The sequence below is a fragment of the Tachypleus tridentatus genome, chromosome 11 (assembly GCF_004210375.1).
Source record: "Tachypleus tridentatus isolate NWPU-2018 chromosome 11, ASM421037v1, whole genome shotgun sequence".
In the NCBI taxonomy this organism is placed as follows: Eukaryota; Metazoa; Arthropoda; class Merostomata; order Xiphosura; family Limulidae; genus Tachypleus; species Tachypleus tridentatus.
In genome coordinates, this window is record NC_134835.1 from 60,663,709 (window position 1) to 60,789,578 (window position 125,870).

Sequence of the window (125,870 nt, forward strand, 5' to 3'; positions counted from 1 at the left end):
ATCAGTCGGATCTTGTTACGAGACTTTGACCAAAAAATGGAAGATGCACCGCGTTGCTGCGAAATTTGTGCCTCAGAACTCGTAAGTTTTTGGACAAACACTCGATCACTGTTCTTCCCCACCCCCACCCCCCAAACTCACCTGACCTTGCTCCTTGCGATTTTTCTTGTTCCCCAAACTCAAAAGACCCTTGAAAGGAAGAAGATTTGAGACGATTCTCGAGATTAAGGCAAATGCGACGAAGGAGCTGGAGGACATTACAAAAGAAGCGTACCAGCACTGTTTCAACAAGTGGAAACACCATTGGGATAAGTGTGTGCGTTGGGGAGGAGAGTACTTTGAAGAGGTTCCAGACCTGTAACTTCTAAATAAAGTACATTTTGTTTTATGACGTCAGTTTGCGTATTTTTTTAACAGCCCTCGTACAACTTTCTTTCAAAACTGCATATTCAACAACAACCAAAAAACAAGGTTCTTCAACATTGATTACAAATACATTGGTTAGCTTGTATAGACCAAGTCAGTAACTGTGGTGCAACATAGCTACAAACAAAAAATGTAAGGTGGTTTGCTAAGGACATCATGTATCATCTACAGCAAACATCTCAGAGCTAAAGACCAGTATAACAAATGTCAGAGCTGCTGATATTGAGATGTTGCAGCAAACATTGACTGAAATTAAGCATCAGTTAAACCTGCTGAGAGCCACTAATGGTGCACATGTAGAAGTCTATCAACATGTCAATAAAATCTGATGAGTTGTGCTACAAGAAAGAAAACTACATGATTGTATTTCCTTAAGAAGTTAATTATTAAATTTTAAAATAGGAATGATAATTTTGAATACTTTGAATTTTAGTTGTGAGCTTCAGCCATTTCTTGTAAACTTACGATAAGAATTTTAAAGTAACAAACATTGCTGTTGAAATATGAACATAACATTTAAAGATTCTTCCATTTTTGCATACAAAATAAAAAGGAGTCAAAGCAGAATGAAAACACTCAATGAATCCCAGTAAATACACATTCTGCTCAACTTGTCATAACTGTTGGGATTGATATATTTGAGAACAGAAAAACATCTTATTGAAGAATGCTTGTTTGTTATTGGATAAAACAATATAGTTTCATATAATATAGTACTGGTAAATACAAACAAATTACTGTTTAAAACATTGAAAATAAACACCAGCTAACAAATCAACACAAAGTATACAATTAACTTTTAATGTATTCTATCCAATCATCCATCCAATGTTTTCAGAAACCAAAACAAATAATAAATATACTGTGTACATAAACATATAAATATAGCTCTATATACAACTCAAGCAAAAAACTGGTATTATTAAATAGGATAAATTTACCAAAAATTTATAAACTGATTTTATGGAAATTGTTTGGTTTGCACACAAAAGGCACTTAAAAACTATCTCCCAAAAACTCAGCAATAAAGGTATGGACAGATAGTTACAATAAACTATTCTGTGGAAATAAAAATGTACCTCACAAACAAAAAAAATTACAACGTACTGTGCAGATAAATATCTTTCTTAGTTACTAAACAAAAAAACATTCCACAAAACTTTATTTCTTCAAACTGAAAAATATCAACATCTAACACAACCAGAAAAATAAGTATGTTATACAGTTTCTTTGTAGCAGTTATAAGTTTATAATGATTAATAAAATATTTTCCAAACACACACACACACACAAATAGTTTTGACTTGTTTTATTTGAAATATACTTATAAATATTATGTTTTAAAGTTAGTTTCTCTGATCAATATTTATCATTAACACAAAAGCAAAAGCATGACAATATTATCAAATTTTATAACCTTTTAACGAGTGTTAAAATCCCAATTGAGTTAAATGGTTTTAGCTGTTTCCAGAAGTGTAAAACTAAACATAAAGAGGCACTTCATAGTTCAAAACATCAAAGCAATATAAACATATTTACACTAATTATTCATGTCCACAGTAACATACAATTCTGAAAAAAAAATTGCCTATGGTCAAAACAAAGTAATACAAAAGGCTGGGACAAGAAACAACTAAATGGCGAACATTCAAGAGTAAGCAGATTGAATCATGATGTGAACACTGAAGTTCAACCTGACAAAATGGATTTTAAACAACTACGAGTTTTTATGAAAACATTTAAGAAACACAGGGGCTGATACCTTACAGAAATTTCCACCCTTCATGATGGTTATTAGCTTACAAATATTTTGAACCCTTAAGACAACTGATGGTCAAGAAAATTTTAACCCTTATCACTAATCTTTGTAACTGTTGAAGGCCTGTGCAAGGAACTTGCACTATCATAAACAAATTGTTTTATATTAGTTAAAAGGCCACTCTGACTTTTTTTCACAACAAAAAACAAAAACAAAACATGAAAGTTTTTTACTCACTATCTAAACATGGCTATCTTTTGCTAGAATTTTATATTGTTTTGTACCCTTTTTATTTCTCTGAATCTCTTCAGTATCTAATATGATACATGATAGGTATTCCATGAATTAAAAAACAACAACTGCATGATGTAGTATTGTATTTGTACTAACATAAAATAATATGCAAATCACGAGTACTAAGCCTTCTGTTTACAATCAGTAACAGGAGTAATGTTACAAAAATTCTTCTTCATTAACAAAGGTTACTAGTAGTTCTAGTGCTGTAAACATCTACAAGTTTGGGACCTTCAAAATTGGTATTTCTATTTCATGTAACAAATAAATTAAACAAACAGAAGCAGAAACAGTATAGTGTAAGAGACAAAAAAAAAAGAACCCTTAATGAGCAGTCAAATTTATAAATGAAAAGCATTAATGATATTAAAAAAAATCAACACTTAATGACTGTAATTATAAAAAAATGGATCTTAACATATTTTTCATGAAGTATGTATTATTCACACAAACACAGTAAATTATATTACCTTATTATTAACTGAAATGGACTATTCCACTAAAACCTCTTTGCAAAGGAAAAGTATTTAACTACACCATCTACCAGATAGTGGGGTTTATTTAATGTAAAGTACAAAAACTGTTGAAAATTATACCCCATAATAACCTGATGATGTATCATTCATTATGAGCCTAAAATGCACTTTACAACATAGCTAGTAATTATTTTATCTAATTAGTCAATTACAATTCAACCAGTAGAATACTTATATGACAAGTAAAAGGCACAATTTTAAATGTTTCATAAAAGTTAAGCACAACTAACTTCTTTCAGTGTCAAATTATTAGAGAAACATGTCAAACATTATTCCCATTTTTAAAAATCTTTAAAAGTTCTTTTCCCATTTGTGGACTATCCTACCAAACATTTTTTAAAAGCAAGAGATGTGCAAGATTTATTTCAAAATAAACTGAACACTGGCTTTCAGATATGCAGCACGTAAATGGGTTTAATATTAAGTAAAAATCAGCTGCCAGCTATAACTGTCTGATGTAAGTAGAGGATGAAAAGTCTGTTTATACAATGACAAACAAATTATACTACTGTGTAATATTACTACAGACATATTTGTTTTGGATATATAACAAACAAACTGAATTATTCTATAGTAGTAACATCATATGCTCTTCTCCATTAGTTTGGTAAACAACTTTGTCAAATTATTTAGCGCCACTAAACAGTCACCTTATTATCACCATAATTTTTTTTATTGGTAAATCAAATTTTCTTTCTTAACGGTTTGTTTTTGTTAAGAACCATGAATATGCATAATGTGAAATTATGTATTTTGATTAATGAATTACATGCAATAACTGCTATTGACTTCCTTTCTACAGGTATGTTTTCTAATAAAAGTCTTGTGGGTGATAGAGTTAATGTCTGCATTTCCAAGTTAAATGTTTGTTTTCATAAGCTTGTATTAAAATTATTTCAAAGAAATGCTGAATTTGGATTTAAAGATCTTCCTTAGTTATTTCATTTTTTTTAATTATATTATTTGATTTGCAAGACTAGATGTTGAAATGTTAAGCTAAAATATTTTTTTTTTTCTAATTTCTTAGATGAATTTTTCAAGGTTCACAGATGTAAGGCTCCAAAGGAATGGAAACAGAATTTTGAAAGCTATTTAAAAGACATGCCACTTTATTATACAGCTGTAAGTTATGTTTCTCTGCTTATTGGGACTATGCTAATGTTTCTTTTCATTTATTTTAAGTAATTAATATTTGCAGTTCTTTTCTTTCATTATTAGTTTTTATTGCACTTTACTGTTCTTTTTTTCCTTTGTTTTTTCTAATATTGCTTTGCAAAGGTTCATAAATTGCTTTAAAATATCAAACCATTTCAGCATTCTGCATTTTGAAATTAAGGAACAGGTCCAGTGCATGTTTTAAGAATAAACTTTTTGCTTTGCAATATTAGAAACTTAATAAATTGGTTTATTTAATATATTTATTGCAGTCAGTTGATTACATTTGCTGGTGTTTTCTAATATGTTTTTGTGTTTTTGGTGTTTTCAATAAACAAATCTGTGTTTATTGGTTAAATTATTCTTAGCCACTAAAGAGGGCATTGCAACGAATGGGAGCCCCTAGCTTGGTTCCAGAAAACATGGAAAACTGTCTTAGTTACAGTATTCTTAATTACCTGAAGAGACTTGAAAATCAGGTAACTTACTTTCTTTCTCTAAACTTACTATGTATTAATAATAATTTGCTTCAAAAGTATATGGGAGGAATCTTAAAAGACAAAACTCATAAGAGTACACTCATATGTTATGTGTTCTATGAATTCCTTAAAAAAGTTTGTTAGTGTTTGATACATGGAAAAGAATGATACTAGAATGATTACTAATTCTTTTAATGTAAAGTATTGGAAGGAATAGCTTGCTAGGCAATGTTGAAACATTTTGTTGTGTGTGAGCAAAATGGCAGGAAAATAAAAGTGGTAAAGGATTTTCAAGTCATTTATTATAAGGTATCAGTTAAATAAGAGCATGCCAAAAAATGAATAAAATTTAGTGCAGAATATGAGAAGGAGGAGGTATGTTTGGAGTTATTACTTAGTGTTAGATAAATGAAAAGTATGCGCACTAGAAAATACTAAAGTTTCTTTGTAGTAGAAGAAGAAAAAAAGATACTCCGTATTAAAACTTCATTGCAGTGTAACAGAAGAAGGAATTTCATGAAGTAGTATGATGCATTTAGTGCTATGTACCAACAGAAAACATCTTAAAAGATAATCCAAATTCTTTATTGTCAGATTCCCAGTGAAGGCAACCTAGAAAATATTAATTTTTTTTTAGTGCAACTCATCAAAAGGTAGCCTTGAAGATAAAAAAAAAAAAAAAAAAAACTTTGCTATGAAGTTTGATGTAAGAACCTGTTGGGATGAAATTTCAGCACTGAGTGGTAAGAGAATTATTGGAGGAGTGGTCTCCTTTCCACACTCAGTGGACTTGGAAGCTACAAGAACTTGGGTGAATATGAAATGTTTTAATCGGATATAAGGAAAACAGTTATGTTTGGCATGATTTGTATAAGGCCATCCCATAAGTAATGTCTGAAAATTTAATACAGAAAGTGCATCATCATTTCTGTCTTTGTAGATTGCTTTAATGATTAAAATATGTAGTAGGACATGTATAAAAATGTTCAGACAAATAATAAAACTAACCCAACTCCACTTTTTTAGTTCATTAATCAAATAAACCCTTATGAAGATGGATGTGTCTGAGGAGCACATTGGGCATATAATGCTTTATGAGTTTAAAAAAGGCAGTAGTGCAGTAGAAACTACATTCCAGGAAAGTCTTGTTAAGCATTTGGTGGGATATTGTTGATGTGATCCACTTTGCATTGCTGCTACTCAATAATATGATTACATCAAACTTCTGTTGTCAACAGAGTGCTTGAATGTTGCACTGAAAAAAGAGGCCTGCTTTGATCAATCTTAGAGGTGTTGCATTACACTAGAATAATGCATGTTCCCATACAGCAAGGATCACATCTGTAAGGATTGAAGAGCTAGACTTGGGAAAAACTTCCAGATCCTCCTTATTCTCCAGATCTTGCCCCATCTGATTACCATCTATTTCGAAGTTTGCAGAACTATCTTGATGGAAAAGAGCTTGGAACACATGAAGATGTCAAAACTACCCTCTCTACAATTTTTTCCTTCAAACCCCAAGAATTTTATAGAAGTGGCATTCAGAAGCTTGTGAATCATTGGCAGAAAGTAATTAATAATAATGGAACATAGAGTAGTGATTAAATAACATTAAAAGTATTTGAAATCCTTTCTCTTTTTCTGAACCTAAAATTGGATATTTAATGGATGACCTGATAGAAAGATTCATGAGAGACAAAGCACTCAATGAAAATGAAAACAGACTGGAATATGCAAGAGGAAAAGAATAAACAGACAAAGAAGCATAGGAAAACATACTGCCAGTAAGAACCAAAATTAATTTAATTCTAATATTCTTATATATCATTGATATAATAATAAACAAGAAATTGTTATATTTAAATGGTTTAATTCCTGATAGAATTAACTAGCACTGAAGGAAAAGTAAGATGCAAATATGGCATCATCATAAAGTTAATCTGCAATAAGATGGTGTCAGAAGTGATCAATGATAGAGTAGTGTCAAAGGACAACACACACAATAATACCAGAAGATGTCCAAGAAAGGATAAAACTTCTTTATTATAATACACCAGTAGAATGCATCCCAAGATAACTTCTTTACTGGGAAACATTTAATATTTCTGTAATTCCTGAGTGCAGGAAACCAGAAACAACTTAAAACTTGTACCAAAAAAAAAAAAAAAGAGAGAGAGAGAGAGACTTGATACTAAACGTTTTCACGACTGGATATAGGAAGAGAGTATATATATAAAAAATGTTGTATTCATTCTAGTCCAGAATATTTAGAGAATAAGCCCTTCTAATAGATAATAAAGTTTCTATGGGTCAAGATACCAAGAAAAAAACTATTTTTAAAGACTTTCAAAATGCTTGGTGTTGCTTTAACATTCCAGCTGTGTCATAGTGGTTAATAGCTCTGTCACCTCTTGACTGATTCCAGATCTAATTACAGTTTTGTACTTCGATTGATGTATTTGATCTTGCCCAAGGTCTTGTAGATTAAGGTACTTTAATCCTTGCTTAAAGAATTAGAACTTGAGGGTAGACTGGTAGAGATCTAAATAAAATCTAATTGAGTATATGTTCACCCCATGCTTATTATTGCTGCAACACAAAAATATAGCTGGAAAAAAAATCTTGGATTTATTTACTTTGATTTTTTTCTAAAAGAATTTCAAGTGCCATTAACAAAAATACTTTGTTAGAAGTTCAGATTTTCTCTGTACAAAAGAATTATAACGTTTACTAAAAGCTTGCCAAATTTTTTATAGATGCATAACCTGTATCAGAACAACTTATCGATATAACCATATCACAGCTTCACAAAACAATACTTGTATTGCTGTATCACCACATCTTTAATAAAAACTTAAAACATATAATAGAATTGATTAAATGTAATATTAATAATTAACCATAAAACAGAACATATAAAATAATGACAAAAACATACTACCTCCAAACAGTTTGAGGATTGGTCTTTGTTATCTGAATGTTTCTTAAAAATCTCTACTTTTTAAATTTATAGAAGAAAAACACCTGGACCTTCTTGTTGGTCAGTTTAAACCTTAGTGGCATACTTGTTAGATGTTGATATTCACATAGAAAATATTATAGTTATTAAAACTAAACAACTTGCTCTTTCTAAATTTTAAACTGTTTTTTTCCACCAAAGAAGGTCAACATTGAAATTCGCTTATATATACAATGAATGTAACTGTAGTCTTGAGTTATAATTTTTCATAACTTTGTCGTGTTTAACTCGTACAACATATGCCTGATCACATTAATATATACTGTGTCGTCATAGGTACAGTTTATTTGTACTATGAATGTTAATCATATCATTTAAGTTCAGTTGTAATTAATCTGTAAAGAAGTAAGGGAAGTAAATTAGGGAAAAAAAACTCATTGCAAGTTTCATTATTAAACATATTTTCAACAGGCCAAATCAGAATATGAAAAAATATTGTTAATGGTTGGATCAAACAAACAAGTCAGCACAGATAGTGTCCGGATCAGTCTTGGAATCCATCGTCCTAGTTCGCATATACAAAAGCTATCTGATCTTTGCTTAACATCAAATCCTTGTCTAGCAAGTAGATTCTCCAGTCTGATTTCAGAACTCAATGATTTCACTGATTTTAATTTGGCTGTAAAAGATAAGGAAATGAAAACTGAAAGTTATAGGAATCCATTTAAAACTGAAAGTTATAGGAATCCATTTGACATCTCCCGGATAAGTCTGCTTGACCAAATTACACGAATGAGAGGAAATTTCCTTCAGACTACATTATCACGTTTGACATTACAAGATGCAGGTATGTTTTGTTTACTTCAACATAAACTTTGCATTTTAATTTGCATATTGTGTGAGCAGTATAAAAGGAAAAATTTCAAATACTCTTACTGTAGTATAGTGTTCAATAAAAATTAACTGTTTGCACCAGTGGGTCTTTAATAATTGCTTAACACTCCTACGAAAAGTGGGGCCTATTAGGCCCCACTTTTCGTAGGAGTGTTAATACATTTTATTAAGAAGTATGTATGTGAGTGTTTGAAATCTAAATGTCTGCTAAGAAGTTGAGTGACTGAAAGTGACTCATTAAACCATTTGGTACTTTTTGTTCAATTTTTTATGTTACAGCAACTGTGCTGGGTGCTTAATTTTTGTAAATCTCAGAGCAAAAATATCTTCCAATAACTTTAATTTGTAAGAGTAATATTTATTTCTTTTGATCTCATTCAAGTGTTTCTTGTTCCAGAGTTTTTTTGTATGTGTCAAGTCAGTTATGTATTAAAAATATTAATATTCTGTTAATTATAGGTGTAATAACTTTGAGCTAGTGTGTGTTTTTCTCATAGCAAAGCCACATTGGGCAACTTTGAGCCAGATTAAACTGCTTTATATTTTTACAGATCAACTACACAGTTTGCCTGTTGGACAAATGGGGAATTATCAGGAATATTTAAAAGAATGCCAACGCCATTAAGAGAAGTTGAGTCAACTCCTGTCCGACAACATATGTTTGGAAATCCTTTCAAAATTGAAAAGGTGATATGCTATAAATGTGAAGCTGCTCAAAACTATTATGTTGAAAATCCGTTTCAAAATGATCTTGGAAATTAAACATGATGGTTGTTTATTGTTTTTCACCTCTTATAGCATGAAATGGTCTTTCATGTTTTTGTGCTGTGGTAGTAAATAATTGTTCATACTTATTGGTATTTCTGTTATTGATGATATATAATAGGTTATATTTATTGCATTTCTCTCTGACAGGGTATCATTGTTAATCACGCTTATTAGCTTTCATGCTTTTAATGACTTACATATTTTATCATATTTATAAATATTCTCATTTCTTTTAGCCTGTGGCTGTTTAAAGACAACAGCCAACATTTTAGCCACCACAATTAAATGTATGACACTGTCTGGATGGAAGCTCAGCTTTGATTCACTGATAGTGTTGACACGGTACACCAGCTAACAAATCAGACCTTCACCCTGCACATTATGGTGGTACATTAATGCAATAATTTAATGAAATTAAAAAGATTATTGAAAGAGGAATTTTTCATTGTTGTCAGTTGAGAAATTAATTTGTGGGGCATTGGAACAACTTTATAATTAGTCATTTTTGCATAGGATCAGTCAGGTGACAGGAAAGTGTGTTTTTTTTTGTTGTTGTTGAGATTTTAGGCTTCATGTACATATAATTCCTGTTTTAATTTTATGGTTTATGATAATCATTGGTGATCACCAAGCATTTTTGTCTTAGCATGTAATGATCAATGATGTTTCATCAGTGTTTTGCTGACTTTCATTTGCTATGAAAAGTCCTCTGCTGGCACAGCAGTAAGTCCTACAGATTTATAATGCTCAAATCAGGGGTTTGATTCCCCTCAGTGGACTCAGCAGATAGCCTAATGTGGCTTTGCTATAAGAAAAAAAAACATGCAAATGAAAAATTATTGAAGCTTATATTAATGTAAGTAGAATTTCATACAGTAAAGTTATTCTTATTTGATAGCGTATGATGGTTGATGAAGCTGACATTGACCTAGTTGGAGGTGGAAGCCCACAAGCTAGAGGAATCAAGCGACTAACTGATGGAGTACTTGGTGCCCCAAAACCAAAAAGAAAACCAGGACCTCTACCTAAAGATTTTTGTTTTAAGCGACCAAAAAGTCCTTCACCACTGCAGTATGGAAATTATTTTGCTAGTCCTGTCATTGATGCCCATGAAAAGAAAACTTCAGATCAAAAACAAGAGATTAAACAAGGTAGTCAAGTTTGATTTTATTGTTTTGAAAAATATATTTTAGAATAGAAATGTCTTAAATAATTTTGCATTAACTGTTTACATTTTTTCAAAATGTTTTAATAATAGTAACAGTATCTTTTCAGTTAGGTTCTCACTTCCAGTTAAAATACAAAATAACAGCAGTATCATATTTATGAAATGTGTAGAAGGTTCATTATGTGATATATATTATCCATGTGTTTAATTTATTTTCATTGTTAAAAAAGTGTGAAATAAATAGTAAACAGAATACTGTAAAATGAAATTCTTAATGTAGTGGAATGTCATAGTTTACCCATTTCATTCAAGTATTTTTTATAAATATATATAACCTATATATAAAAGTGCTTTTTCCTGTAGATCATTCAAATTTGACATTTCTCTGTTGGAAAATCTAAAACTATCATTATTACTTGTGGTAAATAACTTAAATATTATTGTTCACATGTACTTTATATTATAATCAATACCCTTTATGTGCACTATATTGTAGCTTTTTAATACTTGAATGATGCACACGTTATTTGACATTTATAAGGTTACCATATTTACTAATGTCAAAGTTGGTTCAGGTTAATTTCTTTATCCTGTTTTTTAGGAAGATTACAAATGAAATAAATATTTTAATAACCCTTTTGGACCAAACCATAAGTTTGTTTGCTTTAAAACTATAATTTCCTAGGAATTGCTTTCCTTGTCTTTCTCTTATTTATATCAATTATTTTATAACTTTGTGATTTGAACAACTAATGATGCTTACCTTTTAAAATAGCTTCAGCAATAATTAAATTAGTTTATTTGAAAATGAAAAGTATAACACTATTGTGTAAACATCTAAATGCTACTTATTAGTGTAAATCATGACCCTTCCTCTATAAGCACTAATCCATAGAGATTTGTTTACCACTTCTGTACAAGAATATTTTTGTATATTTTTAAACTCTTTGCATTACTAAGTATGGCCAGTGGTTAAGGCACTCAACTTGTAATCTGAGGGTTATAGGTTTGAAACCCTGTCACACCAAAATGCTTACCCTTTCAGCTGTGGGGACATTATAATGGTATGGTCAATCCCACTATTCATTAGTAAAAGAGTAGGCCAACATTTGATATTGGATGGTGATGACTAGCTGTCTTTTCTCTAGTCTTACACTCCTAAATTAGGAACAGCTAACACAGGTAGTCCTCATGTAGCTTTGCACAAAATTCAAAACAAACCAAACGCAGCTAATTCTCATGTGACCAGTATAACATATCTTTCCATGGCTACACTTTTTTTTAACAGTTAGTTACTGTTACAGAAAATTTCAAAAATTATGTAATTGTATAATTAATGTCAAGATAAGTAAAGAGGAGATAAAATTAGGTTCTTAAAGAATTAATGTGACAAGGCATTTCCAAAGTTATTGTTAGCCTAATGGAGGCTGTGACTGTCAGGTTTTAATTTTATCTTTCTATGATGTACAGTTTTGAATTACAACATGTATCATGTATATTCATATCAGAGAAATATATATATATATAATATTGAAACGTTTTGGAAGAAAAACTGTGATACATAGATGTATCATGTATTATTAAAAACCTTTTGATATTTCTGTTGTTAAATGAAGTTCATCAAACTTAAAAATACAAACAGTTGAGAGCTTACGTTTTCAAATATTATTTTTTAAAATATCTAACAGATTTGAAAATTGTTTAGTAAAAGTAAAAGATCAACAGATATAGATTTTTTACTCTAAAATTGTTGAACCAGTTTTTGAAAATCCAATTTCTTAAAAAAAAAAGTCTGACAAAATTGTCATTTAAGCAGAGTATTCACAAACAGAGTGAAGTGTGCGGTAACTGTCTAGTTCAATGAAACACTTGTAGAGAAAGTCTTGGAGCTACTTTTCTTTTGTTTTTCTACTTTTTTTTCCCCATTTTGGGGGAGGTTTTTGAGGAAATTTTTTTTTCTGTCATTATTCAAGTGCATGCAGTTTCAGCCTTACTGATATAGCAAGTTTCAATGTTTTTTGTCCCAACATTTATGGTGGTCATTAGTGATTTTAATATCTGTTTGAATAAAAAAATGTTTTTGGTTTTCTATATGTAAATATTACTTTTTCCTTTACTAAAGTATTTGTAGATGAAGAAGTTGTTGTCTCACAGGAGTCACCGACAGTACTGAGAAACTATGTTACAAATCATATCGATCTAATGAGTATTAAAGAAAATGAGGAGATCCCAGTATGTCAAAGGAATGGGAATGTTCATAACTATTATGATAGCAAAACTGCTGAGAAAAATTCTCTGTTAAGAGCTAAGTTGTTCAAAGAAGTTAGAAAACCTGGAAGAGGTACATATTTTGTTATTGAAAAATATCAGTGAATGACTATTTTAGATATAGAAAAATAAAAATTGTAAATCGTATATAAAATTGATTATTCTAATCAATATTGATCTGTTAATTGACCTCTAAGAATTCTAAATATTTATGACCTCAATGATTTAATTTGTTTTACACATTTCTGAAATTTATATATACTCTTCAAAACAAGAAACGCAAAAGGGATATTTTTGTTATTTTTAAGAGAAATATATGTAATAATGTTACAAGCTCAGAGTATGTGATGTTACACGTGTTAAGGTACTGATTGTCAGACCAAAATGTCAATAAAAGTTGTGCACTTTGAAAACAGAGGAAAACATCGGATTTTTTGCCAAAACGCATGCATGTCCAATAAATTTGTTTGAGAGATCTGCATGTTCTGCAAGTGCAACATGTGCAAAATCCCTATAAAAGTGACGGGTTCTCGGTTTCCATAGCTCAGTGTTAAGCCACCGACACACAATATAGTTACGCCAAGACTGACTGAAGCACAATGCAACAACGCCATTGGTCACTTGGAAGCAGGCGAATATCGATCAGATGTTGCCAGAGCTGTGAATGTTCACCCAAGCACCATCACAAGGCTATGGAATCGTCACCAACAACATGGATCAACTCGTGACCGTCCACGATCTGGCAGACCTCGTGTGACCACGCCCGCACAAGATCGCAACAACATCCGGTTACGTCACCTTCGGGATAGGACCACCACTGCGACGTCTACTGCCTCAACCATACCAGGGCTGCGTAGGATTTCCGATCAGACCGTATGCAACCGTCGACGAGATTCTTAGGCCCTATGTGCAACCCATCATGGTGAACGTCAGCGACCTTTTTCAACACGACAACGCCCGTCCTCACACAGCCCGACTCACCACTGTCTTCTTGAGACACCACAACATCAACGTTCTTCCCTGGCCCTCCAGATCACCAGATTTAAACCCCATCGAACATCTTTGGGACGAGTTGGACCGATGTCTGCGACAGCGACAATCTCAACCGCAGACTCTACCTCAGCTTGCAGCAGCTTTGCAGGCTGAGTGGACAGCCATTCCACAGGATGTGATTCGTCATCTCATCGCTTCCATGGGCAGGAGATGCCAAGCAGTTATTGATGCTCACAGGGGGCATACTCGTTATTGACGTTGAGTGACGTTAAACTTCACCTAGTGACCGTGGACTTCGCCTTTGCAGACTTTGGATGTTCAGCAGTAAATGTGCAAAGTTTCACACATGTCATACAGAACTACCCAGAATAAACATTTTTAACAATTTGTCTCATATTTTGCCTTTTGCGTTTCTTTTTTTGAAGAGTATATATTGTTCTCTTAGGGAGATTAAATGATATATTTACTCTTTTTATTAAATTTTAAATCTGTTGGAAACCAGTTAACGTTTGAAATTACAAAAAGAATATAAAATAAAAAGATTGTTTATGCAAGATGTTAGAGATAAACTTATTTTTTTATTTGTTAAGTGTAATATTTAAATGTGTTTTGCTTCTTTGTGGGTTTTTTTTTCAGATTTTAGTGGTGTCTTTAGTCATCTGAATAACTTCAATGTAGGTATGCCAACTAAACTTTTCATGGTGCGTGAGATGATTCATGAAGCAGGAAGGTTCAAAAAAAAAGTTTAATTAAATTGCTTGAAGACTTTGAAAGAACATTGCTTGCTTCATACAACATCTCGTCTCCATTTTCCAGGAATAGTTCGTTTATCCCTCAGCTAAGCCACACTAGGTGACTTGCTAAAGTTTAAGCTAAATAAATAATATAATGACAGAGTAGAATAAATATTACAAAGTCACAATGTGGCCTATGTTTGCAAGATAAAGAACATGGAAGACACTGAAGATCAAAGGTGGCTGTGACAGTTACTTCTATAGTAAATCATGGTGATCAAGATAATTCCTGTAACCTTCAGAGTATATTATGCTTACAGTTAAATGAGAGAAGTAGGTGTATTGACGAGCTTACAAAACTAACACAACTAAAAACTTTGCATACAATATTTTGTTTTAATTTATAATTAAACTGTGATTTGTAACATGTATGTTGTAACTTATATAGTCACAAGTGTTATTTCTAGTAGTGATCCTACTAGTCTACCCAGGATTTCATCACATTAATATATGCCACATGAACTACATGTTACAGAATTCTTGCTTGAAAACTAGTAAAACTTAATTACTAAAAGAGTAAGATGAACAATAACTATTTTATGTCAAGCAGATGTTAAAGCTATTAGTCAATATGTCTGTTGTCAAACATTTTGTTTTCCATCAATCAGTGTTGTTATTTTCTATGAGGGGTAGGGGTGCTGGTAATAAAAGGAAATGTAAAATAAAAAAAATTCTGAGTAAAAATTTGTCTTGATTAAATGAAAAGAAATTTTGGTTGATATTTTGTGAAGGCCATTTTTTTGTGAAACAGAGAGATTGCTTCTATATAGTAAATTAGACAATTTGCATTTTTAATTTTACTTACAGTTTTCAACTTTTCTAAAATTTCAGTTTATTAAGTTACTTTTATAAAGGGAAATAATGAAATAAAAAAGATCTATTTGTATCTGTTTGCTGCTTTGAGCACTGCTAGCTGCTGTGGTGGATGCAGTGTTGCTGTACTTTTATTTTGTTTAGCAGAGTTCTGTACCATCATTATATTGAAAATAACCCACCTTATATGGTTAAATGTGTTCCAGCACTTCTTTATTTAACACTAAAGCACTGCTTGTATGCCTGATTATGTATATGTTTCCAGACACTGGCAGATTTTATCATGTTATTAGTTCTTGATTTTAAGTTGGACAATGCAAGGTGTTATTTCTTAAGTATGTTGGTTGAAATTAAAAAGCCAGTATATCTTATTTGTTTAGGACAAGTTGAAATAAACTAGTCAACAATATAGGATATTCATCTGTCACAGGTGTCCATTTATACAAATAAAAGTGGGCAAAACAAGGGTTCAAAAGTAATTTTTATTAGTTCATTGCAGAATATAAATATCAGTGTACTTATGTTATCTTTGTTTAGAATTGGTTTGTTGAAATATATATCTTAGGTTTTTGCATTAAACCATTATTGTACAACAATGTATGAAACAAGTTATATGTAAAGGTAACAAGATAGTGTGGCATTTATTTATACAGAGGCTGTAATGTTTTAAGATTTACACTTTGTTTTTAGTTGCAACACCTAAATTTAAGACTAAACTGTTATTTATACCAAAACCTGTCATTCTGGAAATGCCAATTTCATCTTACTCAAAAACAAAAATATCCTAATTTTTTGTGAAGCTCTGAAGTTTTGTGTATTAGTTTTTGTGCGAAGTGTTCATTCCTTTGTATTCTGGCATGAAATATGAGTGTTTATTATTAATGAAATTAAACGTATCAATTAGAATTAAAGCAGCTAAACAACCTAAGAAAAGGTAGACCATCCTTCATTATTGTTGAATTGGTTTATATTTGCTGAAAGGTACCTTCCATCGAGAATGTGATCGTCAGTGTTGGTTTCCTACATCATTGTCTTTCTCTTCACAGGCTTATGTTTTGCATATTTGGTTTACATAGCTTGCAATAAAAAATACACTAAAGATTCACAGCTCTTAAAGGTAGGTAAAGTTTAACTACTATTATACATAGCAGGTTATAAGATGGTACATAGAGTAAATAAAGTTATGTGAGAAGTGATTTTTGGTTTTATGGCAAACCTATAGATTTTCCAAATTAAATTGTGTCCAGTTTTTATGTCTATATAGTTTTTGTAATATTTGCAATATTACATTTGTAAAAAAATCTACAAAAAAGAAATTATTTCCTGCTTGGTACACACTTTTTCTTTGGTTGCAACATACTTTGCCAAATTATCCATTTTAGAGGTCAGCTTATATAGAGTATGGATTGTAAAGTATAGAGACAGCTTGAACAGATAGTAAAAGAAACATTATGGGGAGTGTAAAACATTTCAACGAACTCTCATCATCATCAGGTACAAGTAGTATACATGAACATACAAATATATATATATATACACACACAGTCGAAGAGGTTACGTAAACAAAGATTGCTTAACAGCTCAGTAAAGGTATCTTGATTACACATTGAATTGGTTTAGAGTAAGGCTGTTTTGTTCAATCAAGACAGACAGCTTCCTTTATTTTAGCATTTGTTTATGTTTGGCTCTTTTCTTTCTAAATTGGTGTTTTGTATAGGTAAACTGATTTTTTGAGTTCCAGTTGAAGTAAATATAGGAGGGTGTTTTTTTTGTGTTGGTGAATCTTGTTTTCATTTTTCTTCTGATTTCTCCCATGTAGAATTCTGGAAAGCTATTGCACATTATTTTATAAATGACATTGGTATAGTGTGTTTCTACATAATTTTTATTCGGTAATGACTTACAGTTACAGCTGCATTTTTGAGTGAACATGAAGTTAACAGGAATGTTATGTTTAATAGCAAGTTTTCTTCAGGAGTGAATTATTTTTGAACTGATTTTAGGGTTTAACAGTAAACTCCAGTGCATGATATATTTTTTCATATTTTAGTGTCAGTTTTGTTTTTTAAGATAACTTTAGAGGTTTTTGTTCTGGTAGTTCTGTGAAAATTGAGCAATAGTTGGTGAAAATTTGTTGGTGTGAATAAAAGATTGCTTTATCAAATTGATATACATAGCCAGTTGATTAAAGACTTGAAGCTGTGTTTATGAGGTTTTTTTAGTACATTAACTTTTGTTTAGTTTCATAGGTGGAATTCTAGGGTATGTAGAGACCTGTGTAGATGATTTTTCATGTGAATTTTGGTTTTGAGCTGTATGTCAGATCTAATAATATTGAGGTGAATAAAAAATAACTTCTTCATGTTTAGTAACGAATTTAATGTTCAGGTGAATAGAGTTTGTGTTCAATAGAAGTGAAACAATCAAAAGTATCATCAACATATCTGTGCCAGTATGAGGGAGAATAAATTGCATATTGTATGGCATGTGTTTCAATCTTGGTCATAAATATGTTGGCTAGAACAGATGAAACAGGGTTGTTCATGCTTAAACCACCTATTTGGAGACAGATTTTCTTATTGTAAATAAATTTAATATTTGTTGTTGTAAGTTCTAAGAAAGAAACCATGTATTGGTGATGTGAATTATAGATTGGGAACATTGTAGAAGAGGGTGAGTACAACATTACAAGCTTCTTTGACTAGAACTTTGTCGAAAAGTAACACATTAGAGCTAGCTGTTAAGGCTTTAGGGTTTAGTTGGTTTGATGTGTTTATAAAATGAGTCATCTTTAAAAAAGGAACTTTCAGAATATATGTAAGGCATAAGGGCCCAAGCAATGTACCTGCCATGAGCATAGTTGTATAGAGCAATCCTATTTGTGTGGTTTAGCAATACCATAGAATTGTGGTGTGTATGAATCAGTTATCCTCAAATAAAAATAAAGATCTTTAGTAAGTAACTTATCTTTATTCAGTTGTAACAGGGTTCTGTTTAATTGTTTCTCATATACATTTATATGTCAGGTTATTTGGGATGAGTTTTAATTTTTGTATGTGGAAGGATGTTATTCATTATATTGATATATTCTGTATTATTCACGATTGCAGTAAATTTGCTTTGTCAACTTTTATAATTCTAATGTTAGTGTTTCTTTTTAGATTATAGATGCATTTTATCTCATTGCTTGTAAGATTGGCCTATAGTTTGTGGGTTTGGTTAACTACATTAATGGTGTTGTTAGAAGATTATTTAAAGTTGCTTAAATTGCAATATTGAGGAATTTAAGAACTGCATTTCATAATATTGGGTTGAGGAATAATTCGTGAGCGTTTTTCAAGTTAAAAAATATATTCATAAATGAAATGCTTTTCCTCTAATAGATGGTGTGTTTGATTTTCATATGTCTTTAATTTTTGCTTTCATTTTCAGCTCATTAAATGGAATGTCAAGTGGACAAAATCGAGCATTTTCGACACCATCTGCTTTAAATTGCAATATTGAGGAATTTAAGAACTGCATTTCATAATATTGGGTTGAGGAATAATTCGTGAGCGTTTTTTCAAGTTAAAAAAATATATTCATAAATGAAATGCTTTTGCAAAATATTTCATGTCATTTGGTAGATAATTTTTTGCTCTAATAGATGGTGTGTTTGATTTTCATATGTCTTTAATTTTTGCTTTCATTTTCAGCTCATTAAATGGAATGTCAAGTGGACAAAATCGAGCATTTTCGACACCATCTGCTTTTCGCATTTAATTTCTTGCAATTTCGTTTAAAACAATGCATACTATATACCTAGGTATTACATGAAATAAAGTATCATAATAAATGTTTTGGGTATAATGTGTTCATGCATTGAAGTATTGTATAGTCTTGCATGTAATGCTTGAATGAAATCATTTTAAAACGCTCACGAATTATTCCTCAACATAATATATCAAAAAAGTCTGTTTCTGGATTTCATTTTGTTGTTTGATTCTATTTGAAATGGAGGTTTTCATTTGTTTTTTTTATGTATTGTGAATCACTAGTCTTCTGACCTAGTCTTTGATTTTAGGTAGGAAATTGTCTTGTGATTGACAGTAAAGTTGAAGCCTTTGTTCAGAAGTTGTAGTTCAGTGTCGCTGTAGTGACTGATCGGATCTGTAAAGATTTCTCTTGATTCAAGACAGTTTGTTTGGCTGACACCTTGTGTATTGTTGTACTAATCTGGTTTGAGCTAGCAGACAAGTTGGTGCTCTAATTCTTGTTTACACTCTAGTTAATAGTTCTTGATATTTGAAATTCAAGATAAATTTTAGAAAGGGTTTTTAGTTGTTGTTGTTTTTTTGTGTTGTATTTTTTGCATGTTTTGATTAATGCCAGTAAACTAGTCTAGGAGTTTGAATATTGTGACTTTTACAAAGTTGGAAATTAACTTTTCAGGGTAGCATTGTTTGAGGAAGGAAATATTGTTTCTACTTTTGAGGATTTTTTACATCCATTTCATAAATTTTAAAGATAATTGCAAAGTACAATAGAGTTAAGATGGTAATGGCTTCAAGTAATTGCCATAATAATTCCTTTTTTTTTAATGAGGAACCCACTATTTAATAAAGCTTGGAGATGGCTTAAATAAGTAGTGAACAAAACTTTATTACAAACCTAACTGCTTCAACAAGCTAACATCATCATCAAGTACAGTTAGTTTACAAAGACGTGAATATAGATATTTTTCAAATAAGACCCAAACCTAAAACACTTGAATAGTTCATTATTCTTTTTCAGGATAATTCTAAGGAATAGTGAACTATTTGAAAGTGCTTGATTTTTGGGTCTCATTTAAAAACCATTACAACTTGCATATGTGATCCTGTGTGCTAACTTCTTAATAGAAATGTGTAGATACAGTATATAATAGAGGTCACATGACCAGGCGTTGCTTGACAGCTTAGTAAAGGTTTCTTGATAACCCATTATGCTGAATTTGTTTAATTAAGGTAACCTTTTATTTTGCATTTGTCGATGTTTGCTTCAGTTGATATTTCAGTATTTTGTTTAAGTATACTGTAATCTTCTGAGTTGCAGTGGTGATAAACATATAAAGGTTTTGTTTTTTTATATACTTGGTGAACATAATTTTTCTCATGATTTCTCAGATGCAGAATTCTAGACAGTTTTTTCCACATTATTTTATAAATGATGTTGGTTTGGTATGATTCTATATAATTTTTATTCAGTAACGATATTAATTTACAGCAGTCATGAAGCTGTGTTTATGTAGAGTGTTTTAGTATATTCATTTTTTGTTTGGATTCATGGGCAGAATTCCACAAAATGTAGAGGCCTGTGTGTGTGTGTGATTTTTCAATGAATTTTAGTTTTGAATTATGTGTTGAATTTAATATTTATAACTGATATCAAACCACAAACCATATATTCTGCACTTTATCTTCTCCTATACTAGCACAGGTATGTCAGTGATACTTTTACTGAATACATAAACTCCATTCATCTGAACATTAAATTCATAATTGAATGTTAAAATAGCAATCAGTGATTTTTTCATAACTAACATTATTAAATTCAACACACAATTCAAAACCAAAATTCCCATGAAAATTGCCCACAGAGGTCTTTACATCCCTTGGAATTCTGCCCACAAATCCAAATAAAAAATCAGTAATAAACCTCGTAAATACAGCTTAAGTCTTTAATCAACTGGTCTGTGTAGATAAAGAAGTCAACTTTATAAAGCAATCCTTCATTCACAATAATGAATTTCCACCAACTATTGCTCAAAATATTTCACACAACTACCACAACAAAAACTTCAAACTCGTGAATAAAATTGACACCATACAACAACATTACACTACAGTTTAACATTTATCTCTGAAATCAGTTCAAATGTAATTCACACTTGGGGAAAACTTGCTACAATACTTCTGTTGACTTAAAGCTTACTCGAAAATCTGGCCCAAAATGATGTTCTTACAAAATAAAACTTAGGTTTAATCACAAAGTATCAGTGTTGTTTCTAAAATAGTGTGTAATGAGTGTCCAGAATTCTATATTAAAGAAACCAAAGAAAATTTGAGACAAGATTCATCAAACATAATAAAAAAAATCCTCCCATGTTTACCACCATTGCAACTCGAAAAGTACAATTTATCTTTACAAACATTATAGACACATTCTGTGGTTACTGGCATAACTGATATAGATTGGCCTGTCTATATAGTATTTTTAGTTATAGCATTTGAAAAAAACTGAAGAGAAAAACCACATATATAAAACTCCAAGTTTTAAGAATGATAACGGTAGAAATCTGTTAATTTAGAAGGTGATTTATTTAATAACATTTCAAACATAAGCCCTTCATCAACTGTTGTTTACATATACAGTTGTGAACCAAAGTACATTAAAATATTTAGTTAGTAATCTACATATGTATTAAAGGGAGAACATAGTATGAGGTGCTGTAGAACAAGAAATAAAGATACATAAAAAGTGGAAACATAGGTAAAGTCTAATTTAAAAAGTATTACCTAGAATTATTAAATAAAATTCCAAGTACAAATAAATACAGAGTTATATATAAAAAAACTAAAGTACGTAAACTATGGATAGGAAATGCATAACAGGGTAAGAATTATTACAGAAATGAAGGTTTTTCATGTCAGCCAAATGAAAAAAGGATTCTTAATGTGTGAATAAGTTGCTGCTCTTTGCATTTGTTCAGGCAGTGAACAATTAGTGCAGACCTCAGAGTGACTATTTTAAGATTTGACAAATTATGCTTGTTGTTGTAAAAGTAATTTGGAATCAAAATGTTAAAATTTATACTGATTATATACCTTCTATGTTTATGAAATCTATTGCAAATTTTTGCAGTCCTCACTAATGTACAGTAGATTATAAAGGTTTCAAAAAATGACAGATTCTGATGCATAGATAAAAGGCTTATATTGTGAAAACATCTGATGCCAATAATTAAACTAGAGATCATTTATGTTTAGCAGCTATATGTTCAATAATTCTTAGTGAACTGTCAAGTTTTTAAATCTCGGGAAGGAAAAGAAATTGGTAGTGTAGGATGATAATATGAACTTTAGATGGTAGGTTTCGTTCTTCGACAAATTTGTAGTGTTAATACTTTGAAGTTACATACTTAAGTTTTATCATCAGTTATGGGTAGATGGAAAAGTGGTATTAGATAACATTTATCAGCTTCAGTTATAAAGAATTGCAAACCCTAGATTACAGTGACATCTCCTATGTCACCATATTTTATTACAATATCAGTTCTTGATTTTAAGTTTGATAACGTACAAAAAATGTTTTTTGTGTTAAATTATATTTGTTTGAAAAGTATGTAAATTTTCTTTATGACAAAACATTAGGTATGACTAGTTAGGTTTAGGCAAATATCTCCAGAACATCAAATTTCTGTTTATTGAATATTATTGCAAAGCTTGTTGAATTCAAATAACAAACATAAAAGATAATTTATTATTTATTAAATAAAGGAAACTTATTTATAAATGGATTTCAACCAAGAATATTGTTAGCAAAAATATTGTGATCTCTCCTGACCTAATGTCATTTTGATAAATCTTTTGTTAACTTTTGCAATGTTTTTAACAGTTAGTAACCACAAGTGGCTATTATTGCAGGCAGTATAAAAGAAGTATGTGTTGATGAATATCAAACAAGTTGAAATTGACTAGATATATATGAAGTTTTCCAATCAACAATTTAAAAAAATTGTATTCAAGTACAAAATTAAATAATTATTTTAAATTTTTTAAAATGTTCACAAAATGAGTTTAAACATTTCACATTATAAAAAATGATAGAAAAAGCTAAGACAAATTATGTGATTTTTAAAGCAAAAACTAAATACTATATACCAAGTTTTTCTTAACCTTTTTGCAATTTGGTTGAGTATGGTCGGTGGGAGAAGGAAAAAATGAACAAGTGTCAATGATTCTTTTTCTTTTGTTGTTCTGAAAGTTTTAATGTCATAATGCCCAAGTATTGTGGGTAAATTATGTTTAAATATAGTTAGAAAATAATAGATTTAATATATGTTTGGTACAATTTTATAACAGAATAAGGTTTAAAAACGTACTAAATGATACAAAAGTTTTAAACAATTTGATAAGTCTTACCTTTCTAGCTGGTTTTAGTGTGCATCACTGATATCACAGGTTGTTGATCATGTTTTGCGCAGCATTACAGTTGTACAGGATGTAATTCTCTACATCAAATCTATGTAATTTAGAGAGGTTTCACTTTTAAGATTAGAAGAGTGTGTAGGATCCTAAGAGAATAAAAGTGAGACTCTCCATGACTTTTCAACACCCTTTATTAGTACTGCTTCTCTCAACTGCAGAACATACTGAGTTATAATTTCCTTAGTTAGGATTAAAATGACTAAATCTTTGTAAATTACTATGATAAGTAATGTAAAAATTGTTTTCATTCTAAATGATGCTCAAGTTTTGAATTTGAATAAGATCATTATTTGCAAACACTTTATTAATGTTGTGCATTACTGATGAGGTAACTTGTCATGTAATTAAGATGACACATGTTCTTCTTATGAATTCACTGTATTTAATAATAGCATTTTAGAAGTTAGTTTCCTGTTGGTATGAAGGAAATTTAAAAACATGAAGAGAAGAAAAAAACAACAACCAAATATGCCATGGACAGATCTCATATTGAAGAAGGTATGTGGACTATAATTTCAAATTTACTACATCTCTCTTCTTGAAATGTGACAGTTTTTATGAATATGTACAAATCTGTTGTACATAAAAATATCAAATGTGTTACCAAAGTACTCATGCTTAAGATGTGTGTGTGAATTGTCATCTCAGTCTGACTCAAATTCTGACAAGTCATAATGCAAGATGATCATGTGAAAAGTAATGATAATTTTATCCATAGTGCAGTTTGCATATTGTATTTGTATAACTTAGGTGCATGTCTGCAACTTCTTTCAGTATCCTTGTATATCTATTTCCTCTCCTCTACCACAAACTGTCTCTGAATCTGCATTATAGGGTAAAATAAATAGTTAGTAATGCATTTCATTTACATAATAGCTTGTTGAATGACACTATGTAAATGATTGTGGCATGTGCTCATGTGCCCACAACTAATGCATAATGGGCTTAGTTAATAGGTGATTATGTATATTAATGTTACAGTATTCTAGTTTCACATTTTATGCAGAAATAGTCTAGTTGATAGCAGCTTGTATTATTGAAGTTCATGGTGTAGTTTCATTGAATGTTTGAAAAAAATTGCTAATTTCACTTTTTAACCTTTGTAACATTGGTAGCATAAAAATGCTTTGGCTTTTTCCATTTTAAAGAAATGCTTTATAACTGAAACGTTTATTTTCATGTTTGTAGTACTAAAATTTGCAGTTCCTAAGTGTTACCTAATATATTTTTACTTCAAACAAAAAAATATTACTGATTGCCTATGTTGCAAAGAAAGAAATTTAGAAAAATATATTTTGTGAATACCAATGAATTTTATAGCCTTTTTGATTTCTTATAAAAAGAAACTTTCTTGTATGTTCCTAATAATGTGATGTAACTGGACCTGAATTTTTTAAATATTATTTGTGGAATATGTAATATCCTACTAGCATATCATCCTCAATAAACCAAGTAAACATTACTAACACCTGACTACTCAGATGTTATACAGTTGTAATTTTATCAATAAAAGGAAATAGAAATGATAGTTAATATATAAAATTTTGTGAACATAATTAATGATACATCGCATAACAATGGAACACGGTAGATACAAAATAAAATCTAATAAAGGATAAGTATTGATAATTTACACATTTGTTGTTTGTTTTTATAGTGTGGAACATTTCAACAATTTATAAATAAAGGAAATGTTTATTTTCAGAGAATTGTGTTACTGAATTTTATTTTTTTGCTATATATATATGTTCAAATTTTCCATTTGTGAATAATATTTTTCAACTTAAGTAAAAGATAAATGTTGGAGAAAGATACTTTTTTTTAGCATTTTACTTTACTTAGAAATTGTTTTTAATTTCTAGCCATTAGTATTTTAGGAGAAAGTAAATTATCTCAATTATATTAGTATGTATAAATAAATCAACACATCAGTTTGTACATAGTGTTTACCACAATAGGTATGTCTTAAAGTCATATCACTTTGTGATATATAAATATATCTTGGCTTCTTTCTCAAACTTGATGTATTTGTGTTTTCAATTAACTTTAAGATGCCTTGCAGTACACAAAAACAAAACTTATACAAAATTAACAACAATTAATATATTAAACATGTAAAGTTGTCTGACAACTTCCACGTTCCTTTTCTGTCCATTTGTTGATTTTTTGTTTGTCATGAAAATATTGGATTTTCTTGAAGCTAATTATTTGATAACTACTCATTTGAAAAGCAATATATTTAAAGTAATAAATTTAACATCACATACGTTAAACCTTTCTCTTTGCTGTAATATTTTTGATAAAATATATTTTCATATTTATGTTTTATCCATTTAATTTCATAACCTATTTTAGAAATTTCACAAGAAAGTGGAAGACAAGATTTTATATTGCATACTGTAATAAATACATATGAATATTTCAAATAATCTGAGTTGTCTTTATTTTTTCTTGCAATGTTTCTTTAATTTACATCTGTAAAATAATTTGTAACAAGTTATGTACTAGTTATTTTCATCTTCTAGTTTAAACTGTAATGATGTAACTTGGATTTATGAAGGGGTTAAATCAGGAAAAAATGTGTATTCAATATCTAAGTAAGATACAAGTTTTATATTTTTAATTTTATCACTAAAAGTAAATGAATACGATAGTTAATATCTAAATTTTATAGACATAAGTAGTTAATACTGTGTTGTCTAATAATAGAACCTGGTATTTACAAAAAATTATCTAATTGATAAGTATTGACTATTTACACTTTAGTTTGTTTTTTTTTTTTTATTCTGTGGAACGTTTAAACAATTTATAAGTAAAGGAAAAGTTTATTTACAGAGAACTGTGCTACTGTTTGTTTTGTTGAGTTGTGTTTTTTTGCTGTGTTCAAATTTTCCATTTGTAAGTATATTTTTCCAACTTAAATAAAAATGTAGGAGAATGATACCTTTTGGCATTGCAAAAATGTTATTGCCAATTTTTAAGGCAATAGTTTAGGACAAGTTTTGTTTCGTAACTCAGTAAGAGTCATACTTTGCCTGTATAGTTCATTTATCGATCTAATAACTAATGATTATTTAGTTTTTATAACAAAAGTGTTTAAGTACTTATTTTAAAGCCAATAGTGTCTATAAATACACCTAGAATTTATGAAGGAATTAAATAAAGAAAAATGAATAATCATTTTCCAAGTAAGATATAATTTTACACCTTTAATGATCTTTTAAGAAGAAAAAAATTTTAGTTACTAATAAGCAAAAGAAAACATGCAATTGAATTTATAAGATGGAAAAGCTCTGAGGTAGTCTAATTTAGAATGAACATAAAACTACAAGTTGAACCAAAAATTTTGTAATAACATTTTATAACCTGTATCTTTCTTGTTGCCTTAAATTAGTATTATTATATCATTGCATCTCATAGGTTGTAGAAAATCGTAGACCATGGTTGCAACATATATACATATATATGCACATATATAACATCGATCACGCGAGCGCAAGTCAGACAACGTTAAGTTAGGGAACGCGATGTTAAATTACGTGATTGTTAGTTTAGCTATAACGGGGTGTATTTAAGTTTCACACTTGTAATAAAGGAGAACAACGTTTCGACCTTTCTAGGTCATCTTCAGGTCAAAACGTTGTTCTCTGCCTAATTAGTAAAAGTATTAATACCTATACCAGCAGGGGCGTAGATCCTGGGGGAGATGGGTGGGGTACATCCCCTTCATTTTAGGTGGGGGTATGATGCATACAATCATCCCCCCCTACAGTTTGGTCTGTTGAATTATTTTATTGCATCACAGGCCTACAAATTGTGTGTTTGTTCTTGTGATTCTCGTGTTCTTACCAATCGAATTACATAATTAGGTCTAGATGTAGGCTTTTTTCAGTAGCCGAAATGTATATTTTTAATATAGGCGTGCTTCTAAGCTTTTCGATCTAAGTGATAGTTCGTAAGTATCAGTCAGTAGGCCTAAGTATACATGTAAGTATCGTGGCAACAAGATTACTCTGTAACTGCATGTTTACAGCTTTCAGATTCACGTAGTCAGAGATTACCAATTTGCAAATTGAACAGTCCACATAAGTGGTTGCAAAATCATCCCCCATCGGGTGTAAAACTGAGTAAACACACAAGCGTTGAAGTTACTTTCTTTAAGCTGAAGAAACTGTTCAAACAAATCTGAGGTTTAGAAGCAAATTTAAAAGACTTGTGGAAAATCAGAGTAACACGATTTTTGTTGTGTTTTTCTGCAAATGAAACTGTAGCAGCAAGGGGAGGAGAGATCAAACTGGAAGAGTTTAAAGATTTAGTAGTGGCGCCAGCCTGGCATGGCCTAGCGCGTTAAGGCGTGCGCTTCGTAATCTGAGGGTCGCGGGTTCGCGCCAAACATGCTCGCCCTCCCAGCCGTGAAGGGCGTTATAATGTTACGGTCAATCCCACTATTCGTTGGTAAAAGAGTTGGCGGTAGGTGGTGATGACTAGCTGCCTTCCCTCTAGTCTTACACTGCTAAATTAGGGACGGCTAGCACAGATAGCCCTCGAGTAGCTTTGTGCGAAATTCCAAAAAACAAACAAACAAACAGTACTGGCGCCTTCTTGCTAGTGTTTCTAGCTCATAGTGAGAAATGTAGCAACTACCTTTTTCTCTGTAGATGTGTTGTGTAGTCGTCTCTCAACATCTGACGTTCTAACTTGTCCACATGAATATGTGAATTGTATAAAGTAATATTAATTGACGTGAACGAGTTTGACAGTAAGAAAGTCTGCCATGTAACAGGAGAGGTGTTTCAATAAATAAGATAGTGAAAGAATGGATGTACTAGATAAAGACAAGGTCTGTAGCTTTGGTGCTAGTGGCACAGAAATCTCTTGGTTTCAACTGAATATGACCTCATCTTGTGATCTGCTGAGTTAAGAGGCACATGAAAGTGCGTAGTACACATCAATAAGCTGCATCCATACAGTACTGGTGAATTGGCTTGTTCAAGATCAGATGAAGATGAAACCACTAATTTTTCCCATTACAACCATGAAGATGAGGAAGAAAGAGCTGAGAGTATTTATCTTGCTATTCAGAATGAGATAGGCGATGAAGCACAGGATCTAGAAGACAGACTTGGCTCTGATGACTCACAGAATCGACACCAGTGATTTTGAATTGATATTACTGGGATTAAATATAATCAACAATAGATATAATGATCATAAGGTTAAACATCCAATGAATCAATGAAAGTAGTGATCTTTGCTTTGTAAGCTATCGTGAGAAATTCACCATATAATAAAACATTGTGATTTCCATGAAACTTGGATGGTTAGTTCTAGAATATATATAATGCCTAGTACATCACTAATTTGTACAACTGTAGATGATAGTGAAGAATCAGAAAACGCGGTTAACACTGAGTTGTGTTTCTGGTTTTCTAAGCTATTGGGTAAAACTGTACGTACTATATTATATTATTACCAATAGACCATCTGAAGTTAGAATAGTTCGTTGATTGCAGAATTAATGGGCTTTGTGGCCTTAACTTTACTATCTATAGAGTAGAGTTTCAGTTTAAAAGATCTCCATTGGGTATTAAATGATTGTTGCTCATTTAACACAGTTTAAGATTGCTCATTTCAGTATAAGTAATGGCTAGTTTATTAAATGTTACGCTATTGAAAAGTATAGCTATGATTTAAAAAACATAATTAAAAAGGCTATGAAGCTATTGCTTTCTAAGTTAGTGTCATTTTTAGGAAGTGAAACGTAGGAGACGTTTTATGAGAATCATATACCTAATATAGCTGAGTAGCAAGACCTCCACTAAGAATGCCTCATAATCTTTGCTAATTTTTTATTGCTGGTTCATCTAGAAAAACGGTTCAAGGGTAAGCCTGAAAGTTTATAATGCTAAAATCTGGCTTTCGATGCATTTGGTTGGCACAGCACGGATAAGCCATTGTGTAATTTTGTATTTAAAAGAAATACCTTGAAAAACTTTTCCACATACAGTGATGGTGTTATTTAGAGTGTATGTTGATATATGTATATTATGGTGCCAGCAGAAATAACCAGTCCTGACGTATGATAACTTCAGATTTAAAGTCTTAGTTCAACTAAAACCAGTCAGTAATTATTTTTTTTTGAAGCCTAAAAAAATGAAAACGAGTTTTATAACTCTCACATGTCAGCACTTTATTAAATAGACAGTAGCTTTGGAAAGTAACCCAGGAGAGTTATGAAGTAATTTGAGTGAAGCTGGAGGTAGTGTATTGAAAGTTACTGATGTGTAATGGGCATTAATGTATAAAGCCCTACAAATATGTGAAGGAACACTATATGAAGTCATTCTTGAGTGTGTATAACATGAATGAATCAGTTATATAATGGCCATATTTGTTAAGTCATATCTGAAAAGAAACAAAAACCATTTGGCGAGTATAAATTATTTACATATTGATTTTATTTATGGTAATACCTGTTGAATATATTTCTGTACTTCAGTTTTCTTTTTATTTTGGTTATTAAGTGATTATTTTGTATCTCTGTTGGTTTATGCTTAGTTATTAAAAGTGTCATGGTAAGTTGAAACAATCAGTATTTGAAAGGTCTCATGATTATAATTTTTAGTGTATCTGGAAGAATTTATCTGATATATGTATTTACATAGTTAAAAACTAAAACTAAATTACGTGCTGACGAAACCAGTGTGATTTGTTTGCTTGTATTTAGCAGCAAATGGTTTATTTTAATGTGTGGTTGATGTAGTAATAAAATATTAAAGCCTACAAATATACTACGTTTTATAATACACTTAAATATATATACGTGTACCTTGATTTTTAACCTTTTAATATTAGTAAGTGATATTTTGTATCAGTGATTTATGAAATGTCTGAAGTGACGTGAAAACTGTACAAAGTGCAGGTATCGAAACTTCGTTTCCAGCTGTGCAACTTGAAACTTTCTGAGATCTATTGACTGTCCTTGTTCAAGGAAATTTTGATTTTTATGGAATTAAATTATATCAATAATCATATTATAAAGGGTCTTCTTTTATTTTTGTATTACACTTTTTAGATTTAATTTTGCAATTTGTTGAAATACGTTTAATTTTTGTTTGGTGTTCTGGGGAGCTGTAACACAATTGTGATCATTATTAAAAATATTTCTTTTAGTTTGTTTGCTTGCTTTTGTGTTAAACGTTTTTGTTTTGCTTCGTTGTTTAAGGACCTATGTGTTTTCCTTTGTTAAAAGGTTTCAATTAAGAAATGTATTTCTTTGTTAAAGGGTTTTTTATTTTACGTGAAAGGATATTTTTGTAAATGTTGATTATGTTATAGTTTTTGTTCTTTTCATTTATGTGATGTAGAAGTATTTTGATTTAAGGTGAGAAAGAATCAACGCATTCCTGTAGCAATGTTTATTTAAAGTTTATTGATTGTAAAATTAAAGTTAATCGTTGGCTTCAGAACAAACTATATTTCATAGAACTATATTCTTTTAACATTATATTATCTATATTCAACTTATTTCTTGTTCTGTTTATATATGTAGGGTTTATATCACAAGTGATCGAAAAATCTGTTATGTTGAGTTTATTCTAAGATGCCTTTCTTCTTTTACCTTTCTCTGAGTGGATAATACCTGTTCCGTATGGGAAGGATATTGCCCAGTACTAAATTGTGTAAGGATGGCGACAGCAGTGTTTGTTTGTTTGTTTTGAATTTCGTGCAAAGCTACACGAGAGCTATCTGCGCTAGCCGTCCCTAATTTAACAGTGTAAGACTAGAGGGAAGGTAGCTAGTCATCATAACCCACCGCCAGGAGTGTCCTTCAGTAATTGTTTAGGTAATACCTAGAGATTACAGCCCTTGTAACTGCATTGAGAATGACCAGTAACGTTGTAGCTCTTACTTGGCTCGGTAAGTCGAAATTTCTTGCACACTAAAGGAGATGCGTTTATTAAATATACGCTAAAATACCATTTGAGTTGGTCTAGTTGGGATGAGAGAAAGAATTAACAACTGAAGGTATTCAGGCAAGAGAGACAGTCTGTGATGTTCAACCCACACATACTGTGTTTGTGTTTAGTGTATAATAACGATTGCTAGTTTTGATTTACACTTCATGACATACCACAATGTTTTGGGACAGTGAGGGACCGATTGGCCCATTTCGGCTGTCCCATTTTTTAAACAAAGCTGAAATAATTAAATAAATAAACCTAAAAGAATCTGAAAGACATTCCTTATCATACATATGTTTAAACTCTCTTAAATTTACTGTCTCCACAACATCCATCGGATGACCCCTACTCTGCCAAAATTAATAGGTCAACTTCTCCTCATATAGCAACTTTTCCTTCTAGTAACCATCCTCCGAATCCTTTCCAATAATTCAATGTTCTTCCTAAAGTAAAGTACTCAAGACTAAATGTAATACCCCAAATGTGTTCAAGCTGAAAATATAACCTCTTTAAACTTGTATTCAGTATTTCTGTAGATACAGCGTGAAATCCTATTTGCTCTACCTCTAGCAACGGCATACTCTTTGGATAGCTGTTAAGGTTATTCCCATACAAATTATACTTATAATTCAAATTTTGATAAACCACTTGCATTTAATATAATTAAAACGCATGTGCCGGTTATTTGCTCAACTCTCCAAATAATCCCAATTCTTTTGTAAAACAGCAGCATACTTATCACACCTAGCACCTTTGTATTTAGACTTTGTATTTATATAAGAAGTTTGTCTTGTTTTTATTTTTAATTTTGCGCAAAACTACACGAGGGCTATCTGCGCTAGCCGTCCCTAATTTAGTAGTGTAAGACTAGAGGGAAGGCAGCTAGTCATTACCACCCATAGCCAACTCTTGGGCCACTCTCTTACCAACGAATAGTGGGATTAACCGTCATATTATAACGCCCCCACGGCTGAAATGGTGTGACGGGGATTCGAACCCGCGATCCTCGGCTTACGAGTCAACTGTCTTAACCACCTGGCCATGCTGAGCCATTTGATATCTTCAACGAAACTTTTATTATACGGTGAACTAGTCTGATATATCTGTAAAGCTAATTCAGTTTCACTTTTTTGCTATATCATGCAATAACGTGCCTTAACCATAAAATTATTATTTATTATTAATGCTTTCGTTTGTTTTTAAAATGCCTTTATTTGTTAATTTTGTGTCCAATGAAAATTTATTTGGTAAGTCAACTAGTTTTATTTACAATTATGATTTTTTTTTCTTTTAACGGTCCCTTGTGGACAAATCTATTTTAAACTCGTGTAATTTAAGAATATGATGAAGATTATAACCGTGGGTGTTAGTGAGTGAAGGTGAGGTTTATTATTCGTCTTAATATTAAGTTTATTACAATTATAACTTAATTTAATATTATAATATAACTTTAAAATTTGTTTTGGTTCGTTGTTAACTTAGTGTGTCTTACAAACAAGGTTTATTTTAATTTTACAATTCTTACTAAGAAAAAGCCACCCTTGTTGCGCTCGTGAATTAGATTTATGTTGTATCAACATAGTATTTGGCAGAAATGTTTATTTGTGGTACTGGTTTATAATACTAGCTCGTGAAAATAAGCCTGTAATTATTTTAGCATATTAGTCATTTTCTAGTTTCCATGACATCTTTACCAGAGTTTTTAGATCACAGAACAGAAAAACCCCTGATTTTCAAAATTTTCCATCTTTATTTTTAAAACGGAGAACAATAAACACATTTCCAAAATAAACACCTAGATAGAACTATATCAATAGTATAAGTACAATCTAAATACTTTTCATAATTTTAATTGTAAATAAACTCGAAAGACAAATTTGAGACAACTAATACTAAATTTTTGAAGAACTTTGTTTCTTGTATCTATGTGCAGTTGTACAAATCAGTATGAAAAACGAAATGAATCATTATGCAACCATTTTGCTGTCATTATAAACGATGAAGAGTCGAGTCTATCCTTCGAGCAGGTATTATTGCTAGTTCATGCTGAAGGCTATTGGGTCTGGAGTCTTTTCTGGAATTGTTTGACAGTTCTACAACTAGACACTTATTCTTGACCTTCATAATGTTTACTATCCATCAGAAAAAAGATTTTATTAAAACAGAAGTTTAAAAATGAGCCATAATTACAGCATTACATCTCAGAGTAGATTTTATTGAAATATTTCTTTGTAGATGCAGTTATCAAAGAAAGTCTTGCTTTTATGTTCCAACAGTCATGACATTTTCACTAAAAACAAACTTTTTTGTTTAATACTTTTTTTGTAATTTTTGGTTAAATATCAAACATGCATTTTTATGGAATTTCACTTGTTTTATTTATTGCTTAGTTATAAAAAGTCTGCCTAGTTATAAAAAAATACTACCCAGTTATCATTGGTGATGATTGGTTCAGCAGTTTCTGAGATCCGAGTTTTGGACATATCTATCACAAGCTCCATTATAATAAGATATACACGAAGGAAGAACTATTTAAAGCATAGTAAACATGATTGAGCTGGGCTAAATTTTCTATATATGATTAAACACCTCCAGAATTATGTAAACAAACAATATGGTTTTGTGTTTCCATGAGAGAGTCAAGAGTATACTGTCAATTTGACAGATTTGAATGGTTTAATTATTAAAACCCAGTAAATATGCTTGTGCTGGGCTGGCTTTAATGTATGGTACTATACACTTCATTAACTTTTGTTGCTAGTGAAATGTGTTAGGGGTCAGTGCTTGGGCATTTTCTTTTATTTAAAATTTTGGTAAGGACATAATTTGTAAAATATATAATTTGTTGATTATGTTGAACTCCTGGGTTTCTAGCCTTATTAAAGATGTTATTACAGAATGACTTAGTTCAGCTTGTAAATTGGACAGATGTTTGTAAATTATTGTTAATTGTAATTATAGTAAGTGAAAGGTAACACATATGGGTCATCATTATTTGGATTGCATGTTTTATACAGATAAGAACACAATAGTGTGACTGAAGAAAAGGATACTTACATAGTGGCAAATAAGCCACTCAAGCCATAAAAGTGTGTTCTGTTGCTAGCAGAATATTGCATACAGTTTTGGTTTCTTTTTTGATAAAAGGATATTGGAAGGAATTCAAAAGTCTCCTAAGATGATTCGAAGGAAAGGGTTACCTTGTAGGGTTATTTAAGATTTTTTCTCAAAAGAAAAAAGGCAAAAGTTTAGAAGATTATACAATGAATCATCATGATAAAGATCTAATTTCTTTGTGGTATATTCTAAAGACTGTATAACAAAAGGAAGCAGCATTAAAGTTTGGGAGACTGGCCAGGTTCTAGGTAAGACTGTTTTTGATAAGATTATTGGTTTATGGAATAAAATCCCATGACAGTAATAAATGTTATTAGTTTGTAAGAGCTCAAGAGTGGAATAGGTGATTTTCTGAAAAATGAAGGATTTGATTTACAATAAAAAGGCATAATGATACTTGAAATAAACAATATGGTTTACTTGTAACAAAAGGAGACACTGATAATGTTTCAGAATTGTACAGATTTCATCTTCATTAACAAAATCAAAATAAAGGAATTACAGTGTACATCATTTCTAAGTAAATAACTAAAATACATTGCTTCCATAATGATAATTTAATCAAAACTAAAACATAGAAAGGGAAGAAGTAACAAATAAAAAAATACTGTACATATTAACAAATGTGTAATTTGAAATAATACATTTAGTGTTCATCTGTATACCAATATAGTGAAGAGAAAAGACACAAACCTGTATTATTAAGTGTCACTATCTTTTACGAGGTCTACACCAATCTGTAACTTCTGGTTAGAGAAACTTTCCACATCAAACAACTTTCACCAACACTGAATAACATGGAGTTTTTGTTAAAATTTACACATTTTGTTAATATGTACAGCATTTTGTTTATGTTTTTCACTTTCCATGTTTTAATATTGGTTCATTTATCATTATGGAAGCAATGTTACCTAAGGAATGATATAATTCTTTTATTTTGCTTTATGTATTGAGGATGGAATATGTAGAATTTCAAAACATTTATCTGTGTTCCTTTCTGTTATATACAAATAATGTTTATATTAAGTATCATTATCCTTTTTATTGTAAAACTTTGTTTTTCTCCAAACTTGTGGATATGTTTAAATTTTTACTTCAAGGTGGGTATATATATAAGGACAGACTTTGAGGACCAAATAGTTCCTTTTGTTTGTATGTTATTTTCAAACTTGTATATTGAAATTTAAATAAACAAAATTATGTAAAAATCAGAAATGAAAACATAAATTGAGAGTAAAGTTTATTCTCAAAAGTTATTTTAAAAATGACAACCAAGATTTAATATAACTTTTTGTTTTGATAATTTACTTTTTAAAATTGTGTATTTAACATGACGAATTTTGGAGAACAGTAAATACCATTCCTCTTTTCCCATTTGCACTGAGCATACTATACAGTGTTTATATTTTATTATCTTGGTACACACAAATTTGTAATTTTAACTTCTTGCTTTCTGTCATTCTAGTTAAACACTGAAATATTCAAGTGTAAACTGAAGTGGGAGTTTAAAAACTAGAAGAGATAAAATGGCAGAATCAGTGATTTTACATGACAAGTAATTTTTTTTCATATACAGTATCATTTGTTTTTCTGTCATAACTGTTGTCTTCATTTTGAATTGAGGGATTTAATTACTTATTGTTTAGAATTTTCTTGTGTTGTATGAAAAAATCTTATGCCAAAAGCTTGTATATTTAGAATTTTGGAGTAAATTTTCCCTCCCTAAGAAAGTGATATTCTGATATCTCTATTTGGCTAACTTAAATATGATGTAGTTATGATATAAATCACACTAAGTGCTTTAGTATGAACCAAGTTAACCTTTAAAAAAAATTGACTTTACAGTATGCTAACTTCTGTTGACTTGGGGGGAAAAAAGTACTCATTACTTTTACTACAGTTTATCTTATTTTTAGAAGCTGTTGCAGGTTAAGATATATGAGAAACTTTTCTGGGAAAACATACTTGATAGTACTATCAGTTTTATATGTACCTGATTTGACTGTTTAATATCTTTAATGGCTATTTAAACAGACATGATCAGCCAACATTGAGAATCTCTAGTAGAGTTATACATTGTTGTAGTTATTATAATTGAAATTATTTACTAAATACTTAAAAAATAAAGTTTAATTTCTGAGTTTGCTTTTATTTTCTCATATAGTCAGTAAAACCTTAGTTTATATGGGACTTTTATAAATCTATTTGTGTGTGCATGCATGCATGTAACATTCTTACAAACTCCATGCTAAAAAATGGATGCCTGCATATATTTCTTGTAGTGGTCTAAACAAGTACTTGTGTAGGAGTGAATTGTAAGAGCTAGTAGTTCTTAATGTTGATATGTTCACTGTAGAGCAGAACAGGTTTCTGTGCTGATTACAGGCTTGGCTTTCAAGGACACTTCTTCCTGGAGTGTTGTACTACACACAAGTTATGAGTTCACAAACACCTTTAATTTACTAGTAACCAACGGATCTTGAGAGATATTTGTAAAGTTACTGTCTTCTTTGATAATTGTGAAAGAGAAAAAATTACTTTTGCATTAACTAAAAGTAGTTGTCTTAATACATGTATGGTATTGTAGTTGTGTAAAATGTTTGTTTTATGCTTATGAGTTTAAATGTGTGTTTTTATTGCAGGTCAGTGTGTTTGCTGAGTTTTCTAAAACATCTATGGCTTGGTTTTGAGGTTTAAGAATCTTTATGTATAGAATATATTATAGTATTATATTATGAAGGAAAAGAGGGCCAAAATAAATTTTGTAGATAATTTTGTGGTTGCCTCACTCAGAGTAGTTTCTTATTTTTTAAGTAAATTCAGAATCTGGTAAATAATTGCTCTATGATTTATAACACATTTATAGTATACCAGAAACATTTTACTATCATTTTTAAAACTAAAGAATATTAGTTAGTGTATATGTATTTTATGTAAAACTGAACAAATATTTGAGGTAATGTAGCATATGTAATCTTTCTAATGATTTTAATCAGGTAAGCTTTATGTAAATTTGTATATTAATCAGATATTTAATAGACAAACTGCATGCATATTTGTATAATTTATATTATTAATCAATTAAGCAACACTGTCTATTGGTTTTCTTAGTATTATCCCCAGTACATTTGTAAAACACTCCAGTTATTTCCATAGGCAAAATAGACTAGGTTTAATAAAGTTAAACATTTAACATTTTGTAAGCAGCACACAAAATAGTAATTTTGCAACCTTAAAGTGTAAAAATAAAAAATGTTTAGACCAACAAGTGAGTTTAACTTGCAATACTTTTTTTAAATTAGTGTGTGATGGTATATATACATAGACACACACACACATTTGTGATCTCTACTGTGTAGCATGATTGTTGTCCTTGCTCCGTGCTTTATAGCCAAGTACACATCCACACACTGCACTGAACTGCCCATATCTCTCAGTGGTTGGTGTAGTTTGTAGTTTTACTTGGGAAGAAGAGGGTTAGTAATATTAACATTGAATGATTGAAGCTTCCTGAAATATTTTAAAAAGTAAAGGAGAGAGGGAAGTGAGATGTCAAGGTAAATTACCTCATAACTGAAGTAGTACGGGTGCAATAATTAATCATTTGAAATTGAAACATTCGGGAAAAATCTTTTTGACATCCATGCCAGTGCAACCACAATAGGAGTTGAAATATTATCACTTTAATAACCAGCATGATAACTATGGACTTGCAACAACTAAATGAATTAGAAACTGAGGGTTATAAAGCTTTGATATTGTAGTTGGATCTTCATAATGTGAACACAATTATAGTCACTGTAGATAATTATTCTCACTTGTGGGGTTGAAGGGAAGCAAATGTTCTCAAACACCCCTGATGGAAAGAGAGACTAAATTTCTGCCACAGTTTTTTTGTTTTTCTTCAAAACCAAATTTATGAAACCAATCTTTGTAACTGTCGTACTAATTTCACTGTTGTGCTTTTGCTTTTGAAAAAAGCGACAATGTATTTTTTTTCCCATAAACAATTTAATAAAAGTATTGAAGTAGTAAAGAAAGTAGTTTTTTTGTTAAATCAAAAATTTGTCCAAATATATCAATGCATAAAAGTAAAAACTTAGTGGTAATTACCATGTATACAGTAATAAGTAAAAGTAGTGTTGGATTCAACAGTGTGAAAGTGTACATCTATTGGAATGTCTAATAATTGAAATGTGACTGTATATTACAAAATAATAACATTGCCAAGACACAGTCACTTTGTAAAGGCTAAAGGTCAGTTTTACATTACTGGATACAGTAGCATGAGTGCGTGTGCACCTCATCAAGGCAAGTTATGTAACGTTAGCCAAGCACAACTGAAGATCAATAAAAAATGAATATAAATGTATGATGTTATGAGACTTAAGCTTCTTGGACTAAACACTTGTATTTTCATGTTATGATTTGTAGTGATTCTAGCATGAAAAAAATCGTAATTTATATTTATTTTCTAATTTTTTATGATGGTTATTGCAAGGTTGGTCAAATTGACAGATCCCACAAATGTTTAAATGTATTTAGGACATTTTAGAGATTACACACATAATACTTGGGATTTTTGCAAGGAAAAGTAGTTTTTAATCATAACATGAAATCACTTTGCAATTGGGCTACTAATGAAACAGACTCTATTTTAACAAATAAATCTTTAGCAAAAATATTTTATTAAAAAAATCAGACTTTTGGTGCACAAATTACTTGTAATTTTTACAAAAAGTCTACCAGATTTTGTAAAGATGCACATGCTGTATCAAAAATTATAATGCAAATACTTATGCATGTATGTAGAAGAACTTGTGTATATTATACTAAGCTTGTTTCAAAAGGGTTAATAAACAAACTGAAGTAGATTTAACATTTCAAAAGTGTGCATTATTGAACTGAATTACTTGAAAAGATGAATGTTATGTATTTAGTGATAAATTTCAGTTGGATAGCAGATTTTCAAACAGTCAAGTCAGTCATCATTGTAAGTATGTTGTACAGTAAAGGTCTGCACATGAACTTTGTACTGTAATAATGGTTTTGAAATTTTAAAACTTGACCACCAAAGTATGGTTAAACAAACAACCCTTACTCTGCTTTAGTAGTAGGGAAAAAATAAGAGTTGCCAGAAAATTTAAATTTAGGCTGGTAATTATATTGATTGTGGAAAATATTAAGGAATGACCTTGTGCTAAATGACATTTCATAAAGTCTCTCTTTCTCTGTGTTCTTACATTTAAACTGATATTCAAAATTTTAAAGTCTGTAAACTGAAATTGTGCCTCATTTAATAAATGTATTAAGTGGAACAAGAAGCTAGTATATACAACATTGTTTTCTTAAATAGTTCAACTCTTTATTGATAGTTTAAACAGCTACTTGAAGTTCTTATTTGCAAGAATCTTTTTATTGGTGATTTTTAGTGCTAGAAAGAGTGTTAAAAAGTTAGTATTTCTATTAGGCCGTTTTCCTATATGTAGACATTTTATATATAAAACACTTTCGTTAGGAAGTATAGTTATGATTTATTTTCATAACATTAGTCATATTCAGCGTTGTGGTCTATTGTTTAATGCACAGCATTATATAAGGCATTTCAAGTACATAAACTTGTAGTATAGTCACATCAAAACTATTGAGAAAAAATGTGAATAACACTGAAGTTATTCTTTATTTATCTTGAATTTTCATAACATCTTTATTATTAGAGGAAAACTATGAATATTATCATATATAGCCTTCAGAACTTTTATGAATATTATCAGTATTGCATTTTGTTCTTGAATGAAATCTAAAAGTAATTGATTTTTTTCATGATTTGTAAGTTATTTTACTCATATTTTAGCTTGTGGTTTCAGATTCTCTTTTTCTGCGAGTGAAAGTTGTATCTGCAATGGATAGGTTTCTACATCATGATTTTAGTGTGAAGATAAGGAACTTTAATCATAAAATAACATACATGTATGTTATCTTTTAGATCTACAAGTAAGAATGAGACATTGAACAGCACTTTTGATATAGAAAAAAAAATACATGATGAGGCTTTGAACTACATTTGTTTCATAACATCATGCAGAATGGTGGCAGAGATGGCTCTAGCCATCCTGATTCATCAAGAAATGAGTACACAAAGGAAAAGTTAAAGAAACATCTTACACACCTTCAATATCATGTGACCCAAGAAGGAGGCACAGAACGGTATTTTAAACCATTTACAGTTTCCTTCTATAGTTTGTTGTTCTTAATATTAGTTTTCCCATCTCATTTTAATTTCTTTCATCAAATTATTTCAATGTAAATATTATATATATATATTATTCCATTTCTTTTTTTAATTGTTTTATGTTTAAAGTTATTTTAAGTGTAAAACAATCAACAGGTGTAATGCTGTTTCTTTTCTATAGTTGATAAAATACTATTATAAATATTTGAAAATAAAAAACTGGATATGTTTAATATTAGATTAAAAAAATTAAATCAACATTAAGCGTGGGAAATTGTCTTTACAGACTTTACAGATTTTTATATAAACTGCTAGACATCACATTTATATAAGCAGGGCTTGCCAAATCTTAGTTGCCATGGTGTTCAAACAAAAAAAATTGGTCTGGCACTTTGGAATTTATAGTGACTTTGTGTAATTTTTTTATATGCAGTAATATTTGTGATATAATCAAACATCACAAGAAAGGTTGATTAAACATTTTAATTTCCATTGGATATTGAAATACCGTAAAGGAAGTGTATAGTGAAATAATTCATTAAAGGTCTCTCTTTTAGTGTTTGACTGACAATCAGTAAACATGTATCTGCAAGCAGGTTATCAGTTGTGAAACAGCGCCAGAAGTGTGCGCTAAAAGTTTCTTTAGGCTTTTCAGAATGATGTGTGTTTCAAAAAAGATTACATGATTGTTTCACCCTGAAACCACTCTAAACAATAAATAGCACAAAAAAGTTTATATGTTTGTTTATTTTAGATATTTAACTTTCACAAAATTTGAAATTAGGCCAAAAATATTTTTGGTGGGGTGGAGATGACTCTTCTGCCCCTTACTGATTTAAGTTATTTTGTTGACTTGTAGGATTTTTAGATTTCCAAGCTGTTTTCCCCATGCTGTTTGCCTTAAAGATCTGCATGCCACTAGGCTTTAGGCAACTTCCACCTAAATTTACAAGATTTCTAGTGATTTGCATTACTGAATAATAACATTATTATGCACCAAAAACCCTCCATCAGTAGGAGGGTAACACAACTTGCCTGCACACTAGCTCCTTCTGTGGTTTTGCACTCATGATCTTCATTCAGTTCCTTAGCACTGAACACATCAGATGTGTTTTTTTTTCTTTGTCAACATAATGCAACCTTTTTGCCCACTAACTTTACCATCTAACTGCTTTGTCTCTGGTGGCCCTTTCTGCCCTCGTTAGCCATCCTACAATGTACATACTGTCTTTACATGGATGAATACATTCCCATGGTTTATAGAATTTGCTTCTAGGCTCCTGTCTGATGGCTAGTGGCACCATCTAGTTTATATTTATGCCCCAAAATACTACATTGAGCCAGGATAAAAGAAAGCATTCATACTATCTGCTCTGGCTCCATACATGCCTAGTGTTGAGATAGGATGTTCCATAAGACCACGTGAGGTATCCTTGGGGTATATTCTAATATATGTCTGCTGTCTGCTCCAGACCACACCTAATCCATGGATTATCATGGAAAAAGCCAGCACCAGAGAGTGCTCTGCCTGCTTGGTGACTTTTCAAAATAGGTTTACAAGGTCACCTGTTTCACTGTCTCCAATAAAAGACCTTTCCAGCAGACTTCACACATGTGGTTGGAAAGGATCTGCCTCCTATTGTAGTCTACATGAAAATTTCTGACAGCAACTGGTTTTTGGACCAGACTTGATCCACCAGTATTGATGGATTCCTGGATGGCCTCATATGGGTTATGTATTGGGTCAGTACATGTGTTCTGCAACTTCCTCCTCCTCAGGAAGTAGCACTCCCTCCCTTACCACTTACTAGTTCCTAGCTGCTTGGGTGGTGGACCATGGAGAACTCTCACTGATTGGGACCAAGTAACTGGAGGCTGAGTAAATAGTGTCATTTAGGTGGAAGGTGGCAACCCTGTCAATAATGTCACATGTGACCTTTCTTCTAATTGTTCTTATAGCATGCCAGCATTCCCATTCTATTGCCTCTCGGATGTTGGTTTGTGTGTGGTTTGGTGTTGGATGAACATAACCAACCAGCATAAGTCATCACACATGGTGGGAAGGAATCTGCCTTCTATTGCAGACTAGAAGAAACATTTTTGACATCAACTGGGTTGATGTTTACCCACACCATGTTTGCATTTCCTTTTCCTACCAGTACATGATGGGTTCTTGGATGGCCTGATTTAGGTTGTGTACTGGATCTATACACATGCCTGCCCGGAATGTCAGGATGGAAGTTGCTTTTTTCTGCTGTTTTCTGGTCACAAGATGAATACAGTTGGGACCTTCCTTCTACTGCAGACAAGAACACATATACCTGATATTGCATAGTTTTGGACTGAAGTTAACCCACTGAATATCTGCTATCATCTTTGTTCAGTTGAATTAAGGTGAATACTTGTTAGTGATTCATGTCTTCTATTGATTAGAGTGGTGACTCTTCTGCACATACTAGTATTATATAATCTATGCTATGTATTATGTGTACTCTTCACATAGCTGGTGTTGGTCCAAGATTCTGATGGTTGAGGTGAGCACTCAATATGGTTTGAATACAATACACATTGGCTCTCTGACTTCTTATGTGCAAGTACTTGCCATGTTCTTATTCTGTCCCAACCCATGACACATGGAGCTTTGCCTGCTTATCCCTTCCAATCTGAGTAAAGAGTAAACATTGGAAAAAATGGTACATGGTCTCACATATGTGCCCCTACAGAGCTCCTGCTGTTGGGTATCACGCTTCATGGTTTTCCTTTATGTGCTTTCTGAACAAAACACATCTAGGTAACTTTTGCACTGGTTTTTCCTCCATATCAACGTGGAATTCTGGCTTTCTGTGTGAAGAAGTGTTTATTGCCTTGGAGGCTAAAAGTTTCCTAACCTGAAAATGTATTTCTAATAGATTCCTCTCACACATTCCCACCTTTCCTCTCCACATGTGGTGCAACTTAGTATTTCTTACATCATCAAAGAATGAAGATCATGTGCAAAAGAATGGAGGGAGTTAGTGTACAGGGTGGTGGTGTCACCTTCCTACTGGTATAGGCTATTGCTGCATAATAATGTCATTGCATAGTATCACAAATCATGAGAAATATCTTGAGTTTAGGTGGGAGTTGCCTAAAGGCTAGTGGCATGCAAATTTCTATGGCAAGATGCACAAGGAAAATAGCTTTCTGTGTGAGAGATGAGTAGCTATTGGAAATACATTTTCAGGTGAGAAAAATGTTAAAGTTAGTGATTTGGCAATCCTTGTAAGCAGAGCATTGAGCATGTCTTAACTCATATCATTGCATCTTTTGACTGCAACCAGACAGTAGCTTTATAGTGCAGTTTCTATTTCAAAAGATTGTTAGGCCCAAAGCATATCACTCATAGCAGTATTTTGTCATAATCCAAATAGTGCTAGGATTATATAGTCCCAGTAGTTTTTTAACAGCCCAATCACAAAGTAATTCATAAGTGCTTTATGAATACCCATATCATTTTCCAATTGCTTGTGGTATTCAATGTGTGAATGGGCATTTATGGATAAGGCTTTATTTTTGTGTATTCACACCCAATTGTAGTTATCATATGACTTGCATATCCAAAATCATTAATATAATCTAAATAACCTTGTATATAAGTTTTACTAAAATTAATGTATGATTAAATGAAACTGATTTGTACAAGATACGTATGTATACAGTACATAGTTTTCATATGTTATGAAATATATGATGATTTTGTTTTCATCCTACAGTGCTTTTACTGGAAAGTACTATAAGCTAAAAGACAATGGAAAGTATGCCTGTGTAGTATGTGGAGATGAGCTTTTTTCATCAGAAACCAAGTATCATTCTGGGTGTGGTTGGCCTGCATTCTGGGATGTTGTAGATAAAAGCAAAGTCACCTTCAAAAATGACTTATCTCATGGTATGTTAATTCTGATTGTAGTTTATTGTCTTATTTGTTTCGACAGTGCCATGTTTAGAATTATTTCATTAGCTAAATGTTATTTAATACACTTTATAAAAGCATAGAAATTTTACTTTTTAGAAAATTTTATACTAGATCGTATTAATAATTTAGTTAAACATATCAGATCAATATTCTTGTTACTCATTTGATACGAATGGGCTGATGCCATATTTTTATGGTAATTCAAGCTGTCACATATTTCCAGTGGATATACTCTACTGGACTTTAACTTCACTTACCAAATTTCAAAGCAATACATTAAGAAATACATGATATAAAGTTTCCAATTTTGATTGAATTTCTTCCTATTTTTGGCTAAGGAAGTATGGAAAATTTATGTGGTAGGAAAACATACTTTTATTAGTTTTTTTATTCAAAATCTGATACACTGTTAGATCTTTACAACCTATAAATTTGGTCTAAGTATAGGCCACACATTCAAAGTTATTCAACGAAAACTGCTCAATTTTGACCAAACTTTTTGCACATACCTAAGTAAAATGTTACATGAACTATTGGTATGAAGTTTTTGCTAAAGCTTCATCGAAGAATAAATATAAACCATTTTTACTTTTGTCATTTGGATTAAAAGTGGCTGATTTAGAATAGCAAAACTATAGAGTGAAAGCATGTGCAAGTTCAACAATTTTTTGGTTAGGCCAGACAAACTAAATTAACAGTTTCTAGCTCGAGTTTTCAAAAAAAATGTATGGGTGCCTGGTTATTAATCATTGTTAATTGCCAACTTGTTCAGGGCACATATTTAGCTGAAATTTGCTAAATTTTATAAAATTCTCCTAATTAAAGAGTGATATTAGCTTCTGCAATTAACATAAATAATGATGCTTCATGTGGCTGTACCAGTTGCTTGGGAGTGATGACAAGTTAATCTAAATTCCCTGTCATTGCTTTAAATACTATTAATACATTTCAATGAGGGAAAACTGCCACTAGTAATTTTAAAGAATCTGGTTTGTTCTGTAAAGTGTAGGTCCATCCCAAATAATATGGTTGAGATCCTAAAGCAAATGTTAATTACTGTTGGGTGACACTTTGTTACTTAGTGTGGTTTGTTGTTGTGTATTGACAAAAAAATTCATGATATTTATTTACCTTAAATGTTTTACCCACCATCATGTTTAAAGTAGAAAAGAAAAAAAAATTGCAGCCTGGTTAACTAATGGATGAATATTTGCTGTAGAATTCTTATCAGTGCTACAAGTGTAGCTGTCCGTTTGGTCGCCAATGTTGATTTCATTATTCATTCAAGTCACATGCAGACTCCTATTAGGCCACACCCTTTTCTTGTACTTAAAAGTGTCTTTAATTAGATTTCACAAATATTTTGTTGAATAATGTTATATATCTTTGATTCTTCTCTCACTAAGAGCATGTTTTGTTCAAAAGCATACTTAAGTTTTTGCATTACATGCAGCTTGTTATTTTAAAGAATTCCATTTAAATTCATGTTGTTGGTTTTTTTTAAATTTTCAAATATTCTTGCAGGTAGTAACTGACAGTTCCTAACTAAAATTTAACATGTTTTTTGTATCACAAGTGTAGACCTGAAAAAAAAAAAAGCAATATTACAATATTTACTCACAAAAAGAATTTGAACTTAAAATTTTGGTGTGCAACATCTTAAAATTCTAAGAACATTTTTGTGAAAGTAATGAAAAATATATTATGTCAGCAATGGAATATTTACCATATTCAATGCCTATGAGGCCTTTTGTCCAATAACAGGGCTCACCAACATGGCAGGGATATGACAGTTATGTTTTTGTATCATGTACAGTTGCATGTTATTGTTCAGCAGACATTAGATATCCTAACGATTTTACCAAATTATAAGTGTTTCAATAAAGAGGTAGAAAGATAAACTTTAGAAATGACAGAAGTTTTGAAAAAGGAAAAACTTAAGGATTATTTTGTTTTACTCACTTTTAGATCTTAATAGAACAATAAATTATACTCTGCAATCAAAGATACAACTGGTTATTAATGTCTGTTTGAGTAATCTTTTTTTTTTGTTTGGCACGTATATAATTCAATTAGTCACAAAATATTACAAATTGGTTTATAAGATATGTGCTGTTAGTGCAAGGTAGGTGATAGCACGTGGTGAATTTATACTGTACGAATTGTCAGTCACCTGTTTCTGTTTCCTTGATTTTCAGTTAAATATCCCTTTCCACTGCTTACATGGTTTAAAGTTGCTTGATTTATAGGACAACAAAATTTAAAGGTCTTAAAATTTACTGGCTGTGGTTTTAATATTATATTAAATTTTGGTTTGGAAGTAAATATATTTTTTCATAACCAAAAACCATGAAATATCAAATATATGAACATTTTATTTCTAGAAATATGATTTTTCAAGCAGTGTTAGATTTGATACATTATTTTTTTCAATTGTGATTATCTTGTTTGTTTTACAAAAATATTTGTGATTGAAAATTACATTGTTAAAAATAAAAAATGCATTATTTTATAAACAAATCAGAGTATGGAAAATTGTATTACTGAGTTGGATATATTTCATATATATATTTAACAGAAGTTGCAATATAAGTCTGTCTTTATATGCATGTGTATTTATCATCATATTCAGAATAAAATTTAAATAAGGCAGATATTGCTTTGAAATATTTAAATCCTTTCCTTTGTTTACTGGATGTTATGTTATCAACAGAATCTGTGGCTCAAAATTTCCAAATGTCCTTTATGTATTTGAATGTCACTTATCTGAAAATGTCTCTCTCCAATCATCCATATAACTTACTGCATATGTACCAGTATATCTTACATGAGCTCTACCTTTCCACTATTCTTCTTTGTTGATGGTTGTCTTTTTCACTTTGCTGTTACTTCTTGTTTCTATACTGGAGACCATGTTTATGCAATTTACCTGCAGTATGTAGGTTGAAATCTTCAGTTGATTGTCAGCATTCCTGATATGATGTATTGATATTACTAAAAAAATATTAATGATGTTTACTCTGTGTATCATTCACAATTTTTCTTTGTTTGATGAAGGTCAGTTTTGATCTGGCCTTATTAATTTCAGTAGCCTCAATGTTTTTGTATGCGACAGTGTTACCCCTAATTCTAATGACTCTTTTGTTGGTCTTGTTTAGTCTTGCCCGACATGACCTATGTATTTAAATTTTTCTTTCATTTTCTCATGATTTTGTTGGGACTGGGGACAATTTTCAAGACTGGACTTCTATTTGTACACATTGTATTCCCTTTTTCTTCACGTTACCGGGACCCATTGTTTCTTTTATGCTCTGAATTACTCAAGAACATCCTAATTATGTACAGGTCTCACTATTGCTTATATTCCCACATGGTTTTGATATTCCTTTGACACTTTCAACTGTAAGGCATTATTACAAGGTGCTGTTTACCTTATGATCAAATATCCTTCAAGTATATATGTATGTATAACAAAAAAAGCTTTATTTTTGTCTTTGTTGGTCTTTTACCTCAACTTAGTGGTTTCCAAATTTTATGTAGTGATATCACCCAAATCAGCATTATTTCTCTTAGGGTCCTTCTTTGTACTTAATAAGTTTCACAAGTGATAATAACAGCAACTACAGTAGTTTATTTTTCTCTCTCTAATGAAGTTTTTCATAAGTATTAGTTGGAAAATTTAAAGTGTTATTTTTTTTGTTTTTTTACATTTTTATTTTTGGGTTCTTGTGGCAAAAGGATGTGCCCTTCACTCCCTCTCAGGAGGATACATTCTACAGTTTGGAAACCATTTCATTAACTTGTTTCCTGTTTCAAGATAAGTTTACCAGCTGGGTTTGATTAGTATTTTAGCATGTAATTTTGTTTTTGATTATCTTTCCATTTTAAATTTGTGTGTGTAATGATTTTTATTCTTAGATGCTTATTACTTCTACTCATATTCCTAGTGTGGGTTTCCACTTTTGGTCAGTTGGAAGTTTACAGACTTGTGTTAAAATCTGTGTAGCCTATTATATAGCTTTGGGCTCAGACACATAAACATAGACACATACTTAAAAGTTTTAAGTAAGTTAACATCATACTAACAGAGGTGAGTCTCTGTTCTAGATTATTCTGCCATTCAAACTCATGCTTGTCATATCAACTTTTTATTTCTTTGAATCTTTATATATCATGGATTCTTCAGATTCTTCTTCTCTCTAGCTTCCCATCAACAAAATTGTCATCACATTACAAATTTCAGACAAATCTAGCTGATATATGGAAAGCAGTGCATGTGAAAGAGCCAGTGGTGCATGCATAAAAAGGTTGCATGGAAGATGGTAGAATGGAGATTTTGAGTTACACTTTGATGACAGCATAAGTTTCAATTCAGCAAGGAAAACTTTCAGTATTTTAATTTGATATTCATATGAATCATAAAATTATAACTAATAACTGTAGAATAAGTAATTTTGAAGGCTTAATGGAATTGTTTTAAAGAGCTTCACCATTGGATGTGTAAATAAATATAAAAAATAGTTTGAAACAAACAGTACTTTTAGATAAAATGTTACCTCTTTTGAAATAAAGTATTATAAAGAGAAGTGTGTATACCAGATGTATAGGAATTATCTATCTAACATGTAATTTAGTTGTTTCAAAATAATTCCTTTCACCATTAGTTTGATATATTTTTTTGATGTGTTTTTAAAGCTATTTAACACTTATGCATGATATTTTCTGCATGGACAGATTGTAGAGGGATAGATTTTGAGAAAATAGCACAAACTTCTTCAACCTACTTCAACCACTAAACATATTTATCTTGCATTGTAGAGCCTGGTAAGGATGCTTTAATGCACACAAGAATAATTTATAAGAACCTAATAATTATGTTTGTTTTTTTCTGTTAAATGGATAGTTTAATAACTTTTATTGCTTGAAAACTGATTCATATCTGTTATTTAGTGCTTTACAGTTGACAAAATTTTCAAATAAAAGTTACTTTGATATATTAAGGATTATATTATATAGTAGATTTAGACAGTCTTTTCATGGTAGTTTAAACAAGTATGTGTTAAGTTTCATATTAGTTTTTACTTGATTGTAAAACAAACATATTTATCTTGCATTGTAGAGCCTGGTAAGGATGCTTTAATGCACACAAGAATAATTTATAAGAACCTAATAATTATGTTTGTTTTTTTCTGTTAAATGGATAGTTTAATAACTTTTATTGCTTGAAAACTGATTCATATCTGTTATTTAGTGCTTTACAGTTGACAAAATTTTCAAATAAAAGTTACTTTGATATATTAAGGATTATATTATATAGTAGATTTAGACAGTCTTTTCATGGTAGTTTAAACAAGTATGTGTTAAGTTTCATATTAGTTTTTACTTGATTGTGAGGAATGTGGTCTGACTGGTGCAGTACTGGAAGTCAGTCTTCCCAAGCAAACAAATTTGACTTATTACTTGGATTGAGATTTCACACTTAAATCCTGCTATTTTTAAAGTTCTGTTTTCTCTATGATTACAATAAATTCCATGAGAGATTTTATGAATGTTGCATAGTGTGATATTAAGCAAATGTTGCTTAAGGATGTGTGTGCATTTTGTAATGGAACTTCACAGAATATTTGTTACAAAAAATAGTAAATGTGTAAACATGGAAAAATTTTATTATAGCAGTATAAATCTTCCACAACTTGTATTTTGTAGTTCACTTCACTACAATAAAGATTAAGCAGATAACTTGATTTAAACATTGTGCTTAGTAACTGCATGTATTGACTTAAGTAAATTTTTGTGATTTAATGTGTATTATTGATAATATTAAAATTTGGTCAGACAGTTTATCTACATTATTATTTCCAAGTTACAACAGTAAAACACACCAAATCATCTCTTTAAATATAAATTTATTCTGGTCATCAAGCATTCCAAATACATTTTCTCAGTGTCTCCTAAGCAACTTTGTGTTGTTAGTTGAAGAGAAATGGTTGAGGAAGTTTGGTTTATCACTGATATGTTTTCTTATTCTCCCACTGCTATCTTACATGCATCTGTCTATCAACCATTATCAATACATTAGTGGGTGGAAATCTACTTCTGCTTGCTATTAAACCAGGTCTTGCGAGGACAGAAGTTTCCTGTCGCAATTGTGGTGCCCATCTTGGCCACGTGTTTGACGATGGACCTAAACCAACAGGCAAGAGATATTGTATCAACTCAGCATCCCTGGAGTTTAAGAAAGAAAACATCAAAGAGGGCTCTTCTGAACAAAATGAAATTAATAAAGATAATTTTGATGGTTTGCCAAAATAAATGGCTTAGGAATGAATATGCTTTTTCTTTAAATCATCAAACCACAAGTAAATGAGCTCATTTGGTAATTATAAATTTGTTTAGTGATATGTATGAACTTGTATGTCCTTTTCTATTGGGACTAACAGTATTTCCTAGAATAATTTAAATTCACTTATTATTCATTAAATGGTGAGTGTTATTTATGGTAATTTGATGTTAATTCCTTAAAACATTATTGGCGTTAATTTCTCCCAACCACCGGAGGAAAAAAAAATCACTTTTTATAAATGCTTGAATGTATACCATTATCTTCAAATTTAATTTAACATTTGTTGCAGTGTTAATATTAGAAAAGAGTAATAATTACCTCCTTTGACTCAACAGTAGTTCTTAATTTCTTGAGGCCAAGCTATCAAAGTAAGCATAGCTCTTTATGCAGCTAATGTTTGTGTTTAGTGGTTAAACTGTTGTATACTCTTCTCCAATTACCACAAAATTTAAAGCTAGTTGAAGTTTTTGTTATACTGTTCTAAGATTTAATTTTGTAGGATTATAATTTGAAAATCATCTTTCATTACTTTACTTTTTTTTTCCCTAGATAATCCTGTGACATTTTTGTTCAACAAAGTTAATATTTAAAGTTAATTTATGGAACAAGACTAAAACTTGTTGATTTGATAATTTAAACTAAATTAAGCTTAATTTGTGAAATTTAGCAGAATTCTGTGGAAGAACTGTGTCTGAATTTACATATGTGAGCTTGAAGATTTGAATACATTTGATTTGTTAGGCAAATTTGTTGTCTCTTTCTGTATTTATAAGTTTTGCTTTTTAATTTAAAATAGGGATTTGCATTAATACTTGATGAAAAATACAGTTACTTCATTCAAGTAACATTCTTTTTTGTGATACAAATTCAAACATTTTATTGCACAAATTAAAATAAGAGAAACATCTTCCATTCTGAAAACTGTCTTTTAATTGATTTGTAGTTGCATGTTTTGATTGGCAAAAATGTTTCTGTATTTTCTACATTAAAGTTTGTGTGTTTGGCATACAGTAAGTTACTGTTAATAAAGATGTATATATATATATATATATATACACACACCACTTTCAAGGTATTTAACAAAGTTTTAAAGATTATCAAAACAGTGGCGTAATAAAACTACTTAAGAGAAAAACAATATTTTACATATATACACCCTTCCTTGGAATACAAGTTGAGTTTGTATTACTAGTATATTACTTACAGTTGGTAGATTCATAAATGTAACTAATCTGTTTAAAAATGAAGAACAATCTTTTATTTGTTTTAACTGATTAATCTTAGAAAAGGAACAAGAAAAACTTAAAATTAAGGTTTTTTTGCACAGAATTAAATATGTTTTGTGATCGCATAAGGATTATACTACCATGGTAAATAAGTGCACAAGTTAATATCTATATAAAAGAAATTTGATCTTGTACTTTTCAGAAAATATTAAGGTGCTAAGTTGAATATTTTTCATTTATTGTCTATAAATGTATTAAAACATGCTATTTTTGTAGAATCTGTTGTTTTGCTTTCCTTAACTATCTTCAAGAAATGGTGAACTTGAAGAGATTGAATAATTACAAGTTTTAAATTATTAAACTGATATTTGAAATATTAAATAATGTTGTTTGAATGTATGTTTTATTATGTCCTGTTACTCAAAGTGTGAACTGAAAGTTCATTTAAATGATGCAACTGTTTTTGGGTACAAAAGAACATAAACATGTTTTCATCAAAATTCACTATAATGCTTTACATATTAACTTGTCATACAACACTGTTTCTAATATTTTTGACGTATAGATGCCGTCCTATGTCTTCTTTTATCCATTTTGTGTCAGTATATGTTTATCTTGTTAATTCAAATTCAAAATACAAGTTGTTTTGTAATAGTATGCTTTCCTTAACTATCTTCAAGAAATGATGAACTTGAAGAGATTGAATAATTACAAGTTTTAAATTATTAAACTGATATTTAAAATATTAATTAATGATATTGTTTGAATGTATGTTTTATTATGTCTTGTTACTAAAAGTGTGAACTGAAAGTTCATTTAAATAATATAGTTGTTGGGTATTAAAAAACAAACATGTTTTCATCAAAATTTCTCTATAATGCTTTACATATTAACTTATCAAATGACACCAATTTTAATATTTTTGACATATAGATGCCATCCTGTTTCTTTTATCCATCATTGTATCAGTATATATTTATTTTGTTTTTGATTCAAATTCAAAATAAGATCGAAAATGTACATTATTTAAACTTAAGTATGAGAAACTATGTACAAAGTTAACCCGTTTATTAAAATTTCAGCAAGTTTTAAATTATGTAATTCATGTATACAGCAGCAGAAGGATTATGAAGAGTTTTTATCTCTTGTAATCTTCCTCTAAATGGTTGCATGTTATTTTCACATGGCTGAGTGCATGAATTCAGTTAACCACTGTATGTGTGAGTGATTAAATAAACATACTTTTTTTTGATCTAGTATTTTCCATTACAGTATGTCTTGTAATCCTGAGGGAATGTTTTCACAATATTTTTTTCTTTGAAAGTATTTATATTATGTTTTCTATTTGAAATAGAAAATTGGTCAACATTTATTATTTATGTACTAGACAGAATTAGCATAAACAAATATAAATGCATTACATGTTTTGGTATTACTGTTTCATTTGTTTTATCTTTTCCAAATTAATATAAAATTTTAGCATAAGGAAATTTTGTGGAGTGACTAGTCATAGTATATGATGATTGCAATAAAGCGTTATGAGAGAGAAAACATAGAGCTTTAAAATCAACATAATACATAGCCATAGTATGGGAAGATAATATGACAGACACGATAATTTATTAGCTCTCATGCATCAAGCGGAAATTGAGAATTTGAAAATATGAGCTCATTTAAAAATGTATATCACCATAAAGTAAAAATATTGGCAAGTGGTAGTATATAAATTTTGATGTTAAAATTTGCATATTTTGTTGTGTACACGTTACTCTGAGATTTGCATGGATGTTTGTAGCACTGACATAATTTAACACAGTGGGTTTTATGACAAATACTTCCATAGCTTTGGTATGAATTTAAGGAATTTCAGTGAGTAAAAACATATTTTCATAATTATGCTGAAAGGTAGTTTTGATTTCATAGTTTTACTACCTGAAAAATAAACAGTATATATAAAAATACTTTTAAACTTACCAATCTTATGATTACATCAATTATTTCAACTGACATTATAATTAATATTTTAAAATATACAATAACAAAGATAGTTTTAGATATATTAAGCAGTACGACATATTAAACACAGAATGAATTTATTAAAATAATTTGAAAGACTACATAAAGTTGAAACATGAATATTAGTCTTAATATGCAATACAAACAAGCTGAAAGATGTGAAACCTTTTACTAATTAGGTTTTAACAAATATGCATTTCCTATGGATACAAGATTCAGTAATTTCTACATAATTCCACATGAGTCAAGTACAGAATTGATGATAACAGGAAGCAAAGTAATAATTACTGCCCATAAAATACCTAACCTAATTAATGAACACCAGTTTAAAACAGTTTTTGTGAGAATGACTTTCAAGAATATACAATAATAAATATGCAGAGGTCATAAGAGTGATTTATGCTTCAATCATGTCAAGTAATGGTGCTGGACAACACAAATGTGAAGAAATATGAGCATTATTAAAATGTGATGTTTGTTTATATGAGAAAGCAAATCCAAAGATGACGTGATACCATCAGTAAGTATTTCAGTGTAGAAAGTAATGTTCTCATCAGTAAGTCAACCACTATCTAACAATATTTATCACAAAGAAAAGTGGGTAAAATATTCCAGAAGATTCAGCTTGAAGAACTGTTTATTAAATGCTTGTTGAGAAAATGACAATTGAAACATAGTCACTCAAGGTAGTAATGATGCTATGTCAGCTGATCAATAAGTCATCATTGAAATCAGCAGAACCAGATGGTCAAGAGTTATTAGATGAAGACATCATTTCCATTGTAATTCTTAAAGCATGTAGTGACAGTGAATCTGATATCAAAAGCGATCCACCAGTTAAAACAGCTGGAGCACAATCTAGCCTTGATTCAAGCAGAACAGTGATCTGTGTGAAAATGACAATGTAATGAGTTTACTTAAACTGCTGAGAAGCTTCTATAAAAAATATTCAGTTCATTATTTGACCTTGGATAGTGATTTGTTGTATATTTGACCAGTACTACATATTTTGTATTCTGTAAGTATAAAATTGGGTAAAAAAAGATGTTTTTATCTGAAGATGATGAAATAGTACTGTCATTATTAACAAGTATAGAATAACGAACTGGTAAGTGTATTGTACATGCAACTGCATGCCCACCTTCACATTTATCAACTGAGTACTCCTACTGTTAATAGTATCCATTGTACTCAGTAATTTGACTATCTGTGTAAATTAGTTCATTGGAAATGTGTTTTGATTAACAAGGTTTCACTGTTCTAACCAACCAATGGAACAGTTTAGCTATGGTGTTTCCTTTTAAAATTTGTTCTCAGATCACCGTCTACAGTTACAAGCAAAAAACATTTTTTATACGCTAAATATGGCAGGTTCTTATAAACAGAAATGTTTTTCTTTACATAAAATAATCCATTACTTCAATATTGTAACTATACATTTTAATTAATGTTGCAAATTAAGTTAACTTGATGCTTATAGAAAATTCCCAAATCAGAATATTGGAATACACAAGTGTCATACAATATGTTAACTGGATACTTTGGTAATATAATCCAATGACAATTTCAACACATTACTTAGGCATCATAAACAATTTAATTGGCAAAGAGTTCAAGAGATGCATGTATGTATTAATGTTTTAAGGGTTATTATGCATCTAGACCTTTTAGGAACTTAACATGCCCTAAATGAATCACCTTTAAAAAGTAATGTAACAATACTTGAAAATCAAACTTACAGTGTAAATCAGCTAACTAGTTCCATCCATGATGAAAAACCCTGGAAAAACTACATCCCTTTGTAAGCACTATCAGCAAGTCATTGCACAGGATATTGCCTAAACTAATAACCTGTTCACTGGAGAATCTGAAACAAAGTTGGAATCACAACTGAAGTCACTGAGGGCTATTAAAAGTAGTTTGTTTCAAATGGATTGTTGTGATAAAATGTTAGTTTGAACTTGATAAAATTATTCATGGAACCTTGGGAAATACACTAGAAGAAAATTATAGAAATAAAGAATTGTTTGTAAACATTATAATAATATTCAGTACAGATACACTTGATTTTCTGGTACCCATGGTTCCAGAGTCTTGCTGGATTATCCATTTTGCCAGACCAGTAAGGTCATGTAATAATAATACATCTCTGACCCACAAATTATATTCCTTCTGTGTCTCTGTAGCACCCTAGACTGCTAGAAACTTAAGTAAAACAAATATTTGATATGAATTAAATGATTAATGAAATAAATTAGTACATCTATAAATGATACAGGTTTATTAGTAGAGTATAAATGAAAAAATGTTTATTTAATTACTGTACTTACAAAGAATGTTGCAGTAGAACTACTTCCAAAGTGGCAATTTTTAGAACTTTACTGGAATTGTAGAGCTAACCACAGAGGTCTAGAAGTTGAGGGCTGTCAGGATTACTGTCTGTTTCATATTTGACTGTTTAATCATGGATTTGCAATATTGTAGGGGGAGCATCTGTGGTACTTGAAGTTGAAGCCACAAAATTTTCTTGGCTGTTTTTAAACATTTCATCCAAGCAGAGTTGTTTAACTTACTTTGATCTTTTCCTATGTAATTTTTTATACAGCAAATGAAGAGTCATTAATGCTTGTTCTGTCACAAAGGTATGTTGCTCTAGCCCACTGATTAATTCATCCATCAACTCAATGAACTTGTCCATAGTAAAATTTTCAGCTACATCTGTTTTATCATCACTTTTATTGTTTTCACCAGGATTCAAATAACATCCCTAATTTCAGAGTCAGTATAATAACAACAACAGGTGTTTCTTCACCTACATTCATCCACTTGGCCAGATTTTCTTCGGTAAATTTACTTGTTATACACTTGGCAGCAACTCCCATAACGTGTTGTATACTAAAGCAACTCATGAACATCTTACTCCTCTGATACATTAAATCCTGTAAAGTCAGTAAGTAACCCATCCCAAAAAGAGAATGTTCCACATGCAATGCCATCTATGGCTGCCCAGTAAACTAGTCTGGTAGTTGCAGGAATTTCAAGTGTGCTCTCATAATTTTGTCAAGATTAAAGATGGTGCTGGAAAATTAGTGGCATGCCTGTATAAACAATCAAATGGAAAAAAAAAATTGTAGTGGTGTGAAAATTGTGAAACATGAACAGTATGTAGTACAAAATGGATGAGAAAATATTGTATAAATACTGAAACTAAGGAAGATTCTTGTATCCTATTTTTTAATTAGTGTTTATGTATAAAATGTTCTGCTGTATTCACCTTGGAAATAACTCAAATTATTTTTCTTTGATATAAATCCAGAGCAGTATTTGTTTCAGCACAAACCTACATAATAGGCTGTCTGTGCTCTACCCACTGTAAAGGAATTAAACCCCTAGATTTTTGCACTGAAGTCCATAAACTTACCACTGGCCCAGATAAGTGATTAAAATTTCTTTTTCAGTAGTTTGCCAGTGTTGGATCAGACTTACAACTCAAGTTTTATAAACACCATGTCAAACATTAACTAACTAGTATTTACATAGTCTAAACATTTATGAATGAAATTAATGAATATATTACAATATATCAACCATACTACATCTACCACATCCAGTGCCAAACGACCTTTTTGTCTCTGTTAGGATTAATAACCCAATTTTATTTATTTTATTTTTTACTCTAGTTACTTTTTTTAAATTTGAACTAACTTTTCTACCATTTAGAAAAACAAATCAGTTTTCATGTTCTCAATGTAGGTCAGACAGCAAACTACTAATACAAGAAATCTATGTTAGTAATTCTAAGAACTTACGAATGAAAGTAAAAAAAGAGAGTATATTTTGAATATGTTGGTTTGAAGCATTCTCATTAATGAAACATAATCTAAGTGTACTTCTACATGGTCCCCAAAAGTGTTCCATTTCAGGAGTAAATAAAACCAAAATTAACAGTAACAAATATTTTAATAAGTTGCTTTTGAAGTTTGTACGTCAAGTTGCATATTACCATGCAGAGTGCATAATTCTTTTTGTGATTCATGGCATGAGCACATTTATACCGATGTGACAACAGTACAAACTGCAACATTAAGCATCCTATATGTAATGTCATTTTATTGTGTACCTAGTAATTGACAGACAACACTACTGTACAATTGTGTGAGAGGTTGAAACAGGTAACTCATCCAGGAAGCCTTCTAATCCCCTTTCAGGAAAATAATGCTTTGTGTAAATATTTCATAGGCATTTAGAGTACTACTGTTCAACATGGTTCAACTGACAGCTGTTTCATTTGTATCATATCTTCAAGTGAAATTTCAGTGAACTGTTTGATCATTATTTTACTACACAAATATATAATTGAAAACCAAACAAAATACACACACACACACACACACACACATATATATATATATATATATTGCTCCTTAAATTATCCATTAAGAGAAGACTAGATAAAAAGTTTGTGATATAGTTAGTTTTATTCTGTAAATGAGCAAATGAAAAATTTAGTAGTAGAAAATACTACTGGTAAACAACACAGTCCCTATTACTGTACAAAAAGTGTACATATTTACACATAGAAAACTATATCACATGTACTTCTGCCACATATCAAGAAACTGGCAAATGGTAGCAAACAATGCTAGAAATAACTTCTTCAGCTTTCTCATCATTAAGAATATTACTCTGGAGATAATTTTTCTTTTATAACCTGAAAAGTTTTTAGTTCCTCTAAGTTAACTGAAAGTTAGAACAAGCAAGACCTTAAGATTATAAAAATAAAAACTGATTTAAGTGATTCATGAACAATAAATTTTTGTCTAATTCACAAATTACATTATATTCAAAAACATTGTCACAACAAAGAAACTATTAACAGGACCACTAAAGGTTAGAGAAAAACATGCAGGACAATTATTGAACTACACACAATTATATATTTAGTATTTATGTGCAAGATAAACACTTTTTAATTTTGTCTAAAACAAATAAAATATTGGGCTTCTTCTAGAGGAAGAAAGACACTTTTCTTAACAGTTTCCAAAACACATGTATATTATAATAGCAACAGTTTAAAATACCTGTTTGTCCACTATTTATTTAAGGACTGTTTTTTCTTGTTAAAATGGTTAGCTTTGGTAACATCTGAAAACAACCTGAAAATTTCAAATGTTTTACAAATCCCATTACTAAAAATCTCACATTTTCCTAAAGTACAGGACTTCTTTTAATGTCTGTTATTGGCTTTTCTAACTTGGTGTGTATGCTACAGTTACTAATAGAATAAAGCTGTCTGAAAAAAAATTGCATCACAATAGCTTTTTCTACAGTTTTTTTTTAAACTGCACAATTATATTTTAAATCAATCAATTTTAATACATGACACCTTATTGCATCTAGTGGCAAATGTGGTTTTTTTAATATTTATCCACTTAAGCTTACTTATACAGGTGAATATTCAAATTACAAATATTTTGACAGGTGCACAATTTGTAACCAACTGAATGATAAGAAAACCTTGCATTTAATTAAATTTCTTCTAATCCAACCTAAACAGCATTTGCAATTATAAGTAACAGATTTCAGTTTAATACATGTATTTTTCTAAATCAGCTATGTTTTTGGATAGGAGCAAAAATTTCAGGTCTGATGCTACATGCCCAATTTAACAATTGTATTTTAATTTCTTTAATTCATCAACCAATCCTAGTGTTTATGTATTCCATGCTTTAAGTGTTTATGTAAATCTCTGGAAGATATATTCTTATGAATTCATGGTGCACTCTACGAGGTTCCTGGAGATGTTTTTACATGACATCAGTGAAAAAAACAGTTCATTTGACAAAGCAAGTGGTTTTCAAACTGTGGAATATGGTGGTTATAGAAGGATTACATAAAATAAAATGAAGTGGAAAAAATACACCCACAGTTCATAAATAAATATTTAAAATTCCTACTGACATTCAATATAGACTATATGTAATTTAATGAAGTTAAGCAAATATTTTTTTTGGGGGGGGATCTGTAGATTTTTACTTTAATATATTTTCCACATAAGAGAATATGAAATTATACATTATCACAGCAGGAAGACCATGTATTGTACAACTGCTCTCCAAAACACTTAACTTGGAACTACATTTATGAATACTTTCACCAAGATTTTTGATCAACAATTAAAGCACTAAATCACTGACCAGTAAAACTTCCATATACAAACTCAACTTTTATGACAAACTGTACAGTAAGCAAGAATATACAATTACTGTTTCAAGTTAGATGTCACGATAGTGCACATTCAAATATAAAATTGTTACATGAACAAAGTTACCATAATAGCTAGCTTAAAAAAAAAAAGCAATTCTTTCTTATAAACACACCATTCTTTAACCCATCCTGAGTTTTTAAAGTGTACAGTTAACAAGATATAACTGTGATACAGAAGTTTCTTTACTAATCACAGTTCTTTCTGCTGTGCTAAATCAGTTAATAGTTATGAAGTAAAATAAAAGGGTGACTTTTTCAATTAATCAGATTTCTGCTTGTGGTTTTAAATCAGAAAGAACTCTTAAAGTCTATTGAATTCAAGATGTACTCTTTCAGGATAAAGTTGTGGGAACTTTCTTTCTGTTCAGAAGTAGACCCACTTCACATGTTAAGATTCCATGCAAATAGTTTTCAATTTGTCAGACATCAGAACCTCTGTACTGTTGATTCTGTTGAACACATTTTCCTCACGAGTGCTTTCATTTGGATATCCAAAAAAATTTATTGTCCACTTGAAATATCAATATCCAAAGATATTTGTGGCTAAAGATATTCATAATACATTTCTTCTTCAGAGGGAACCAATAATCTGCCATCACATGTCAGTCCATACAACAGCCTTTTTATTCTTGTCCACACTAATAATATACTGCCCACTTGGATTCCAGGAACAAGCAGTAATAATAGTACTGGAAATAAAGCAAATGTATCATTATTAAAGTGTCAGTAATACAAGGTATTAAACTTATTAAACAATTTTCAGCTCAGCCACTTTTAATAGCTAGAATAATGTAGTTAATGAAAAATATTTATTGTTTCATGACACTAATTTGATTTTTTTTACCTAAATATAAAGAATGATTAATGGTTAGTAACATAAAATGAGTATCAATTAAAGTTCAACCTTTCATATATAATTTAGAGATATAATATCTACCACTGATTATGTTTATAACACAGAAAAGTTAGTGCATAACACACAATGCAATATTATGTATTTGAAACAAGCTAATAATAAAAATACAACAGAATATAGAAAAATCATTTAAATATACATTATAAATATAATGAATATTCAATGATATTAGTAATTTACAAAAAAAAAGGACAAAAATGACAATTATGCATAAAAATATGCCTAACATGTTCCTAATAAAAACATGAATTTATTAAAACAACATGAGATGAAACTAACTGAAATACACACGTTTTAACAAAACACATTACATATCAGTTCTTCTACAGCAAAATATAAAACACATTACATAACCCATACTTGTGTTCTTTAAGCGTTTTTTCTACTCTAGCTGAATTACAATTCCAGAGAAATAAAACACCATCTTGTGAACCAACTGTTATATATTGACCATCAGGGCTAAATTTGGCACGTGTCCAGTCACATCCAACCTTGAAACCCTCAGCACTGTAAGACATAATATAAGGTAAGATGAATATACTGTATTGCAACATGTAAAGATTTAAAAGTATCACATTTTATAATTACATTACACAAATTGCTGTACTTCTTTTTTAGTTCTACTATAGTTCATCATTGTGGCTTTTTTATTTATTAAAAATAATTTAAAGGCTTATTTTAAAACCCACCAATTAAATTCTATTTCATATTTCATCTTTGCATTCTATTTTGTAACTTTAAAAGCCTACCTTAAAACTAATATTCATGTTTCATTTTATAAATGGTCTTCATTTTCAAATTTTGTTTTCTTATTAATTTCAAGAACATAACTAAGAATTTTTTCACATCTTGTTTTACTACACAACTCTAAAGGACTACTTTGAAACTCATATTCAGAGTTTCACATCATAACTAGCCTTCAGATTTTACAGCAAGATACAGTGTCAAATCCTGAATTATAAATAAGTTTCAAGACTTATAACACAACTCTCATCTATATACTTCTTTATACCTGACCTACAAAACCTTCTTTAGAGTTCACCCGTGACTTGAACTGATCTTTTAGACCTACTAATAAACTTACTACTTATTCTGTAGCTGCTAACTATCCACTAGTGTTATGTTTTCTTAAACAACATCAAGTTTCTTTTTTAATATTCTTTATTACAAACAGGATGACTTAAGATTGCAAACAATTTTATTTACATCTATCTTTGTTTTTTGTGGCAGTCATGTCTGAAAGTGACACCATGTCTGCTTCTTGCTATATTGTTATCCCTTCTTAAACAACAATTTTAATTTTGTAAATTTTATAATTGTACTATCTTAATGATCATATAGCAAACTTTAAAGTCATAAACAGTATTTGCAGCAAGCCAAATCCTAAAACAACTGCAAATGATTGCAAGAGCAGCTATGCCATGTCATCATATGGTTTGTGCAGCCAATATCCATCTAATACTGTACACATATGCAAGTAAGTCTTCTGGTACAAAATTAAGATGCTGGGAAACAAATCTCAACAGTTAGATACACCACAGTTAAAGTAAGCTAACAATCTAAATGTTTTCATTGTATAGGGCCTCCTTTTATATTAAATCAGAATTTTCAACATATCTTGATTAAAGATCTGCCCTTGATTTTATTTTTATTATCTCTGTCTAAACGTAGCCTGTATTAAAACAAAACTCCCAACTGGAGGTCAAAACTAGACAGTTAGTCTGAATTTAGTTAACCCTTTCTGTAAATGTAAGTTAACTTTCAATCACAAACTATGTAAAAATTGAACTCACCAAAATGTCCGAATTACTTGATTCATCCTAAGATCTAAAAGTTTCAGTGTGTCATCTCTAACACAGCTTAACAGGTAGAAACCATCTAAAAAAATACAAGTAATTCTAGGATACAGAAGCCTAAATATGTAACCAGCAAGACTCAGAAAATCAGCCGAAATGTGTGTGTGTGTACTGAATAGATTCAAAATGTTTACACAACACAAACAAGCATACTATATAAAGATCAAGATGAAACTTTATGTTGATACATACAATGCTTGGATTTTACAAAATTAAAATAATATTTTTAGTGTGGTATATCAAGTATTACAAATATTTTTGTAAGTATGTAAAAAATACATTTTTCTTTACTTTAAAAATATGTTTTTGTTACATTTTGGGAATGCAAAAACGTTCATAATTTTCCAATCAGTATTACACTTAATTCACAACGTATTTATAACAACTGTTCATGATTTGAAACAGCAAAGATTAACCATTGAAATTTTGGAAGCAAATAAATTATTACATCCTTCATTTAATTACAAAAATTAGTTATAATAAAAAAAAGTATTTCATTATGTGAAATTTATTTAACTAGTGTTAGTTAACTTTCAATCATAAACTATGTAAAAATTGGACTCACCAAAATCTCTATTTATAAGAACAATTTGAGCTTTCAGTTACTCAACATTTGTGTTTGTATATTTGTTGAGTTGCACAGAGGGTTAACCATATTCGAAAAACAATTATCTCCATAAGTTAATGTAATAACATGTCATTGTAAATATAAGCTGTAACAGATGCTTTTATCACTTAAATATTTTGCTCACCATTTGATAATGTAATGTTTTCACAGATAAATGATGGCAAAATTACAGAAGTCATTTGGCCAAAATGGTGACTAAACATATTATTTTTCCTTTAATCATTTATTATCATTTTTTGTTGCTGCCTTCTTCCAAGCTTTGGGTTTATATGTGTTGGTTATATCATTAGGCAGCTTCAAGTTAAAGTAAGTTTAACTTAACAACATTGATACATGTAAAAAACACCACTAATGTGTACCCCAGTTTGTCTGAAGTATCTTGGCATTACAGCTACAACCAAAATAATATACAAGTTGAGATTTACTCTCATTTTCCTCAAAGAAATATATAATGCTAGGAAGCTACAAATAAATCTAACAATTCCTGTCCTCATTTCTACCTATGGGGTCCATTCTGTAACTACTTCATGGTAATAGCTTTTTAATGTTCCTATGAAAGAAAGTATACCATAATATATGTAGAATTGGCCAAATATTACTTAACCATTATCAGTAATGTCCTTATTTAATCCTTTAAGCTTAATCCCTTATTTTGAAATATTCCAATAAAGCTATGCAAGGGTTGTTTGACTATGGTATCCCTAATTTTTACTTGAATGAATAAAGAGAACTCAGCTAGTCAGTTGCACCCACTCTCAACTCTAGAGCTACTTTAATCATACAGTGGGATTTAACTCTTACCCTGCAGAACACGATTCTGTAACAAAGGAAGTAAAACATAAACTTTCAGATTCATGGTCTGGTAAACTAACCACTAAACCATGAACAATCCAAATCCAACATGTACTTACTTTATCATCCATAACACTATACAGTGGAGCACCATTAAGCCGTGGACCAGTAAACATAGAAATCACTTAAGCCGCTGTAGCAAGTCTTGTGAGCGATGTGATTATCGCGGCTCACCGCTAAGTTAAGAATATGTAAAAACGCAGCTTACGAATTTAATCCTGGCTTTATAACTTCAAGGGGATATTTAAAAAGGATTTGCTTTAATTTGGGAAATAAATAAATCACAATAGAAATCGACTGTTAATCTACCTTATCTGCTCTCTATGTCAGCTTTATGGAGGCCGCCATTGTTACCGAATCACACCTCTCCATATATTAAAGTTAATCTGCAGTAAATCCATGAAAAAAGTGATCAATAATTAAAGTATTATTTTTAATTTGATAATCCAATATAATGATCACGCAATGGCCTGGATGAGGCTCCTCGGCGGAGCTGTTGGCGACTTCGGCTTTTCAGTCACAAAGGTTTAAGCCGCGGTTAAGCAGGCTGACCCCCCAAATACCGTGGCTTAATGGCGCTCCACTGTATTTTAATCATCAAATTTAAAGTGCAAGAACACAATATGGTACAACTAATAACAAGAGAATTAAACATATTTCAAGGTTTTAATTTTTCATTCTTAAATTCCATATAGATCTTAACAACAACAACAAAACATTTAAAATTTCTGATAAACTGTTCATGTATTGAGATTGTGTTTATTTATGTTTATTCTTGTCTTAATTTGATAAAAAGTTAGAATGTTAGTATCAGACAATGTAAGAAGATAAGCAATAACAAGCTGCTAACCAGTAACATCACATAATTACAAAATCAGAATTCTTACATAGGACTTCTACACTCTAAACTACTCTAAGTTTTTTTAATTATCTTGATATTTTTAACCACTTCATGAAGCACTAACCTGGTGATAGGTCTAAGGATGTGATTTTTCCTTGAAGTAAAATTTCATTAGCACTAGACTCTGACCTTGTGTCCCAAAACCTAATACGTTTATCAAAGTGCCCACTAATTATGTTTGTTCCAGAGCCATCACTTGTGACTAAATCATTGCAGCTTGAGCCAGCAAATATTGTTCTGATACCTGTATAAAATTAATACTCAGGTTATTAATAAATCAAAATCTTAAATAATTTCCAATTTTTATCAGATGGATGAATTTTATATATTCAATAGTTGAGACTAAAAATAGAATTATTATTATCAAATTTTAAACAACTTCCATCATTAAGTTTTTGTTTTGTTTTTCTACATTGCTTTACACTGTAGCTGATATACATTACAAACAAACTCTATTGGTTGTCCAGTAATGCTTCTGTAATTAATACATAATTAATTTTCAAGATGAGGATAAACAACCTGTGACATGTGGTACTTACAAGACCTACTCCTGAGATCCCAAATCTTGAGTGTTCTGTCATGACTACCTGACACAACTTTACTAAACTCTCCAAGAAACTTAGCTGCAAGAACTTTTCCACTGTGTCCTGTAAGTGTGTGCTGGAAGCAGAAATGAATTTATTTGTAAGTATTACATCTCATTTTCTCTCCAATAGTACATTTAACTTTATTAAATATAAACAATTGACAATATTTTGCATTTTCTTCAATAAAATAGGTAAATGATTATACTTTATATCTAAATTATTGGAAAGTTTCTTGAAACTTTTAAAATTCAATATTGCATATACAAATATTTTCAAATGTGACTGAAGTGTTGGAGTGAGTGTTCAATCCATGTGTGTAATCCTGTAATGCAAGTTATAAGGGTTAGCATGACAGAAAGTTTACCATTATACTGGTAAATCTGAATAAAATGTTAAAATGAGTATCTCATCCAGGATGACTACTGTTTTAGCATTCAGTCTCTTGAAATTACATTTAATCAATTTTGGTGTTTTCATACTTAATCATTATATGGTATAAAATGTCAAAAAAACTAAACTTAAATTTAACTTAGAATATAATTCACACAACTTTATTTTTAAATATATTCTTTTTAATGTGATATTAATACAACTTACCCTTAATCTCAAATCATCAACTGTCCACACACGACTGGCAAAGTCATTGGAAGCACCCACTACTAAAGTCTCCTGTAGTATAAAAAAATCTTTACTAGCTACAAATGTCTGCTCAAGGTAATCTTCAATTAAGACAGGAAAAAGTTCCATAAGCATTTAATAAAAGATGCACATATACCTGTACTTTGAAAGTTGTTATAAGAAAAATTGTCATAAACTGGCGTACACCTAAAATGGATGTCATCTCCACTCTAAGAAACCTGTTATAAACAAGTTCCCTTGGTGTGTGCAAGTGTTTTGCAATAAATTATCATCACTTCATTTCCTACTGTGACTAACTCCTACTTAACTTCATGCATTACTATGCCATGCTGTAATAAAAATGCAAGTTTGTTCTATGAAACAGATGATTAGATTCAGAACACAAATATATGAATTACTCATTAAATTTCTTGTTACAAAGATTTGTTTACCTGAAATATTGTCTGGACTGATGATGTCCATAATAATAAGGATTCACTAAATGTCAAACTTAGCTTATCACTTATTGAAGGTGGACTGCATTGTCCACTTTCTCATTAGGATTTATTATTCTGATGTCCTTGTTCAGTACTTGAAATTAATAAAGAGTGAAAAACTGCAATATAAAAACAGCAACTTTTCTCCACTTTGTGAAAGCATCTAGTTTCTCTTTGCCTCATAAATATTGCCTGCTTTTGATAAGAATCTTCATGCTGAGAAAGATTTACAAATATCTTTTTACCAGCTGCTTTCACAATGGTGGATTAGATTGTTAATACAGATAAACAAAAATTAGTAACAGCAACTTCTTTGCTGTGGCCTTCTTGACCAAAATCGTCAGTACTATCGCGTACAAATAAATATTTCACTGTATCAATCCAACCACTATAAATAAATTTTTAACAAGTAATAGTACAGGGTGAGGATTCATATGTGACTTCAATCACATTTTGATTGTGAAATTGCTTGTGCCAATCTGTTTCCATCATCAATACTGGATATAAGAGATGAACAGTTAAAACATTTAACAAACTTCCTACTGACCATTATGAGCTCAATGACAGCTTTGTTGGGGATTGAGTGCATTTGTGATCACAAATTGTATGGTGTGGAAGAAATACAATTTACATAATAATCCAGTATCACCTCAGTATTTCAGCATAGTTTTACTTCAATCTCTTTCATTAGGAAGTGAATATTTTTCTTTTTAATTTCCTATAAATTCATTACCTCTATGACTTCCAAACAAATACTCGACATTAACACTAGCACACTGTAGATTCATATATTCTGAATTGACATTGAAAATCTCATCAGTAATTGTAGTTTTACATCTTTCATAAAAATATTTGGAATAATTGTTTAAAAAAAGTTTTACTTAGTAAATAATACTGTGGTTGTATTTTCTTTGTAATATAAACAGCCCTTCATGAATAACAAGTGAAAATGAACTTCACAGATTGCACAGTGTAGTTCTTTTTTGCTATAATCATTATAGTCTTGTAGTTTTTTTTCATAACATTCAAAACTTTCACTTTCAATATTAGATATATATTAATTGATTGATTTAGTGTTTTTTGGCACAAAGCAGCTAGGCTATCTGCGCGAAACGTCCAGTAAAAAGGTAAAAAGAAATTAAATGTACTAAAATACATAAAAGGAAATGAAGGAAAAACAAAACATCATTGAAAAACAGAAAAAGCATAAATTTAATGTTGACACCTAGTCTACAATGTTAAGAGAGAAAGCAGAGTAAGAGAAGTTGTAAAGGACTTTCTCTAACATAATGGTAATGATCATAACCTGCCAGAAAGACTAACAGGTAAGTACAAGAACCACCGTCAGTCACCTTTCCAGTCCTGGTTCCGGGTTATGTTGTCATAACAGCCATTATCAAAAGGTAAAATAAGAAAATTGTTAAAAGAAATATAGCAAAATCATAATAAAAATTAGCCAAATGTCCTGTAAAAAGGTAAAAGTAAAGTAAATGTAGTAAAAGTTGTAAAAGGAAACAAAGGTATAAACAAAACAAAATGGCATAAAACCAATGTTAACATCAAGTCTACAAAGTTGTAAAGGACTTCCTGTAGCAGAATGTTAATGATCATAACCCACCAGAAAGACTAACAGGTAAGTACAAGAACCACCGTCAGCCACCTGAAGTTGGTCTTTCCAGTCCTGGTTCCGAGTTATGTGTCATTATGGCCAGTACCAAAGTAAGAAAAGTGTTAAAAGCCATGCAGCAAAATTGTAATAACAACTTGCCAGTAGTTCAAACGGATAGTTCAAACAGCAGCGTTAGTCACCTGAAGTTGGCCTTTCCTTCCTAGTGTCGAGTTATTTAATGTTCTGGCCATTTTCCAATGTCAAATTGAACTAGAGAGATTGAGACTGAAAAGGGAACCACAATTTAAAAGGTGTAATGAATAAATATCAAACACTTAAATGAGATTAAAAAGATTAATGGCCATTAAAAAAATTTAAAACTTTATCAAGGTGGACAGTGTCACCATCACCAATAACACTGTCCAATGTTACAGACTGACCCTGGGAAAAAATATGTTTAAAATATTGCCGTCGTTGAGAATTGTAACGATGGCAAGAAAGTAAAACGTGGCTGATAGTGATTTGAGTGTTACATAAACTACACATTGGTGCATCAGTTCCAGATAAAAGAAAATGATGAGTTAAAAGCTGTGACCAATGCATAGCCTAGTGTGAACAACTTCCTCCTTCCGAACCGTACAGAAGCTAGATGGCCAAAGCCCAATGCAGGGTTTTATTTGAAAAAGCTTGTTGTCACGCTGCTCACTCCAAGTGGACTGCCAGCTGGCACAGAGCCGAGCTTTGAATACAGGACCATAGTCCATGTACAGAATAGGCACTGTGATGATGGTGCCAGAACAAATAAATTTGGCTGCCGTGTCTGCAAGCGCATTCCCACGAATACTAACGTGGCCTTGTATCCAGAAAAACTGGATAGAAGTAGATGTTAATGAGAAATGGGCCAGTCGGTTTTGAATATCAGCGAGAACAGGGTGTGAACCAACATGAAGTGATTCCAGGGCCAGTATAGAACTAAGGGAGTCAGTATAAATAGTGCAGTTGGAGTACTGTTCAGCTTCAATATGATCCAGGGCAAGGGATATGGCATACAGTTCAGCAGTGAACACAGAAGCTGTAGAGGGAATTCTGTGCTCAACCACCGAACCACAAAAAACCATGGCAGTGCCCACAGAATTACCTGATTTGGAACCATCCGTATAAATTGGAATGGAATGATTGTTCGAAAGATGTTCAGTAAATAAAAGACGGTACTTCCAATCAGGAGTATCTGCCTTTTTCAGATAACTTAAAGAAAGGTCACATTTGGTGGTTGTAATAAGACATTGGGGTATGGGCTGACAAGTGGATTCTGCAATGTTATCCAAGGACAGACCTAATTCATCCAATTGCGCCTTGATGTGAAGGCCAAAAGGAGCAATGGCAGATCGTCTGTTCTGAAAAAGTAAGGCCCACTGAGGAAGGAAAACACATCCCCAGGTGAGATGCTTTGGTAAGGAACGAAGTTTTGAAGAATATAGTAAAGACAATTGCAAATGGCAAAGGTGCAGAGAAGGTTCATGAGATTCTACGCATAAGCTGTCAACTGGGGAGGTGCGGAAAGCCCCAGTGCAGAGTTGAAGTCCTTGATGATGAATGGGGTCCAGCATCTTTAAGGCCAAGGGTCTGGCAGAGCCATAGACCATTGATCCATAGATGAGTTTTGAATGAATAAGAGCACGATATATCTTTAACATAGAACATCGATCCGCTCCCCAACTGGCAGCAGAGAGGACACGGAAGATGTTCAGTGCTCTTGTGCATTTGACCCCTAGCTGCTTTAAGTGTGGTATAAAGGTCAGCTTACGGTCAAAGATAAGCCCCAAGAACTTGGTCTCAGGGACTACTGGCAGCGAAACTTCACCGATATGAAGTACAGAATCAGGGTGAATACCCCGTTGGTGGCAAAAGTGCATGCAAATGGTTTTAGAGAGAGAAAAATTAAAGCATTGAGGGCAGTTTGTAGTTGCTGTTCAATACATCTCATGTTCAACGACTGACACGAGATGTGAAAGTCGTCGACATACAGCCCATTCGCAACAGTGAGAGGGAGTTGTTCAGTGATGGCATTTATCACCCAAAACACAGCCCTGAGGGACTCCAAGTTCCTGTACAAAAGAACAGGAAAGTGTTGAACCCACATGAACTTGGAATCTCCCGTCCATTAAAGATTTTTTAATAAACATGGGTAAATGGTCACGTAACCCATATACATGGAGGTCTCGCAAAATGCCATACCTCCATGTTGTGTCATAAGCATTCTCAATGTCAAAGAATATTGATACAAGATGTTGGCATTTGAGAAAGGCTTCTCTGATTGATGTTTCAAGTCAAATCAGATGGTCTGTGGTGGAGTGCTGTCGTTGGAACCCACACTGGGTGGGCGAGAGGAGATTGTTTGATTCGAGGAACCAAGTAAGACAAGCATTAACCATCCTCTCTAAGGTCTTACAGAGACAGCTCATCAAAGCAATTGGATGGTAGTTTGAAGGAATCTTGGGATCTTTCCTAGGTTTAGAGAAAGGTAAGATAATAGCCTGGCACCAGGCATCAGGAAAAACATTCTCCTGCCAGATCCAGTTAAAAACAATTAGAAGAATATCAGGAGAAGCAGGAGAGAGATATTGCAGCATGTCATAGTGTACATCATCAGGTCCAAAAGATGTACTGCCAGACCGATGAAGGGCCCTTTTCGGTTCAACCAGTGTAAAAGGACAATTATAGTCTAAGAGACAGTTGGTTCGAAAGGAAAGAGGTGAACGCTCTGTCCGAGTCTTGATGGCCAAGAAGGTGGAGGAACAAGCAGAAGTGCTAGATGCCCAGCAAAAGCTTTCACCTGGAGTATCAGCGATGCTCCGGACATCAGTTACCTCTTGGCCATCAGAGAGTAAGATGGATAGGGGGACAGAATTGTAGTGCCCACTGCCCCTTCAAATCCTGTCCCATATGACCTTGGAACTGGTGGTAGAAGATATGCTAGTTGTGAACTTAATCAAAGATTCCTTCTGGCTTTGGCGTCTTACCCACCTAGCATGTGCATGGTCCCATTGGAAAGTGATGTGGTTCAAAAGTGTGGGATATCCCAGACCCGTTTTTGAGCCTTCCATGCCAAGTGGCAAGCAGGATTCCACCACGAACAAGGATATCGTGGAAAACGTGTCAAGGTTTAAGGAATACACTAAGCAGCTGCTTGTATAATACAGTCAGTTACCACTGTCACACAGTCGTCTATTGATGGCTGATTCACAATGGCAGGATCAAGTTCTGCGAGAGCAGTGAAAGTGGACCAGTCTGCCTGATCCAGCTTCCACCTGGGCACGCAGGTAGGGTGGCATCGACCTTGGCCAGTCTCTCTCAAAAGTATAGGAAAATGATCACTGCCTAGTGGATTAGTATCAACTCTCCATGAAAAATGGGAAAATAATGAAGGGAGAGATCAATAGTGGTAAAAGACTGACTAGGTGCATGAAAATAAGTGGAAAAACCAGTATTGAAAAGAGAAAGATTGTGATCAGAGAACATACGCTCTACAGAGCGACCCCTCCTATCAATAACAGCACTTCCCCAGAGGGGATGATGTCCATTAAAGTCCCCCAGGATTAGAAAGGGAGATGGCAACTGTTCAACAAGAGCATCAAGGTCTGATTGATCATATGTCTCTCTCCAGGGTACAGATAGAGTGAACAAACAGTGATGGTATGACCCAAGGAAACACAGATGGCTACAGCCTCCAAGGGTGTGTTGAATGACAAAGACAGGGTGGGCACATGCTGATCAACCAATAGTGCCACCCCTCCATGTACTCGTACATCACACAGCCTGTCATTTCTGTACAGAGAAAACTGCCAAATGGTGACTGTAACAGCAGGTTTTAGAAATGTTTCTTTCCTTACAAGACGTCTTTTTTCCTTATTGTCCTTATGTGGAGGAGGTCTATCGACCTCAATGGATCCTGCCCTGGGTCAATTGGACAGGTCTTTGTTGTTGGAAAGTGACTGAGGACGAGAACAAATGATTGTTTTGCATCGTGGGGTGGGAGGAAAAGATGTATCAGAAGAAATGCCTGTATTTGAAACTGAAGGACATGGATCTTGAGGTTTGTTGGAATGTATGGGAGGAACAGAGATGGGTGTAGAAGTCAATTCATCAACCTTTTTTAACCACGGAGGTCAAAAGGCTTTTCATATGTTTTGAAAACAATTCTCTTGGAGGCATAGAGAGATCTGTCTGGACTCCCACTGTAGTTGTGGAATGAAGTGCAGCAGCATATGTCCGAGATGGAGTGGCGGACGACAATTTTCGAGCCTCAGGATTTTGCAGTTGACAAAATGTGGGTCCGTGTGACACTCATAGGAATCGTGGTCCTTGCCACCACAATGAGCACGTCAGGGAACCATGACAAGACATCTTTGAGTGGCCGAACCTCTGACATTGGAAACATCGGAGAGGGTTTGGAATGTACGGCCATACCCTGCAAATTAGATAACCTGCCTTGATGGTAGCAGGTGCACGTGGTGATGTAAATGTCAAAACGAGGATATTTGTCGGCAGTGTAACTCCATCTTTGCGAGTGGAGATGCGCGCCTCACTGCAGAAGCTCCTTGAATGGAGAGACCAGCGAGAATCTCTGACTCTGGGATGTTCTTGAAATCCCTCTCAACAATAACTCCTCATGATGAATTCAAGGTAGCATAAGGAGTAACCTCAATAGGTACATCCCCAATTGCCTTTGAATTCAAGAGGAGTTCACTGTGTTGGGATGCGAATGTTTCAACCAATATATCTCCAGATCGAAGCTTTTTTACCAACTTTGGAGAGTCAGCAAGTCCCTCTAGTCCAGGGGTTCCCAACTGGTGGGTCGCGACCCCCTGGGAGTCGCAAAGCCTTGGCAGGGGAGTCGCGAAGCCTTGGCAGTGGAGTCGCGTAGCCTTGTTAGAAGTAGCTTGGGATAACATTAATTTTATTTCATCAATTACATTTTCAAGTTGCGAGTGCCAAAAGGTTGGGAACCCCTGCTCTAGTCCCTTCTAAATAAAAAAGGGGGACATTTGCCCTAAAGGTTTTTCTGAAAGAGAATGTAATATAAGAAAATGGGGTACGGGTGTTACTGATGTTGAAGATTGCTGCTCAGAGTCTTCAAGACATGGTCGTTTACCTATTGACTGTTTTTTCACTATTTTACTTAAATTTTTTGTTGGAAGATCCATAGGAAAAAAGAAAAATTTCGGTACCTACTGACCCCACCCACCATGGAGCCCTAGAAGGGGACGCACTACAATGTCATGCAAGGACGTTGCAGCAACGCCAGGGTTTCGTGAACACTATACCCAAACACCAGCATCAGACACAATGTCCACAACACCCATTGAGAACTACCAACACTGGTACTTGGTTGACTCTAGCCTAAGTGGACCAGCTGATTGACCCAAGAGGGGCCACCCAAAGGCTGCCCTTCTACAGGAATTCAAGGCCAAAGTGGTGTGTTAGGGTTGGACCCCTCAACCACCAGGATCCTCTCCTCCCCTTCACGGGTCACCACACACAGCAAACACGTGGGTGGATGTTTAGATCCCAGAGGAGGTAAACTGAAAGAACAGAACCTTCCCTGGGAGGTCCCCTCACCATGTACAGGAATCCACACCGAGGAGTATATATATTAATATAGACAAAGTTTCTGCATGATATTGTTGTCCAGAGCAGGCTTATTTTACAAGTTATTAGGGTTGTAGAAGCTGGTTACCATATAAAATTAATATCATAAAAAATTTGTGTATCATTTTAAAATCAACTACTTACGAGGTACTTGCAAACTCTTTTTTTTTTTTTTTGCATTTTAAAACATTCCTGGAAATTAACAAACACATGGGTTATCAATGAATCGCCTTTCATGTCACAATATCAATCATCAAGTCTCTATGTCTCAGAGACCAGTATTCTACACTGCAAATAATACTTGTCTTTGCATGTCTTTTTTACTGGCTGTTACTAAGAGAGTTACTAACATAATACAACTTGCACATATTGCAGTTTGACATAAAAGAACCATTAGACATTTTCAGATGAGACTAAACTGCTCATAAAAGTCTTTAACTATTAAAAAAAAACATTATTGACAGTTACAGACACTAGATAAAGCCAATTACGACATAAGTGTTCATGATAAATTATTAAATGATCCTTCGTTAAACTGTTATTACTGTATCCTACTCAATCTGTGATTTGTTTATCTTTTTCCAGAATTTTCTGTTACAGTTTTGTATATTTATTATATGTCTCATAGTTTCTGTTCTTCTGTGTAATTAATGAAACTACTGGTTTAAATATATATATTAACAATTCAGTGGCTAAATATTTGGTTATTCAGCCAATAGAATTTTCTGGATATTCAGCATACACTGCAAAACTACTTATTATATCTCTAATAATGACTATGCAGCAGCTGAAAGTTTCATGTTGCATCTTTAAATGCTTTGAAATTTCCCTTGTTTCTTAAAACAAATAATGATAGAACATTTACAGAAAGAATACTATTAGACATAACAACAACAGAATTTTACAATGTACATTCTTGTATTATGTTTTATATTATATTATGTAATACATATTTTATATCACTTACTTCAGTTTCAAAATCAACAGACATCACAGCAGCATTACTTCCAGTTAAAGTACCTTTTAAAACTGCTTCCTCTACAAAAAAGATTGGCAACATATGATATTTAAATATCATATATATATATATATATATATATACACAAACACAGCCACAAATCAAATATTAGAGTCTAAACGTTTGTTTATTGTATTTTAAAAATCTAAGCATTTTTCAACCTAATTTACTTTGGCTATACTTTCATTTAAGTTTTATAACATGTGACAACATATTAACCATGCAAACTGTGGCTTACAAAGTTGAGTGAAAGTTTGAAATCACAATTAAATAAAAGTGCTTCAAAAAGAAATTATCCTTGTGGTTTTGATTTCACAGAATAACAATGATATTCTTAAAAAAAAAAAATCGTCAAGGTAGCATAATTATTGAGCTGCAACTGATCCATCATACACAGTACAAAATGTATCATACTAAAAGCATTCATTCTTAATAAAACACATATCCTTAAATTAGAATAAAGGTTAAGGAGACACACACACAATATATATATACATACAAACTTGTAATACTTGCAGACATATTTCAGATTTACTCTTAAATCAATCTATAATAATAGCTTTGAAAACTTTAATGGACTACAACTGTTTGTTGGAAAAAAAGATGCTTCAGATTTTACACAGAATGAATGACCTCAGTTTACAAATCAAAATGTTGTCTCATTTTCTTTCAACAGTTGCAGTCCATTAAAGTTCTCAAACCTACTATGCATACTCTGCCCAAATTTGCCCTGAAGCAATATGTAAATGAGATTTTCAGTTGGTTTCATGAGTAAGCATATTAATGTAAGAAAATATTCCTAAGATGAATCAAGGTCACATTTAAATTTTTATAGTGACCAATAACTTATACAATCTTCGTAAAAACAAAAAATCATACCTTTAGACAACAATAAAGTTACAATACATGCATTCTGCATGTAGACATAAAATACTTTCTTGTAGTTGGACTTCATGTTTCCTCTTAAATCAATTTGTAAATAAATTTGTCATGTTATTTGTTACTTGATTTTTTAAAACTCATAACCTAGATAACTTAGTTATCTACATGGACTTTTCCCTACGTTAATACTTTTTCTTTAATTAGAAGCCTTTGACCATCTCACCAGAATTTTCACCATGTAACAAGGTACTGAATAAAAGATGCTGCTTCTCTGTAGAACTCTTATTTTTAAAGACAGGTGTCTTAGCAAACTTGCAATTAAAGAAAAAAAACATTTAACATTAAGAAAAATCAGTACACATACTTGCTGTTACACTGAACTTTAAAAAAATGTATTACTAAGATAATTTAAAAAGTAAAATGAAATATCAAGAGGTTGAGAATTTTTTTAACAATGAAATGTTTTTTTTTATTTCAAGTAACTTTTATGATTATTAAAACACAAAACTGCTGTCAAATGGAATTAATAACCAAACATAAGAGACACTTTAAATATTACAACAATGACTCTACTTATAATATCCAAAAAGATGCCCTCTGTCAATGCAATATACCTATCACAGAATGTTTTTGGACATAATTGAATCATCAGATAGAAAATGTTTCAGGATATAAAACAAAATCAATAACCACCTACAAAAATATGTGAGAAGTTAGTGAAATAAGCTTGACAAATTATAACTGTATACAAACTTATATTTTTCATTTCAAAATAACTAAAATATTTACTCTGGCCTATGTCCCACAGTTTCAACTTTCTGTCTCCACCTCCTGTTACAACAGTCTTGCCTGAGGGGCTCCATTTCACTGCATTCACTTCTCCATCATGAGCATCCTATAAAATATACCAATTAAAATGCTCAGAAGTATGAAAGCAAATCATGTATCTCAACAAGAAAATGTACGGAATTTTTTCAACAGAGGCTACATGCTAGAAAGAAGAGATTCTCCTATCAGTGACAACAGGTGAAAAGTTGTGTTTTCTATTGAGAAATATTTAAAAATAAAAAAATAGCAGCTTTATTGTATGTTTTAATTAAGCATAAAGCTACACAATGGGCTATCTGTGCTCTCCCCATCACAGGTATCAAAACCCAGTTTCTAGCAATGCAAGTCCACATACATACTGCTGTGCTACTGGAGTGTAGCAGCTTTATGAAACAGCATCATAAAAAATAAGTTTGTTGTGTGCTATAGCCATGTATTTACTAAAAGACAATGAAAAATACAAGCCAAAATTCAGCAATTCCAAGCAAGTTTTTTTGTTTTTTTTTTTTAATGTGATAAGCCATTTTAACACCCAAATTACTGATTAGATTCTATAATTTTCATTGCAACTGCAACATATTTTGCATCATAGGGAAAAATCTTATCTTTCTGCTTTTTATAACTCACTACAATGAACTGATGAAAACAGTGAAAACACTTGTTTTCAGTGTAAAATATACACTGGATTCCACCAAAATTGGCAGCATTAACTGCAATATTAATAATAGTTTTCGTTAATTTTGTTTGTGTTCCATAATCAACAAACTCATAAAGCCACAAGTATTTTGGCACAAACAGTTTAGAAATAAGAATTTTAACAATTATTTTAAGTTTAAAGAAAACCTTTATTCTATCCCCCAAGAATCAAGTGTAAATATAATATTTTACAATTAGGGGAATTTCTATAGTTTAAGACAATATAAGTAACTGTCAGAATTTATTTACTTGTACATAATACTTTGCCATTGAACTTCTTCAAATTCTATACCTACAACATTTAATGTATGAACTTTACATTACCAACATTAACACTGAGATTACTCAAGTGGTAATTCAATATATCTTATCACAACAGGTTTTAGCTAGTCAGTTCCTATATATACAAATTTCTTTAATGTATCTATTAATTTTACTTTAGTTTAAATCCAATCAAAATAATTATTTCACTTCTGTTGTGAAAACAAATTAACTGCAACGTCTTTCCAACTTCCTTTTAATTTGTTTTTGTACTATAATTCACTATGAATAAAATTAAAAAGAAGTTTAAAACATCATAATTTGAGTTAACTTGTTTTTATAACATTTTTAAGCCTACTGGTTTCCTAACATTTTGATGGCTTTCAGCAATTAAATCATAATTTTTACAATTGCTTACAGGTAAACTTTTCATCAGTTTATGAACTTTTACACTTACAAACTTAAACAGCATCTTGTTAGGAACTGATGCAGCAATACAAACTGGTGCAGACTTCAAACTGAAACATACAACAAAATAAACAAACTAAGTCTTGTGTCCCCATTGCTCAATGTAAATGTATTTGTTTTCTCTCTCTTTATTGTAATCATGCACTCAGAAAAGTATTGCAGATGCCCCTTAACCTCAGGATAATTTATCAAAAACTTTTCATAACTTTTTACTTTTTCAGACTACCTCACATAAAAATAACTTACAAAATATGGGTTTTTCTATAATATTTTAATTTATATGTAATTAACAAAGATAAATTAAAATCACTTTAAAAGTGTTACAAAGTTCAGTAATCTACTTAGCTTTATGATTTATGTAACAACTACTACTGATTAATAAAATCGTAAAAAATAATAAGTTAATACATAAATATTGCCTCTCTGTGATTAAAAAGCAAAGTTAACAGTTATGTTTCATAAACTTCAAAAATACTTTAAAATTCAAACACAACATTCATTGCAAACAAAGTTGAAAAACAAAAGACTAAATTCCTGTAATCATAGATAACTTGTTAAACAGCTATAATTTTTATTTTGCATACTTATATTTAAACAGAACAAATCTGTTAAATAATACATTGCTTATTCTTTAATATAATAAAATTAGCTTTGTGTGAAATTCCAAAAAAAAAAATATAATAAATGTAAGTTCAATGGCATGACAATTTTTTTTTATGATGAAACTTGGTATTTTTGTGTATTGAAAATGTAGGAAATACATTTTCAGTATAAGAAAATATTAATTTCCAAAACACACTTTAGCAAGAACTCCACACTGATAAGGTGGAGGGGCCAGTGAGGGCAAGTTCAACACAGAAATCTTCTGCATATAAAAAAGGTGTGAAAAGATGAGATATAGCAACTGCACACTAGCAGTGACTGAACTACTTCTGTAACAGGTAAGCTCTTCCCCTGGACTACATTAAATCCAATTCTTATCTGGTAAAGGCTGATTAGCCACAGAAGCAAAATCCTAACATCTTTAAAAGAACACAAATTTATTCAGACCCCAAACAAACAGATGAGGTCTCATCCTTTGTTTTATATATAGGGCAATGGATCTTAATTGAGATCCAAGGTGCAGTGGCTAGGGCATGAGAACTGTTGCATTGCTTGTCCTTATTTAGTAGTATGCTATCATTGGAAACCAACCTGAGAGTTACAGAATACTGCATGTCAAGCCACCTGAATTACAAAAAGAGGGCAAGCAACAACAAAGTGCGCAAATCCTTGCCTAACCAGAAAATTCATAAAATGAAACAAAACCAAACTGTCATGCCTCACTCAACACAAAGAAAGAGAGATTACCCAGTCTGGGATTACAAACTATAACACTAACTTTCCAACCTGAGAGGCAAGGTAACATCTCCTGCCCCTAGAATTATAAGGATGATGTGGAACAAACAAAATTCAACTAATGGCAGAGGAAGTAACAATCCATGTGCAGAATTATAAGGAGTCAAGGACCCTCTTCCACAATTATCAAAATAAATAAAATGACATAAAAAGAGGGGCCTATGCAATCAAACCAGATAATGAAGTCACCTATAGCTGTTACTGCATTTACCAAACATCTGGGAAAACAATCCAAGGTTAGAAAGGCACCCAGCTTCACCCTCCTTGAGTGGAATAATGAGTACAACTATTAGTCGTAAGGAATATACTTCTTTCCACCACTCCAGCAAGAACTCCCATACTCCACTAAGAGGAACGGGAGGATATTTTTGCATGGGGGGCCCCAAGGACAGGTACTCTAGAAATAGTGCAATAGGTGAACCAACATTCCCTACTTTGAAAACCAAACTGATACAAATTTATCCAATCTTGAGAACAGCAGGGATAGACAAAATTCCCTTAAGTTTCATTCACGACAGTCAATGAGCATTGCATTTGTTTTTGTGTAATAATTGTGTTCTACCTGGAAGGCATACAAGGTGGTCTTATGGAACACTCCCTCTCAAAAGAACTTGCTGTTACCAGGAAAATTATTGATTGGTTGAGTGATAGCTATTATGGATTTGGAAATAAGCATACTTGACCAGACAAGAACTGCCACAGAGTGAATTCTCAATGACAATGATGAGAGGGTCCCTGAAAGAGAAACCACAAAAGATATTAAGTCATTCATCTCTTGTACAAATGAGCTAAGGCATAGAGAATGTCAAAGATGGGTATCCAAAAACTTTCAAAGGAGGTAACCACCAAATCATGTAAGTAATGAAATATAAATGTATTAAACGTGGTTCACATACCACCCTGTACAATTGTCAACAGCAAGCAATACAACCAAGATGCTAGGAATATCAAGATATGACGAAGGTAATGAGACCCAAAGAAATCCTCATTCTTCCAATGAAAGCCCAGGGTAACCAGTATTCACCAACTGATGAACCCAACCTCTCAAAGTGACAGAAGATAAGTTATATGACATCTTAGAATCCCAAAACATATGCAAATTGTAACATGAAGCCAAAAACCCTTCAGTACCCACAGAAGAACAGAGAGCTTGAATTGGGCATAAAAAATGATCCCAGTTTGAGAACTCATAAAACTGGCAGTGGTGGAGAGAAAACTTCATTGACTTCTGTAACTTCTGAAGTGAAGAAAGTACCTACTGAGATAAAACAGAACATAAGTGGAATGGTAAAATGCCCTGTGAACACAAATCTCAAATGAAGACCCATCCTGTCTTAGCTGAGAGCATCTATATCCAAACTCAGAAGGTTAATGGCAGAAGATCAGAAGGAATGGAATCTGGGTATTCCAGTGAGTGGTGAAAGCAATGAACTGCAGTATCCCAGAATGAGAGCAGATTAGATAAAAAACCAGTCAATAAAGCACCCATTCTCCAGAAAGAACTCCAATGGGCAAGATAACTGACTGGTCACCAAACTGATAACTCAAACCATGACGAGCAATGAGAAGAATTTGTCTGTTCTTGAATTTCATGCAAAGCTACACGAGGGCTATCTGCACTAGCCGTCCCTAATTTAGCAGTGTAAGACTAGAGGGAAGGCAGCTAGTCATCAGCCCCCTCACCAACTCTTGGGCTACTCTTTTGACAACAAATACTGGGAGTGACCATCACATTATAATGCTCCCACAGCTGAAAAGGCAAGCATGTTTAGTGTGACAGGGATTCGAACCTGCAGCCCTAAGATTACAAATTGAATCCCTTAACCACCTGGCCATACTGGGCTGCAATGAGAAGAATATAATAATTGTGGGCTCAAAAGATGAAATGAATGTTGGAAAACAGAAACACCTGGAGTGAGCAACCTCTTGCTTGAAAAGGTAAGAGGCCACTGTGAAATTGTATGAGTGAAGCATTAATACTTTCCCTTGCAACAATATGAAAGCCCAAGACAGCTCATCAAACTGCTAGAAGCTCTGCAAGATTTATGTGAAGAGAAGATTCTTGTTCTCTTCAAAGGCCCTTGAATTATATAACCTTTGCATAAGCTTCCCATCCCTAGAGAGAAATTTGCATGAAAAGATTTATCCCAGGATGTAAGAATGGTAAAGGGACACTACTGTTGTGTTGTTCCTCTACAACCACCAGCCAAGACTGAGTGGGCTGGAAGCCAATAGGGTCAATGAACAATCCAGCACATTTTTTTAAGTGTACCAATCGTCCTGTAATGACCAGTGATGGACATGTATGGGGCCCCAACCCAATGAAATGAGTAATTTAAAAGCTACCCACATATCCAAAAGAGAATGAACTACATCCTCCAGTGGAAAGGAGATGATAATATTAAAAGAATGATTTGTTCCACAGTCTGAAGTCATAGAGGAGAAGGTTGGGTCCAAATAAGACAAAGTGAAAAATACCTCTAAATGAATGAGGCACTGTGTGGAAGTAACAATAAATTTTGCTACCTGGACGAGAAACCTAGCTCAAGTTCAAGAAGGAGCAAGAAGAATCCAGTCTTCCATATAATAGTGAGTGTAAATGATTACTGAGTGAAGATGACATGAAAAGGATGAGTTTATACAGCAAAAGACATTTGGGATAGATGTGATGTCAAATGGTTGAGCATGAAACTGAAAAACTCTTCTATTGCACACAAAATGGAGATGTCAACATAAAGACTCCACAATCGACATGTAAAGGTAGGCATTGGAGACATCAACTATGTCATTGATAAACCGAGTGCAAAGTGCCACAAGAGGGAAATAAATGACTCTGTGATAAATGAAAGGGGCTGGAGAAAATTACTGTGATAAGAAATGTCGAATGAAAGGTCACTAATTGCCTATCTTCTTTGTTACAAACAAGCTGAAACAAAAACCCTTAAGAAAGTATTTGACACACTCTGCAGCCTTTTTGAACAAAAAATCCTGGATGGCTTGTGCTTGATGATCTTATGTGAGGGAAAAGACAACCATTATGATAGACAATGGAGAAGGAGATGTGAAATGAAGGACCAACTTTAGGTAAGAACATAAACGACCTACTCATTAAAGGTGAAGGTCTCCCATACAGACCCAAATCATCTGAGTTGAGCACACATGGCCATACTCCATAGGACAGTCATCTTTGTTATTATTGGCACTTCATACATACATAGCTTACCCACTGACACAGGCAGAATCTCCCTTATGTTCCATTAATTGTGGAGCTGATATGGAAGGTCTGGAATTCCAAATGGGAGATGCAGTAAATCTGCAGGTAGAAGTTTAGGAAAGGCAGGAAGCCAGTGTCTGAAAAAAATGGAAATAGGCCACATCCATCCAGTATTCTAAGGAATCTGGAACACCTGCCAATATTGATTATCTGAAAATCCTCATACGAGTCCTTCAAATAATGGAGAGATAAGGCATGCTGGTCCAATAAGTAGGGAGAGTAAGGCATGGCAGCAACCTTCTCAATTGAGCCACAATCTCCAAGAATACACAACAATGTATGACAAAGGTAGAAAGACTGGATAATCCCCCCCACACACACACACACAGAAAAAGTAAAAAGAGTCATAAGGCACAGAAGTAATATCAAAACACCATAAACTTTCCAAAGCTCATGATTAGCAATCTCTACAAACAAAGCAGCCACAAATGCAGAGTTTGATTCTCACCGATCTGTCCCTGATCCCTTCCTTGCAAGCTCAGTATCTAAGCCCACAGGAGAAGAAACATCAGACCAAATGTAATATACCACCTCTCTGCATATTGGGGATTGAATGGACTCTGTGGAAAGTACACTTCTTTCCAATGTTTTAAATTTATAATAGAAACTTGGAAAAACAGTACATGATTTACTAAAATCTTCTCAGGACAAAATTATTAGTACATCAAGTGAGAAACTGAAGCACAGTTAAAAGACTGACTAAAAGCATCTGAAAACAGAGCTTTTCAATACATAAAGTATGAAAGTACAATAAAATAACAAGACTTACTAATCTCCTTTCACAACAACAGGTTCTTTAGCTGCTTCTTCTAGTTCCCTTTGAAGTTGTGCTTGTTTTACCCTATATACCAGAGATTATACTTTTAAAAACACAAAACAGAAATATATATATGTATACACACACTTAGAACAATAAAATAAATACAAGTTTCCACAAAACTGTCAGTTATTGCTCAAACTGCTTTGGCTTATTATATTACTAAGTAAGAAAATTTTTTTTCAATATTAAATCCTATAAAAAGAAACTTACAAATAAATATAAACTTTGTAGCTACCAAATACTTTCTTTTCAAACAAGATTTTCACTTTTGTAAATAAATACATTATTCTAGCACATCTGAATTTTTAAAGTAGATTTCACGATCAAAAGATATGCCATTATACTCACAACAACTGTAAATTGTGTTCTTATTACAAGCATGACCCAAAGATTTTTACCTTATAACCCTTTCATTTTCAGCATTTAATCTATCTGCATCCTTTGCTTTGTGAGCCATCCACCTTGTTATGAGGTCATTGTGATCCTTTTCGAGTTTCTGATGTTTCTGTTCTAAGCTTGAGAAAGCCAATTGTAGAGCTTCATATTCGTCTTTCAGTATCTAGGTAACACACAGCCACTGCTTTTAATATTTGACTTTGTAGTTTCCATCAGAATACAAGTATCACTTACTCCAACATAAGATGAAATCAAATGTTTTCTGTTGTAATACTGCTTGTTCTGATGTTTAGTGCTTATTGTATAATAAAATTTTTGATATTCACTGACAAGAAAATAAGGTATTTTCATCCTCTTTTGAAGGAAGATTTTAAGCAGATTATGAGCTACAATTCACCAAGTTTATTTACATAGTAAACCACATAGTACAACTAATGGTTGAAAATTACCAGCATAACTGAAAGAAACTCACAAATTAGAACTAATTTGGTGTTCAACATTTTTGGTGAGTTACATTTTTAGGGTAACCTCCCAATTTTCATTTAGATAGCAAATCATAAGCTAAAATCTCTGACTTTCACTATTTTGTTAGTTGGTTAGTATTACTAGTCTGATTTAAATCTAAGTAGATGAAATAACTTCTGCAGAAATTGGACAAGTAACAGCTTTTAAGCCATGATAAGGTTATATAAAATAGCAATAAATAAATGCAAAACTCTGAAAGCTGACAGACATCAAATGAGGATTCTTGAATTTTCTGGTTTAATAAATCACAAAATAAGAATAAGGTTAGTATCACTGGGACTTTATTTGATTACAGCAACCACAACTTATGATCAACTTTCATTTTTCACTTATTCAGACACTTCAAAATATTTCCTGTCCTAGATTTTTTCCCCTCAAGATTATATGCTTAGTTTGCCATTTCTAAAATGCTTACATTATTAACATATTAGACTGTTTTTTACATTGCTGTTGAAAAAATTGAAAATTTACCATACTATTAATATTCTCATTTAACACTGTTTATTCTAAAAATATTTACGTTAACTTGCAACCTACTTTTCATACTATTTGGTTTGCTGATTCCTGTTCTAGTGTTACGCATTCTAAATGTATCTACCTATTTGGTTAGTTAACTCATGTTCAAGTTCAGTTTGTTGTAAGTGCACATACTTACTTGGTTTGCTGACTCCTGTTCAATTATTGTTTGTTCTAAGTTTTTGCAAGCCAGTCTTAGAGCAGAAAGAGCTGCTTCTGTGTCTTGTAACCTAAACAAACAAACAAAAAGGAAAAATTAGTTTTTTACTTCTTCAACGTCTGCAAGCCAAATTTAGACAAACATTAACAAAACTGTCAATTTTATTATGTACTAAATTTAAACTTCTTAGCTTTGGTTGGAAAATGTCTGTTTACCTGAATGATGTCTTATGCACCTAATGAGCTAAACATCCATGACAAAGATGCCCATGGTTCAGGCATAGCCAACCCTAATTTTGATTTGTAGACAATATGAAAGGCTGTTTGTTTTACATTTTGACACAAAGCTACACAAGAGCTATCTGCACTAGTCATCCCTAATTTAGCAGTGTAAGACTAGAGGGAAGGCAGCTAATCATTACCACCCACCACCAATTCTTAGGATACTCTTTTTACCAACAAATAGTGGGATTTACCATCACATTATAATGCTCCTATGGCTGAAAGGGCAAGCAAGTTTGGTGTGATGGGTATTCAAAACTGCAACCCTCAGATTGTGAGTTGAGCACCCAACCACCTGACCATGCCAGGCCTGAAAGCAAACAGTCCACAGTACGTTATACCTGAAGCAGCTACACTAAACTGAATAGTGTAATAAACTGAAACTTTTATGATACAGTTATGGCTGAAAAAGCAAATTATATCTAATAGCACCAGGTCTATAAACAAAGACCCTTAGATTCCAAGTCCAACTCATCAGCCATCATGTCATATTTAAGGTTGTTTGAAATGGCTAAGATTATAAAGGTTACCTTTTATGTTGAAAACTGTATTTATACTTAGTCCATTTCTTTATTATTTTTTATGTATTTTTTAACTTACACATGATTAATAAGTTACTGACTGTTCTACACAGTGCAGTAAACTGTTTGATACAATAAGGTCTACCAGTTTTCAATGTTGCTCAACATTTATGAACATTTTTTGACAAAGAAACAAATCAGGTTAATTATCACTAGTGACAACTGTTTGTTTACATGCTAATTTAAATGCAATATTAATCCAGCACCATTTTGTAGTTTAAACAATTAAATAACATTACAGATGGAATGATAAAATCATAAATCAAAATAATGTGTTATTCATATGAAACATTTTAAATTGTTATTACCAACATTCCACAGAGATCAGCTTTTTTTCTCTCTAACTTTGAAAGATAAGACATAGCAAAAGCTATGATAATATCAAGTCTCAACGGGCATTTTAAACAAACTGAAACCTACAGATGTATACAATCAAATTGCATCAACACTTTTTTGTTTACCAGATAAAACGTAATATGTATATTAAAACAAATTCATTTATTTCATAGTAACTCACTGAATTTTCACTAATTTCTCCTCAAAATAAAACCTGTATGTTGTTGTCCACAACTACTGTGCTGGAAAACAGTCTCTTATACTGTGAATTACTAAGGATTATAGTAATAATGTGATTGTGTATATATACAATGTGTGTTGGTGCAATTTCTGAAGTATTGTTATTTTTCTATAGCTAGCTAGTGTTATACATATTTAGAAGATATATCCAGCTTTATGACTGTGAGTGAGCTAAATTAAAGATTCTTAATTACACCGATACACTACACTTTGCATAAATCAATACCTAGTGATACTGTCCAATCTGATGTGGTGCACTACAGTTAACTTGTAAAACAAAATATCATAGTCCTAAAGTGTAATGTTTGTAATAACAGAAAAACATTTTTGTAAGTGTTAAACCTAAAGGCAATCCTATCAACACTCCATCCATCTGATCATGTAGATACCACTATCAACCTGGGTACTTTTCACTACATATGGCATAGAGTGCAAGTCTTCCATTCACAATTTTACTCAACTACTTTTTATTTGTGTAATACTAATTAGTATAGCATAAAAGTTTAGCTAACAATTTATATTTTTATGGTATACAAGTTTTACGTTCCTAATTTTACAAGAAAATATTTGTTAAAATCCTGAATTTCCCTGAGTATTACACGTGACACTTTTTTAAGCATCTTGTCTTCTCTATTTTTTCCATCACCTCTCATAAGAGTAAGAAATTAAATGTAAATTACTCATGATAAAATTGTTATTGCTCCAACAATCCATAATTTTTATAGCCAACAATTTTGTTTTGTTACAGAGCTATTGATAGAAAATCAAACACTTTCTGCCACACCCACCTGTCATATCCTCTCAGTTAGGATATGTTCATAGTTCTCTCTTATATTTAATTATATAATACATATATCCAAAACAAAATCAAGGTTTTCATTTACTAAATGCTGTATTCCATAACACTGTGTTTTGAGCAGATAATAGACAATTTCATTTAAGAGATACAAGCATTTCATTGAGAAACTTAATGACTAGCTTGAATGAATTTGTAATGGCACTTATTGCATAGTCAGAAAACTGGGGGAGTTAAAGGAAATTATCTGTGTTTTACATGTTACCAGTTTGTTCTTTGGTGAATTATTTAATTAGAGAAACTACTTAGTGCATTACTACCATTAGAATAAAAAAGTAGGGTTAAGTGTTTTCAACAACTGACAGCAAGAAATTTGGGTTAAATACTTTACTTCTTGTTTCTCATGCTTATTTGTTATCGATTATTATAGAAGTAACTAAAATGTAAAAACACAGATTATTTTTAAATTAGAGGATATAAAATAAGTAAAAATACAATAATTTCTCACAAGGCATGCATGCAAACAGTTTGTAGTAGCTTGCAGGGTGTAATTTTATTGCATAATATGAACTACACCTTCCACGAGTGATTTACAACTTACAATAGCAAGGACAGTAGTTAGGCACAATTCAAATGATAATAAAATAATAAAATTTAATTATAAATAAATGTATGCTATCATAAGCTTAAAGCTACTTAGAAAATAAGATTATAGTTTCATGTTACAATTCATGTTAGAAAGAAAAAAATGGGTAATTTAAATTTATTTCATGATTTTTTTTTAGTAATTATGAAGTTGGTCAAATTGACCAATCCCATTTTGAGTCAGTTTAAAGAACATAACAGATAAAATATGGTATTACTGACAAGTTACATTTGAAATGTATTTAGAAGGTTTTGGGGATTACACAAAAGAAATTTGAGATTTTTAAGATGAGAAAAAATACTTTTAATCTAAACAAAAAAAATTTCTTTGCACATGGACTATTCAAAACAAAGACTCTATATTAATGGACATTTTTTTAATTTTAGTTTACTCAAAATACTTTACTGAAAAATATGATTTTTTTTGTATGTGAAAATAATGTCAACTGAAAGACTTCCAAATTCTGTGAAGATATACAAACTGTATTGAAAGTTAAATCTATAGACAATAAGTATAAAGAGGCCATGTGGTCAGTCAAATGAACTGTGGCCATGTTGAAATAGTTAAAGAGTTGAAAATATAGAAGGGAGACAATACCACATTTTGTAATTTAGTTTTGATAAGCCATTTTATATTTGGTGTGTTATCTTTCTCAAAACTATGAAAGAATTTAAGAGTTCTGTAGATACATTCAAATGCAACAAAGTAATTTGAGAAACTAAGTTTATTGGAAGGTAAACAAAAATCTAAACCCTTTGATAGAGCAATTTTCATTGCACACTTAAGGTTAGGAATTTATGTCACTAGATTTTCTCACTGAAATCAGTTTAATAAGCATGAAATTCTGGTTTTGTTCAAGTCAGACTGCAGTTTTCAGGTTCAGATTTTCAATCAGATTGGCAAGATGATAACAATCCAAAAAATTTACTTAAAAGCCATCTATACTGGTAAAACTACATGTCACCTACAAATGCGTGCACACAAGGACATAGGAATTTCAGGTAGAAGCAAACACAAGCTAACTGATACCCCTAATTTTGCATTCTGACTACCCAGTGAGAGTTAAAACCCCTCTATACTTCTAGAAATCTTTCAAAAAATTTTTACTCTGGACATCAGATTACAAACTCTTTGTTATAGAAACCATATTCATTTTTAATGATCACCCAATGCTAAATAACAACATCAACTCCTCCCTGTTGTCATAAATGTAATTAATACCAGATTCTCAGTGTTTGATTTGATATTTATAATTATTTTAAAGATACAGTGTTTATACTTACATTAATCCTTTCTCTATAATAATTTCACTTAACTTGTTAATGAGTTCCTGCATGTTTCATTGTACATTATATATATACATATATTTGTTTTTTAGTAAAATTAATTAATTACATCCAAATGAAGCCAAACAAACTCATGAAAAGGACATTAGAAACAGCAAATTCCAACCTCTGATTAATTATAACCATATATTTTTAAGCCATAAACAAAATACATTAAAATTAAGCAAAATACACTGCATATTTTAAAAAGAATCCTAGGGTACAAGCTACAATGGGAGCATTTTAAAAAAGTGCAGTATATTTTGTTTAATTTTAACATGTATTGTTTATGACTAAAAAAAAATATGGTTATAATAAATATATATATTATTATTATAACCCTAAATTTTTATTACCATTTAAATATGTTCTTTCTAAACTTCTGTTTGAATATGAACACTCACTCTATAGTTGTTTTTTTGTTGTTTTTTTTTTGTAGTTAGAGTATTGTAAACTAACTTTTCTGACATTTTAATGTTGATGATGAAATTTGAAAATATTCCAAAACATTCATAATTAAAGATCCTTTCTGGTATAATTGTTTTTTTAATATTTCTTTTGAAACTTCATTTTCCACTTGATGAATCAGTTGTTAATACTAATAGTTATGATATAACAATATTACTATTACTTTAAAGGATAAGGCTAGCATACTGTACCAAACAGTATATCTGGTTTATACAGTTAAAAAGAGACAGTGTATATTGCTAGTATGCTACAGTTAGTATATTATAAATCTTGGATGCTTTAATTGTGATTAATAATTATTAATTGGAAAACTATATATATTTGACCAGGAACATTTATAGATTTCAAACATTACAAACCATTTAACTTCATTGAATTAACTTCAGACATCAGTATTTCTACAAAGGCATCATAAAACTTCAGTAGAGAAAAACTTGTGTGATCATTGGAAAGCTAGCTGGCTCCCGTTAAGTAAATTGTACCTATATCAACTCAAAATTAATTTGGTCATCATGAGCCCTTGATAAGTTATTAATGGAATTCTGGATCAGATAAAAGACTCAATACTGTTTGAAGTTTATAAAACTTTTGTATATAAATCATTGTTTGTAAACTAAAATATATCTGTATCACAAATTGTGCCTATCTTGTGCAATCTTGCTGACAAATATCATAAATTTGACACATCTCAACATTTAATTTACTTCTAAATTCAAATTTAACTCGGTTTAAAATTATATGAAATAATAATATACATAAAATAATAAAGTGGAGGCTTGTTCAAAATAAATTATAATAAGTAACATAATAATGCTTACAATGGTTTCATCAGTCAGGTCCATCATCCTTATTCAGAATTTCTAACTTTTGTTTTATAGTTGAATGTCTAAAAAATTCAGTTTGTGTTTTGATGGTTCTTCCCATTAAATTACTCTTTTAGTTTTATAAATGTGTTCTGTTAAAGATGATTAGTTTTATAAGTTCTGTTGAAGGCAAAACAGTAATATTACTGTATTTAACATTTCTTTCATATTCATTTATTCTGAATTTTAAACTTATTGTAGTTTGTCCTGTATAAATTTTTTCACATATTTTATATAAACCTAATTTTTTTTAATTAAATCAGTTTCATCTTTAGTTATATGATGAATTTGACTAACTTTGTTTATCAATTTATAAAGAAAAATATTTGTTTTCTAAATTGTTTCATTATTTGACAAGATAGTTCCCTGCTAGTACAGCAGTAAGTCTCTGGATTTACAATGCTAAAATCAGGGGTTCGATTCCCCTTGGTGAGCTTACCAGATAGCCCGATGTGGCTTTGCTATAAGAAAAACACACACATGCTATTGACAAGATAAGTCTGGTATGAAACATTTTTCTTTTACATTTTTCAGAAAGGTTAAAGAAAACATCTTAACAAAAGAAAAATTTAATTCCAAGTAACTTTATTTTACTGAGACTATATGCCCTGCCTAAAGTTCATAAGATCGAAAACTAGTTTAGACCTCTTGTATCTAATATCAAAAGTTCAACTTATAGCATAATTTCTATCTTAAAAAATTCTTATTTCTAAGGGATAAAAATAAATACACAGTTAAAAATTAATTTTAATTTGTGGAAAGAATTGAGCATATATAATTTCAGATCCAAAGGATATTTTGGTGTCTTTTGATGTTGCATCATGACGATGTTCAACAAAATACCTGTGAAAAAAAACAAACTATTGCTTGTCTTAAGAAAAAATTATTAAAAATAATAAATTGATCTTACAAATAATGGATATGTTTAACCTGGTAGAAGCATGTGTTGAAAACGTTTTTTTTTAAGTTAATAGAAAAGTTTATAAGCAGAATGAATGTTTAACTGTGGGTTCTCTTTTTATCTCTGTCATTAAGTGCTTTATTTAGAACAGTCTTGAAACTGAGGCATTAGAAAAAGTGAATAAAAGCCTTAAGTTTTGTTAAGGTATGTTAATGATATATTTCTGATTTGGCAGCATGTTAAAGAGGAAATAGGTCTTTTTGCTGTTTGCCTTAACTCATTCACTATAGGCTCATTACCAGGGGCTGACCTCATAACCATTTTGTGCTATAGTCTTCTTGCTATATATTAAAGTAAGTGAACCTTCAGCAACTTTTGCAAACAATCAGTAAACATAGCTTTCATATGCCAAATATCAGATTTTTTAATTAAATTTCAAGACTTTTAAGTAACACTTTTTACTTTTCAAATATTAACTGTCCAATATGCAAATAATTTTGATTTTAAGATTAAAAATATATTATGTATCAGAAAATTTTCAAATTTCATGTACAAAATCTTTATAACCTTCAGACAAAAATTTTTTTTTTTTTGAAAAAAAAAACTTTGTTTTATGTGCTATTTTCACTATTGTATCTCCATATGGGGTTTGGTTGATGTGACCAAAAAAATTAGAAAATAAATATAAAATTTAATTATCCTTTTTACATTCTAGAATAACTACACAACACAAAAACATTAATATTTATTCTAAATAGCTTAAAACTTATAATATACAAAACCTAGGGTACATTTTATATCCCACATTATAGGTTGTACCCTGGGATATTTTCAATTTGTGCATCATTTTTTGTTTATTATTTCTTAATTTATTTTTGTTTCAGCTTGTGTTTTGGGTTATAACAAACTAATATAATTAGTCAAAGGTTTGGATTTGCTATTTCTAATGCAATTCTTCCTTTTGGTTTTGTTTACTTAACTTTTATCAGTATTAATTTTCTCTATATACTTTAACAGCCATATAGCTGCATACATATATACACACACACACAAAATATATATTTATTATTTTTATTCTATTGAACTTTCAGTTGCAATTATGTGGCTGAGAAAACCAATACAAGAACATTTTAAGCTTTTGATTAGTTATACACAAATCACTGGGCAAATTTAGATGTATGTAAGCAAGTATTTAAACAAAATGGAACAAAAGGAGTTACTAATCTTAGATTCTAGCTTGTCAATATTGGTAATATGAGTATCTATAAACTTTGTATTTGTGCATTACAAACATCTAATTTGAACCAATGCTGCATTCAACATACCACAACACACAAAAAAAACAATATTTATATATTTTTTAATATTACTTTTAAATTCAGAATTTAACTTATGTATAATACTAAAATCTGAATTATAATTTACAGTTTGATACCGAACTTTTTGGTAGGTATTCATACAATAGTAGTTCAATACAATTTTGAATGAGAGTCCACAAATGCAATAACATGGCCTTTGACCTGTGACCACGGATAGATTCATGTTGACAGAGATAACAGCAATGACAATTCTATCAAATTTGCTTATGAAGTTGAGATAAACAGCTATTTACCTTTTTTTTGAATGTTTTAGTAAGTAATAATAAGAATAAATTAGAAATTACTATTTATTGAAAACCTTTATAATCATTCCACCACATCAAAACTATTGTCACACTAAATCTCAAAAAACTTTTTTTTTATCTCTTATGTGGATAAGATACTAAAATTATGTTGTAAACAGAATATTGATGAGTTATTAATAAATTGGAAAGAGGTTTTAATCCTGATATTGTTGACAGAGCTGTCACATACATACATACATACATACTTGTAGAAAATTTAAATTCAGAATAAAAGAACACAAAATAAATGTTAAGAACAATAATTACTACTTTACCTTTAGCAGAACATACTAATGAAACAAAACATATAAGGGGGAAGAAAAAAAATATTTATTTCAGCACAACCTACAAATTGTGTAAGTATGAATATAGATGAAGTCACTGAGGTAATTAACTATGAAAAAAATAAATTTAAGTTATTGAATAAGGATGTTGAACTTGATAGAAATCTTGTCGGCAAATGGTGTGAAATTCTTTTACATGAAAATTGGTGATTTTTATTTTATTTTATTTTTTTTGAAAAACATCACACTCCTGAGGATGATACAATAAAAGATGGCAAAAATGTAAAGTCTAAACTGTTTTTTGTCTTTTTACCCTGTATGTTAATTTGTATTTTATTGTAATTTTCAGAATGGAAACAACCATTTTTAGAATTGCGTAAAAACTAATTGTTCTATTATAAAATATACGTTTTTCAACATTCAACAATAACAAAAGTTCCAATGAGTTTTAACAAAGATAATGTTTTAACAAAAACAAAAATACTATGAATGGTCAAAGAAGCACCACCAGTAAGTTCTACACTTACTTTATAAATTGAATTAACATTATTATTATAATGAATTTCAAACTCCAAAACTCACCCTAGAATCAAATATATATATATATATGTTTAACAACTCTTTGTACTACTTGTTTTCTTACAACAGTTATCTTACAATACCTAGAAATCTTGGAAGATAATTCTCTTTCTTTTTCTTCAAGCATGTTTCGTAAATCAATGAGCTGCTGGGTATGCTATAAAATTGAAAATAAAGTGAAGTATAAACTGATTGACACAGAAATTTGTACAAGATCATATAGTATTAAATATTGTGTCTTACCAATTATTTATATTCATATAATGGAAAACTGGAGAACTACATACAACATCTTTAAGATAAAGGTGAAATAGCAAGTCATGATCAACTAGTTTATAGATTATGATAATGTGAACATTGTAAATCTATTATTCTGCATAAGACCTAGAGGTAATTGTGATATTCTAAAGCATTAGCAGTCTTTAACTTTCATGAAAACATTTATAACAATATATTTCAAAACATATTTTAGATTCTTTATACTTACATTGCCATAGTTAATATTTCAATCATAAGGCATAAGATATATTACTAATTTGTATTAATTTCATTAAGAAAATAACTGACATTTTTATTATTAGGTAAATCAGATTATAACTTTACTCAAGTTATACATTATTATCCAAGCTATCAGTCTAGTAATGATAGAATAAATGGATAGTACATATGTATAAAATAATGATCAATCTTGAAGCATGATATTGGTTCATAATAGGGACTGCCCATTTATTATTTACTATTTGATACTGTTCCACTAGCCTACAGCAAAAATGGCTGTGAGTATTGTAACTAAACCTGGGCAATATTACTACATGTATTATTGTGCATTGTATGGGGTAGTTTTTAAGTTCATTTGACTACATAGCAAGTAACAGTGCTGTATAACTATTGACATCTAATCATTTTAATGCAGTCCATGGTTTACATTAAGACTTATAATCTATTACATGTATATAATTGTGTGCAAGCTGATTTAATTTAATGTTTATAAGGCAACCATGATGATGTTGTACATCATTTGTTTACATATACAGTTCTTATCCTTTTGGACACCAAACTGCTGAAGGGATTAGTATTTTTGTTTTACCACTGAATGATCATTTTCAGCCATGTTATACAAGATCTAAAACATTACACAAACACTAAAACATTATATAAACATCTACCTTTTCTCCCACAACAGAAATCTTTGAGCTGTAGTTTAAAAGGTAGCACCAAACTCAGTTCTGGACATTAAATCAGCAACCACAGTGATGGCTGATTGTGTCAAATTATAGCCAACACTGTGTGACTGCAAATTTTATAAATAGTGCAAATAAAGTAGCCATTCCCTGAAGATGAGAAAGAACAGGAACTCCTTCTGCGATATTGGTGAAGTCTCTGAGTAAGAAAAGAGGAAGGAGAATGGCAAAGAACAAGGAAGCCCATATATGGAACCAGAGGTTGTGTAGAGTCCACTGTATATGTTACAAGTGAATATGACCAAAGCAGATAGGAGATTCTTGGAAGCCAAAATCCCCAAACAAGAATCTCATATACAGAGAGAGGAGAAAACAAGGCATGAGAAACCAACAACTCCATGTGTCAAGCAAAGAGTATAAAGCTAAGGATAAGAGGTTGGCTATAAGAGGCTTGTTGGGATGAAGCCAAATAAGAAAACAAGCTTATAAAACATCCAACTTCTTATCCAAATATCTGGAGCTCTCTCATGAAAAATTGAGGGATGTCAAGTTACTGAATGAGACAGGAAATATCTGCAACTGGACGTCTATCCACTGATCACTTGGAGATAAAATCTTTGAGATGGATGAGAATCCCATCTAATAACATCATTAGCCATTATATCCAACATTAATATGGGCCAACACTAGTAAGAAAACAAGGCCTCTTTGAAGAGAGAAAGCAACAATGAAAGAAAAGAGGAAGAACCAAAGGGTAAGGTTCTCCAACAGAGCTCCCAGTACCTAACAACTGGTCACAAACAGAGACAAAAGGTCCATAAACTGAACTAAACAGGTCCTACTGATCCCAAGCCTACAGGGTAGTCACCACCAAGATAGACAGCACTGAAGTCTATGAGCAGTAGAAGGACTGTTGGCAACAAAGGAATGGAAAATGGGAAGATATAGAGGAGATGAAGTAACAGGGCAGGAGACAGAAAGGGGTAAAAGAAGAAGCATGGGAGAAATGGGAAACAATTGGGGATAAGGAAAATCATTGGCATGTGGACCTAACATACAACTCCAGAGAAATAAAGCTCCAGTAAAATCACAAAAGCAAATGAAGCAAAAAAAAACCTTCAGTAATAAGGGCATCACACACTAACAAACTCTAGCAACAGTTCAATCAAATACAAAGTGATAAGGGAAGATAAATGAATGAGCATCCATTGAACACTTATCTGGAAAATGGTGGATTCCCACAGAAAGGTGAATGGGGAAAAATAATATGAAAGGGTAGAATGTGTAAGATTAAGGTGGGAGAAATGAAGTCTAAGAAAGAACAACAAAAGACAGAGAAATCAATCCAAAAATCTGAAGAAAAAATTCCAGAGTTGATGAATCAAAGAAAAGAAGTACAATACAATAATATGCCTAGTCATACGAAGTAAGAAAGGAAGGATGATGAGGCATGATGCATGCACTAAAAGTGTGGTAAATTTAATATAACATAGACTCATGTGTTTGAAGAGGACATAAAAACATAGAAGCAAGAAAGAAGTATGGAATAAATTACAAGTGAAGGAAAACAAAAACCATTGTGACAAACCCTGTCCCAGTTTTAGTAAAAAGGCTTACGTAGATTCATGGCAGCATGGGTATGCGATTAAGCAAAGGTGAGGAAAAAAAACAAACAGCAAAATCCTTTCTCTTGTGAATGAGGAACACAGGCAGAGGTATCTTAGGTACAAGAGAAGGTCCAGGTAACACAAAAGAATCCCTTTCCCAATGCAGACAGAGAAACCTGACACCAATTTAGTAGTTAGTCTAGTGTGAACAGTTTTGTGCTGTTTCACAACAGACAAGGAGGATTTTATTGCCACTTGTGAAATAATGAAGAAATAAAAGGCCACAAAATATGCAGCTGCAAAAATGTTGAAAATTAAAATCCAACAATAAATACTTCCACAAAAAAATTCCTATATCTGAAAGTTCACAAGCAAAAAGAAAAAGGCACGATATTACACAAGTGCCAAATTTCATAGCAATGACTGAACAATCAGTAAAGAGGGAGTCTATGCTAGGAAGGTGTGTCACACACCTATTGATAGAGGATTGTAACATGCTCATTTCCATGCTACAGTGCATCAATAGCATGTGGGAGTTTAGGTGGAAGCCTCAAGGCAAGCAAGGAGTGAATAAATCAATAAAAGATAATATGTGAGAAGAGGTAAGGTACTGTAGTGGAAAGTATCAATTATTAAGAACTCTAACACACCATATATTGCCATAGCAGTATAAACTTGGATAAAGAATTATATACATATATTTCTTAAAACTTTAAGTTTAATCTAATGACATCATTTACAATAAACTATTACACTATGCAACAAAATTTTTACTTTTTCTTGTTCCTGGGGAGAAACTGTTATTTCCCAATTGCTTATGCCTAAAGTAAATGGAAAAGACCTATTTTTCTCTTCAAACTTCCCTTTTGTGACCTGAGTAATGAAATTTTCAAATTTACCCATTTTCCAGAACATTTGAGGAAGATTCAATGCTGAGTAGCTGATTGAGAATTTTATAGAACTTACAAGAATTTTCAAGAACCTTTTAGAATTTTCTAGAACTTTCCATAGTAATATATATATACAGGAGCTCACTACTCACCACTTCAATTTAGTTCTAGCTGCCTAAGTGAACACATAGACCTATATGATTTTATTAGAGATGGCATCAAGAAGCTGCAAACATTCTCCAGATGCATTTTGCAATGTATGTGGCCAATTTATCAAGACAAGAGCAAAAAAAGTACTCTGTGACAGCATCTACTAAAATGTGTGAAGCCTACAAGGCATATTTTGACATGCCTGTCAGGATCAATACAAACCCTGGGCACCTCATTTTAGCTGCAATCACTACAAAAAACTCTAGAAGGTAAGATGGAAAATTTTTACTTGCTTGAATAGTAAGATTTTATATTATACAAATTTTAGACTTTTTAAAATTTAAATATCTTTTGATGCACCTCAAAGAGGAATACAACAGCGTCAAGATATTGCCAGAAGCTTTGAAGTATGATGAGTATGGCTGGGAGGTTATTGGAGACTTCAAAATGGTGGCATTCCTGATGGGTCTCCAAGGAGGCTTAAAAAGTTTATCTGTTATCTTTGCCTTTGGGACAGCAGGGACACCACAGTGCATTACAACAGGAAAAACTTGCTTCAATGGACTGTGTTCTGTAGGAAAGCACAATGTCAAGTGTGAGTCATTAGTAGACTTCCAGAAGGTGGTGTCCTCACCATTGCACAGAAAATTGGATCTTATGAAACAATTTGTCACAGCTCTTGATAAGGAGTCTGCAGCCTTAAAGTATCTTCAAGACTTCTTCCCTAAGTTGTCTGAGGCAAAGGTCAAAGCTGGTGTCTTCGCTGAATGACAAGTAAAGAAAATCCTGGAGTGCACAGAATTCCCCAAGAAGCTCAGTAGGAAGAAAAGAAAGCTTGGGGCAGTTTTGTCGCAGTGGCTCAGGGCTTCTTGGGCAATCACAAGACCGAAAATTATGAGAACTGGTTGAGGCTCTGGTGAAGAACTATGGCAAAATGGGCTGCAGGATGTCCCTAAAAGTCCATATCCTTTACACTCATCTTGATAAATTCATGGAGAAGATGGGAACATACTCAGAGGAGCAAGGCAAGCACTTCCACCAAGATATACTGGACTTTGAATGTTGCTACCAAGGAGCATATAATGATAACATGATGGGAGACTATATTTGGGGGCTGATATGTGAAAGTGACTTACATTACAGTCGAAAATTTCGAAAAACTACTCACTTCTAAACTTTAGTATAAATACATGCAAATCTTGATTCATATGTTGTTTTATTCAGATCTTATGTAAATGAAAATGTGCAAATTTGTCCATATTTACATAGAAAATGGGTTAATTTCTAAATTTCATTATCCAGATCACAAAAGCAAAGTTTGAAGGGAATAATTTTCTGTACTTTTACAACATAAGCAATTAAGAAATAACACATACCATCCAGGAACATAATTTGTGTTGCATAGTGTTATTACAGAATGCCAAATGTGGAGATCTTTATAGCATTAGAGATTTCTTAGAAATAACAGAAAAAGCTGTATGCTAAATAACTGTGTTAATTTTCTCTGAAAAAAAATCAATACATTATATAAGAATATAACCAATACAAGCAGTAAAACTTGTTTATATACAAACCAACCTCTCCTTTCCTTCTGTGTAGTTCAGTAAGTTCTTCTTGCAACTGGTATACCTTTTTCTCAAATGTTGTTGTCTTTTCATTTGATTTTCCAGTCCTAAAAAACAGTTATGAATCATAAAAAACTAGTTGGAGCTAAAACATATCTGTAGTCATGTTGTACATAATTTTTAAATATTAAGTGCATGCACTTAAAATATAGAGTAAAAGATACAGATAAGTATTACAACTTGTTACTTATATAAATTACTGTGGTCTTTAGTGCTGAATTATGGATTTTTTTTACTATTCTGATTTGAAATCTATAAATGAATAACAAAGAAAAATGTGATAAAAATAACTTCAAGCATGACTTTAATTACAACTTACCAGCCTTAATAGTTTTCAGTGCTTTGCCAACTTTGGCAACAAAGTTTCCCAACAAACTATAGACTCCAACTTTTCAATACTTTAGTATGGATCACCTAATTGCTACTAAAGATCTAAGTTTTACTAACAACTTTCTATACCACTTGTAAGGAAATATCAATAGTAGTATTAATTCATGCAAGTTAATTTTGTATTTACATGTATCAACAAGTTGTGCATTCAAACATAACAAGAAATCCAAAATGAAGAAATACAATGAATTTTTAACTCTAACCATTAATAATAAAATTAAGATATTACTTTTTTTTTCATTTAGAAATCTAGGATTTTGATACTCAGAGTCTATACACAGTATGTGATTGAATACTTACTTTAAATCTGTGATAATGAATCTTGTGAAATATAAATGCATATTACTTTTACTTGATAAATAGTAACAGTACAGGTTCATGCTTGATTTTGTGTTCCTTTCTGATGAACTACAACATAATCAGTATAAATTTAATATTACATACATTATTCGATTTTATCATCATCTATTATCATAGCTTAAAATGCACCAAGCACACAGTTACCTTATCTTTGTAGCAATGAAAGGGTCATGGATTTAGTATTTGAAAGGATAACAACAGTAATTTATTGAAATGAAAAATACAAAACACACTGTGAAGATTGGGAGAAAAATAAATAAATAACCTCTATTAGTATAACAAAAGTAAATGAAACAAACTATTTATTTAAATAATAAAAAAGACAATACAAACAAACTATGGATTGGAGTAATTAGGAAGTGTTGATATAACTAAAACAGAAATGCAAAATAAGCAAATATCACAATATTCAGGAACAATAGATGAGGTTTGCAGAGAAAGTCTTGACTCCTTCAAGACTAATTTAATCTGGTAAATATGTCTTTTCTCATAATAACAGCTGGGTGATTTAATTAAATAACTGACATAACTGATTGATTACCTGTGTATAGTATTCAAATCAGTTTGTAGTGTCCCATAAACTAATAATGTCCTGAATATTCAAGTAAACAAAATATATCAATTATGTTTGTTTTTTATTGAGCACAAATCTATATAATGGATGAATGGTGGGAGGCAATATGATGACTTCATGTTTAATTTCTATTGCTATTAAATTTACTGTTCCTGTCTTGTTATTACAATGCTACTGAGGTTATTTGCCACTGTCACTAACTTTGAACTGCTGACTAGAAAGAAGACAACTGGCTGGTGACACCCATCACAAATTCTATTGACAGTTAAAAATTAAATAAATTGTAAATTTACTGTTCACTGCATTATGTTTCTACTTTATAGTTGCACAACTGCATTCTTTGATGTTGTATAAGCAAGTGCATATTTGGGAAAAGAATTCATAGGAGCAAGCTCTCAATTTTTTCTGTTTTTCAGAAACTAATAACTACATCATTTAATGTAAAATTCAAAAGTTGGACTGTTTTTTTTTTCCAAGTGTTCAGTTGTAGAATTTTTATTCATTTCTATCAAGAGTTCTTGAACCTACTTCTTTTTCTAACATCATTATTGTTGTATAATGTTGTGGAAGTAAGTAGTAAAATACAGTTCTATTACATCAATTAATTACAATTGTTCATCCTTATTATACAATTTTAAATACAATTCTATTACATCAATTAATTACAATTGTTCATCCTTATTAGTACTTTTCATTATAAAAAATATGTCTCAAGTATGTCTCCCAAACTGTATTCCTTAAATTTCATAAAAGAAGACATGGGTTCATTAAACTGTAAACCTAAGAAGAACATTAATAGTCTCAGTGACAAATTCTGCTGTTTGGATTAGCAAATAACTATGATCAAAATCACTGTGTTACACATAATAAAACTGTTAAAATTTTACCATTTTACATGATATTTCTGCATAACACACTAATACCAATAAAAACAAAATGATGATGATGATATCAGTTTATTTCATTTTTTCTACCTTATTTTCTTTAAATGTTTTACTGTTGCTTGGTATCACACAAGATGTTTTGTATCTATTATTACCATGTGGAACTCCACTTAGGTAATATTTATATGTACGGACCGATAGTAAATAATGTGTTTGATGGTTGTGGCTTTCTAATATTCCAAATACTTATTTATTTAAAATGTTTGGCTCAATTCATATCATAAATAACTACACATGTAAAAAAATATAAACAATTATATAAAATTGTTTAAAACTATGTTTCTTATAAAAACTTCAAAATACAGTACAAAAACTTTAAGAACTGTGTTTGAGACAGCATTTGAAATTACCATTTAGATTGACATGTATCTTTTCATCTGTATATACACAAAAATCACAAACTAACAAATCTAGTAGAATGGTGAAAAAGATCTTTGACACTGACACAGCTATGCCAATTTGTACAGTGCTACTGAAAGATTTGTAATGAATTGAAGTGCACAAGAACAGATCAGTTTGGGAGTTCATGTGCAACACATCAAGTGTAGCACATACTGTACTGATGTACGAAACATAACAGCAATACTAAATATGAAGGGATTCTGGAGGACATCACCAATACCAAGCACTATCACATGTCCAAGACATACTGAATATTCAGGATTTAGCCCCTAAAAACTAACAGATGAAAAATAGTTCAATGATTCTTGATGCCTTTTGTGAAAAGTCATTACTTTTGAGAACTAAATTATTCACACATGAAATTCATATCTTTTTTTAAAAACATGCAGATAACAAAATACAACTCAAAAATATCTGATGACTTTCTTGTACAGTTACAGTAAAACATATATTTAAAATAAAACTTAAAACAAATTATGCTCTGTGAGTAGAATATTTAATTATGCTAATGAAGATACTCAATTATAACTAAACAAAAAGGAAACTACTTTGAGTCAAAAATACAATTATTTAAAAATCGAATTTCATAAGAAATATTAAGAGATTAAAGGTAAAAATATTGAAAAATACAAAAATTTCTGCAAACACTAACAATGATTTACAGTAGATTATACTCGTCAACAATATTAGTTTATATGTATAAGTATGAATGTTTTTTTCCCAAATTGGTACAAAATGTTTTGCTGTAAATCTTGAAGTTCTACATGTTATTTTTATGTAGGCATTTTTTTATTATTGTAAAACTTTCTATGACAATTGTATAAGAGATTAAAGGTAAAAATATTGAAAAATACAAAAATTTCTGCAAACACTAACAATGATTTACAGTAGATTATACTCACAACAATATTAGTTTATATGTATAAGTATGAATGTTTTTTTCCCAAATTGGTACAAAATGTTTTGCTGTAAATCTTGAAGTTCTACATGTTATTTTTATGTAGGCATTTTTTTATTATTGTAAGACTTTCTATGACAATTGTATAAGAGATTAAAGGTAAAAATATTGAAAAATACAAAAATTTCTGCAAACACTAACAATGATTTACAGTAGATTATACTCGTCAACAATATTAGCTTATATGTACAAGTATAAATGTTTTTTCCCAAATTGGTACAAAATGTTTTGCTGTAAATCTTGAAGTTCTACATGTTATTTTTATGTAGGCATTTTTTATTATTATAAAACTTTCTATGACAATTGTATATTAATACGATACATATAATTCAGTTTTGGACTCAGTTCTTATTTGTGCTTATTTAATCTCTGTAAGCTTTGACAGTTTTTATACATTTCTGCTTTTATTTTTACACACGTGTTCTGATAAAGTATGTGTACTCTCTTTGTTTTTTTGTACTGAACATACAACAAATTATAACTCCCATGTGTATTGATCTGACATACCTGTGGTATGGTTTGTTTCATTATGTTTGAAAAATATAGCCACTGGATGAAATAATTGGATTTCAAATGAACTTTATACAGATCATATAGCTTTTGCCAAATAAATTTAATATTTTATTTTTGTAAGAGCTTGCAAGTTTGAAAGATTTCATTGTCAAACGTTTTTCTATTAAAATGTTTATCTTTGCTGCAGTGTGAGATAACCAATTTTTTATACATTCCTAAGTTCTTGTAAAACACTATTATAAAGGTTTTATTTTATAAAAAACTGTAAATTTTACCCATTTTGATTCAAAAATCACTATACCCCAATTGCACAATTAACAATCACTAGGACACAGTAAAAGAACTTTTTTTACAAATCAATTTTTTTAGCTAATAAAGTTTTAAATCAGTTTGGTATTAATCATATTTATACATACATTCATTTTCTTTTTAGTTTTTTTTACTTGTCTATTCAAGCAACTTCTTGTGTCAACAAGGCCTAATATAAATATGGCCTAATGTAGCTGTCTTGTAAACAAAACTTAATACAGTAGAGAGCAAAATTATTTTATTATGTTTACCTTATTTTGTAGGTCATTTATCATAACATAACACCATATTCAAATGAAATATCAAATAATAAATCAAGCTTTAAAAAAATTCAGAAACATAATTTGGCAAATGCTCTTAAATTTATTTATTCTGTCAGCAAATCACCAAGCTCAGCTTTTATCATTTTGTTCCAAAATTTACAGGAATCTCTAATAAACTGAAAGCTATATTAGTTTATACAGTTAAAAAGAGCATAAAAAAGGGATTTTTCATTATATGGATAGATCTGAAATATAAACAATAACATCATATAATGATAACCAAAACTGAGAAACCGTAATTGGATAAACTGATAAAATTACACTAGTACTGAAGTTACAAGATGCAAATGAGCACCATTTTATTAAAAAATTATTCATAATTTCATCCTTCTGGTTTCATATGCCATTTTATGATCAGCCAAAATTTGGAAAATTCACTATATACTAATGTTTTTTCTTGGAATATGCTGAAATTAATTCAAAATCCAAAATAAGATTTATTTTATTTTATTTTTATGTAACAAATTAAATAACTTTTTTTCACTTAATAAATCTCAAATATGATTTTTTAATTTTAAATATTTGAGGAAGAGTAAGTACAAGTTTATTTTGTATCATTTTTTTAATTCAATGGTACATTTGTTTCCTTGGGGCAGGATGCATCCATTTGAGTATGACAGTGTTAATGAAGAATTAAAAAATATCCAAGAAAATTATATGAACATTTTGAGAAAGATTGATTCTTATTTATAGTTGCAGGTTTTAAATATTTAACCCTCAAACTACCAATTATGTGTACGTGAAGGTTATGGTAAACCTATAACAATGCAATTCTTTATAGGGATTCAACGATTTTCATGGTAAATGTGAATAATATACATTATATACAAAAACTCAAATTTACAGGGTGAGTTCTCACCCAGACTGTCGAGCTTGAAGGTCCAAATTTTCTTGTTGTAACCTTTCTTTTTGGACAGTAAGTTGGACATTTTGTGCTCGAAGAATATCAACTCCTTCAAATAAATGATTACCTAAAAAAATATTATACTGTCAGTAATAGAAATAAACAGTTATATAATTTTCTTCAAATGAACAAAATTCGCATAAAACAACATGAACACTAAACAATGTTCAATGTAATGGGATATGTGCATATTCAAAGACCACTACAACTATGCAGTCAACTCGATTAATCTACATAATCAATTATTGTCATGACTCATGAAATTAATCAACTAATCAAAAGTAGTGTTTCAATTATTGGAACTATTCAATAAACCAAATTATTGCCATTATGTTTTTATTGTTAAGCAAAAACAAAAAAACAATGGGATGTTTGGTTCTATCCGTGTCTTTTATCTACCTAACTGGAGAATATTGATTTGATTTTTTTTAACCATATTTATTTAAATACAACTGATTAATGAGCCCAAAGATTAATCTCTTAGCAAAGTTTACTAATTTCCCAGCTTTATGAAGCCACTGTGTCTTCTCCAAAGATGATATGCTTGGTGGTTCACTCTCAATTGTTTACAATATGCATATTGCTTTCAAAATTACTTTTCTAGTCATAGATATTTTTTTCAACTATTAATGCACAGCAGTATCACTAGCTGATACATATAAAATATATTTTTTATAAAGGAATTACTACAACTGATGGTTAACTCTGAAAAGCTCTATTTGAAACTTTATATAGATTTACTATAAAACAATGTCAAAAAACAACTTCAATTTATTAAGTGTAACATAAAAACAAATATCTGTTTATATGCAATATAAATGGTAAAAATTCTAAAAAAAAGCCTTTATCTTGTTAAAGGTTCAGCACAGAAATATTTGTTTGATAAGATGCTCCCACATATGTTTCTCTACATAGCTGTAAATAACTTTGTAAATAATGCAGTAAACATGTATTTCTTCTCACACTCTATTATACTATACTGTATTATCTTCTTTCTGTTACTTTCATTAACAGTATTGATTAAAATGTTTCATTCTTTCACTGTACAATTAACTTTCAGGCTGATTTCCAAAAAGTGTCAATTATCCACCAAAAAATGAAAGTATAAATTTGATCTTGTGTATAACTTTACTGATACTGAAAGAGGCTATATTTTCTATATCTTACAGTAATATTACTTGAAAACCATCCTGGATAGTTAAAAATAATGATTTAAATAAAAAATTGAGTGGGTAAAATGTTTATTTGGATATATTTAAACTATGGAACAAAAGGGTTAATGTATTTAATACTTATGTAATTTCACTGCTTTTTAAGTTTAATTATTTTGCTTTTATTATTGAAATTATCTTAAAAACCTAAATTTCTTAAGCTGACTAAATCTAGTGGGATATTATTGGGTTTATGATAAAAAATACTATTAACAATGGGGTACCCTCCTGTTGCAAAATGCATTATAATCTTTAAGCAATAATAAAAGTATACTCAAGTGACAGTACTTATTACTAGCTTGAATTTTAGCTCTACTGTAAGTTCATACCCTGCTCTGATCAGTAATTAATATTCATTCCAAGTAACCAAATCTTGCACACACTGGAACCTTTTCCTGAATTCGCTAAAAAGTGACATTACTAAATATGAATAATTTTGATAAACTGTTTTATTTACTTAATAATAGAAGCTCAGATTTTCCTAAACTGAAAATGTATTTTCAATAATCCCTCCTCTGGCAATATAACTATTTCTTTTTCTCCAGGGTTTCCACTCTGCCCATCTAAGCACTGAAAATACTTGTACCAGTCTTTTATACCCAACTCGAACACCCTAAGCAATTCTAATTTGCAAATTGCTGCACCAGCTTCAATGTACCCTCTATCCAGGTAATGAATATAAGCACCTCACTAAGTTAATGTATATCTCAATCAGTCTAGATTTCACTAGAATCATCATAACAAACAACTTCTCAACAATCTATGCCACTATCAAGAAAATATCCAGAGTTTCAAAAACACTTTATGATGCATCTATCTTCTACTCATTTGATTGAATGACTTAAAAGTGCAATTTCATCTGACACGTCAATTTTAATGGTTATTTCAGATGCTCTCTTACAGTCATCTATGTTTGCAATAATATGCTGAAACGTCAATTTCCTGTGTTTCAATTTTATACACTGTATAATTCCATTATCTTATGGCTGTAGAACTGATGTTGTACATGGAGGTAGAAAGACTAAATGAACATTTGAAAGATGAAATTTTGGGTGACAAGTTGCATTATCTAGGAAAAGTAGAATATTCCTATATTCTTGTTCCATTCTTTTGTTTAATTTGTTCAAAAATTCCTCAAATGTAGCACTTGTCATCCATGCTTTATCATTTGCTTTCCATTCCACAGGAAGTTTATTCTTGAAACAACACAGACTTTCACTTTTAATTATTACCCATGGTTTCTCTAGTTTTCCATCAGCAAATGCAACCAAAAGTATAGTCAATCATTCTTTTGAATAGCGATACCTGGAATAATGAAGACAGAAAAAAGAACAGAATATATTTAACCAATACTTACTGTAACAAAATGTCCAATAATTTATTAATATTTAAACACATTATTAATTTAGTAAGAAATTAATATTTAATCAAAACCTTTTTATTTTGTCTTACTCTGGTTCTAATCCTACTTGTTGGTAGATAAGTAGGTAAAAGATAGTTTTCCATTCACGTTACACAGGTTCTGCCATATAGAGGGCCTTTTATAAGAGACATTTTAAGATAATGCTGCAAAATTTTGATATTTCTCTCTTGTACAGGTTTCTGCCCAATGCAGTTTCCAGCTTAGACAGGTTTTACTGTATATAGATATACCTTTGATTTGATCCCAACCCACAGCTATAGAGTAGAGTAATGTGTTTTGTAAAACCATGATCACAAGAAAAAAGTAAGCAACACCTAGACTGTCAGACTTTCTCCCCACTTAAAAAAGTTCAAAAGGCAACACCTCATGCTCAGAATGACAGGATTATGTATGCTGTACCCAACCAAAGGAATAGAACTCATTCAGTCTGAAATTATGAACACTCATCCTCACTTTACAACCAAGTTGACCAGGTGTATTCCACTTGCCCCTGAAATTATAAAGAGAACGTAGAACCTGTGCTCAACCCAGGTTCTAGGATAGGACCACTTTGTATTCAGAATCATGAGGAACTAGGGGACCTCCTTCCATAAACAATTTAAAAAACTAACATTGATCAAAGGAAAAGGCTATGCACATCCCAACTGGATAGCTTTGTGTCAAATTTGAACCAGAATTACGAGTATGCTCCCCATAGGCTGGTGCCACTACTACTGACATCTGGGAAAAACATTCAAGGCCCTCAACTTCACCCTCTTTCTAAGAATGGAGGAAGAAACTAAAACAATATGATGGAAAGGCCTCTATCTGCCATCCCAGCAACCAAAAACATGAGATGGTATGGACTCCTGAGCTCCCCTACTAGAGCATGGGGGGGAAAGGGGGAGTAAAAATGCACTAGAAATACCTGAGAAACAGTGCTCTGGAAACTGTGCAATAGGTGAGCCAAGCCCCATACATTTATAAAAACAAACCAATCCTGATTTATTAAATCTGAAGATTGGCAGGGACAGGCAGGATTCCCTTTTTTCAGCTTTACTCATGATAATCCACAAGCAGTCCATTATAAAAGGGTAATGCCAGCCAGTAGATGCCAAGATGGTCTTATGGAACATCCCATTTTAAGAGAGCCTGTTGCAATCTCTAGTAATTATCTGAAAGTGGTTGCTTGTGTGGAATTGAAAGGAAAAAGCATACCTGCCTGGGCAACACTTGCCACAGAGTTTGATTTAGTAAAAAATAAAGGGACCTTGGAAACAAAAGAGTATATGATTAAGGAAAATACTCACATCTGGTTAAATTCTAACATATGAGATGAAAGTAACTACATAAATAGTCAAAAGCCCTCAGAAGAGAAAACTGCCAGATCACATAAGTCCACATACCAGTCTGCAGTCTACTAAAAAGCAATTCAACAGGTGTCAAAAGAGAGAAATATGATGAATCTGGTGAGATATGATGTGCAAAAAATTCCTCTCCTGTAATGATAATCTATTATAGGCTATGTGAATAAATTTGTGAAGCCACCTCATTTGGGTAATGGGAGATAAATAACAGGAAATAAAAAGATTTTATGAATAAACAATTGGTTCCCAGTACCTTGAAAATGAACCATATAACACTTGAGGACCCTGGCAGGACATAACAAATTATAAATAGAGCTGTCATAAAGATAAGAAATGACTGACAAATGGATTAGTGAGAAGAATCTTTTCCCTTCCTTGGCCATCAAGAGTCTTGGGAAGAAAAGGTCTATTGGGGTAAAGTAGGACAAGTTTGGAATGATAAAGAGTCATATGCATATGGATTGTGAATAACTCCAACTGACAATGTCCACAAGTTAACAACAACAAAAAAGACAATTTAAGAGAACATTGAAACAAAGAACACAATGCTAAGGGCTCAAAAAGAGGATGAGACAATGCATGTAAAACAACATTAAAATCCATATTAAGTAATTAAAAATGTTTTGGGGCTGAAGAATACAAAAAAAATTTTCATAGATCAGAGAGAACTGGGTGTTCAAAAACCTTCTCATATTTGTAATAACTAAAAATAGTGGATAGCAATTCCTTACATAAAGCCACTTTAGACAAAGCAAGACCCCTCTCAAATATTCAAGTCATAAAATGTGATATGGTGGATAATTTTGGATAAAGAGGGTTTTAATTCTTTTCAATATACCACTGATGATAAATATTCCATTTCCATTGATAAGTGGTCATGGTTAGCCTAGGGAGAAATTTAATTAAATAAAGAGAAACATTAGATGTTAAACCTTTATGTTAGGCAAAGAAGTGCATAACTTCCAAATATGAAGACTGAGTTTCCAAACATTTGAGGGAAGAATGACTGAGGTTGTCTCAACAGAGACTTCCAATGTGAAAGAGACAGAGGCAGAAATTCCTGTAGATACTGAAGAAGCAAAAACCAAGAATAGAACTAACCATAGTTAGAACCTGAGGCAATAACTGAATTGGGAAAAGACATACAGATGTAAACCTGTATGCCCTTCCTCAATTTGACTACTGAACACATACAGATCTAAGCTTGTCCAGTCCTGACTGAATGTATCTACTGCCAATGTTTGAGGATAAGGTATCAGACACCAAAATAAATGCAGCTGAAAATTCCAATGAGTTGCAAAGCCATCAATTATTGGAGTTCTAAACTAAGAACATATCCACTTAAAATCCTCTTGGTGCATCATCCATTCTGTTGAAAGAATCTGGTGGTATTGAGACAAGTGTTCTGCATTAAAATTCAATGAGTCAGCAGAAAAGATCCAAGATACAAAAGCAAAGTTCTTGAAAATGTGTGCCTCCTTGATGAGAATTCTGAAATAGATTTGTCAGAAATTGTCACGGCAATTTCCCCCATCAAGAGAGGTAGACATAAAACCATTCCTTTGTGTACTGCAAAAGAGTTCAAGAATGTTGATATGAAGGGTAGACTCATCTTCCATCTATGCACCCTGGAACTCCTGCCCTTGAAGATAAGTTCTCCATCCCTGAAGAGGTGTGTCTATAAACAAATGGATCATGGGATGAAGTGATGGAATGAGTACCTTAACAGCAGTTGTTTTTTTTTATCCAACCACCATTCACAACTGGCTATGTTGTTCCTGAGTTATGAAATAAAATGATTCAAAGGATAGGTTTCCATGATCCATTGGTCATGCAGTGATCACTGATGAGACCTCATATGTGCTCTTTCAACAGCTTGAAGCTTAAAAGGAGTTGGTTGAGCATGACTTAAGTGAGTATTGACAAACACACTCAGATGAACGAGATACTGGGTTGGTGACAAAATAGATTTCTCCAGTCTGATAAGGAAGTCTGCTTTTGTGTTTTCTAAAAGGAGAATCTGAATTTGTTGTTCTGCTAGTTAACAAGATGAAGCCAAAGTAACCAGCCATCCACATAATGTGTGTATAAGCCCAAGTAATGCAGATGACAAGAAAAGGCTCAAACAACTCTTCAGAAGACATAAGGCACTGATGCAAAACCAAAAACACCCTAAACTGCAGTATCTTACCCTAGTGCACAAACCTGAGAAACCAACTGAAGAAAAGAAGCTGAAGGTAGTTTATGAAAATGATCCTCTGCTGAGGAAAAACCTAGTAAAAGAAGGAGATGAAAGAAGCAAGTCTTAAATTCTTGCCAATTCCAGGGTCATTTTCAAAAGCCACCTTAGAACCCCCCAAAGAGACACTCTCAGTTTGCACATCTCTACCTTGCAACAGATCGTGTCACAGACAGTTTCGACCACAAGTACTCCCACCCACCCCAAACTATTGACAAAAACCAGATAGCAGAGGTGGAGATCTGATTGATCTCTGCAGTAGAAACATTAACTCAAGAATTCATAACCAACAGTACATTTTGTTTTGTTGTTGTTGTTAAGTAACATAGAAATATAAACAAAAGATAACTGTAAAAATCACCAACCATGTTGAAAGCCACAATGTAAACAGTGCTGAAATTAACCTCTGCCAAATGCTTTATTAAGAATAAGGTGCTTCTGTACAGCATCAAGATAGAGGGCACATTGAAGTTGGTGGAGAAATTTGCTTCAAGCAGGGTATAAAAGATTGGAGCAAGTGTTTTCAATATTTAGATGGACAAAGGTAATTTTCAATTACCATCTTCTAGTACCATTACAAAAAGAATGAATATAAAGAGAAGAACATTATGAATGGTGAAATTTTCTAATTTTTGAGCATTTTAAATATTATTCTAGATTACAATTGACTTGGATAAAACTGCACAATATTCCTATAACCTTAAAATAGCAGCAACTATTAATATAATAATACTGATACTCATTTTTAACAAGACGTGCATAATAACTTGTAATTAAAATTACTTTTCAGATATTTTATAGTTCAGGTATATCTTTCACAACATATTTAAATCATGGTACCTAACAAAAATTCTGTTTAAATGTATATCAAAGAAACATCAGTAAAGAGGTAAGGCTACATAAAACAGTACTAATCAGTATTTGAAATAATCACTAAATAATTTATCACTTAAGTCTGTTATTCTATGTGGTAACAGCAGTGTTTAACAAATGAGATTATGATCTTTGCCCCATGGAATGAAGGTCCACCCAATGAAAGCATTGATGTTTAAGTGTTTATACGTATGTGATAAGTATAACTAATGTACAAACACTTGTTGATTCAAATGTGTTCTAAACACATAAAATTCTCTTTTAATTCCTAAAGCATTTTTGAAATTTATTATCTAAATATAATGTATAAATAACTAAACTTTAAAAAGAGCTACTTAGTAATTAAAGCTCAACTGTACCTGCAGAAAGCCCTCAGATATCCCTTTACTACAGTCTTCAGCAATAAAAAGTGAAATGCACTAAAAAGAATACATTTGATAATTCATGCCACTAAACTACATTAGTCATACAATCTTTAATACCTGATAAGCAAATTATAATATTAATATTCTTATTCAACCTAAACGAGATTTTCAACAGAATAGTTTGAAATTTATAATTATTATATCTAGAAGAAACAGCTAAGTCCACAACTGAAAATTAGAACAATTATTTCAGTATATTACAGTAATTAGTCTGGAATGGTGAAATAAACATTTTCGAATTAAGAGTATATCATATAATGAATCTAAGAAGATTAAAAATTGTTTAAATATGAAATATTAAGAGGAAGATCATTTTTAATTTTATATGTAATTTGTCATCAGCACAAGAGTGCATGCCACACATTCTCAAACAATCAGTAAAAAATCATTCAAACATAGTATTTCAAAATTCAAGAAGTTCATTACCTTGAAAATATATAGATAAATATATTCATATCTAAAAGATAATGCCTAATCAGGATAATGTTCCTATTAGTGGATATTTATTCTAACATTAAGCAGACAACTCACTTCAAACTGAATATAATTTATAAATGTGACTAATATGTTTGTTATTCAGCACAAGACTGCAAAATGAGCTATCTGTGTTGTGCCCGCCGAGAGTACAGAAAGCCAATTTTTGGTATTATAATATTATAAACCCTCATTTACAGCTGAGCCATGGTATGAGGGCGACAGTTCATGTGAACACTGAAACAAGTCTGAAGACGTGATATAAATAAACCAAAGGCTGTGGTACAATTTCAACCCCATGTGAGAAATAATAATGTTTTGAGATGAATTCTACTTACAAAATGATATAAGATCCTGAAAAGTAGCAGACTCTTCTTTATTTCGTTCTTGTAACTGTGCCAAAATATGTTTTCGATAACTACTCATTGTAACCTTGTTGGATGTTTTCATCCGCCTATTACCTTTGCTTATGCCATTACATGAACGCCCTCTTATTGTATTCATATATTATGATTGTCATTTTTGATAAAGCATAATAAATTTTTACATGATTCGGGTACTAAGGAAATAATGTAAAGTTTCAGTTTTGTTCACTGAAATTGGCAACGTCTATGCCATACAAAAATAATCAATACATTTTTTGTTTTAAAGTAGTTATAAATCTATTCTTGGTTAAATATATTTACAAACATAGGCTTCTGAACAGGATCGACAGGGAAACGCTTTCACCTCTACATAAATGTATGAAGATTTTACAATTTTTCAAAGATTAATTGAGTTTGTTTGAAAATTATACAACACTATAAATAGATAAAGAGCAAAAAAGAGAGAATTGGGTAGCTGAAGATCAGAAGACAAAAGATATAGAAGATGATATAATTTAAGTTTTATACTTGTTTTCACATTAATTTCGCTTCTGTTCTTTTTCCATGATTTACCCTAATACATCAAAATAGGCCCAAACTTCATTATAATACTAAAAAGTTCTCCAGGTAATATGTGTTTTGGAAATGCCTTGATTCCGCTTACTTGAGACAGGTGCACCTCAGGCAAATCTATTAACTTCAAACTTTAATCCACACATATACATATTTCGCTTCCAACATCTATGAAAAAAATTATAAATCGAAATATATATATGTATGTGTGTGTGTATAGAGCTACATTTTGTATTTATTAAAGTGCAAACATGATCTGAAGCTTTTCATAAAGTAATGTACTCCAAATGAAAATAATAATTCTATAATAATAATGATATTGTTAACAAAAATATCCTTGTTGTTGGTTAGAGTGCTAGACTCGCAATCTGAAAGTCGCAAGTTCGAATTCCTGTCACCGGACATGCTTGCCTTTTCAACCGTGGGGCTCTATAAAGTTACGGTCAATCCCACTATTCGTTGGTAAAAGAGTATCCCAAGAGTTGGCGGTTGGTAGTGATGACTAGTTGCCTTCCTTCTAGTCTTACACTGCTAAATTAGGGAAGGCTAGCGCAGATAGCCCCCGTGTAGCTTTGCGCGAAATTCAAAACAAACAAACAGTCGTGGAGACGTTCCATTGTACGGTTAATCCCACGGTGATAAAACGTAGCCTAAGAATTAGCGGTAGACGATTTTGACTAGATGCCTTCTCTCTAATTAATCATTCCTAAATTACGGACGGCTAGGACGGATAGCTCTTGAGTACCTTTTAGCGAAATTCAAAACAAATGAATAAATTGTGACTGAAAAGTTGTTAGATTACATAATACGCAGTTGAAAACACATTTATTAGTAAGATTTCTGATAAGATATATTTGGAATGTCATTAAAGTTCATAATATTTTTGTATTACAGAGTAAAAGAGATTTTATTAAAATATTTCAATAACACCTTCAGATATATTCACAGGGCCGGCTTGACGAGGCGGGTAGGGCCCTCCACTCTTACTCTGAGGGTCGAAGATTTGAATCCCTGTTACCCTCAATATTCTCGCCTTTTTAGCTGTGAGAGCGTTATAATGTGACGGTTAATCCCCACTATTTGTTGGTAAAATAGCAGGCCAAGAGTTGTCGGTGGGTGGCTCTGACTAGTTGCCTTTCTTCTAGTCTTACACTGCTATATTAGAGACAAATAGTGATTGTGTAGCTTTGCACGAAATTCAGAACAAATAGTTAGTTTCAATGTAATTCATGTAGCGTATGACCATGTAATGGTTTTCAATTTTCATGTAATGTTTTCATGGAGTTTATCTAGAATTTATTATTTATGCGTATAGGTTTTACGTGATACGTGGTTAAGCCTTTGATTATGTTCTGGCTGCTTTTGTTCCTTTGTTATTCTCAAGTAGAAAAAATCTAATGGGCTTATTTACCTATATGTTGTGGTAAAAATTGGTTTATAAAACTAATACACCATATAAACCAAATTATGTATTATTGCAAAAACAAAGATATTTTATAACTTGTTTCTAACATATTTGTCTAATCTATCAAAAACCAGCTTCTAGTTAATATCTAAAACTACAGCACAGTAGTAAGTCTAAAGACTTACATCTCTAGAAAAGTGGTTTCAATACCCCTGACAGATAAGCACGAAATGCTCATTGTCTAGTTTTGGGCTAAAACACAACAACGATATGATTGCAGAGTCCGAATTTGTTTATCAAATTATCTGGCAATGCGTATTTTTAGATGTTCTTTCCGAAATTTATCTTTAATATGCAAAAGTAAGTTTTGAGTGATTATGACGAGCATGATGTTGTTTTAACTAAATAAACAACAGCGCCATAAAGAGGAAGAAAAAAAACATGAACCCGAACTTCAATTCTTCTTTTTATCATGTTGACAAAACACCTGTTTTTTACGTCCTGAGGCTTATTCTACACTTGCTGGATTGACAGGTCCTTTCCAAGAAACTTGTTCGAAGTCCTAAAATTTTTAACTGTGGTCCTATAAATGATCATTTCGCTTAACTATCAATTAATGAACCCATATCATACTTACTTGCAAAACAGTGAACATTAAAGTGTTACTTGAGAATGTTTGTGTTCACACTTTGAACTCTTAAAAACACAATTTCTGAACTACTAATTCTACCTTCAAATAAGGACCAAAAACACTTAAATTTTGTATACATTTCATTTTCACCATATTACTCTGACATATTAAAATCTCTGTCTACAAATTTATGTTTAGTATTTTAGTCAGTAAGTGAAAGTTGTTGTATTCATGGTTTCTCATTTCACTAATAGTTGTGTCTGTTTATGCATTTGTGTGTTTATTTTTATAGCAAATACACACCGATCTATCTCCTAAGTCTACCGAACGAAATCGAAAACTTGCTTTTAGCGTTGTGTTTGTTTGGAATTAAGCACCAAGCTACACAATGGACTATCTGTGCTTTGCCCACCATGGGTATCGAAACCCGGTTCCTAACGGTGTGAGTCCGCAGAAATGCCGCTGTGCCACTGGTGGGACTAGCGTTGTGAATCTAAAGACTTACGACTGACCCACTTGGGCACTATATATATTTGAAAGATGCAATGAACATTTTAACAATTAGAAACAAAGCATGCACGATATCAGTTCCTAAAACAAATGTATTTCTGCGTTGTTTGTTATGGTAATTTTGGTGTTAAAGTACGGAATTTTATACTAAACTATTTTATGCAAATATTACAGCTGTAACCTTTTTACAGGTTGTAAAAGTTGTAAAATTAATTTTTTTGTTCAAATCTTCTCACGTAATTTTTCAAAATTTTAGTATAAATTATCCTGTTTTGTTAGTTTTACAGGGATAGGATATTTCCAGTTGTGAAGTAAATGTTGCCTACATATGGCCATTCATGGTCAGGACTAGAGCAGGAGTTTATGCTTCTAGTACAGGGGTTGGCAACTCCATGGCCACTGGCAACATGTGGCCAGCTCGAGTTTAGGAATAAACTTTTTTCACCATTTACTTTTTATCACAAATTTGGTAATCAGTAACTGCACAAACAAACAAACTCTATTTATTTTGAAGAAATTTCATTTATTCACGATATATTTTCCATTCCTCCTTTTATTGTGCTTTTAGTTAAGTTGTAAGCCAATGGGATATTGAATATCACAAGAGAAGACGAGGATATATTAGGATTTAGCTTTAAGAAATAGATTTTGAAGCATTATATAAACATACCTTACAGATAGAATTGTAGGATATCCTATATTAAAGTTAAATACAATAAGCCAGTAGAGAGTGCAACATCTAGCATGATATTTTGTGGCAATCAGTGGCCTAACGAGTAAGGGGTAATTTTCCCTCAGACACCGGCTTCGGGGGCGCCAGATTAATTAACAGCTTACCCAAAATTTAACTGCTCTATAAGTAAATATCAAAGCCTTTGATATTTTTCAAGCCAAAGCCAAATTTTTCAGATAATCCTGACAGTATAGTGAAATACAGTACCATGGCAGAGAAGGTTGACATGTAAGATTGTGTGGAGTTGGGGTCTGGGGGACGAAAAGTTTTGTTTATGGCTTCACTATGCCACTAGTAGTAACGCCTTTTAATATAAAAATTCCTTTACGAAATAATACAGAACATTTAAATTCGAACCCTGTAGGATATACTGTCCTGTAGCATGTTTAAAGTTATCTTTTATAGCAGCCCTATAAAAAATCTGTCACTACCACTACACAGTAGAATATTTCAGTGTGACTTGAATTATTTATCTGAAACAGTATTTTATCCATGAAATGTAGAAATACTTGAATTGTTAGAATAATACTAAAAACTCGAGCCTTTAAAATCAAAATATCTTATAAAACTTTAAACTGTATGAACATATTACATCTCTGATTTTTGTCTCTCTCATTTGCGTTTCCATATTCTTAAACTAAACAGTTCTAAACTCATTAAAACTACAGATTATTATCGTGTGTTTTATATAACTGTTGCGACATGTTATAGGACGATGGTCTTAAACGTGTGGCATATGAAGCTGTCTTTTATATATCCTATAAAATCGTGACTTTTACGACTTTACGGGTCATTTCTCTAAAGAAAAGTCGTTCCTTATTAGCCAATTTGTTGAACGTTCGTGAAAAAAGTATTCGCATTACAGATACGTATAGTGCAATACATATGAATTATTTAATAGCAATTTTAGTTAAAATTGTTATCTATGTTTTTCACGTACAATCCCTTCTATATTTAACTTTCTTTCATGTTAATGAATGACTTAGTCAACCAAATTTCTTCTAGAAAAGACATCATATGACATACAGAAATAATTTTGTGTGTGTGTGTGTGTCAGCGAGTCGAATTAGAGCCAGGAGTACCTACACTTCAAAGTTCTATTCTTAGTGAACAAAGATTTTAAAAGTTGGGTGTATTTCATGTGCAAACTTTGTCTTTTGTTTGGTACATGAAGCCAGATTTCCTTTTGTAAGATAGATTTAAAGTTTTTAGGATTTTACTCAATAGTAAGAATAATTTCTCTAAGACTAGCTTTTATAAACCCTTTTAGTAGCTTTCAAGTTTAACTTTCAATAACATCAGTAACATGTGTAGTTTCTTAGACTGCTTTCTCTTAATGTTTGAAGTAATAATTTTGATAAGATGTGTGGCTCAGTTAAAGCAAAGTTTTATAAGCTATTCTTTTATGTATACTACTGTCACTATAGTTGTGGTTGTGATTTGACTTCGAGTAAAAACAAAGGAAACTGTTTTACCAGGAGTACCACTTACTAGTAGAGTAAAATATTTTTGACGCCATAATAAGATTATTGTGTAGTATTACATTCTCTCTTAGTTTAGTAGTCAGGTTTTCTGAATAATCTAGGAAGTACTCTGGTTTTCCTATATAAAGATAACAAGTATACTACCTATTTCTGGAACAAGATCTGCAGAAAGAGTGGTCAGATCAGGGAGAATTCCACTCCCATATCTCATACTTTCACCAATGTTGCAAATGTCCATGATATACATCACCCTACAGCAGAGAAAAAGAGCTATGTGGGTCATCAAGAATGTATTTTGGACCTCTTTCTCTGGCGTTAAGTTATGCAACAAGGAAGACCAAATGAGATGGTCATTACAGTATCCCAAGATATTTATCAATGACGAAAGAATAACAACCATTCTGATACATCATTAGTACACATACACTAGTAGCTCTTGACAGATGTCTTATTTTGTGAATGCTGGCTAGCAACATTTCAATTAATAAGACTAAAAGTGATATATGAGAACACAGGTAAACATAGTTGTATTTCTCTTTGGTAAGAAATTGTTTGAAAAGCTGTGAGAAGTCGGTTTGTTTATGGAAGTAGTGTTTGTCGGTTACTAATGTAATGGCTTAAATGGCCGTGGGAATCTATCAAAATTTATTAGTACGCATAAATAGATGAACTGAGCAACTTTTCAGTGGGATGTATCTTATTTTACCGGGGATTGCAGATGTTTACTTTCCCGTGAAACCAAAGAGCATGAGTGGATTAACTTGTATTAAGATGATACAGATGGACGCCAGTCTGTGATTGGCAAGAAATTGGAATAGTGAATGTCAATTTCGTGTAGCCTGATGCATTTAGCCAATGCTGACAAGTAACTGTATTAAAGTACAAGGCAAAGAAAGAGCAAATGACATTACAGATGCACAGAAATTTAAAAAATAATCGTGCACTATTTGAATGGTTTACATGCCCAGTAGAGTTTGTCAAAAGCTTCAAGTGAATATATACGGTGATGTATAGGCTTTTCAGCTTTAGATTACGTAAATATGTGTTTGAGATTATATGACAAAAAGTTGTTCATAAGTGTTGTTCAACGTCAAATAAATCACTTACAGAGAACATTGCAGAGAGCGAAAACTTCAGTAAGACAACTATAGTTTGTTACTTCCTTAACCTCCCGCAGTTCATGCTGAACCTTAATGATTCATTTATCTTCTTCACAAGTTTAATAGGTGGTGATGCCCATGAGCCAGTACTGGCTTTAGGCCTCCACTACTCCTTGGCATGTTTTACTAGTGGAAGTCGTATGGTAAACTTGATATACTGGGGCTGTACCTCCAGTATCAATCTTTTGCATTACGGTTTGTTTAGCTTAAATCATGAGATTTTCTGTAATTTAGTAGCTGTAAGACCTACACATCTTTGGTAATACAATTTTTGAAAATAAGATTATACTTTTCTTATGTGAGGATTTGGTGTCAGACTTCCTACATCTTGTCTGAAAGGTAATTACTTCTGATAATATTTGATGTGGAAGTACAAGGGCTTGAACTGAGAGGGAGCGAACTGGAGCATTGTTCCTGTTGTAATAAATTGTTGTCAAAAATGCTCCATTCATTAGAAATTTTTATGAAAAATGCACCTGTTGTAAAATGTTTAAGTACATACGTAAATTTAAATATAAATTATTACAATATTGCCAATTCATATCGTTTACACAGACCTACTTCATTGTAGGACAACTTTGTGACATGTCATCCTTCTACATTTGCATTACTTTTCTGTGTCAACACACATTGTGAAGTCGTCAGAAAGTCGAAATAAAAGACTGTCGGCCTCTGGACCCCGTTTCCTAAGGACTATGAAACTGAGACCCACTTGGTAAATTTATACAACTCACCTGGGAAGTATAACTTGTATAACTCCACATCTTATATGCTTTATTTTGCGATAGTTCTTCTAACCACTAATCCTTTACGAATTGCTGAAGTATTTGGTTCCTCTACACCCAAGTTACCATATGTAATGTTATTTCAAACGAGTTCTGATACGAGTATTTTACATTTTGATGGCACAATGACTACCCTTGCTTGCTATCAATCTTTCGTGTAGTAATTATCATCTAGTGTACATGAACTTCATGGCCATAGACGTTGAAGCTAGAGCAGCCTCAAGTTCGTGTCCCACAGATATTGTGTTTTCTTATAGTAAAGCCACATCGGGCTATCTGCTGAGTCTGCCGAGGGAAATCGAACCCATGATTTTAGCGTTGTAAATCCTTAGACTTACCGCTATACTAACGGTGGACCCCACAGAAAATAACTTTTCACTATGCACATTACTTCAATGTCAATTATCTATGTATCATGAAATCTACGTAAACTTCCTATTGTAAAGATAAATTCCGGCTTGTCTCTTACTGGAATTTTGTGCTCATTTCCTATTAGCAGCAAATTCATCTTAGTCGTCGCCTAGTTTATTTAAATAACGAGTTTCTTATCTCATTTATGACAAATTGAGTATAAAAGGCTGAAATGTGTTCCACAAGTCTAGTTAATTTGTGTTTATAAATGCATTATTTCTTTTCCTCCTTGATCTGGTTATGCTTCACGATTTATCCTTAATGTATTGGTTTCGTGGTGTATTAACAGTTGTTGATTATCTGCAGTCTCAGAAATAATTGCCAGGTTTCCAAATTTTATAACAGTTCCCCTTTACTGAAATCAGAGCAGTGGCGGCGCTAGGATATTTTTGTCGGGGGGCTGAGGTAAACTGTGGAGGGGCTTCCCAAAATGACATCAAAATGAAGTATAGATGGTAAATTATAATAATGTAAATACAAAGGTACATTTCAGAAGGTGTGGTATTTTGAACTGCGTTTCCAATGCAGTTTTCATTGGAAACTCATACTCTGATTAATAATTCGTTATTACAAATTAGAAATAATCTGTTTATGAAAATATGCGTATATGTAAAAGAGGAAGCTCACCTAAATTCCACCCAAGGTAATACACAATAATAAATAAAATCATGATTAGCTGAGATTGAACATTTAATATACCATTAAGAGTAAAGCTACAAATCAAAAGAAATGTAACATAAAGACAAGTTTACATAGCAGAAACAAATTATCCAATGTAAAGTTAATACACTCTGAAGAAAAGTAAGGTCATTATCAAGCTAACTATTTTTCATTATGTTGTGTTTATAGTCAATATTACTTCAAAACAATGCGTTTGTTCTGGTGATTCATAAGTACAATTTTAGATGGCTCATACACAATGCAAAATGATCTCACAGAGGACACAACACCAGCTAAATGCTTCATAGTTTTGACCTATACACAATAGACTTATACATGTATGCTATGTTTTACTTTTCAATAAAAGATAAATGAAATTAATGGGTAAATACCTGTGAAATCTATGGTTTATCAAGTAAAATCCCTGATGATCTGTTGTAACTTGAAATCAACGTGGTTGTCTAATCTTCGTCAAAGCTCAAGATAGAATGGCATTACACAGGGAGCGGCAATACAGTGCATGAGTTTCAGTACGTTTAGTACGTTGCTGTGGGACGCATGACACATACTTCTGTCTTAATGAAGACGTTGATTTCTACAGATCTATGTCTCTTTGATGTTAATTGTCAAGTAACAACGACGATTGTGTTTTCCATATTTTATGAATATGTGTAGGTAACAATATTGGGGGGCTTGGCTCATTTGGGGGGGGGCTCAAGCCACCCCTTGGCGCTGCCACTGAATTAGAGGAACTTGTTGCTCTCTAAATACTTTTGTTTGTAGTTCTTGGCAATATGCCTTTTCAGCTTACACTCAAAACACATATCGTCTTGTTGCCAATTTCTTCCATTCAATGTAACTAGTTTTATAACTAATCCTTTTAGTATCTTCTAGACTATCATTAAAAGGGAAGACGTTTCTATGATACTGGACCCAAAGATTCATTAATTTGTAGATGATGTCTTTCATTGTTTATTTACGACTTTAATGGATTCAGTACAATTCCAAACTGCAGAGCTTCTTTTGAAAGTAACACCAACTTTGTTTCAATGTCATTCTCATATACTTTTTTGTTGTGCCATTTGAGAGGTGGTCATGTATCAACAAATCTATCATTTCACGTAGAACATTTGAGTAAGATTAGTGGTCAAGGTTATCCAAATGTTTTCTTCACGTTTGGCCAAAGCTCCGTTTTTCCTCCATACTCTGTTCTAAAACTTTGCTCTGCATACCTCCTTCTAATATGTTACTTTCAACATTTTAAATAAGGCAGTATGAATGCTCTATAGTAGTTACAGCCCTCAGCTAGAGGGTTACTTAATATTCTCATATGCGTGAAGTGACAAACATAAAAATTAATCATATTTTGTACAGGATAGTTGTGAAATTTTTTTCTAGAAATGTGATGTTTAGGGCTTATTATAACATTTTGTCATTATACGTGTTGATGATTAATATAACTTAAAAGCAAAAAGTGAAATCTCACATATATATTACTGTACTTTAAATATGTGTTCTCCAGAAATACTGGGTTATTTATGATGTGTGATGTTCCAGAAGTCAAACATGTCAGCTGTCACAACAGCCACAGAACAGAGTGAGAGATATGCCTGATCTGTGTTAATTGCTTGTTCGGTTACATGTACAAGCCTGTGATTGAAAACTTGCAAATAGTATTCTTGTGGATAAATACAACATGTTTAAAACTGAAACCAAGAAAATGTTCACTCATGTACATAGTTGTAGAATTTCTTGGTCAAATTCTAGACAGATGGAGTATCTGGCATCAACTTGTGACCAAGTGAAAAGACCACAGTTTTCTCAGTTCAGTATAGAATTGCTAATAGTTTGTGGCCAATTTCTCCAAGCTAACCACAACCATTGCCTGCTCTCACTTAGATTAGATTAATACACCCAGAATGAGGCCAAACATTGAAATCCATAAAGCTCACTTTATTGGATTTTCCAGTGCCAGTATGTCTATGAAAAGACAGTTCCCTATTTGACACTGATGCCAGAAACACTGAATTAGAGTGACATTATTGCAGTTACTGGATGGAGTACAATGCTACCAGTATACTTAGAGTTCCCAAATAAAAGATCTTTACAATGAAGAAAGAACAACTTCTATTGTAGGAGGTTCACTCTGAGTGGACCATAGTTCACTAAAATGGCTAATGAAGTTTAAAAATCCAGATAAGTTATAGCATATTGGATAACAGCACTGAAATAATGTGACATTGTGGTTGTTCACCATCTGGGTCCTCAATATTAATTTGTAGACGAACTATTTCACCACATGGTAACACTCTGTCCATTCGTAGAATGTTCCAATCCTGTATGTTGTATCGAGTGGAAGTAATTTCTGTCATAGTTATACCATACCACACCACATTAAATTCTGATAGTGTATGGATGTCACTATTAAAACTAAAGAAACTCTTGAAAGAGCTACTGAAGTGCTCTCCAGCATGAGTGGTTCTTAATAAACAAGGTAAAGCCCTGGCAGGACGAACAGAGGAAACAACAAGTGTACATAACCTATGAGACTTGTACAATCAGTTGTTTATTTTGAATTTTGAAAAAGCTACACAAAGTCTATAATACCACCCTCCAACAACTTTGGGCTAATCTTTCACTAACTAATACTTGAACTAATTGTTACATTATAATGCCCTCATGGTTAAAAAGGCAAGCAAGTTTGGTGGGGTGAGGATTCTATCCCATGATCTTTAGATTATGAGTTGAGCACCCTCACTGCCTAGCCATGTCAGACCAAGTCAGTTATGAGAACAGGAAAGTTTACTGTAATTCACAATAATCCAGTCTGTTCATTGTCACATAAAACAAGCACTAAGTTCAAATACATTTAGTCACAAGTAGTATTGACCATATGTTGTAGAAGGTCTTTAGTACTCTAGCCAACTCAAACCCAAGGACTTTGATAATTGGACAAGGATGATCAGATTATCAACTATAAAGGTGTTGTGGCCATACTTTTCCAAGCCATTGTGTTAAGATGTCCAGTAGAAGGTAAGAACTACATTTTATGAGCACTACTTG

General features: G+C 31.6%; 3 protein-coding genes and 1 long non-coding RNA gene across 13 annotated transcripts; 2 read left to right on the forward strand and 2 right to left on the reverse strand.

Moving 5' to 3' along the window:
- Window positions 1-7,834: 7,834 nt before the first annotated feature.
- Window positions 7,835-27,288, reverse strand: LOC143232263 (uncharacterized). 2 transcript variants are annotated; one of them, XR_013017469.1, is made up of 3 exons: window positions 27,209-27,288; window positions 23,469-23,568; window positions 7,835-8,287 (listed from the first exon to the last, which is right to left on the reverse strand). It is a non-coding gene; the product is annotated as an uncharacterized LOC143232263 (long non-coding RNA). The 2 variants fall into 2 exon arrangements; XR_013017468.1 differs by having other exon boundaries at window positions 23,469-23,620; window positions 27,209-27,259.
- Window positions 8,335-14,448, forward strand: LOC143232443 (integrator complex subunit 6-like). The gene is made up of 5 exons (XM_076467901.1): window positions 8,335-8,455; window positions 9,054-9,189; window positions 10,169-10,421; window positions 12,561-12,779; window positions 14,336-14,448. Exons 2-5 carry the CDS (start codon window positions 9,112-9,114, stop codon window positions 14,446-14,448), a joined length of 663 nt encoding a protein of 220 aa, XP_076324016.1. The 5' UTR covers window positions 8,335-8,455; window positions 9,054-9,111.
- Window positions 27,289-32,764: 5,476 nt separating the features above from the next.
- Window positions 32,765-53,798, forward strand: LOC143232261 (peptide methionine sulfoxide reductase MsrB-like). Of its 5 annotated transcripts, none has more exons than XM_076467439.1 (4): window positions 32,765-32,877; window positions 40,602-40,822; window positions 44,600-44,772; window positions 50,879-53,798. In XM_076467439.1, exons 2-4 carry the CDS (start codon window positions 40,695-40,697, stop codon window positions 51,109-51,111), a joined length of 534 nt encoding a protein of 177 aa, XP_076323554.1. In that variant the 5' UTR covers window positions 32,765-32,877; window positions 40,602-40,694; the 3' UTR covers window positions 51,112-53,798. The 5 variants fall into 5 exon arrangements, with proteins under 5 accessions (XP_076323554.1, XP_076323557.1, XP_076323555.1 ...); XM_076467442.1 differs by having other exon boundaries at window positions 50,915-53,798; XM_076467440.1 differs by lacking the exon at window positions 32,765-32,877 and adding an exon at window positions 34,531-34,863.
- Window positions 53,799-60,597: 6,799 nt separating this feature from the next.
- LOC143232260 (autophagy-related protein 16-1-like) lies at window positions 60,598-114,587 on the reverse strand. 5 transcript variants are annotated; one of them, XM_076467436.1, is made up of 17 exons: window positions 114,429-114,585; window positions 113,551-113,610; window positions 106,055-106,166; window positions 100,376-100,469; window positions 95,053-95,126; window positions 85,986-86,076; window positions 84,808-84,968; window positions 84,359-84,430; window positions 78,907-78,967; window positions 77,454-77,559; window positions 75,732-75,802; window positions 66,989-67,060; window positions 66,344-66,464; window positions 65,869-66,048; window positions 63,361-63,445; window positions 61,928-62,074; window positions 60,598-61,340 (listed from the first exon to the last, which is right to left on the reverse strand). In XM_076467436.1, the coding sequence occupies exons 5-17, from the start codon at window positions 95,094-95,096 to the stop codon at window positions 61,247-61,249; spliced, it is 1,305 nt and encodes a 434-aa protein (XP_076323551.1). In that variant the 5' UTR covers window positions 95,097-95,126; window positions 100,376-100,469; window positions 106,055-106,166; window positions 113,551-113,610; window positions 114,429-114,585; the 3' UTR covers window positions 60,598-61,246. The 5 variants fall into 5 exon arrangements, with proteins under 5 accessions (XP_076323551.1, XP_076323550.1, XP_076323549.1 ...); XM_076467435.1 differs by lacking the exon at window positions 113,551-113,610 and adding an exon at window positions 108,543-108,615 and having other exon boundaries at window positions 114,429-114,580; XM_076467434.1 differs by lacking the exon at window positions 113,551-113,610 and having other exon boundaries at window positions 114,429-114,587.
- Between the last annotated feature and the right edge of the window lie 11,283 nt (window positions 114,588-125,870).

Excerpts from the sequence above, each read along its gene's own strand:
- LOC143232443 (XM_076467901.1), top strand. The coding sequence starts at position 9,112 with ATGCCAACGCCATTAAGAGAAGTTGAGTCAACTCCTGTCCGACAACAT. Across the intron at positions 9,190-10,168 it reads ATCCTTTCAAAATTGAAAAG|CGTATGATGGTTGATGAAGC; the intron begins GTGATATGCTAT and ends CTTATTTGATAG. Across the intron at positions 10,422-12,560 it reads AAAACAAGAGATTAAACAAG|TATTTGTAGATGAAGAAGTT; the intron begins GTAGTCAAGTTT and ends CCTTTACTAAAG.
- LOC143232261 (XM_076467439.1), top strand. The coding sequence starts at position 40,695 with ATGCAGAATGGTGGCAGAGATGGCTCTAGCCATCCTGATTCATCAAGA. Across the intron at positions 40,823-44,599 it reads CAAGAAGGAGGCACAGAACG|TGCTTTTACTGGAAAGTACT; the intron begins GTATTTTAAACC and ends TTCATCCTACAG. Across the intron at positions 44,773-50,878 it reads CAAAAATGACTTATCTCATG|TGGGTGGAAATCTACTTCTG; the intron begins GTATGTTAATTC and ends TCAATACATTAG.
- LOC143232260 (XM_076467434.1), bottom strand. The coding sequence starts at position 114,540 with ATGAAAACATCCAACAAGGTTACAATGAGTAGTTATCGAAAACATATT. Across the intron at positions 84,969-85,985 it reads AACAGGAGTCAGCAAACCAA|ATACTGAAAGACGAATATGA; the intron begins GTAAGTATGTGC and ends TGTGTTACCTAG. Across the intron at positions 67,061-75,731 it reads CTGTTGATTTTGAAACTGAA|GAGACTTTAGTAGTGGGTGC; the intron begins GTAAGTGATATA and ends TTTATACTACAG.